The 144,179-nt window shown below is 38.8% G+C and overlaps 1 protein-coding gene across 1 annotated transcript; it reads left to right on the top strand.

Annotated features, from left to right (window-relative positions):
- Nucleotides 1–2,021: 2,021 nt before the first annotated feature.
- Nucleotides 2,022–64,840, top strand: LOC131237100 (cation/H(+) antiporter 15-like). Its single transcript, XM_058234755.1, has 4 exons — nt 2,022–2,314; nt 2,411–3,415; nt 12,986–13,896; nt 64,427–64,840. The coding sequence occupies exons 1-4, from the start codon at nt 2,147–2,149 to the stop codon at nt 64,743–64,745; spliced, it is 2,403 nt and encodes an 800-aa protein (XP_058090738.1). The 5' UTR covers nt 2,022–2,146; the 3' UTR covers nt 64,746–64,840.
- Nucleotides 64,841–144,179: the final 79,339 nt, after the last annotated feature.

Consider the following 144,179-nt stretch of genomic DNA (forward strand, 5'->3'; position numbering starts at 1 on the left):
TAGGCGTTCAATCCCCACTATTTTCTGTGGTGGGGTCCACTTGAGCTTTGGATCTGCCTTATTCTTTGGCTCATGCCCTAAAATGATCTCTCCAAATGGATGGACAGTGTGGATACAACACATACATTATGGTGGGGCCCACAAAACTTGGTGACATCACTACAGTAGTGACTACTCTTGCTGAAGCCGGATTCCCTCTCTCATCGCTGTCGTGAGAGCAAATGGGTTGGTCGCTGAAGTGGCCCATTGTGATGTTTATTTAACACTCATCTAGACCATCAAATGCTCCACCCTATGTTAGATCAGGGGCCCAAATATCAGCTTTATTTGTGATTAAGCATTGTATAGGGCAAAGCTCGCCCTCCAAACTGTTTTCATTAGTGTGGCCAATGGAATCACATTTTAGTGTAGCCTGTCAAAATCAAGAATAATTAATCTCTTTGCACTGAGAAGTGCCGTGGATGAAAAATCCACTCTGAACATTAGATGCCCAATCCTAGTACTGGGACACAGCTAAAACATCAAGCTGCTTGTGATTTAGGTAGGCTATGCCACATAAAGCAATTCGGACAGATACTTCCACAGTTGATTTTTATAAGTCCCATCATGTTGACTATCTCGAATCCACTCTAACCAACCATTAGATGTCACACCAAACTTTAGGCTTGGGGACTAAAACTTAGGCCCACCTGTGATTCAGGTGGGCCATACTGAGGGAAACAGTTTGATGGGCGATCATTGTTCAGTACACTGTTTCCCATCATATGGTTCACCTGAATCAGGAATGAAGGTTATTTTTGGGCCATGTCCTAACATGAGGTGATCATCCCTTTTTATTGTGGAAGGGCTGGGTGCGTTGCATTGGGTAGTGAGAAATGAATGAGAGAGTTAAGTAGCGGCCCCTCCTGCTCTGATACGGTCAAATATTTTCCTTGTCTTTTGTTTCAGTTCTCTCTCTCTCTCTCTCTCTCTCTCTCTCTCTCTTCTATATATATATATATATATATATATATATATATATATATATATATATATATATATATACATCAAAATCTTTTAAAGTGGTATAATAAATTAAAACAGGGAAAAATGAAGAAGATTCAAATCTCAGGTGGACCACACCACAGGAAACAGTGGTGATTGAAGGCCTATCATTAAAAACTCCTTAGGGGCTGTCCATGTATAATTTACCTTATGAACAAGTTGGATGGCAAATAAATATTATTCGTGTGCCCAGGGAATTAAATATTATTTGTGTGCCTAGGGAATTTTTAATGATGGGTGTTCAAATTTCAATCATAGTCTGCCTTGAATTTGGATCTGTTTATTTTTAGGACTCATTTCCTAAAGCGAGCTGGAAAAATGAATGACAGCGTGCTGGAAAAATAGATGACAGCGTGGAAAAGACATACATCACGGTGGGCCCCCAGTCCCGGAACCACTCGAATGCAACCATGCCGCCTATTGTGTGGTGACCCAACACCACATGACTCCCTCGTCTGTTAGGAAATGATAGGATTTGAACGAGACACGTGAGGCTCTGCATCGCCTGTTACAACCAATGTGCAGAGATGGTACGATGATCAAAACCGTTCATATTCTATATTCTATGCAATGCGGGCCACTGGAAGAAAATCACTACATGCGCAGACGTATTTAGAACACTGAAAACAGAAGTTCCAATAACTGCATAAAAATCAAAGTTCATTACCATCATCGAGAACATATACTGTCCCTGCTAGCAGAGAAAACATGAACGGTTCAAATCATCACACCAAATCACCATGTGGCCACCAATGGGGCGAAACATGATGGCATGCAGCGACAGATAGCCTTCCTTTCACAAGAAACGGCCATCCACCAAAAACCACGAAAATGAAGGAGTGAAAAAGAAAGAAACAAAAGGAGAAAAAAAAAAAAAAAATCTGTATCGAAATCCCAATCCAAATTAGGAGAGGGAGATTTTTTTTTATTTTTTTATTTTTAAAAAAAAAGGGCAAGAGGGAGACAGAGGAAGGAAAGATAGGGAAACCACCTTTCTTTCCTCCTCCCTCTACACCTAGAGCAAAGGAGAGGAGGAGCAAAAGTCTCCGGCGTCATCGTCATCGCCGTTGTTTTCATTAACATTGTTGTTGTGGTGGTGGCGATGGCGATGGCGATGGCGGACGACAAGCATGTGTGCATGAAGATGCCGGACATTATGGACGACATTTTGACCGTGTTTTTACAAATACTAATAATCTTGATCGTTTACCGGCTCATATATTCCATAATCAAGCACTTGGGTCAGCCTCGTATCGTCGCCCAATTACTAGTAAGTTTCTTAGCATTCTTGTGACCTGAGTGAAGGATTTTGATTTTTTAATTTTAATTTTAATTTATTTTTTCTATGTGTGTGTGTGGTGGGCAGGCAGGGGTGGTGCTCGGACGAGCAGGATTTTCACGATCCCACGGTTTCAGAGAAATGGTATTCCCGTACGACAAGGGGCCGATGACAGGAAAGGCTTTGACGATCGGACGGGGGTTGTTCATGTTGCTGATCGGCTTGGAGATCGACATTAACTACCTGAAAGGGACCAAATACCGGTCGGGGAGGCTGATTGGCGGTGGATTCTTGTCGTGTTTGTTCCTGGTTCTTATATTCTACAAACATGCAGGGGAGATATTTGATGTCAATGATAAACCAAGATTTGTGATTTTGTTCCTCACTCTCATCTTCTCCAGCTCCGCGTCTCCCATCCTCATACACACGACTACCGAATTGAAGATAGCCACAACGGAGGTGGGACGTATGGCCATTACCTCGTCCTTGATCAACGACACATTGTCATTGGTTATAGCTACCTTCTTTAGCATATTGATGTCCTTATTATATCCTCAAAAATATGACTCACCCTTCGTAGCAAAGCTGATTGGCATTCTGTTATTGGGAGGCGGAACCTATATGATACCGCCACTGACTCGGTGGCTAAACAGGCAGAACAAATCATACAAGGACCTGAGGTACGCTGAGGTGGCCACCATCTTGACCTATACAGGCACGATCTACCTGATGTTGGAAAAGTTATTTCCATTGAGCGGCATGTTAGCTTCCTTTATATTCGGTTTAGTTATGCCGAGGGAAGGGAAGGCAGTGCGTACTATCAGGGCCAAGCTCACCTATCCAGTTAACACCTTTATCATGCCACTCTATTTCGCCAACATGGGGATCGAAGCCGATCTGACGGCCTTAAGCCAACAGACGTGGAAGACGAGCCTCGCCATCTTGTTTATCCCCTTTGGGAAGATTGCCGGCACTCTCGTGGCCGTCTGTTACGACGGGATACGCTTGAATGAGGGATTGCTGCTCAGCCTCTTGTTGATCGTTAAAGGTCATGTTGACTTGGCTCTCATTAAAATTGGATTTAATCAAAAGGTAAACTCTCCTTTCAACGTTCTTCACCATTCATCCGCTGTGATGTTTGTGAGAAATCGACCATTTTCGTCGGTTTTGCACGGATCATGTTAGGGCATGGCGATAGGATTCATCGTCCATCGACAGAATTTTTGGATCAGACTAGTATTTTTATGTTTTCAGTTCATTCAAGTAAGAATGACCAGCTTTACCTCTGCGCGCGGCTCACTTGATTTTTCAATTCACTTCATTTTTTATCCCATGTCCTAACACTATCTGAAAAAAATGAAGGGAGTGATTTAATTTCTCACAAACATCATGTAGGCGCCACTTAGCTTTCCATCGCAAGAGAACGGGGATTGGGTACTATCCTGCTTGTCCCATGGATAGGGGCTACTGAGTGGCCACCTTCATGTATGGTTTCTATCTATACCGTTTATGATGCAATCCTCTCATATCCCACCGTTTATGATGCAATCCTCTCATATCCCACACATGCATGCTCTGCACGTGTGTACAAGAAAAAGATCACCTTTATTTATTTATTTATTTAGCCATTATCACTTTTCATTTTTTTCAAATATCTAAATTAGGAAATTTGCCATTTCTTTCACATCTTTATTTCTAACAAGAATAATTTTAAATATTTTTTTATCTAAGTATCTTCTTTTTTTTAGGCATTTTCTTAATTATAGAATGCTTTCTAGTTAGGTGCTTTCCTATTTCATAGATTTTTAGATTTCATATCTTTTATTACAGGTTGTAAGGTTGATTATAAATAGGACATGTTCTATGGAATAAGACAGGCTGATTAATATTCTCTTTATGAAATTCTCTTATTCTCTATTGAAGGGAGGGAAAAGTGATCTTTAGTTCAAGACTAGAGGACTGTTGAGCTTGCTCACAGTCTTGCATTTGTGATCTCTAGCATTTTGTTAGAGGATTTTTGGGTCTTTTTCTACAATCTCTTTCTTTTCTTATTGATTTATTTGATTTCCCTTTCGGGTTTGCATCAAATTGGTATCTAAACAAGTTCTGTTACTGGGAAAACTAGAACGTAATTTTTTTCCCTATCTCAATCTAACCTTTCATCCTTCCCCTTCATTCATCCATCATCTTTCTCTTTGTTTTCCACTTTTTTTTTTTTTTTTTTTCATCTCAAAATCACCAAACCCTAACTCTACAAAAAAAATAAAAAATAAAAAAAATTCTTCCAACCATACCACATCATAATCCCGTCCCAACATATCAATTCTTCGCCCTTCCTCTCTTTTCTTACAAAAAAAAAAGAAAGGAAAAAAAAAAAAAAAAGAGAAGAAAATTTTACTTCACTTGCTTGCCAAAGCCCATTGTCTTATGTGCCGCACTAGAAGAGGGACGATTTACAATCCTAAGATGGCCACATAACATCAAGAAGAAACTGTCACAACCTTACAACAACTAGTTGATTTGATCACAAAATGGATAGATGACCTAGAGGCCCGTTCCTTAGACATAATAAATGCTTTAAAAGGACATATTATTATTCTTGAAAATGCAGGTAAGGGAATCAATTTAGACTGACAAACATCTATGGATGACCTTGATGGAGAATTGGAGTCCGGAAATGTTGACTCAAGGCATCCTACTTGGAATGGTAATTTCCAAGACAAAGAATATGAGCCTGGCTATGGGGCCCAACAACATCTCTATACACAACCAAGAGCCAGAGGGATGAACAACATCCGACGAGATTATCCAATTTATTTCGAAGGAGGAAGGAATATTCACATTTCGGATCCTGCCAAGCACATCAAGATTGATATTCCATATTGCGATGGTAATTTAAATCCCAAAGTTTTCAATGACTGGCTAAAATCGATGGAGCGATATGTTTGTTGGTACGAAATGGAAGAAGTTATCAAGTTGCGTTTCACTACCTTGAAACTTAAAGGCGCAGCTCAAGACTGGTGGTACGCCATCGAAGATCTACAACGGTGTACGCCATCAAGCTAGAGCGATACCCTCAGGGAACCATTCATAAATTACACGTGTGTAGCACTGGACCATTCAAAATTATAAAATGTAACGGTTTCAATGCTCATGTGATAGATCTTTCATACTCCATGTGAATTAGTTCCCCATTCAATGTAGAGGATCTAGTTGCATTTCAGGGGGCCACTGATGCATCATCCAGCCTTTCGCCTAACCATCTTAATTCTCCAGACTTTTTCCTTGTTCTATGGCCCTTTCCTGACCTATCTTCCCAGCCTTTACCTCCCATACCTATCCTTCCCACATCTAGAGAGGAGTTAAAAGATATTCTGGACTATCAGATAATATCCATGTTGGACAGCAGGTTTCAAAAGTTCTTGGTCAAGTGGAAGTCATGCTCAACTTCAGACAATACGTGGCTCACTGAGGAGGAGCTTCAGAGATTTGATCCTTACATCTCGGAGCGGTTTAGGAGTTTTGTTTCACCAGTGGCGAAACTTTCACAGCCGGGGAGAATTGATGGGGACATCTTACGCATGTGCACGCCCCTTACGCACGTATGCAAGGAGGAGGAGGGCCCCACCACCGATATGGATCGATGACGACGTTTGGGGAAGGCCTCCTAATTAGAGGGCTGCGTTTTGGTTAGTTGGAGGAGACCCGATAGTCATGTGAATCTCACTATGGGTTCTCATGATCGTAGCCCACTATTCTAATTAGTCTATTAGTTTGAGTTTTGCTTATTATTATTATTAGAAATATCATGGACGGTTTAGATTGCTTTAATTAGTTGTTATTTTTTATTATTTCGTCGCCATTTAATAGGTTACGCACATGGCGTGAGTTTTGGGGTATAGGGTTTTATTATAAATAAGCACTCCTTATAGTCTTTTTTCATTCAATGAAGACTAGTAAAATTGCTGCGTTTTTCTGCTCCTCGAAATTTCTGAGTTGTGGAGATTCAATTGGTGCGAAACCCTCCATTCCTCGAAGGGTCAACTACCGTGGTGTGAAGCCACACTTATCTCAATTCGCCCCCACATTCTTCCATCCATATTTCTCCTCCTACAATTATCTACACTTCAAATCTATCCTCTATTGCAGCCATTTTTTTTTTCTCTACAGCAGATTTCCAGAATCTGGCCTTGTAAGAGAGCTGAAACTTTGGCGGAGCACCACGCACAAACTGCGCATCGGACTGACCTAAGATTTTGGGGTTTTGGAGCCCATCCCTGGCCGACCAGGGCTAAGGTGACCTTTTATGAATAGTGGGTCCCACACACGTGCGGTCGGGATCATACGCATGTGCGTCTAGGCCATTGCTACTGTCCACACGTGCAGTACTTCTCTTGTTCGTCTCTCTCCTCTCTTTCACTCCTCTTTCACCCCAAATTCTTAAACCTAATCCTAAATTACTTAAATTCTCAAATTTATGCCATTTCTTCAACCTTAGGGTTCCCCAAATTGAAATTTCTGAATCCCTTGGAGTGGAGGAATTATTTTTATGCATGTGTGGATGAATTTACCTCCTTTGATTCTTGTTTGGTCTAAAATTTTGATTGATCCGGCCCTATTATGTGTACGCCTTAACCTGTATAAGATTCCCCTTGATTTAGTGTTTGAACTTTTGTGTGGGATGTGAAATTTTGTGTAATTGTTTCTGAACTAGTGTGATCTAAAGCCTGAAATCTTGCACATCATACTTGAATTTCATGTCATGCATCAAATTTGGTATCAGAGTTTAGGGTTCTTGTAGGGGAATGTATTGCATATTTAGGGTTTAATTTATTTATATCCATTATACATTAAGTAAAATCATATAGAGTTGTTTAGAGGTCCATAATTTCTGATATAGGCTGCTGAATTTTCTGCTATAAGAAAATCCGCATATCTCTTTGCTGGATTTTTTGTTGACAGATTTTTTGGACAGATAGGTTGCTGAAAATTGAGTAGTATTATGTCATTTTCTCCATATAGAGTCCTATAGGAGCATTTAGTCCTATCTAGGCGCATATAGTCGTAGTAGAAGGTCCTTAGATTGAGTTAATAGTTGTATGCTCACACGTACATGTCGTGGTTTTGGCTTGCACCCTACATTAAACATGGAGAAATTGCAAGAGTTAATGAACAATCTGACCCAGTAGTTTGAGTCTTTGGGTAAGAGCTTGGAACAACGTATGGACCAACGCTTTGAGTAGTTTAATGTGTGCGTTACCCAACTAGAGACCCCCGTGGAGGTAAACCCCACCATTAGGGAAGATGCCCAATCTTAGGCAGGTGGTTAGAAAGTTAGACTAAGAAATGAAAGTGGCTAAGGAATTGGTCATGGGCACACACCCGTGAACCCACCCCGCGAGGGACATCATGGTTAATATGACCCAGATGCTAACTCCTCAAGGGAGTTATAGTAAATGCCCCTACGTTTGATGACCACTTGGACCCTAAAGCCTTTTTAGACTGGCTGGCGGATATGGACCACTATTTTGAGTAATATGACAATTCGGATGCTCGTCGAGTCTGATTCGCCAAGACAAAGCTTGTGGGCCAAACAAAGAGGTTTTGGGATACTGTAGAGCGAAAGAAAGAAAGAGCGAGGGAGCTCCTAATAGTCCATTAGGGAGAAATGAAAGAAACACTTAATGAGAAGTTCCTCCTTTTCTCTTATCGCTTACAGTTGATTGAGGAATGACATCTCTTCAACAAGGTTCCATGAGTATGGCGGAATACATTGATAAGTTTGAAGAGTACTTGACCGGTGTGAAGTTGATGAGGATCCTGTATTCACCCTTACTCGATTTAAAACGAGCCTGTGGACTGACATTAAGAGAGAATTGCTTGCCAAAGACATAAACACTATTGAACAGTTGTATCAACTAGTGTTAGAGGTCGAGTAATACCTCAAAACACCTATGAGAAGGCGGTTTGATTTTCACGATTCTAGTACGAAGGCCAACCCCACTAAGGCTAAGCCTAACATTAGATACCAAGACAAACCTCCCAACAATTTCTAGTCCAGGCCTAAGGATGATAATGGTAAAGAGGTTATCGGGTCTAGCTCGCGTAAGAGCCGTCAAGCATAGGTAATGGGGTGTAGAGGCTTGTATTATGAGATTATCCCTTAGAGGTTTGACAAACATGATAAAGTTGTACGGCTTTTCCCACATCACGTACCAATTGTGGCCAGTAATACTGCTATTTCACAGGAGCTCACGTCTTGTCTCGTCCAAGGTGTCCATTAAGGCCACCTCCATGTAGATCTTGAATAATCTTCACCCTCAGAGAACTTTGGGAGATACATAATTAATTCCCTTTGAAGAGGAAACCGTCCTGTATATGAAGGTCATTAGGATAACCTTCTTGGCATTTCATCGAATAATCTTTTAAATCCCCGTCCTCGGCATATAGCTCATTGAGACAGTCGAAGCCGACTACCTCATTGCTCATTGTAACAGGTAATGATGCACGACGGCTAAGTGCATTGCCCACCTTGTTCTCCTGCCTTGAATTGTGCTTTAGAACGAACGTAAATTCCTGTAAAAATACAACCCATCTAGCATGCACACGATTCACGTTAGTTTGACTATTAATAAACTTTAATGCTTGATAGTCAGTTTATAGAATAAACTCTCTTTGAATCAGATAATATCGCTAATGTTGCAGCACCTGAACAACTGCGTACAATTCAAGCTCATACGTTGATCACTTCTTTAGAGCTTTATTGAGCTTCTTGCTGTAGATGGCTATCGGCCTGCCTTCCTGTGATAATACTCCCCCAATTTTGAGATATGAAGCGTCACACTAAACTTCAAACAACTTGTCGAAATTAGGAAGCACCAAGACCGGTGTTGTGGATAAACGATGCTTGATCTCTTGAAAACTCTTGTCAGCTTCATCAGTCCACTGAAACAGTCCTTTTTTTTATACAATCTGTAATAGGCACGACTATTGTGCTAAGATTTTGCACGAATTGATGATAGAAGGTCGTTAACTCATGAAAACTCCTCACCTCATGAATGTTTGTTGGGATCGTTCATTCCCTAATGATTTGCACCTTTTCATTATCCATACGGATACCCGTGGACGTTACAACAAATCTTAGAAATAATAGGTTGTCCGTTAAAAAGCTACACTTCTTCAAGTTGAAGTACAACATGTTAATTTGTAGGACTTGTAGCACCTGCCTGAGATGTTTCCTGTGCTCCATACCATCCTTGCTATATATCAACATGTCATCAAAATATACTATCACAAATTGGTCAGTGAATGGTTTTAGAACTTGATTCATCAAACGCATAAAAGTACTTGGTGCGTTCGATAGATCGAAGGGCATGACTAGTCACTCATACAACCATTCTCTAATCTTGAATGTCATTTTCTACTCATTACTGGGTCAGATATGAATCTGATGGTATCCGCTCCTTAGGTCTATTTTAGAGAACACTTTGACCCCTTCTAGTATATCGAGCATGTCGTCCAACCACGGTATTGGGAATTGACACTTGATGGCAATTTTATTGATTGCCCTGCTGTTGACACACATGCGCCATCTTTCATTTTTTTGCGTTAATAATTCTGGTACGACACATGGGCTCATGCTCTCTCTCAAGAGACCGTTACAGATTAATTCATCCACTTACCCCAGAAGTATCTCACACTCCTTCGGACTTATTCAATAATGAGAGCGGTTGGACAGGCTAGATTCAGGCACGAGGTTTTTATGATGTTGGATGTCCCTCATAGGGGGCAATCCATCAGGTAAATTTTCATGCCAAACCTCTTTGAATTCGCTTAACAATAGTCTTAAACTTGGAGGAATGTTTGAGGGTTCCGATTCCTCGCCCTTCACCACTACGACGTATAGCTCACCGATTTCCTTAGATTCCTCCATGAAATCTCGAATAGTCATGAGGGAACTTTTCTCCACTTTAGAGGCTTCAGGGTGGTTCTATAGTACCATAAGGGTAGAGATTTTTTATACTATTCTTGACGAATACGTAGACATAGTCTCGTCCTTGATGGGTCGCATCACGGTCCAACTGCCATGGTCGACCGAGTAACATATGGCATGCTTCCATGTTGACCACGTCACAAAGTATTTGATCCTTATAATTTTTGTCAATTGAAAATGGGACAATGCATTGTTTAGTTACCTTGGTCTCGTTTACCTTTTTTATCTAGCCAATTGAGTAAGGGGATGATGTTTTGTCGTTGGTAGCTGCAACTTGTTCACCATCACTTTTGAGATGATGTTCTCGCTACTACCACTGTCTATGATCACATCACAGACCTTTCCGTTGACAGTACACCGCATATGGAATATATTGTGTCATTGTTGATGTAATTCCTTCCGTGGGGTATACAGTAATCGCCTCACAGCTAGAGATTCGCTACGATCCTGGACCGTCAACTCATCGTGATATACTCCTTCCTCAATGACTTGCTCATGTTCATCAAAGCTAGGGTCTTCCTCTGCTACCTTACCTTTAGTGCCCCCTTTGTTTATGGATAAGTGTGCTGCGGGACGTTGAAGACAGGTGTTTGATAAGTGGCCCGGTTGGCCACAGTGATAACAATTGTTTGATCTTGGCTGAATGTAAGGATTTAGAATCCTGCTTGGGCCCGCTGTTGTGGGTGTTACACATTAAGGCCTAGATGAGCTGCTTCCCATATCACGGTTTACGGTCATGGGAGGTTGAGGATGTCCTCCTACTAGTTATTTTTCTCATGCTAGTACTAGATCCTATGTTGGGCCTGTTATGGGGGGTCGAGTTGAAGGATAAGACCGATTTGAGACTCTTGCAAGCTGCGTTTCTGTCCTACCTGCCAACCTAACCACTACATCCACAGTCCTGATTGGGTGCATTTGAACTTGATCCTGAATTATTGATCGTAACTCTCCTATAAATCGTGCTACCTTTTATGACTCAGATTCTGATAGATCGTTTCGTGTTGTCAATCGCTGAAATTCTTCAGTGTAATCTGTGACGATTCGATTTCTTTATTGGTAATTCTGGTATTCTTGGAATAATATCTGCTCGTAATCACTAGGGAGGAATCGTGATTGAAGAAATCGTCTCATCTGTAGCCATGATGAGATAGGCACCTTATTCTAACGGGCATGTGAGAGTTGTAATTGCTCCCACCATGCAGAAGCACCAGATTTTAATTTAAATGCTATCAATTTTACTTTTTTATAATCTAGCACGTCTATGTAATCAAAATATCTCTTTACGTCAGCTAGCCAATCGAGGAAATCTTTTATGCGTAATAAATCATTAAAACTAGGAAGTTCAGCCTTACCTCGATAGTCTCTTTCAGCACGATCTAGATGATCACCTCCATGGATTGGTCGTCGGGCAATGCCTTCATTAAGGTCCTTGTCGCTAGAACTTGAATCATCTGGTGTAGCCGTACAGTTTGCCACTGGTAGTGCTCTACGAAAATCAGGGTTGTACCATACAACAACACGGGTAGTGGAGTAACCATAGGTGGTTGAGCACCGTCTAAGGCTTGGGGCGGAAGTAGTGCATCCACAAGATGGTCGAGGGTTTCCTTCAACCCTTGCATGGTCAACTGACTCTCCCGGTGGAAAGCTTTCATTCTTTCCGTAAGATAACGAATTCTTGGATCACCGTTCACAGGATTTCAACTCATAATTTTGTTGTTTGCTATTGGCCCAAGGGGAATCTTCACTCTGATACCAATTGACGTAGGGATGAACGTGATGAGGTTGATCACCTTCTTCCTCAAGGATAACTACTTCGAATCCATGGAGCTTCTCTGGACTCCTCACAGAGACTTCTCGAATTCACGAGGAAAGAAAGCAAGAAGAATAGAAATAAATTCGTAATTCAATTGATAATTAAAAATAACGAGTTCACAACCGTTTAAATAGGGATACCAGGCAATGAGAGAGAAATCAAAAGCAAACTGTAACTGAAACTCCTATAATTCGCAACTTACTATAAATAGTAAACTTACTATTTATAGACAATTGTGATGTCTACTAGTGTGCAAGGTTTTTCTGCCAAAAATAGTAAGTGTTCTATTTGGCTTCACCACGCAGTTCTCCTAATTATTCTAAGCTCTTACATTAGGCTTCCTATGGTGCAGTTCACCTGAGCCTTGGATCTGCCTAACTTTTGAAATTGCCGACGCGTGGACCACACCACAAAGCGGATTAAGCTGATATTTGTATTTTCCTTGACACACACCCACGCACTGTAGTGGGATTTATGGTATCGAACACGACACCTAGCGTTGAAATTCCTCAGAGTCTACCACTGAGGTAAGGTTCGAACCCATATTTGTGTGACCTAATCAACAGGTTGCATGGGAAATAAGCATTACACTGGACCTAGAAGTTTTTAATGGTGGCGTTCTATCACCACTGTTTTCTTATGGTGTTGTCCACGTTGAGATTTAGATCAGTTTTATTTTTGTCTTCAAACCATAAAATGATCTAGAAAAATAAATGGACAGCGTGGATAAAATACATCTATCATGGCTAAAATACATATATCATGGCGGGGCCACAGAGTACTGTCCGTCATATGCAATCCGCATCCACCTGTTAAAAACAACTACAGCACGCTTATACTAATAGGTCATTTGCAGGCATGGAATCAAAAAGGGTACGCTGCGTTGGTATCAATGGTCGTAATCATCTCCATCGTCGTCTGCCCCTTAGTCACGGCCATAGTAAGAAGCCAAAGAAGATCCCCAACATACAAATACGCCGGCATCGAGTGGCAACAGCCTGATACTGAGCTCCGGGTACTCGCATGCGTCCACAGCCCACCTGAGCTACCAACAATGCTAAACCTCATAGAGGCTTCAAAAGGGACCGACCGATCGCCTCTCATCGCCTTCTTGATGCAACTAATCGAGTTCACCAACACTGTCACCGTCACCACCCAAATGTTCTACCACCAGCAAGAAGATTTCGACGAGTTCCAGTACGGCCGTGAGGATACTATCCATATCAACAATGCCATTGACTGCTTCAATCAAGAATGCGACATCACCATCCATCAGATGTCCGCTGTGTCCGAATTCAAAGACATGCATCAGGATGTTTGCAATGTGGCCCAGGATATCAGGACGGCCGTGATCATAGTCCCATTCCATCGGCGCCAGACCGTCACAGGTGAGATGGACAAAGGGAATGATGGTATCAGATTGACTAATAAGAAGCTACTCCGGCACGCAACATGCACCGTTGGGATCCTCGTCGACCGGGGTCTTGGTGGGAACACACAAATATTAGCCATGAATATGTCGCACCATGTTGCGGTCCTGTTTTTCAGTGGGCCCGACGATCGTGAGGCGTTGGCATTCGGTTGTCGTATGGCCGAGCATCCCAACGTGAGCCTGACCGTTATCAGATTCCAGCCAACCTCGGCCAGGGATTACGAGACTGGGATCGGGATAGAGTCGTCCAAGCAAGATGAGGTCCTCGTTTCCATCTCCAAGCACGAGAGCGAGATGGATACTGATAGAGCCTTCCTCGCGGAAGTCTACGACAGGTATTATATATCTTAGAGATCATGTATGATGATGGGCCATGAAACCTTTGCGGGTTTTGGACGTGGAATGCGCGGTGTAAGGACTCTCTGAGGCCCACCGTGATGTTTGTGTTTTATCCACTCCGTCCATCATTTTAGGGCATGAACCAAAAATTGAAGTGTATACGAAGCTCAAGTGGGCCATAACACAGGAAACAGTGTAGATTATGAACTCGACCGTTGAAACCTTTGTAGGGCCCACATTGATGTTTATTTGTCATCCAACCTGTTAATAAGGTAACACAGACCTGGATGAATGGAAAACACAGTATTAGCTTGATCCAAAACTTCAGCGGCCCCAAGAAGTTTTCAACGATCGGTGTTTAATCCCCACTGTTTCCTGCGATGTGGTCCACTTTGAGTTTCGATATGCCTCAATTTTGAGTTCATGCCCAAAATTGAACTGAAAAAATAGATGGATGGTGCGGATAAAACAAATATATCTAGGTGAGCCCCACAGAGTGTAGTTAGCTGTATTGCATCGGCTCTGCGGGGTGAGGAGCGGCACTTTTTGTTTTTTTTGGCAACGGAACGGATCAGGTATTTCTTGAGGGGCGCGGATTGCGTCCTAGCAGGCCTCTTTGGGGCCCACAGTGATGTAAGTATTTTATCCACACCGTTAATCGTTTTTATATGATAAATTTAAGATATAATATAAAAATTGAGGTAGTTTCATGCTTAGGTGGACCACAAAGTGGGGATTGAACGTCCACCATTAAAAACTTATTGGGAGCTGAAGAAGTGTCAGATGAAATTTGTGTTTTCACTTCATCCAAGCCTGCATGAACTTATTAATAGGTTGGGTGGTAAAAAAGCACCACGGTGGCCCTTAGAAAGGTTTCAACGGTGGGTGTCATTATCACTACAGCTTCCTTTGATGTGGTCCACTGTAACTGTGTCTCTGCTTCATTTTTTGTATAATACCTTAAAATGATTTGAGAAAAGCGTTAAACGGTGTGGATAAAATACTTACATGACGCTGGGCCCACAGAGCCCTGCCCGGACGGATTACTGTCCGGGCGGGGGTAGGACGCAATCCGCGTCCTTTCTTGAGTGACGCGGATTTACTGCGAAAGCCTTTCGCAGGAAGTTCCTGCGCTGGGAACCGAGGTGGGGCCATCGTCATATGTTTTTGAGAAATCTACTCCGTCTCTTTGTTTTCTAAGCTCGTTTTAGGACTTTTGAGTAAGGGTGAGTTGAATCCAAGACTTGAGTGGGCCGCACTAAAAGAAAAGGTGGGTAGGGAAATTCCTACAGTTAAAACCTCCCTGAGTCTCGAATGTTTACATGTCATTCATACCGTTCATAACGTATTCCTACTGGGATGAACTGCTGGGATGAACTGACAACACAAATACTAGACTGATTCAAAACTTCTGTGGCCCCTTCAATTGGGGAAGTTCAATCACGACGTTTTGGGCGCACTTGAGTATTGGATCCTGCTCATTTTTGGTCTGATATCCTAAAATGATCTCAAAAACTATGATGGATGGAGTGGATGTCCGAGGACCCACCTAGGTTCCAGTGCAGTAACTTCCTGCGAAAGGCTTTCACAGTGAATCCGCGTCCGTTTCTTGAGTGCCGAACGTACGTGCTGAAGTTAGAGGGAAATTTTGTGCGGTCGCTTCTCACTCGTCCATTATCATCCGCGATGACACAGCTCACAAAACATACTTAATACATCACATGAAACTCCTCTATGCTCTACTATGATTTATGTGTTAGATTCACACCGTTCATCAAAATTTTCAAATAATTTTTTAAGCATGGGGTTAAAAATGAGGCACATCCAAAGCTCAAGTGTATGGCAAAACTAGTGGGAATTGAATGACTACAGACGAAACCTTTAAGGCCCACGTTGAGGTTTTTTTTTGCCTAATAACCTGTTATATCTGAACGAAGGGAAAACATAAATATCAGCTTAATCAGAACCTCTAAGTGGCCTTAAGAAGCTTTCAATGATGAGCATCTAATTCCCACTGTTTTATGTAGTTTTGTCTACATCATAAACAATCCCATGGAAGCTCCGCATATCAACAATTCAGGTTTTCTTCTCTCCCAGACATGCGCTGCACCACAAAGCAAAGCAACCAAATTTCTTGATGAATGAAATTTATGTGGGCCCCACCATGATGATTTTCTTAGATCCATGCTATATATCTATTTTTTTGTGGATCATTCTAGGTTCTAAGATATGAACTTAAAACAAGGCAGATCCAAAGCTCAAGTGGACCATGCTGCCAGAAACGGTAGGATTTGAATGCCTTCTGCCCAAAACTTCTTAGAGGTAACAGAAGGCTCTGCTCAATCTGATATTTGTGTTTTCTCTTCATTCATGACCGCATGACTTCACGTTAGACGGCAAATAAACTTCATGGTTGAGCTTAGGAAAGTTTCAAGGGTAGTTCATTCAATTTCCACTACTTTATGTGGTAAGGTCGTGCTTAAGCTTTGGATGTGCCTAATTTTTGGTCTCATGCTTTAAAATGAACTGAATTTTTTTTAAAAAAGTCATGAATCTAACATATAAATAATGGTGAGGTTTGAAAAGTTACGCACCTTAAAAGTTGTTTTGTGTTGTACCATAATTATCTGGGAGAGAGACGGTATTGTGTTTTATGAGCTGTTGTCATTGGCAGTAACGTAGATCAATGAGAAACTTTACCATAGAAATTTCCTATGGCCTTCGACACAGATGATCCGTGATCGCTATTTCCCAACAACATGGATCATGCCCATTTCATTTGCATGCATGCATACATTTGTCAAGATTGGACGAGTACGTTACTCCGACCTGACAATCTTAACTCAATAAGTCTTCTTTTATGGTACTTAGTAAACTCGGTTGGGCCACCGTGAATGTATGTGATTTACCGGTGTCATCCCTCTATTTTTCAGCTCATTTTAGGGGTTGAGCCCAAAATTGAAACATATCTAAAGTTAAAGTAGGTCACACCAAAGGAAAAAGTGGGAATAATGAGTTTTCACTTTTGAAACCTTCTTAGGGTTCACGGTGATGTTTATTTGTCATCCAATCTATTCATAAGTCTGTTCATAAGAACACAGAGAAATAGATTAAGGGAAAACACAAATATCAGCTTGATCCAAAACTTCCGTGGCCCCAAGAAATTTTCAACAGCAGACATTTAATTTACACAGTTCCCATGGTGTGATCTACTTAAGATTCAGATATGCTTTATTTTCAAGCTTAACCTCTAAAATTACTTGGTAAAATGAATGGATGGAGTGAATACAATACATAAATCACAGTAGGCCCCACAAAGTTTACTCAGTAAGCTTAGCACATTGAGTTACAGTCCACTACCAATGAAATGGCACCACGCGCCATGTCAGGGTAACCTGATTCCTTTCTTGGGATTTTATAAAAAGTGTAGTAAGCTGTTTACATGGCAACAGGCTTGGAGTTCATTTTCAGTCATGAAAATTTTCAAAAAATAAAATAAAATTTTGCCCCGACACACTACAAGTAAATTTTTGTGACTGAAAATGCATTGCATGGAATTTGTGATAAGCTTAAAAAACAAATTCTACCATAATTGAAAACTAGCATTAGAAAGATAATATTAACTAATCTAATTTTGGTCTGAATTTAGATTAATTTTTTTTTATTATTATTAATTTTTTTGTCCCCACACCCTACAAGTAATTTTTTGTGACTGAAAATGATTGCATGGCATTTATATGATAAGCTTTAAAAAAATCCAACCACAACTGAAAACTGGCACCGGGAAGATAATATTAACTAATCTAATTTTGGTTTGAATTTAGATTAATCATTATTTTATTTTTAACCATTATTTCAGGTCTTTAGGATTCCTTGGCAAGTGTGATCTTAGAGTTATGCTCCAGTCATAGTGAAACCCACTATTTTGATAGTTTGAAGGGTTGCAAATCATTGCTAGCAACACAAAATCATAAAAGAAAAGATCTAAACATAAAACATAAGGGACAAAAAGAAGAAAAAGAAGTGACAAGAGGAACAAAGATTTATATGGTTTGAAAATATGCCTATGTCCATGCGGCATTTACACGGAGTTTTCTTCTTCATTAAAACTAGAGAAAATAAAAATGTAAATTTTTTCTCCCATTGTTCCACCGTATAAGAATTCTCTCACCAAGATATACACTAGATGAATGAATCCTCTCCCTACGTAAGCTCTCTTTTTATAAACTATACACAATAGAGAGAGTATGTGCAAAGCCTAATAAAGGCTTTACATGTACATAATATCTATATGGGTACATATGCATGAAGGAGAGAAGGGAAACATGTTTTTTAATTGGAAATGACATGCGTATCATACACATCTATCACCTCAATATTCTCTTACTTAAAAACTTTCTTTTCAATAGTGAAAAAAATATTCCTAATAACATCTTTGTCCAAATGTCATCAATCACTAGGTAACAACAAGCTTAAGAGAAGTCCTACACCAAAGAAATTTCTCCCTTACAATAAAATACATCAATATATTGGCTATGTTTAATTTGGTGTGAATATTTTTTCAATGAGATTTTTTCATATTTCACACATCATTAATAAAGTAATATTGAACATTAATGTGCTTAGTCTAAATAATAAATACCTGATTCTTAGCCATTTGTAATGCGCTTTAGCTATCATAGTGAATTACCACCACTTTTTACTTAATTTTTAATTCTTCTAATGTCTTCAACTAAATATCTTTCTTGCATGCTTGTGTAGCTGACATGTACTCTGCTTTCATAGTAAATAAGCTCGCCACCAATTGTAATATCGAGATCTAGCTAACTGCATTCTTTGTTAAAGAGAAAACATAACTTATTATAGATATTCTTTTATCATATCTTCTGCATAATCTGCATCCACGAATCAAACTAACTCTAAATTTTGACCACTATAACAAATGGCTGCCTTAGAAGTATCCTTCAAGTAATGAAGGATCTACTTCATAGCAATCTAATTATCTCTACCCGGGTTCATTATGTATTTTTCTAATTACTCTCATTGTTTGTGCAATATCTGGTCTGGTGTATACCATAGAAAATAAAAGGATCTCCATTGCTAATAAATATGATACTTAAGATATATTTGCCTTCTCAAGTTCTATACTAGGACACTAATCTATATGTAGCTTACAACCAACAGAAAATGAAGTACATATTGAAATATAATTTTATATGTTGAAGTGGCATAAACTCTTTTAACATAACCCTTATGAGTTATCCAAACTTTTTTGGTTCCTTATACTAACACCTTGACACCTACTTTAAATCATAAAATGATCTATTCAATCGATAAATAGATTTTTTTTTCCTTCAATAAATGTTTTAGGTTAAGTTATATACATTTTTTTATCAACATTTTCATGCAAAATACAATTTTTACATTTGACTACTCAAGCCCCACATTTTGTGCAAGTGGCCATATTTTTTTTTTTTTTATAATTCTAACACTTCTCTTTCTTTTTCCCTTTTAACTTAGATCTTCTCTGATCTCTCCCATTAGTATCTTTCTCAATAAATCTTTCTCCAACCATCATAACGTTACTAGAAGATTTCTCTTCTTTTTTTTTTTCTTTTTTTTTTGGACACTTCAATAAGTAGCATAGATATGAATGATTACATATTGAGATCTAGATTGTGTTGAGATTTATAATCAAATTATTGCACGAATCTGACATCAAACAAAGTAGAAGTGCAACATTTTCTCTATCGTTAATCTTTGCATTGATTACCGCTAATATGATTATTAAACCCATTTAAGTGTTCTTGTAAAGAAGACCCTTCATCTTCAAGTTATATAAATGCTGCAAGAGAACAATATTATTTGACATTCATTTTCCTTTGTATAGGTTTCATGATTTCTCATACAAACCTTTAACGATGGTTTGGTCAAACATGTTGAACAAAACCATCTAGTGTAAGAAGAAAACCCATCATAGCTAACTGATGTTTCTCCTCAAATACCATATCATTCATCTCTATAAACATCTTTTTTTTTTTCCTTTCATCTCAATTGCACAACTTTCCTTTACCAACACTGAGCTCACCTTCAATTTTCACAATGCGTAATTAGATCTATTGAACTTCGGCACCTTGAATTTGGTAGAACTCAATCCTACCATTTGAAATACAATTGCAACATGAATGCCAATATTGTTCTCATGCTAAAAGGCTTCTCAACCATGGCTTCGATACCAATTGATATGGAAAAACACCTATACATGATCGATGCGAGAAAACCAAAGCCACCAAAGAAAAAGAGTGAATAAAAAAGCTCAAGGGCCAAAGTAGATAAAAAGGAAAAGAGATAAGAGGCACAAAAATTTACATAGTTTGACAATATGTCTACGTCCATTGGGTAGTAACACAAAACTTTCTTCTTCACTAAAAGTAGAGAAAATATAAATATAAGGCATACCCCTCTCCTACTCTTCCACCATAAAAGAATTTTCTTAGCAAGGAATACCTTGAAAGAATGAGTCATCTCTCTACCCATGTTCTCCTTTCATAGATTACTCACCATAGAGAGAGCATATATAAATCCAAATAAAACTAGGCTTCACACATACACAAATGTATACACATAGAGGAGAGATAGGAAAGAAAACATTTGTATCATATGCATCCACCACCTCAATATGAGTCACCACCATTTTAAAAATGGCTCTAACCTAAGGTAGGAGAAGTCTAACTATCATCATTATCATCATTATGTGTTTCAAGTAGAGTAGCATTAAGCAAGGCGTCCATCTCCCTAATCATATCATCATCCCAGTTAGGGGAGTGGGTCAAGCACATCTTTAGGGTATCAAAGTATAGAGTCAAAAGTGACATATCTTCCATTAATGAATCAATCACATTTACTTCAAGGGCATCATCAACGTCCTCGGGTTGTTTGCACATATTGAATATGTTCAGCTCTAATGTCATGCTCCCAAAGGTTAGTTTTATAATTCCATTTTTACAATTAATTATGGCGTTTGATGTGGCTAGGAATGGTCGACTAAGAATGACAGGGATTTGAGTGCTTGTGTCAATAAGGAGCCGTGTCTAACAAAATAAAATATACTGGATAGTAGAATTTATCAACTTGGGCAAGCAAGTCCTCTATTATTCCTTTCAGTATACAAACTAAACGATTAGTAATTTGAAGTGTGGTCTCGGTGGGTTTTAATTCACAAAGGCTGAGTTGTTCCTAAACCGAGTTTGGAATCAGATTTACACTCGCTCCCAAGCTAAGCAGTGGATGCTCAATCCGGTGATTCCCAATCACACAAGAGATGATTGGGTAAATAGGATCTTTATATTTTTGTAGCACATCTTGCTTGATAATGACACTCACTTTTTCTATCAGAAATATCTTCTTTTAAATGTTTTGTCGTCTCTTGGCTATACATAAATCTTTTTGAAACTTAGCACATGACAGGATTTGTTTTTTGGCATCCAATAGAGGAATATTGATTTTCACCTGTTTAAGCACATCCAAAATATCTTGAGTGTTTGACAGAAGTTTAGGTGAAATCAACCTTTGTGAGAATGGAGCAACCGACTTGTACTATTTTTCTATTTCTTTCTCATGTGAAGCATCACTAAGCCCATCTCCTTCTTTAATTTCTCCGAGTTTTTAGGCATCTCAACCTTCGTTGTTATGCTTTTGTCAATTGTTTTACTACTTTTAAGAGTGGTGATAGACTTTATTTGTTCCACATGGTGGTTCGAAGAGCTCTAGTCACTTATCTCACATTGTGGTCTTGGGTTAGGTAAAGGTTGGGCTGGAAAAGTCCCTTTCTCCCTAACTATGTGTGACTCCAATCTTTGAATGGACTTGTTAAGGTCCTGAAATGCTTGCAATGTGTTTTGATTGAATAGCTATTTATTTTGGATGTGTTTTAGAAACGGATCCTCTTGGGCTCTTTTCTGATTTAGCAATATGTTGAAATTTCAAGGAAAAGCCCCTTGAGGATTTCTTTATGTATTAGTCGTTTATCCATTCCTCTAACTGAAGTTTGGATGGTTCCTCCACCGAGGATTATATGTGTTTGAGATGGGGGCATTGAATGTCCTTTAATAATTGTTCACAACATTAGATTTCTCATGTAACAACTCTTGAAATGCATGAATTGTATGACAATTCTATGTCAAGTGTATGTTACTAGCACAGATACCACAAACAATTTCAATGGTCTTGCCGAGTTTGGCTGTTTCTACTTTCTTTAGTTCCATGGCCTCAACTTTTCTTGTGAGATTAGCCACCCTAACATTCACATCATCTTCATCCCTTTAGACATCATCTTCATCCCTTTAGATGTACATTCCTCCCTTTTCTATACACTGAGTTGGCCTGAAATTAGTGGCCTAGAAGAGGTATTCCATGATTGCATGTTTTTAGAAAGTATATCGAAATAAGTCATGCATCATTGAGACCCTTGTTCATGAATTTTCTATTGCACATCATCTCTACAAATTGGCACATGGGCAAAGTCAGTCCATCATAAAAAAAGCTTATTTCTTGCCAAGTTTCATAGCCATGATATGGACATGAATTCAAAAGATCTTTGAATCTTAGAGTATTTGTCTTATGAACCAGGAAAAACTCTTTAAGGAACTCCTGGGTCATCTCAGCCCATGTCCCGATAGATCTTGGCCTTAAGGAGTGTAGCCAAGACTTGGCTTTCTCCTTTAAAGAGAAAGAGAATAACTTTAATCTTAAGGTGTCCTCAGAAATGTTATTAAATTGTAGGGTTGCTACAATCTCATCAAATTCTTTTAGATGTAGATATGGACTCTCAAAATCGAGTCCATAAAAATTCAGAAGTAGTTGGATTACTCCCGGTTTAAAATCCACATTTCCTGCATTGTGTTGGAATACCATGCAGGAAGGTGTACTCACCCTCGCTAGTTGTAAATAGTCACGTAGAGTTTTAGGCGGAGGCACATTATGTACATCATTCTCATCTTATTGCTCTTCAGCAGGATGTTAGGGTTAATTTACAATCCTATTTTCTTCTAACTCGAAGGATCTCAAGGTGTGTCTAATCCGGTGATGGATAGGCAAACCTTCAACTAATCCTCCTTCACTTAAGAAACGTAGGGTGTTGTCATGAACCCACTTGGGCATGAAACACTCTAAGTCCTACGTCTAAACTAAAACCTAGAAAAGAAAAATTACATAAAAATTAAGATCTTTGAAATACTAGAACAGGAAGGTTTGGAAGGATATTACCAGATTGATGCTTCTATGTTAGATTCTACAAAACAGAAAAACAAAGTTAGTTTCTGATAACTTAGAAGAACCTAATTTAGAAACATAGAAAAAGTTAGTCCTAATCCTAACCTAATTCTAATAATAATATATTTCAGAAAAACGCAACCAAAGTCCCCGACAACAGTGATAAAAACTTGTTATGATTGTTCGTGTTGTTTCTGCACTAGATAAGTAGACACGTAGTGTACGTATGACCGAGATTTGAAGAGATTGGTCACCTATTCAATCACTCCCTCAAAGTGTAAATTGGATCAGGCAATATTCAGAGGGTGGGGTTCATCTTCGGATAATGAGTTACTCCTTTGCCTTCCATTCGAAAGGAATTTTTTATACAAACAAAATGAAGTGAGAAAGAAATCATTACAGTCGTCCGTGAAGAACAACTGAAGAATGCCTTTTCAATAGATGAACTAAGTCCAGCGTGCAAGCATAGGCTTGAATTATGGCTAAAATTACTGTCTACTTTGATTACTACTACGGATTACACTAAGGAATGTAAATCAGCAAGCTTGGAAAGTAAAGATTATGCTAAGGAATGTAATTTACTTAACAAGGAAAGTAAATAATTACACTAGGGAATGTAAATTGACATGATAACTTGAAAGATATATTTGGTTTGTTTGGGTTTGTGTGAGTGTCTTTCTTGCTAAATTTCTCTTTTATTTATAGCTTTGATCCAACCATTCTGGTTCCTTCCCATGTTTAGATGGTTGTCATAACTGTTTCCACTACTTGAATTCCTTTACTTCTCCTTTTACCACCTGTCTTGTAACTGTTTTAGCACCATTGCTTTCTGGAGACTTCTTTGCCACCTGTCCCAGTAACTACTCCAGGGTTCCTTGTTGACTTGACCACATTTCTTTTAACTGCCTTAGTGGTACACATCACCACCTGATACATCCTGGCTCCACTAATTGAGAAATCTCCTTCGTACATATCTGCGGATCTCTGAGTGTACCATACACATTTGTACAGATCACACGTAACTCCTTCTAATTGGCTATAACAGGGTATGACAGTAATGGGGATGAACACCGCCCCCCACATCACTCAGGTGATAACTGCCTTCGGCCGACTCCTCGTAACATGTCATCATCGGTCATGTCTAAACGAAGCATCGGAGGAACCCTATTTCAACACATGTCTTCGTATCAATCTTGATAAAACTGTAATGATGGTATACTAAATGCTCACGTCCCTCGGCTGATATAAGTGTCATTTTGAAACTTCTTCTCTCCACGCTCTCATTTTCTTCCTAATCTGGATTTTCTTCCCCAAAAACCTTACTCTCTTTCTCTTATCTCCAATGGATCCCTCTTCCTCATCTGCTCCTTCCTTTGATCAAGTGGACATAACGGCCGTGATGGACATTCTTAGGGATAAATACATTGAGAAAACAATATTCAAATAGCCTGAATCGCCCTTGGGTAATTATCTCAATTTGGGCCTGCATTCTCCACTACAACAGAGGCGAAAGAAGTTCAAGCATTAAATCCATTCTTTCCAATCTACCCTGGAGAAAGCTTATTTATCCAGTTTAGATCCATTCCGGACGTTGCGAACGCCTTGAAGAACCAAGGACATGATCGAAGCCTCTCTAAGATTGGGAATCTTAGTTTGTTTGCATATCATCGTAACACGGGGAGGCTTAGAGAAGATCTGATATCTATGAATGCATCAAGCTCTCTTTCTGAGAGTATCCGGTAGCTCCGCCCCCCTCCTTTCTATGTCGACATTTTGGAGCACATCAACGAACTCCTTCGGCTGTGATCCAATGAGTCCGACCGTAATGAACATCTCGACTGTAACCTAGTTTTTGCCATTGGGTATGGCTGTTTATCTCGGCTCTGTTTCCAAGCGACGTAAGAATTTTCCTACCAAGACCACCAAGGCCTACAACAACTTCATGAAGGCCTACCGCAGGCTCGATGGTCCGGTTGATGAGGATGAGCATATGACATTTCTGCTTCTTTGGATCTACCACCATCTACTGTGTGTGAACGCTTAGCAAGTCACCACAGAATATGTTATTTTGGCCAAGCAACTTTCCTAGGGCTATAAGATTGCTCCGGCACCTTACATGCTCAGCCACTTATCTGGGGAGATCTATGAGATCACCCACAAAAGCCGGTATTCTACAGGAGGACCGTTATGGCTCCTGCAGATGTGGTTTTATGCTTATTTTTGCCCTCCTTTATTCCATCATCCTATGCACGAAGGGAAGACTTATACTTCCTTTGGTGAGCGGATTCTCCATTCCCTCTTGGAGAATCTTTCTTAGGATATCTATTTGATTGCCCTTCTCTTTCTGAACACTACCAAGAAGAATAAGATGTTCATACCCTTCTCCTAAGGAGAAAAGTATGGGCCAAGCTGTCTCACCAGCCAATTCAAGTTAGATGATGATTAGTTGGCCACTCGATCACATCAGGAGTGGGGAAGTTATCTCCTCGACTGCAATCTTCCGTATGGGGGGATAGTCGAGCAAGGTAAGAATGTTAAGGCCAGGGTCGAGCAGTACCACCCTTCATTATTTGCTCAGTAGTTTAGCCTCGTCTAATGCATCCTCTGTCCCCTCACTCATAAGACCTGCAACCAACTGCCCTATGGTTGCCAAGTGCTGACTGATGCGAGCCTTTATTCATCCCTCTATTCTTCATTTCATAAAGAGGTGAACACTCTTGAGCTCCTCAGCAATCCTAACTTACCACAAGCGATGGATAGCTTCCTCGGGTGGTGGGAGTGTCACTACGACGGGTTGCTAGGTGGTAGGGACCCTACCAACTCACCACCCACTTTTCCTCATAATTAGAGGTGAAGGGTAAGAAGAGAGCAATCGCTTTATCGATTGTCACACCTACCAAGAAGATGAGTAAGCTGAAGACCAGATCGGCTGCTTCCTCTCCTCCTTAAGCTCCAATGATTGAGGTGCTACCCCAGCAAGCCAAAAGGTCATAACAGAAGACCTTGATGTTCCTGCACCCGCTCCTCAACCTTTGACAGCTCCAAGGAAGATTTCAAACCTCGGAGCTCCGCCCAATCCACCTCATAAGGCGCCAGTTCTTTCTTTCTAGTGCATTAGTCCTCTTAAACCTTCCTCAACAATAGAGGATCGACTGTTACCAGCATTCGCAGGGCCTCGATGGTCGTTAAGTACTTCTTTGGTCGACGCCATATCTTCATTCGAAATGTACTTCAAAACCAAGTATTGGCCCAGTGTCTCTATTGAGGACTACTCAAAAGAGATTGAGGAGGGCTTAAAATGTCATCAGGAGGCTTATTTTAACAAGTGTTGGAATAAATGGAGGCATGATAGAGAGATATTGAATAATCTCAATCTTCCCTTTGATCAGAGGTATCTCACCCCTTATCGTCCTAATCCACCACCATTCCCCACCTGTACTCAACTGATGGCGATAGTAATGAAAATTTCTCAGGACGTTTGAAATTAGCCCATCATCTACGCCGTTTGATCTAACTTAGGTGGAGATCTCTCACTCGTATATTTATCTGTATTAAATTTCTAACTTTTACATCAATTGACTTTGTTTTTTGCTCCCTTTGTAGTTACTTAAGAGTTGATGACTGTTGACAAACAAATAGTTGTGGCCCAACCATAAAAATAGTAAACATCAGTGGTCGTCGATCCTGTGATCACTGAAATTCTGATCATCGATTCAGAGGCAACGGTCAACGCTGAAGGCCTCCCTACTCACAATCCACTCGAAGTTAGTAACCTTCCTACTGACTCAGAATATATGATTCAGATCCCTTGCAGTTCCTCTATACTAACCGATCAGAGCATGGGCAAGGTGCCTCTCCCTCATCCATCAACCAAAAAGCCCCTACTCCAACTGATGCTTCTTCCTGCAGAGCTTGCTTCCATAACGATTGAGGAGGTCTCTATTTCAGCCAAACCTAAGGTCACAACTACTGAAGTAGTAATGGCCAAAATAGGAATTGAGATAGAAGAGACCACAACAGTCGAGGTTGCAGATATGACCATGGTTGAGGTTGCTGAGACCAATTCTCATCCGCCGTCTGTCCTAAATTTCATATCTACGGATGATGCTCCTGCTTTCACCAGTGAAGCCCTCCATTCCATTGATGATATCATATCTTCATTTGAGAAGGCCTTTTCTAGAGAAGCAACCATGGCTAAGTCTCCATCACCTTCCAGCAACATGTCAGATGTGAAGGTTGAGCTCCATGATCTCCTATAGAAGAGGTTAGCAGGGTCCCTTGATGCTGAGTCGGTCGACAAAATCGACTGATTGGTTGAATCGTACGGTGTCTATTCCTGGTCAGACCCTACTTTGGTCGACAAGGTCGTCAGTCTTCAAGAGCTTCAGGGGCTACTCAAGATATGCTATCACGTCGGCGCCATCGTCTACTAGCTCAAGGCCGAATAAACTTCAAGCGAGTCTGAGATGGCCTCTACACACTCCATCGCCAAGGACCTTGTGGGTGGGAATACTGAGCTGAAGACTTCCCAAGTCGAGCCGGATAACTTGGAAGTTAGGATCATGATTTTGGAGGCGAAGTTGATCGCGCTGAAGCATGAATTTGTGGGGAAGCATGTAGAACAACTTCAGCACAAAATGAGGGTCAATTAATTGGCCATTGCTGTTCACTCCCAAACAACAGTTATCAGTCAACTTTCTCGATCAATGACTAAGAAGGATGCTGCATTACAAGTTGTAAAAGGTCAATTGGGGATGTTCAAAGAATCATTGCAGCATTTTATCTCTTTAGACTTATAGCTTTGTAATCCTTTCTTCTGTTCTTTCATATAAACAGCCGCTGAGCCATTTTCCATCTCATTGCCCTTTTAATTTTATTTTTGTCACCTATGTTGACTATTGACTTGTCCTGAAAATTCAACAAGATGTGGGTTGGTTCCAAACCTTATGCCTCAACCGCTCCATGTCCCTAATTACTCGAAACGTGTGATGATTTTATCACCACGATCTCTCTAGATCATGGGTTCCCGAACTACCAATTTAAACAACATTTGGAACTTGCTCAAAGTCACATCATCTTTTATATTCCCACTCTATATCCATGGCTTCTAGCCCTTCCTTATTATAGGTTTTGAATGTTACTTAAAGGAGATTTTCGAATGGGGTTTAAAAGAATAATCCCATTCTACCTTATTGTTTGATGCCAATGGTTTTGTGATGCATGCTTCATCTACAGTCGAATCAGATATTACACTTGGGAAGCTTGTTCAGATGCTGAAGCGTTTGTATGTCATGAGAGACAGGTTTTATGTACTAACTTTTGATAATCAAAGGAGCTCGAAATACCTTCGACAACAAGCTTTGGCCAAGGAAGAATCTATAGCAATGAGTAGAAAGCATGAACTAGCCTGGTATTGGCGATTGCAGTGTGTTCAAATACATCAATTCAACCAAACAATGTTGAGGATGTTGTAGTCCTACCGATTCGGGCTAATGGAAGAATTGAAGGAGTGAGAATACACCTTCTTCACCAAGGAGACGGGCGACCCAGAAGATCTTGTATTCCTGGATGAACAAATCACTTTGTATCAGGCACGGTCGAAGGCCAGCTTTTGCACCAAGAGAGCAACCGAGGATGTGGTTTCTTTGAGCGCCCTACATGTTGATCAACTGCTCCATCTCCTGCCACTCATCATCAAACAAGGACCAGTTGGGCTTCGGCAAAGGAAAAAAAAAAAAACACAGAAATGCAAGCCCTCCTTGAAGAGTTCGAGGGAATGAAGATCTAGATCACTTGATTGCCTCTAAGCTTTCCATTTAGTTTCTGCTTTGGCACGATGCGATCGATGACCTACATCGCAGTGAATAAATTTTGATGCCAATAAAATTATCTTGTTTGAGGCGTAGGATGTACTTCTTTCTTAGTAATGCAACTCGAGTGTTATATATGATATTTGACAGTATATATGGGCTGGCCATACAATACTTAGTCATTTTTACCTTCCATGCATGTGCTGACTTGGTCATAGTACTGCACCATATTTTTCAAGGGGATCCCATTTATTTCTCCATATTCGCCCATGATCCCAGAAATGAATCGATGCAATAGCCATTGATCTTGGTTACCTAGTCGTCACACTTTATCCAATTTGCATTAATTGCTTAACCTTATACTTATAAAAACATCCCCTTATAACTTAAAACGCATCACAAATAAACATATTACGAACAAGAAACTTTGTCAATGCTATTTCAGACACCATGAATTCTCTTTCCCCTTTCTCTCTGTCCATTAACATCATGGAGGAGATTTTCACCGAGGGGCTCGACTCCTTCTCTCGCTCTTCTTTTATGTAGGATCCCTACCTCTTTCTTAGGGATGTCACTAGACTACCTGAAAATCATAGACCTCTAAGAAAGTTTTGAAGATCATTTAGGAACTTCAACAACTTGGAGAAGACTACTCCAGGCTGACCAGGAGATCGAGTGATGCAACACTTTACTGTCGCATTTATCTCCCTTAGTACTGAGTCTAAAACCCTCTCGGCCCGCCATGAAGTGGCTTGGAGAAACCAACTGTGCTGGATGTACGAACATCACCTTAATAGGGAGATGTTGTGATCGATGAATGCTGTGTTCAACAACTTATCCGTCGACCTCATTGAGGCCCATTAGCTTTACCCAGACTGTGATCAGCCTGAAAATGAAGAGCTAGTTGCATTCATTGAGTCCCAAATAGCTCTCTATTAGGTCAATGTGGAGTCTAGCAAGGCTGAAAGGAGGTCAACTGATTCGGAGTGTGTGGCCCTTGACCGGTGTCTTACATATATCATCCACTCTTCTGAAGAGCTCGCGACCCAGCGAGCCTCATGGAGTGAGAGACGAAGGGTGGTGGTGAAGGCAAAGGCCTCGGTTGCCAAAAGATTCGAAGAGCTCAAATTGGCCCACTTGTAGTCCAACCGTTCGACTAGCTAAATCTTCTCTTTTTAATCTTTTGATTTTTCTTGTAATTAATTGGCCCTTATTCTAGGGCTTTTATTTAAATGAACTACTTATTTCACTAACTTTCCTTGATCTGTCCTTTGACTGCTTCCCACAGTGAAGGGAAGCGAGGTTTTAAGAATTGACCATTTATGGGAACTTTTGTGACCTTCCCATTCATGTCCCTCAAGACATAAGCACCTCCCTTGAGGACCTATTAGATGTTATATGGCCCTTGCCATATGGGCAATCACTTTTTACCGAGGGATCTATCCTTCTGATTAATTGGCAACACCATTTTTCAGACTGTATTGCCTACCCCGAAAGACTTCCTTTTCACCTTTTTGTTATATGTAAGTGCCATGGCCACTTTGTTGGCAACGATTGAATTTAAGGCCCTTAAACGAGCCTTGTTTAGGTCCTCGAGCTTGGCCAATATTGCCTTTGTGAACTCGGGAGGAGTTAACTTGGCCTGATTTGCAATTTGAAGTGATGGTACCATGATTTCGAGGGGCACGATCGTATCATGTCCATAAGTTAATGCGAACAGGATCACCTCAGTACTAGTATGAAGTGATGTTTTGTAGGCCCGTAGAGCCTTAGACAGCTTGGTATACCATTCTTGGGAGTTTTCTCGAATCATTTTCCTCAAAATGTTTGTAATTACCTTGTTACTAATCTGACCTAGCCATTAACCTGCTTGGGCATAATACGGGGTTGAATGTAAAATTTTTATACCATATCTATCAGCCATCGCCCGCACTTCCTTGGTCGAGAAAGCTGCACCTTAGTCCATGGTAATGGACTCTAGTATCCCAAAACCATGGATAATGTTATTTTCAATAAATTTAATAATTTCTCGGTGTCTGATTCCCCTCATGGGCTTTGCTTCTACCCACTTAGTAAAGTAATCGGTCAATATGATGATGAATAAGTCCATATGAGTTGAAGGTGGGTGAATCTGACTGATCAAGTTGATAGCCATCCTCGGAACGACCACAACTTTATTATGAGATGTATTTTGGTTGCAGGCACATGCTAGACGGGTCCATTCCTTTGTCAAGCTTCACAACCATTTGCATACTGGATGCAATTGACCATCATCGTCAACCAAAAATATCAGTAACATCTGAGTGTGAGTTTCATCTTTCTCCCAGCCTGGTGGGGCCCACATATCCCTTTGTGGACCTCTTCCATGGCTAACATGACTTCTTTCTTTGACAGACAGCGTAGTAAGACTCCATCGACCCCTTTTTAATACAGCTCACTGTTGACCATCACATAATTTGCGGCCGATCTTTGTACATTTCTATCAATTCTGGTACATAGACTCTGCAAATAGCCTATGAGAGAAGCCCTCCAATCGTCATCTTCTGCCTTTGCCTGGAAGACTTCCGTCACACACATTCTCTCTCTAAGAAATAGAGGGCAAGGACCTCCTTTGGACAATGATTGTCCACTCGGCCAAAACGTTCAGGGCTACGAGCCCCGTAGCTAACTGTGTCATTTCGTTAGCATCTGCATCATGTTCCCTGGTAACATGCATCAACTCGAACTCTTCGAATAAGTTGAGTAACTGGATTGTTAGGGCATAGTGTGATAGTAAAGATGGACTAGTACAATTAAAGAGTCCCACCATTTAATTTATCACCAATTATGAATCCATTATCACAGTCATAGTCTTTGCGCCTAGTTCCAATAACTATCTTAGGCCGATTATCTTAACTTCATATTCGGCCTAATTATTAGTAAAATTAGACTCTAATTGGAATGCATATTCTTGCTGATTTTCATTTGGAGCAATCAAGATTTCCTTAGCCTTGAATGCGTCATGTGTCCACGATCTATCAGAGATTATCTTTCATCGTGTACACAATATAGGTCCAAGATGCTTGGGGGAATTTATTCCTCAAGATTTCAAGGGTGATCAACTAAAAAGTCTGTTATGGCTTAACCCTTTATTGACTTTTATAGAATATAATGAAGATCAAATTCAGACAAAGCCAACACACATTTACCAATTTGGTCCTTAAAATTGGCCAGTTTAACATATATTTTATGAAATCCGTCACCATTATTACATTAACTCTTTCAGCCAGTAAGTAATGCCTTAACTCAGTAGCCATAAAATACAATGACAAGCATAGTTTTTCCATGACGGAATAATATTTTTCGGCATTGGCCAATGTTCTGCTCAAATAATAGATCGCGTGCTCCTTTCTCATGTTGTCATCATGTGCTAAAAGGGCTCCGATCGACTCTGTTGAAGATACAACATATAACTTGAGTGGTCGATCTTTGATCGGAGGCATCAACACAGGTGGCTTCATTAAATATTCCTTGATTCTGTCGAAAGCCAGATGGTTTCCGCTTCCCAAAAAAATCAGACCCTTGCTTCAATTTCAACAATGGAGAAAAAATGTTAGTCCTCCCTGCACAGTTAGATATAAATCTCCTCAAGAAATTAACTTGGCTCGAGAATCTTTATAGCTTAGATTTGTTTCTCAGAGGTCGAGCATTGATCATAGTTTTAGCCTTATTCTGATCGACTTTGATCCCTCTTTGGTGTATGAGGAATCCTAAGAAATTACCAGTCGAGAACCCAAAAGCACACTTCATGGGGTTCATCTTCAATTTATGTAGCCTCACTCGCTCAAAGGACTTACATAAGTGGGCCATATACTTAATAACACTGGTTGATTTAACTACCACATGGTCCACATAAATTTTCATGAATTAACCGATCATGTCATGGAAAATGGCATTAATTGCTCTTTGGTAGGTAGTGCCTGCATTTTTTAGGCCGAATGGCATCGCTACCCAGTAGTGGGTTTGCAATGGCCATGGACACCTAAATGTTGTCTTCGGCACATCATTAAATGTGATGTAGATTTTATTATACCCTGAGTACCGATCCATGAAGAAGATAATCCCATGTCCAGCAGCTCGATTGATGAGCTGATCGGCCACCAACATAGGGTACTCTTCCTTTGGTGTAGCAGGTTTAAATTTCTAAAGTCAATACATACCCTCAACTTACCATTCTTTTTCATTATCGGAACAATGTTCGAAATTCACTTAGCATATTTAATCGTTCGGATAAAACCGGCCTTCAGGAGTTACTTGATTTCTTCCTTGATCTTGAGGGTGACTTCGGTCGTTATCCGCCTAAGCGACTGTTTATATGACCAATAACCTTCTTTCGATAACCTTCTTTTGTAGGCAATCTATGCTCGACCAAGGATCTATCAAGTCCTGGCATTTCATGACAATCCCATATAAAGCAGTTAACGAACTCAGAGAGTAGCTTCACTAATTACTCCTTCTTAGGAGGCTGTAACAAATTGCTTAAGAACGTTGGTTTTAAATTATGTTATGTTCCCAAATTGATCTCGAACAATGGATCCTGACCTTGAGGTTGATAATTTTTCTTTTCTTTTGAAGCTTCTTCAAATTCAATATCATCTTCCTCGACCAATTCTTCCAACTTAGCTAGATTTACGAAACAGCCTTCATTAACTTCCTCTAGGCTTTCCTCGAGCCTTTTTATTCTGGCTGTTAAGTTGGCCTAGTCCACTTTGTTTCTTGAAATTCTAATAATGGGATTTCTTCGATAGTGCAGTACGAGACCGGCCGATGTAGGACGATATCCTTCGGGTGGGTATCATTAGTTTAGGTGATCTCCGTGATAGCCTACACAATGTTATTTGGATTCTTCTTGACCATAATACCTGTAGGGTGGCCGAACTTATTTCTATGGTGATCTAATAGGTCTGACTTCTTCACCATAGTAATAAGCCTCATTGACATTTGACGTAATAAAGCAGGCTTTATTATTGGCCAAGACTAGCTCAACTTTGTTTTGGTTCCAAAAAATGACAAACTGATGAAGAGAAGATGGGATGCATGCAAAAGAGTGGATCCAATCTCTCCCCAATAACGCATTATAGCTTGACGAGGCGTCCATAACAAAAAAATGGTGACAAGACTATTTTGGTGCCTATAGTCAGATTCACCGGTAGGACACCATGCGTGTTTATGACATGGTCGGAAAAATTGCTAACAGTCACTTCTAATGGAATCGGATCAGTCGTGGTCTTTCCCAACTTAGCCATCATTCTCCATGGCAACAAGCTCATTGTACCCCCATTATCAATTAGGATTCTGGTAACAGGGCATCCGTCCAAATGAGCCGATATATACAATGGCTTGAGGTGATGCGTCATGTTGTGAGTGGGCTTGTCGATAATTACCCTTTCAGAAACACCATCTGTCGTGATGGTAACCGTGTCGTTATGTGGTGCTTTGTCAACCTTAGGTACACTTTCATCACTTTCTTCAAATGGGAAAGAGACGTGCTGTATGATTACTGGATGAGTATATTCTTCTACGTCACTAGCCATCCTATTTCGTTGAGGGGTCTAGCCTGAAAGGTAGCTAACAACGTAAAGACCAAGTTGCAATGAAATCTTACTGGTGGTAGTACCCCGAACACAATTTCATTACATGAACTTTGCCCCCTTAGTGTTTCAGATCACATCCTCTCGATCTGATAAGCATATTCATCAGCCATAAGTTTGGTCGACAGATCGACATGCGAGGAGATTTTTAATGTATCAGCGGTCGATGACTCACCGAGGTAATCTAACAAGTTACCACAACTTTCTTTCTCTTTAAGGTTCACCGATTGATCCGCATCATCAAGGGCCTTTGAACCTTCCATCACTACACTGGGTAACACTACTTTGACCGTGTTCACTATTAATTATTCATTAAGAACATGGACCCTCTAAAAAGGTCGGCTCATCTTTGCTTCTGGTTGAGGAAGTGTTATCTCCTCTTCTGTTCCTCTTCTTGTGACAACTCTCTGTCTCTGTCACCGATGCTTTTGAGTCCTCGTCAGTGCTTTCAGTGTTGCTGGAAACTTTGGATGAGTGACTCGTTTCCACACCCCTTCACATGTACTGGGGGGTCTAACTATCCTTAGCAAAGGTGGACCCCAACGTGAACGGTGACTAGGGGCCAATTGTAGTGGGTGGCGACGGTCGGGGACATTATGACAATGCTTATCTCCCTTCCTGGGAGATCCTCCAACCGGGATGTAATCTCTTGTTCACATCGATCGCAGATTCGAGGACCTTGAGAAGTTCCGTCTTGGTCGAGATCGATCTTTGGTCGCGATTGGTTCCTCATATTAAAGATGATCATATCCATTTCAATGTTAGACGAGAATGGGTCAGTGTTGATCAACATTGCTTCTTCGCCATTTTTCCAGAACTTCAATATCCTATGATTGATGTGGTCCTGAATGACGTTCCTAAACATAATACACTTATTAGTTACGTAGGACCAAGTTCCATGACATTTGTAGCACTTATTCTTTTGTAATTCATCAGCCAAAGGTATCTTATGATTCATAGGAATTTTAATGAATTTTCTATCCAAAAAAATATTAAATATCTTCTTAGTTCAGGTGATATCAAAGGTCTATACCTTCTGAGCCTTTTGCGCGACCGAAGTGGTCGACTCCACTTTAACTAGTGCTGAACATACTAATGGCTTCTTAGCCACTACTTTAGCAATGAAAATCTCATAATTAGGGTTGTTGTAATATGTTCCTAACGATGAGTTCTCTGCCTAGCCCCTTCTTGTAAGAGCTCCTCATAATGAGAGACCTTCTTAGTTAGGTCATATAAATCGACAAACTCTGTTCCTATGAATTTCTTATCGAGTTGCACAAACTTCTTGTAAGAGCTTATATTTCAGTCCATCTTATGCAAGCTGCACAAACTTGGCCTCATTCATAACAACCTTACAGCAGCTCTTCACCCGCTTGAACTGCATAATATAACTCTCGCATGATTCCCCAGGCAACTATCGGAATCATGTGAGATCGGTCATGTTAATCTCTCTATTCCTAGAAAAGAACTGAGTGTGGAATTTCTCTTCCAACTCTTACTAAGTATGTATTGAGTCGGCAATAAGTTTCAGTACCAAGTAAAGGCCGCTGCGGTTAATGAGTGATCAAATAACTATAACTTATAATAATCATTGTTGGCCAACTCACCACACTGCATCATGAAATGGCCAACGTGATCAATGGTCAACAAACTAGGTTCGCCTAAGAACAAGGAGAAATCCAGTTGAAAATTTCTTATCTACCCACTCAGGGGATGGCTTATGATATATAAGGATAGTTTTGGGGCCGAGTACTTGAACAACAACTACTTGGACAATTTGTATTATCTGGTCACGATCCACCCTCTGAGGCTCTAAGGCTGGTTGGTGATCTAGACTAAACTGGTTGAGATTATCTTGGAATCTAAGGCCCTATTATGGATTGAACCCACCTAGCGGTCCATGATTCCTATTTTCAAGTACAAAATTCTTGATCTCTCGCTCAGATCGCCTAAGTTCCACAGGAGGTGGTGCATTCCTTACCTCTAGGGGAGGAAGAGAGGTTGAGTTACATTATAAAGGCGGCATATGTGGTAATGGAGCCGCATTGCCAATCGAACTTACATCAGCCTTATATTGTGTTGCCAGTGGTGTTCGTTCAGTTATCAAAGCCACCAGTCGTTGCATGGCTTTAGTCTGGCTAGCCATGTACCGATTGGTGCTCTCAGTTTGGGCATGGAATTGTTCCACTTGGGCCTTTCTGTATTCTTGCGCCATCTGAATGCTCATCTAAACATCCTAAAGTACAATGGCTACCTCATATGGGAGCACAGTTCGAGACATAGACGACCCCACTAAATCTCTAGTTAAGTTATTATTTAGATTTAACACCTCAGGGGGTGCAAGAACTAGAACATCCTCAGTTGGAGGTGGTGTGGTTGATGTAGAGGGCTCAAACCTAGCAATACGGGCCCTCCTTTTATGCATTATTGGCAATATTAGATTGGTATCTTAGATACAGGGTCCCACCGCATTCCAGGAAATTGTTCGCTATTATTTTTGCACAGGTGCATGGGAGTGCCAGAACTAGAATTGCGGCTCTAATTCGAACCAAGCAACAATGACCCCAAGCACTAAGATAGATAGACACATATTGTATGACCAAGATCTAAAGACATCGGTTGCCTATTCAGCCACTCACTCAAAGTGTAAATTGGATTAGGCGATATTCAAAGGGTGGGGTTCATCCTCCGATGATGGGTTACTCTTTTGCCTTCTGTTTGAAAGGACTTTTCAATATAAACGGAATGAAGTGAGAAAGAAATACTTACAGTCGGCCGTGAAGAACAACTAAAGAATGCCTTTCCAATGGATGAACTGAGTCCAGTGTGCCTGCGTATGCTCGAATTATGGCTAAAATTATTGTCTACTTTGGTTACTGTTACGAATTATACTAAGGAATGTAAATCAGCAAGCTTAGAAAGTAAAGATTACACTAAGGAATGTAATTTACTTAACAAGGAATGTAAATTGATAAGATAACTTGAAAGATAGATTTGGTTTATTTGGGATGGTGTGAGACGTCTTTTCTTATTGAATTTCTCTTTTATTTATAGCTTTGATCTAGTTGTTGTAGAGCCTTCCCACATTTAGATAGTTACCATAATCGCTCTCTACTACTAGAAATCCTTTACTTCTCCTTTTGCCACCTGTCCTGTAACCGTTTTAGTACCACGACCTTTTGGATACTTCATTGCTACCTATCCTAGTAACTGTTTCAACCAGAAACGAAAAGTATTTAATTTAAGGGATTATCTCACTCAAGAATGACAAAAAAGAGAGAATAAAGGGAATAATCATCAAATTTATTCATTCTGAATTCATTGCATCCTTTTGATCCTCTGATTTCGGGATAGAATTTCTAGAAATGCGGAAGTACAAGTATCGAATAAGTTCAAATATGAATTTTGGCATCATTCTGACTCATATCAGTCATGTCTCCAGGGGAGATGGGTTGTGTGGGCTTTTCGTGTACTTCATCCCTCATTAACATGATAAAGGAGTGCCAAGATCCCTTTAAAACATTTGAATTGGCCTGAAGACTAAAAAAATGCAACGTAATGCTGCCTCAAAAGAGTACCTGCGCAACTCCTCCATGAGTTGCTCGGGTTGAGGAGTTGCGCGGGCTCGTACAACTCACAAGAATTAGCACAGCCCGGCCTTTTGCACTCCCTCTCTTTCTCTCCATCTCTAATACCTGTCAAAGGCACTGGTCTTCTTAACATCCGATCCTCTAAATAAGGAGGGTAAGGGGTATTTAAAGGCTTCCATACGTGTGGGCTCTCAAATCTCATGTTGTGGACCCCACTTCGCATCACCTGCTTAACATCTCTTGCGAAGGGTAGAGTAGCCCGGCACAACTATGGTGAGTTGTGCGGACCCGTGCAACTCAGATCCCGCGCAACTCATCTCTTGCTCCTTTTTTAAATGTTCTTCTTTTCTTCTTTCCTTTTCCAATCAAGTTTTATGCTCCAACAGATGCCCCCTTGATCCGAAATTTGACTTCTTATCAAGTCAACTTGAAGGATCAAAATCATCTATCATTGAATCGAGTTGCGCGAACCCTCGCAACTCCCTTTCTGTGGTCTCATATGACCCTGGCCAAGTCCTGAAGTGTCTATAAATACCGAACCTTTATTCATTTCTTCACTTCAAAAATTTTCCTCCTACATGAATTCCATTTCCATGCAAGTCACCCGCACAACTCACCTGCACTTAGTACCAAAAATTCCTGTTCCGAAACTCTGCTAAATTCTCTTTTGCCCTTCAAATTTTAAGAGACAGTACTCCTGTAATATCAGAAAGACAAGAGATAGAAAGACATCGTTGTTCTCCTCAAAAGGACAAACATATCATCATTAAAGATTCATCCTCTTTATAATAGAAAATAGCAAATGTTCTAATCAAACTTGACATTATTATATTTGAACATGAAATATAATTACTTGCCTTTCTTGCATTTATCTCTAATAGTGCATTTCTATATGAGACGTATGAACATACGCATCTTTAGAATTATATATTGATTCAAGATTCATAATATTTCTAAGCTTGAGCAATTTTCATAAGCATATTTGATAGATACATGCTAATCAAAGTAATAATCTATTTATAATTGTTAGCATAACATCGCCTATGTGGCATTTTTGAATGGGCGGAACTAAGTTTCGGTTCCAATTAGTTGCACACACAGTTTAAGCTCGTAAGTAGTTGGAGCAATATAGTTTAGACTCATAAGTAGTTGGAGTTGGTCTTACATGAATGGCTACTATAACTCTTTAGAGTTCACGGGGCTTATCGTGGTCGGGAGTTCATAAACCCCGATCCATCAGAGGGGCCCAGTGAAGCTACCAGGGTAGTGAACTCGATAGGATTTACGCATAGGGTTGGCCACAGTAACTCTCTAGAGTTCGGGGGGCGCACAAGGTTACCATCGGTACCAAATCCAAGGCCATCAGTCCATCAATGAGGGGTCATCTTGCTTCAGAGACCTGTCCTCACGCATTACTATTGAATTCAAACTAGGGATCTAGGGAGTCATCTTGCTTCAGAGACTTACTTTTCCTTCGTCTACAAAGTCAGACCCATTCACGAGGGACCGCTCTCTGGCCGCCCATGTGACGCTGCTTGAAGCTGTACAGATGGCATGGATTACTACAGCATGGGTGCGCATAATGCTCTTTCCAAGCTTTTTAAGGCCACGGGCTTCTCACTACTACCCGTATAGTTTTGCCATATCGCCATCGCCAATAATGATAAGCCTTATGCTCATTCGGCTTCATAGTGACATCTTTCTCGCTATCATGCTTAATAGGTCGCCAGTAATGATAAGCTCATTCTGCCACCTGTAAATGATGAATTGGCCTTGCTGGAATAATAAATCAAAATTAATATACCACACTTGCTGATGATATGAAACAAAATTTTATAGTTAAAGTGGTATATCAGCTTGGCGGTGTTATTGATTTCGATAAATTTAAATGGCCTTGTGCTTAACAAGATAATGATAATAATGACAACTTTAGTGATTTGGTGACAGTCATTACAGCATTGGCGATTTGCATTCACCGATTTGCATTTGACAATAATCATTGGCGATTTGCATTTGGCAATATGGTGATAATCATTGGTGCTTTTGCATTTAACGATATGGTGATAATCATTGGTGCTTTTGTGTTTACTCACTTGAATTTGATATGCTTTAAAGGCTTGCGTTTCATTAGTATTCAGAGAGAAATACAATGTCAGAAAGAAATATAGATTTCTGCCTTTGTATGCTTTTGTCTGCCCCCTTTTAATTGAAAAGAATTATGTTGTAAATCTTGTGAATCAAAACTACGTATACATTCAGGGATGATATATTTTTATGAAACGAGCATTGACTGGTATACTTATGCCTCGTCCATCTTGATATATCACCTGATAGGCCCCATTGGAGTATACTTCTGATATTATTTGTGGGCCATCCCATTTAGGGCCAAACTTGCCCCGTCTTATAAGTGACCACTATCGGCCTTTTTAGCATCAATACCATATTGCCTCTTTTGAAGGAGCGATGCTTGACCTTTCTGTCAAAAGTAGTAGGGATTCTTGCTTGATATAATTGTAATCGCTACTGGGCTACTAATCACTTTTCGTCCAGCAAATCCAATTCTACCAACCTGATCTTGGCATTTTCATCATTAGTAATCGATTGATGTACTGCTATTCTGAGTGATGTAACTTGTGTTTCAATGGGGATAACAGCTTCAACCCCATAAATCAAAGAATATGGCATTGATTTCGTAGCAGTACGATGAGTAGTTCGATAGGCCCATAGGGCTTCATGCAACTTCTCATCCTAGTCGCATTTATTTCCTACGACTGTTTTCTTCAATATCTTCAAAATCATCTTATTGAATGCTTCAGCCTACCCATTAGCCGGTGGATAGTAGGGCGTGGAGAATGAATGCCGGATATTGAACTTTTGGCATGATTTCTCCATTCCTCTATTCTTAAATAGAGCCCCATTATCAGTGATAATCTTCTTCGGAATACCATGTTGTATATTATTGCATGCCGTATGAAACTCACAACATCTTTTTCTTTGACATTTCTTAGTGCGATAGCTTCGGTCCACTTTGAGAAATAATCTGTGGCTGCCAAAATGTATTGTTTTCCTCTAGATGACGATGGATTTATAGGACCAATGACATCAAGCCCTAAAGCTATGAAGGGCTAAGAAGCCACTGACTGATGTAAATCTTTAGGAGGTACTTGTATGACGTCGCTGTGTATTTGACATTCGTGACATCGCCGTGCATAATCAATCGTGTCTTTAAACATTGTAGGCCAGTAATACCCCATTCGATGTACTCGATGGAACAAATTTCTACCAGCCTAATGGACTCCGCACTCCCTTGAATGAGCTTCTTGCAATATCTGATTTTCTTCTTTTGTATCCAAGCATCTCAACAATACCTCGTTATAGGATTTTTTATAAAGCTCTTCATTAAACATAAAAAATTTCTTTGCCCTTTGTTTTATTTGCAACCTTTGCGCTGGATCTTCTGGTAAAATATCATATTTGAGATAATCCACAAAAGGCTAATGCCAATCATCAATTAAAATCTCCAAACATGATATGGGAAATGCTTCAGAGATTTTGACATCTTCAGCAGGTGGCAAAAACCTTCTTTCTACGATTGTTATTTGAAGAGGACTTTGGTTAAGACAAGCTAAAGCTGCAGCCAAGCTAGCTAAGGCATCTACCCTTGCATTTTCTGATCGCGGTATATGCATGATTTCAACATCCTGAAATTGCTCCAACAACTGTTACGCTTGACGATAATACAAGAGTAGCTCTTGCTTCCCTATTTCGAATTCTATTGTAAGTTAGTTTATCACTAGCTTAGAATTGCCAAAAATTTGTAACACTTCATCTCTTGGGCTATTTCCATCCATATAATGAGATCTTAGTATTCGACTTCATTATTAGTGCATGCTGCACCTAACTTAAAGGAATATGGCAACAAGTCTCCTTGCAGTTTGATAAATATCACCCCAGCACTTGTTCTTAAGGTCTTAAAAGCGCCGTCAAAGTACATTCACCACATACCAGGCAATTCTGTCATCATTACTTGCTTGTCCAGAAAGTCATCACTGGTCGTTTTATTATTTTGTATAGGGTAGGCTGCCAAGAAATTCGCCATTGCTTGTCCCTTTACTACTTTCACCGATTCATAAGTGATCATGTATTCTGACAATAAAAGCATCCATATAACCAGTCTCCCTGATAGCATTGGCCTTGTTAACAAGAACTTCAGGGATCCACTCGCAAGATCAAGATTATGTCATGAGAGAGATAGTAATGCCTTAATTTCTATACTGTGAAGATCAGAGCTAAGCACACTTTCTCAGATGGGTAAATAGTTACATTCAACACCTATCAGAGTTCTACTCAGATAATACAATGCAATCTCTTTCCCTTGCTCATTCATTTACATTAACAAGGCTTTTAATGAATTTTCTGCTACAGAAATATAAAGAATGAGGGGTTAACCTTTCACAAGCACTGCTAATACTGGGGGTTGTTTCAGCAATTCTTTGATTGAATCAAATGCATTTTGACACGATTGGTCCCATACAAATTCCACCCCTTTCTTCATTAGATGGGAAAATGGCTGACATCTTCCTACAAGATTAGATATAAAGCGACGAATATATGCCAACTTTCCCTGCAAACTCTTCAACTCTTTTAATGTTCTTGGAGGCGGCATTTCTTAAATAGCTCTAATCTTTCCTAGGTCGACTTCAATTCCCCTGTGCCTGACAATAAAACCAAGGAACTTTCCCAACAAAATACTGAACATGTATTTAGACGAATTCATTCTCAGTTGCTTCTTTCTGAGCCGATGAAATACTGAAACCAGATTTTTGCAATGTTCCTCATGGTCATTTGACCTAACCACTAAATCATCTACGTAACATTCGACATGCCTATGCATTATGTCTTGGAATATATTCTGCATTGCTCTCTAATATGTCGCGCTAGCATTCTTGAGACCAAACGGCATGACCTTGTAATAATAAATTCCCAGCGACATTCTGAATGTCGTGGCTTCCTCATCTTCTGGGGCCATTCTTATTTAGTTATACCCAGCATAACCATCCATAAAGGACATAACGACGTACTTAGTCATACTGTCAATTAACAGCTCAGTAATTGGTAGTAGGAAATCATCCTTCGGACATGCTTCATTCAAGTCCCTAAAGTCAACACATACTCTAATTTATCTGCTTTTCTTTTTTACTGGGACAATGTTTGATATCCATTTAGGATACTTAACTTCTCTGATAAATCCAACTTTAATTAACTTATTCACTTTTTCTTCAATCAAGGGAATCGGATCTGGGTAGAATCATCTCTGTGCTTGTTTAATCAGTCTCTTGTCTCTACAAATATTCAATCGATGCATTGTTACTGTTGGTTCCAAGCTTGGCATTTCTGCGTATGTCCAAGTAAACACATCCTTGTTTTCTTTCAACAATTTGATATACCAGTTAGCTTCTTCTTCAGGGAGACTGATGCTTATAAATGTATTCCGAGGTTCTTCTTCTGTCCCTAAGTTTATTTCTTGCAAGTTGTCGATCGTTGGTTACCCCCCATCTTCTATTTACTTCCGAGTCACCTCAGGATGCTTGATCATTTCAGTTTCCACCCTGTCTACTGATTCTATAGTAATCATATTTACCAAAGATTCTCCTCATCATTTTTCTTCATTGATTCCGATCGGGGTTAAGATACCTTTTCCATTGTTCAATTCAGTCGGCTCTTCGCAATCGAAGCCCATGTTCTTCATTATCTTTTTACTAGCAGAGTTATATCTTTCCAGTTCTTCACATGTCAATTTTGTGAGGTTCATTTTTTTATCTATCCTTTCTTCTATCTCTACCTTTGAGACTGCATAAAATTCAATAGGCTCCAGGTTTTTCAAACTAGCTTCAACTTAGAACCTCTTAGGCATAACTGCAAATAGTATCTTCCTTTCTGCATGTGGTAATGGCATCGTGTAATTTGACTATATAATTTCTAATTGCTTAGGAGATAATAATGGCAGCAGAGGTTGCCTCGGTCATCTCAGATGTCTTGGCACGAAATAAAACTTCTGCTTCACATTCTCTTTCTCAAATAACTCTATTTTGGCAACTCCGTTTTGCACTGTGCTCGTTTCGCCTCTTGCCGTTTTATTCTCATTGCTTTCCTTTCTACTTCCTGCAGCGAATTCATCATAATAGCCGGCATTGACGAACTACTTCCGTATATGGCTTTGTGTCTGCCATCACCTTATATTGAATCCCATCATTACAATACTTGAAGCATTGATGGAGGGTCGATGGTATAATTTCATACTGATGCATCTAGGGTCTTCCCAAGAGGAGATTATACGTTGTTACTGTGTTGATAACGTAACAAACAACATCTGTCGTTAGCTCCTCTATCTCCAATGTTAATGTGATTTTGCTGAGTGCTCGTTGTCCATCTTGATTAAACCCTTGTATCATCATCCTACTAGGGCACAAATGAGAACAGTGATATCCTAATTTGTTTAGCATCATTAATGGTAGCAAATTCACTGTGGACCCATTATCCAACATTATTCATTTTATCTGCTTACCATCGACATGGCTCACAACCATCAGCAGTTTGTTATATTCTTTGCCATAAATTAGATCATCATCAGAGAAGGAAATGGCTGGCATGCAATTATTTCACTCTTCATGCTCCATCTCTGTGAGCAATGCTTTTCTGACATCATTATTGGATAGAGCTTGAATTAGGCTGTATTAAGAATCTTCCGACAGTCGCAATGCACTCAGTCGAGTAGGTATGCCTTTCAGATGACTCATCACATCATACATCACATTCCCAACCTTATTCTTTCCCTTTTCTCTACTATTGTCATGGCGTTCTTCAAATGTTTCTCTTCTTGTTACCTTGGTGTTTTGTTTATGATGATTTTTTATCCTTTTGCCCGAGCGTAACATGACTACTGCAGCTTTGCCCATTCGCCTCAGCGAATGACCGTCATCCATTTCTCCTACCCTTTTATTCTTTTACTAGTGGTTTCTTGCAGGATCTATACACTCGTCGTTAATTTATTGCTCTTGCATCTGTCAGCAATCATCAATAAAACTTAATTAGTTTTTATTCGTAAATGTATTCTATCCCGAAGATGGAATGAAGGATGTTCCTGCTGAGAGTCACCATTTTGGTGCCCTATAGGACGCCAAACTATGATGAAATTCTCTAAGTCATTCTTAAGTCGATATTCAGCAAGATAAGTTTTCCCAGCAAAGTTGCCATTTTGTTTCAACCAGAAACGAAAAGTATTTAATTTGGGAGATTATCTCACTCAATAATGACAAAAAGAGAGAGCAAAGAAAATAATAATCAAATTTATTTATTCTAAATTCATTACATCCTTTTGATCATCTGATTTCGGGATAGAATTTCTAGAAATGCGGAAGTACAAGTATCGAATAAGTTCAAATATGAATTTCGGCAGCATTCTAGCTCATATCAGTCATATCTCCAGGGGAGATGAGTTGTGCGGGCCTTGCGTGCACTTCGTCCCTCATTAACATGATAAAGGAGTGTCAAAATCCCTTTAAAAGACTTGAATCAGCTTAAAGAGTAAAAAAATGCAATGTAATGTTGCCTTAAAAGACTACTTACGCAACTCCTCCATGACTTGCGCAGGCCCGCGCAACTCACAAGGAGTGGCACGACCCGACCTTCTACACTCCCTCTCCTTCTCTCCATCTCCAATACCTATCAGAGGCATTGGTCTTCCAAACATTCGATCCTCCAAATGAGGGTGGTAGGGAGTATTTATATGCTTTCGCATGTGTGGGCCCTTGAATCTTGTGTTGTGGACCCCACTTCGCATCACCTGCTCAACATCTCTTGCGATGGGTAGTGTGGACTAGCACAATTATGGCGAGTTGCACGGACCCGCGCAACTCATCTCCTGCTCCTTTTTTAAATGTTCTTCTTTTCTTCTTTCCTTTTCCAATCAAAATTTATACTACAATAATAAGTGCTCCATGCTTTCTTGCTAATTCAACAACATTTCAATCGGCCGCCTTAGTGGTACATGGCACCACCTAATACATCCTGGCTCCACTTATTGAGAAATATCTTCCGTACATATCCACAGATCTCTAAGTGCACCATGCGCATCCGTACAGTTCACACGTAATTCCCTCTAATTGGTCATAACAGGGTATCACAATAATGGGGAGACCAATGACAACCCCAAGTGCAAGGCTACGACGTAGTAATAACTCGGTGAGATTGAGGTCATACTCACATGAACTTGCTATTGTGCAATTTCTGGAATACGTTAGAATTAAAATTAGAATCTAAATTAACTCTAAAATCTGGTTTAAAGAGTAATTATGAAAGAAACTATTAAAGATAAAATACTAGAGTGCCAAGGATCCACTTATAGCTTCCTTATTGCTACTTTTCTTGATTCAATTAGATCAAACAACTGGAATCAAATTTCTATCCTCTCTAACTGGATAATGGAGTAGTTAAATCATCATTTATGTACTTCAAAACATATTTGAACTTCATTAAATTGGTCCCTCATAAAGCATCAACGTATTGATCATAAAGAATTTAAAGCATCTATCAGGCCTGAAGTCAATGATAAATCAATGAATTTTCAGACCAAACGATTGAAAAACATGTAAAAGAATATCAATAGTCTTCTTAAGCATCAAACTACCTAGAGTAGACAATGGATCAAAGGAAACTGAAAATACTTCTTCATTCAAATAAAAAATTAATGAATTGTTTAACGTAAAAACCAAATAACTTGAATTAAAGTAAAATAAATATTAAGAAGAACTCCAAGCTTCACCTCTTAGCTTTAACTAAGAGATTAGCCGACCATAGACATGATTGAACTAAAACTCAAACATAAAAACATAAAAACTAACTAGAACCAAAGGATTGGAGAAGGACTCCACAGAGGCTTCACAACTCATCGCTTTACACCTACTACCCTAATTTGTATTTAGAAGATCCTAAAACATTCCTTTAAATAGAAAAAATTCATACCAACCTTGTAACTGACTTCAATTTCCATAATTTTATTCTACTTCAGTTGTAGTCGAATTTCATCTGAAATATATATGAAGTATCTGTCTCCCTTAGGTCGCACGCAACCTTTCTTAGGTGGGACCAAACTTAGCTTTAGTCGAACCGAAGTGTTGAGCCAAATTAATTCTGAAAATCACAATTTCTTACTAGATTATTTTATGCACTTTCGGTCGGACCGAACCGACCTTATGTGGGATCGAACAGTCTATTATTTCTATTATTAGACTTATGATTTTGTAATTCTTTTCTCTCTCCTTTGTAGCTGGTTTTCTTGTATCTTTAGCATATAAATTCTTCATTAAACACCTCCAAATCTCTAAATCTCCACTTGGTCATTCTTTGAGCATAAATCTTCTCTTTAATAGTTCTTTTCTCCTTAACTCTCCAAATCATATCTCATATTAAAACATACGTAATTGGATCAATTAAGCGCATCTATGCTTACAAAACCAATGCATAATAAGGGAGAAATATACAATATTTCACACTCGACATCCATAAATATCTCTTTATTAGATTTGAAATAAGGAGCTTTGTGAGCTTTAACATTTCCTTGATTTAAAAATAAGTGTTAGAAAGGATTTTACTTGTATTAAAAGAAGTACACAATAAAATTATGAAGATGGAGAACTATAAGTCCATTTCAACCCTATCAGAAGTAAATGGAAAGTTGAAAATTTACATGTGAGAAGAATTAAAGGATGTATGCCTATACTAGCAGCTCATACAGAGCTTGATTTATTGCCTTATAAGTTAGAGAATAAGTTTTACAGGTCAAGAAGGTCATTGTACCTCCTGAAACAATAAACTAGGTAGTGAGTCATCGGTTTACTAAAAGTGAATATGATCATTATGTCTACTTCAAGGCACTGGGTGATGGAGAATTAACTATAGTAGTATTATATGTTGATGACATGCTTATCACCATCCATAGTATGTTTAAGATCAAAATATTGAAGAGTAATTATCAGGGACATTTGAAATGAAAGATTTGGAGGCTACAAAAAGGATTCTCGGCATTGATATATACAAAGATAGGGAGAGGAGAAAGTTACAGTTATCTTAGGCAGAATACCTTGAAAAGATATAGATAAAGTTTGGGATGGATAAGGTTGAACTAGTTAGTACGCCCCAACTGGTCACTTTCAGCTTTCTTTATAGCAATGACCCATTATAGATGAAGAAAAGTAGTTTATGTCTCGTGTGCCCTATTTGAGAATGGTTAGAAGTTTGATGTATATCATGGTCTCTATGAGATTGAATATTTCACATGTAGTCAGTGCTGTGAACAAATACATGTAAAACTCCAGTAAGCAACATTGTAAGGTAATGCAATGGTTACTTCATTATCTATGAGGTACAATGGACAACTTCTTAACATTCAAAAAATCAAAGGAGTAATTTGTATGCTATGTTGATTCCTATTATGCAAGGAACATGGACAATAAAAGGTCGACTTTTATTTAATCGTTTGTACTAGCAAGTAGAGCTATTAGTTGGATGACGAAGCTTCAGTCTACGGTTGCTCTTTCCACAACTAAAGCTGAATATAAGACAGACATGGAGGCTTTAAAGGAAGGTGTTTAGCTGCGTGGAATGATGAATGAGTTGGAGCTTCAACAGGAGGCCGAGCCGATTAATTGTGACAGTAAAAGCGTGATAAACTTGGCAAAGAATTCAATTTATAATTCTAGAACTAAATATATTAATGTTTATAATCATTTTACCCTACAATTGCTTGAGGAAGGCGGTGTTACTCTTAAAAAGACCACATGATCGTGAATCCAACAAATATTCTTGTGAAGGTGGTTCTTATAGAGAAGTTTAGATTCTGTTCAACATCTTTGGGCTTTACTTTAAAGTGATGAAGATGGAGTGTGCATGAAAAGTGACGACGATGATGAAGTTATGATGGAGGTGATTAGAGATGGAGCTTTGAGTTATGGTTCATGATGATTGAAGCCGTGGTGAAAATTCTTATCTTATCTATTCAATTTGTACATATAACATGTGAAATTGTAGGGTGAGATACCACGACTATACATGCAAAAGCTTGGAGAAGCTAAGGAATAATTGGCTATGTCTTAAAGGGGAGGGGGTAATTAGGACCAGATAAAATTTTTACCTTTTAACAAACAATTGCTTATTTAAACTAATATGTCAATTTAAACTAAATAAGGTAATTAACTCTAAGGCTACCAAGCCAATAAAATGTCCAACACATAGACTATAATAGATATGCCAATCAAGCAACTAGTTTATAAATGGTAGTGTACATATGTGTGGGATGTACTTATCAAATTCTAACATTCATAAAATCATGCATACATATAATTCACTAATCATTCACATAAGTATAATTAGAAAAGTACTCAAATGATAATCCTAAACAAAAGCATGTATAGTGGTTAGGTTTTTCTACTCCAATCCCAGTAGACACACTCTCCCTAAGCATATCAGATTTCATTTTCAGAGGTTTTAAATGTTAAAAATTTGATATGCTACACAAGAACCTTTATAGCTCATTGTAGTTAGGTTCATCTCTAACCTTTATAGCCCTACACAAGACCGCGATCCTACACAAGAACACAGGGTACACTCATGCTGGAGGCTTCCATAAGATACTTTAGTTGATTTTCTATTAGCTAACCAATAACCTCGATCCTAGTCTAAGGACATATGTTTACTCCCGTCGAAGGCTCCCATGGAGACTAACACGTATACACCCGTGTCTGGTGAATTCGACCCTACACAAGAGCTTAGGTACTTACAAGAACGTATTAATTTTGGATCATAAACTCTTACCTTGAATCCTATACAATAAGAGAGAGTATGAACTCATACATGATACTTACTTGTCGAATTGAGCCCCGTTGATATGTCGTTCTTGAGTCGCTTCTTGAAAGCTCTCTTATACTTGAATCCACTCTTCAAATGCTCTCACGATTATTGATGCCAATGCTTCAGATCTAAGATCAAACACCTTGTATGCGATGCTCCATTTAGGTATCTAAGGTGATGAGAGGTTTAGTGAATCTCCTGCAACTCATGAGAAGGTTGTAATTCCCAAGGAATTCACCTAGATGGGTGTTCTGGAGGATTTAGATAAGAATTTTACTTTAGGTTCAAGTCTAATCTCTAGAACAAGTTGGAGATCAAGTTCATATTTTTTTAATGAGGTTGGAATCCTCTTTTAAGTGATTATTCATAAGGATTTAGATAAGGATTTTACTTTAGGTTTAAGTCTGATCTCTAGAACAAGTTGGAGATTAAGTTCATATTTTTTAATGAGGTTGGAATCCTCTTTTAAGTGATGAATCATAAGGAATATGACTTAGATCTCATGAATTTTGAGGATAGGGATGTCGGACATGAGTGGAGAATCTTCTAAGCTTCTATTGCACCAAAAACCATCGAAATGCCCAAATACCGAATATCTTATATATAGCAATCAAGTTTCAATGGTAAAAAAATGGACATAAATTAGCCGGTTCGATCGATTGATCTGATTCTTCGATCGATTGAACTCCCCTTTGATTGATTGGGTAATGCATCGATCGATCGCTATGACTCCAGCATTTTATGAATTTATTATTAGATGATTTGGGGCTCATTCGATCAATTGACTGAAATAATTTTCAAACATAAACTTGGTGGATAATTATGTCTTTAGTTGATCGATCGAGCTAGTCCATTGATCGATATCAGAGGTTCGATCAACAACTCTAAAAAGTATGCTATTTTGGGCAGTTTGGTTTACAACAACTTTACCCCTCTTTTAGCCTTATCATGTTTCAATTAGGCCTTAAGGCTTAGGATGACCAAACAATGTTTACTTATAAAGGTTAGGATCATTTAAAGGCTAAGGGTTGTTTCAAGTCAAGGTTAGGGTCACAAAGGCACCTCATATACCTATTCTTTGTTCCTTGATGCTCCATATCCTCTTATATCTCTAGTCTTCAGCTTCCAAGGGCTTAAACAACTACATGACATACGAACTCATGTGATTGATAAACAAGATGCACAAATCAATGCACTAATAACAGGGGTCTCAAGCAATCGACTAGGCTGTTTAATTAATCGAGTGAGCCTCAGATTTTATAAAATGGTCTCTGGACAGTTTCAGACAGTCTCAATTGATCAATCAACAGAATTTGGAAAATACTTTAAACTCTTTGGTCACTTTTGAGCATGTTCGATCACTCGAACATGTGGGGCTCAATCGATCGAGGATTGCCCAATTGATGTTCATCGATCGATGCTTAGATTGATGTCTTGCGAAGTTTTGCGTAATTGTGCGAGTACTTTCCCATTTTGGTTATTTACTATAAATATGGGTGTAATACGGGATTGTGGTAACAAGGGGAGAGCTTAAACATTTCTAAAGGGGTTTTGAAGGAAGGCTGTGGTTTTCTAAAGGGTTTCGCATCTATAAGTAGATTTATCTCTTGTAATATCATTTCATAGTGAATTTTACTATCACTTTGTGCCATGTTTTTTTCTCATGAGGGTTTTCCATGTAAAATTTGTGAGTTCTTATGCATGTTTTGTTGTGTTTATCCTTCACTTGTTTGATTCGAATTCGGGGTTTGCTTCTGCAATCCCCCAACAGAGTTCATCTCCCTGTTATCATATTTCTTGTTTGTATTGCGTGTGAGAGTGTCAAAGGCCTATTTGCATACAATATAGTGGTTTCAGACCTAAAGATTCATAAGTGTCGAATAAAATGTTATTGTTTCAAGTTCCTCGGCTCATAAAAAACAACTACGAGAATTGGTGTATCCAAATGAAGGTGTTTCTTAGCTCTCAAGAGGTATGGGAGATTGTTGAAAAAGGGAACGCTGAGCTACAAGTGAAGCCGCGTTGCCCTAAAATCAAAAGATCTCTAAGATGTAGAAAAGAGAGAACGAAGGCACTCTTCCTCATCTATTAAGGAATGGATGAGGCTACTTTTGAGAAGATGGCATGCACTATAACCTTAAAGTATAAAGTATCTTACAAAACTCATATAAAAGAATTGACAAAGTAAAGAGGGTACATCTCCAAACTCTTAGAGGTGAGTTTGAAGCTTTACGTATGAAAGTGTTAGAATCAGTTTCGGATTATTTTTCAATAGTGTTAGCTATTGTGAGTCAATTATGAAAAAACAGTGAAACCTTAAATAAAATTCCAATAGAAAATTCTGATAGTGGAGACAATCTTATAGTCTTTAGATCCAAAGTTTAACTATGTTGTTGTAGCCATTAAATAATTAAAAGATTTAAATTCCATGATTGTTGATAAACTCAATGAGTCTTTACAAGCTCATGAAGAAAGAATTAACAAGAAGAAGCAAAGTCATTGGAGAAAGTACTCCAAACAAAGCTTACGTTAAAAGATTTTCTAGAAGATTACAACAATAAAGGAGGTAAAGGATGAGGTCGTGGCCAAGGAAGAGAAAGAGGAGGAGGAGGACACATCTGCCACTCTGAAGAAAGAAGTTAAAATTCTCATCTTGCAAGAGGACTTATAAGAGAATTTCTCAAGGCTGAGGTTTGAAAGATCTCAAGACAAATCTCAAGTTCAATGTTTTGGTTATAAAAAATAGTCATTATGCTTGAGAATGTAGAAGTCAAACTAACTATGTTGAAGAGAAAGGTAATTATGTTGAAAGAAATGAAAATAAAGAGCCAACTGTATTGTTAGCATATAAAGGTGATGAAAGTAGAGAGCAAAACATGTAGTATCTTGATTCTAGGGTAAACAACAAAATGTGTGAGAGGAGGATGTTCATCAAGTAAAATAAATTGATAAGAGGTCACGTCACATTTGGAGACTCGTATAAAAGTTTTCCAAAAGTATAGGCAAAATCCTTATTCGTTTGAGAAATGGAAATAATCAATTCATCTCTAATATTTATTATGTGCCATATATGAAAAATGATATATTGAACTAAAGACAACTTTAGAGAAAGATTGATATTTATATGATGATGGCCAAAGAAGTAATTTGTTTGCTATTATGGTGATGTAAAAATGGTTGTTCTTATTGAATATCCAAAGTGCTCTTGTAAGATGCTTATATGCTTATTTGAAAGATCTATCAAGGCTTTAACACTTAAGATTTGGGCATCTTAATTTTGGAAGACTAAAGCTATCTAGAAAAAGTTGGTGAAGAGACTATCTTTAGTTGATTATCCAAATAAACTTTGTGAAAGTTATCTTCTTTACAAACATTTTAGAAGAAGCTTTTCAAAAAAGGCATTAAGAAGAGTCATGAAGCTACTTTAACTCATTCATTTGGATGTGTGTGGGCTAATCAATCCTTGCTCACTTAGTAAAAAGAGCTATTTTCTCATTTTGTTGATAATTTTAGTCAAAAAAACATGGGTTTACTTTCTAAAAGAAAAGTTTGAGGTGTTTAGAGCTTTCAAGAAATTTAAGGTGTTTGTTTAGAAGGAAAGTGAATTACATATCAAGGCCATGATATCGGATAGAGGAGGTGAATTCATGTTAGCATGGGATTCGTCATCCTTTAATGGTTTCACACATGCCTTAACGGAATGTGGTGGCCGAAAAAAAGAATAAGACCATTCTTAACATTGCCCAAAGCATGTAGAAGAGTAAAAAAATACTTAAAATTTTTTGAGTGGGAGTGATAGATTATGTAGTTTATTTGATAAAGCGTTCCCTCACAAGGATGTGTGGAACAAAACACCAAAAGAAGAATGGAGTGGAAGAAAGACAAGCATTTCACATTTGCAGTTTTTGGAAGCATCACTTATGCACATGTGCTTAGACTAAAAGAGGTCCAAGCTAGATGATAAGAGTGTAAAGTACATCTTTCATAACCATGATGCTCGCTTTAAAGGTTGCAAATTATATAACCAAGTAATGAAAAAATGATTACAAGTAGAGATGTTGAGTTTGATGAAGAAGGCATGTGGAATTGGACTACAAAGGAAGAATACTATAATATCTTTTATTTAGATGAAGAAGATGATCAAGTGACATGCATGCTCACTACATCTCCATCTCCAATTCATCTGCTCATTGTGAATCATCATCATTAGAAGAAAGCTCAAGTGAAAAGCCAAGATGTATGAGGAGCATATAGGAGATTTATGAGGTAACTAAAAATATGTATTGTAAGAGACGCTAGCCGCACGTACCTAGAACATGGTTTAATAGATGGTGCCATCGACAATCGCGGGGACACCCTCGATTCACTCACACGTCGATGAGCTCGATTGGGGGCACACTGTGCATTAAGAGACATTACTATCTCAACCAAAGAGGGTGGGATCTGATGGCTCTAACCCCACATAAACGCACTTGGACACTTAGGAAGAAATCTACTAGACCATTGTTAGCTAAGTTCACTAGGAATGAGAAAGAGAAGTTAAAGGGAGATTTGTATATAAGCCTCCTTGCCCTCGCAAGATTGAGGACGTTTGGTTCTTGTCAAATTTTAAAAGGCTGGAATTCCATAAATTTGATGGGACTAGGTCAACTAAAGAATATTTGGTTCACTTCATTATGATGATGGGAAATTTCTTGTTAGTCCCTTAGTATCATCTATGAATGTTCAATGCATCACTTAAAAAGCTTTCCAGTAGTATGCAACCCTTGCACTTGACTTCATTCATTTATGGGAGCAGATGCAGGATGTGTTCCTTATTAACTTCTTCTTCAAAGAAAAGGACATGAGTTTGGCAGATTTAGCTGCAATTAAGTAGAAATGTGATGAGTTAACACAATAATACATATCAAAATGAAGGCCTATGGGACTGGCATGCAAACAATATTTATAGGAGGGAGAATAGGTTTAACTATGCCTCACGATGATGAACTACGAGATGGTCGTCGGTTTGGAAGGCACCAATATGGAAACTTTTCATGAGCTAGCTATAAAGGCTCACGCCATTGAGCAAGTAGTTTTCAGAGGAAAACACTCGTGTGCAGACCAATTCTAGCATGAGCAACTCAAGCCACACTTCCAAAAAGAGACATGAGTTTAACAAATTTAATCACAATTAAGCAGAAATGTGATGAATTAGTATGAACAATACATATCGTGATGAAATTCTGTGGGAGTGGCATGCATTAAATATTTATAAGAGGGAGAAGAGGTTTAACTATGCTTCAGTAGTATGAATTGCAAGATAGTCATTGGTTTGGCAGGCATCGATATCATAATTTTTTTACAAAATGGCCATGAAGGCTCTTGCCATTAAGTATTGTTAAGAGGCACACCACCATGTGTGGAGTTCGTCTAACGTAAGCAACCCAGGCCACTAATAACCAATGTAATCAACAAGGGAAAAAGGCACACAAGCATAAGGATAGGCAACAAAGGTGGCATAAGTTGACCACAAGATGGGCAAACAACACTAATAGGTCCAAAGGACAAAAGATTGAGACTAGAAAGGATGAGGCAAGAGTATACCTTCCTGATTTAAGTCTCGATGCCCGTGATGGAGTAGCTAGTGGCAAAAGGATCTATAGTATTGTCAAAACCTTGTTGTTTAAGCGAGGTCGATAAGGTAGGAGACCTGAAGAATTGCCACTACCATAGGATGATAGGACGCAATATAGAGAATTGGTTTACCCTTAAAGACCTCATTTGCAAAATGGTGGATGAGGGTTACGTTGTCTTCAATAAAGGAATGGACTAAGGAAAGAAGATCATTGTAAACCCAATATTGTCCCAAGTATCCAGTTACTCTGTAATCTTGCCATTCAAATTAGTTATGGCCGAACTACCACTCAAATCCCTTTTAGAGTCTCTTGAATTAGGACATACGAAGGAGGCGATAAGAAACTGAGATCTTGGTAGATAGCGTTCAACAAGAAGAGCATCGAAAATTGATTGGGCTTGAGCAATCCAGAGAGAAGTGAACAATCCCAAAAGTACTAGCAAGCCCAATAAATCAAACAGATCAAACAGGCTTCCATACCAACCACCCAATGTTGGCAATATAAAATTAATACAGAAAACCACAACAAATGAAAGGGGTTTCATTAATATTGACCGCCTAATGGAACAAAAGTCATTACAACCAATAACTTTACAAGAATAGTTCTTAAAGACATGATCAGACCACACGATGAAGAGCCACTTGAAATTGTGTGGAATATCTACCATGACACATGCGAAAGGTTGGTAGAGCTTAGAGTTACGACTAAGTCCTGGGGGGGAGGGGGGCATGATTAGAACCATTTTAAAATTCTTTGCTTAATTAAAACAATTTACCAATTAAACTTAAGAAGAAAAATTAACACTAAGGCTTTTAAGCCAACATGAGTCCAATCACATAGACTACAAAAGATATGTCAATTAAGAAACTAGTCTATAAGAGATAGTGAGCTTATGTGTGCTTACAAGTTAAGTGTCTAACATACAATATGATTCAAGCATTCATATAATTTAACTAATTCAATACATCAGCATGAATTAAATTGTTCTTAAATGACAATCACAAACACAAGCATGTATAGTGGTTCGGTTTCCCTACTTCACTCCTGCTGGACGCACTCTCCTCAAGTGTACCTGTATTCACTACTTTTGGAGTTTTTAAAAAGTTCACCCCTAACCTTTACAACCTTATATAAGGACTTAAATACATGTACACTCCCATGTTGGAGGAACACATTTCCTCAGGTGTTGGTGGCTCCCATAAGAGACTTTGCTTAATTTTTTATCGACTAACCAAAAATCACTAGCGATCTTAATCCAAGGCCCTATGTTTTGATCTTGTCAAAAGTTCCCATGATGACTAATATATATGCATTCATGTCTAATGATTGCAGTCCTAATCAAAGGCCTTACATATACTCCTGCCGAAGGCTTCCCATGAAGACTAACATGTACACACCTATGTCCGGTGAATTCAACCATACACAAGAGCCCAAGTCCTATACAAGAACCTATTCGAGTTTGGGTCACAAACTTTATACTTAACCTAACACAAGGACTATGGATGGACTCTACAATTGCTACTTACTTATCGGATTAAGTCCCTTTGTAGTGCCTTTCTTGAAATGCTTGATTGATGCAATCCCATGCTTCAATTAGTTTCTCATTGTGCTCCCCTGATCATTGATGTCAATCCTTCGACTCCTACGATCGATCACCTTGCATGTGATGTGCCAATGAGGTGACCAAGCTAATGAAGGAGGTGAAATCCCATTCAACTAATTGCTACTTGATTTCCTAGGGGATTCACTTAGATAGGTGTTTTAGAAGATTTAGAGGATTTGACTATATATTTAATGACTAATCTCTATCACATGAAGGATATCAAGTTCATCTTCAAAGGGAGCTTGAAATACTCATTCAAGTGATTAATCACAAGGAATATGACTTATATCCCTTTGGTTTATAGGCTTAAGATGAGAGATATGAGTGTAAAATTACCTAAGCTTCTATTGTACCAAAAACCCATCCAAATGTCCAAATGGGGAATGCCCTATATAAAGGAATTAAATTTCATGATCAAAACCTTTATGATAATAAGGAAGCTATTCACATTACATCTAATCATGTATTTCATAAAAGAACAAAGCACATTGAGATAGTGTAACATCTCAAATTTTCGTGGCCCGAGTACATACTCGTGCTCGAGAATTTCAGGTGTTAATAATGTAAAATTTGGATGCTTCAAAATCGCACCGTGTTTTTTTAAAGATAAATCACATCCAGTTACATTCACGAAGGTAACCATTCACGAGAATAAAATTATCTGTATATATTATTCCATTAGAGTAAAAAGCGTATAAATAATTCTTTAATGCCCTCTCAATGGGATCTTATTACATTACAAAGTTTGCAACGAAAAATAAATAAAACAATTCGTAGTGTTATCCTTCTTCTTTTATTTTCGAATGAATTTTTCATAGAATGGTTATCGACCATATCATCAACCTGTAATTCACTTGCAATATTTGTATGGTTAGAGTGATGGTTATCCTCTAAGATTAACAATAATTTAAGATATTTATAAGAATAATGTGAGGGTTCTAATATGTCTCGTACTCCACCACTATGAGTGGTATCAGTATGCGCAACCAATCTATATGAATACATGCCTAGCATAGTGTGTGCGGTCCATCATACGTAGTGGTCATCATAATGTGGAATATAATTCATAAAAAACTTAGCTCGCCTTGCATCCCATACTACGGAGATTCGTCGGCGTGTTCAACGTTAACGTGGATTTATGCGAACATCTCAAGGCGACGCAACAACGTGATTGGAAGATTTACATGACACGATTTGTTCATGGAGCGACTATTTGCGATATCCAATCTCGAGAAGTGATGCAACATACATGATGGTTTACTTACATCGATTGTGCACCACTACCCAACTTACGGAATTATGTGCTGACCAAGAGGGAAACGCATTACGTCCATGATAATATATATGAACCACCATGTATGAAGCCTATAACACATCACTTGCATCAATAGAGAAACAAGTCAAACCATGATGGTTTTGGAATTCCAAGATACATGCCTAAGCCATAAAGGGAGGTAGCATAAGGCTAACCTAATAAAGGATAAAAGTAGCATTAAATTATCTCAATAAAAGAGAAGAGTAGCAAATAAGCTAACTCAACAAGAATAAGTGGAGATGAGTAAATGACCAACTTAATATAGAGTTGAAGCACGCGTCGCTCTCAAAATTGGCAAAGGGCAATGCTTGTATCCATCATCCTACATAAATTCATAAAAATCACGTATAATTAAAATCATGCCTTAACCATAATTTTCAAAAGGATAAATAATTGATAATGGTCCATCAATCAATTGCATGGAAAATCACAGAAATATAAAAGTATGTAAAAATAAGATAAATCATATTAACTCAAATTAGTGTAAGCTTAAAGAAATCCCTCACCTTAACCTTAGATCTAAACCCTAGGTAGATCTCGAAGTAGGAAAGCTTATACATGAATCGCGACATCGCTTGAGCAAGAGGGAGACACCACACATGTTGAGAAGGAAGAGGATGATGAGAGTTCAAGCTTCTCTCTCTCTCTCTCTATCTCTCTCTCCTCCTTGGACATTGGGAGGTGTTGTGTGAGTGTATAAGGGATGCACACCCCCTTTTATAAAGGAATGGGCGTGTAAGACGAGGTGTGTTTCACATCCCACTTGGATTAGGTTTCTCTAATTTTACCTTTTTTGGTGATCTTTCTTTAAATCTAATTTGTTCAGTTTGTCAAGGTCGTCGAATAGAGCTGAGGTGTGATTTTCTTGGTGATCCAAAATTTAGATTGGTCGATCTTAAAAATTCTCCTAACGGGTGTCAAAATGAACTTGATCTCAATTAACGGTCCACACTTAATGATCAGGTCCCAATTTTAGGATAAATGTGTGTTCAGGGTAGGCAAACAGTTGGACAAAAGTTAGTGGTTGATCAATGGTAGAAAAGGCTAAAATCTAAAATTTTACCTTTTACACTAAAAGGAAGGAATTAGAGTCAAGATGGTCATTATTTAACAGTGTAGGATCATAGATCAAGGTTTAAATTTTGTATGATATTATAATCATATGAAGTTAAAGTGTGGTCGAAATTTAAGTTGCGATTGACAGCGTAATGTAGGTCAATCGGAAGCTATAGATTTAAGAAGAGTTGGTAAGCCTAAAGCGGCTTACTTCACACTAAGGAAAAGCCTACAAAGGTGAGGCCTTATATTTTACACTGGGTCCATATAATGGACAATAAAGGTCATTCATATGGAGGGAAATATCCTACTCTAACTATTCACGAGCTTTCCTCACTCGATGGACACCAAAATCAATGACTAAGGGGTTGATTTGTTAATTGGGCCACTTTTACAATGATCTAAGGGCTGAAATTCAACGTGTATGGTTAATTTATGATAAATAGATATGGTATAAAATTTCACCTGAAACGGATTATAAGAACTATATGATTTAGAATTCAAGGGTATAGGTTAATGGTATTAAGTATTTACAATTTTGCCATTTTTTATTTCTCCAACTTCCACCATCCATAACGTCGGACTATACCATCCAAATACATTGAAATTTGGCAGAAATTCTTTATTTTTCATTCTCTTTTCATCGCTCCATTTTGAGCCTTGATCACTTACAGATGACCAAAATGCCTTTTTAATGGGCTATATCACTTGAGATCTAAACCAACGCTTTCATATATTTAATAAAGTAGTCAGCCGATAGTTTTGGCATATACCTTATGATCTTTAAACTGAACAGTTCATTCTAATATATAAGCAGCCCATTTGGTGGATCCAAATATGATGAATGGTCAAATGATATGTTAAAAATATGAAAACCTGATAGTTAGTACTCTGATCATGTATGTAGGTAGTTGTATGGTCGGTTTTGTAAACAGATGAACACAAGTAGGTTTTTGGAGTGATTAAGAGGTAGAGCATGTATACTGTTAGATTCAAGTGACTTGTTCACATGCGTAAGTTTCTTAAATTGTAGTCCTGATGATAGTGAGTTATGCATATTCATAGGTGGTGAACAAGATAAACAGATCAGTATCTCGATTCTATACGTGTACGAGTGGATGTAGAGATCTAGTAGTTAGTTTACCATGATCGTGTAGTTCAAACTCAAAGTGAATGGTCAAATATCTTTACCTAACGGTGAATAGTTGATTGAACAGTTAGTTATGATGAACAAGTGAGAATACTTGGATATATGATGATCTTATCCTAAAAATCAATAGTCAGATGACTTGATCTATGGATGAAGATCATTCCCAACGGTCAAATTTACGTTAGATAATAGATGTAAGATGAGGATAGGCTAAATTATTGACGTACATATATATGTACTAAATTAAATTTCATGGTAACACTCGAGAACTTTCAATACTCAGGTATTGACAAGTTCGGGGTGTTACAGATAGATTGTCACTTTATTAGAGATAAGATTTAAGCTAATAAGATTTGTACTCAATTTGTTTGAACTGAAGATCAACTAGTCGATTGTCTCACAAAAATTATTGAAAAATTAAAGTTTTAAAATTCATTACATAAGTTGTACATCGTTAATATCTTAGCCTCAACTCAAGAGGGAGTAAGTTTATTATAAACTTATGGTAATTGTGTTTGTTTACAACCCCAAGTGTAGGGCCATGATATAGTAATAACTCGGTGAGACCGAGGTTGAATCCTCAGGGAATGGGGAACACGGTTTAGAACCAATCTAAATCTAACTTGGTTGTCTGGGTTTTTAATCTAGCGAGATAAAAAGAGTTTTGAATAATAAAGATAAAAGACTAAGGATCCAGGAATCCACCTATAACAATCTTAATGTTAATTTACTTGATTCAATGATAACTCAATTGGAATCAAAGTCCTATCCTATCCAATCAAATGATGAAGCGATTAAAATATAATCTGAACTTTCATTGGATTAATTCCCAAATATCCATCTAATTGCAATGACGGCAATGAATTTAATCATCCACCATGCCCAAGAGACGATGGTGAATAATGACTTATACACATTACATAATTTAAAATAAGTAAGAAGATATTCAAAGTTCTCACAACATCTACTATAATTTAAGCCACAATTAACCATAGAAAATTGAAAATATTCCTTAAATCAAACTAAAAATCAATGAAATTCAACATAAACTTGAATTAAAGTAAGATAAATATCAAAATAAACTATAGGCTTCATCCCTTAGCCTTATTTAAGAGATTAGCCTAACAAGATTAACATCCTAGAAGAAAAATAAAAAGATCAACTACAACCCGTAAAGAAATTGAAGTAGAAGAACATTATCGGCGCTCCACCTATGCCTTCTTTCCCTTTCCAAACACTAGAAGATTATTTGGAATAGCCTAGGGACTCATTTAAATAGTTTTGCAACTTAAACTTTCGCATCGCCTTAGAAAAGTTCGCAAACCGCCTTAAATTTATACACTTTGTGCATCTTCGATGGAAAACTTCAATGTCATCGAACGGTCTTTAATTGCACCTGCAATGCTATCGAAACTTGTCTAGAACTGTCCAGTAAGTTTGGCTTGAAAAATTCTGAAATTCTCGATTGTATCAATAATTTATTTCGATGCCATCAAAGTGTCTTCAATGGAATCGAAGTCTATTTTTGTAATTTTTTAGAATATGTTTTTCTGGCCCCAGAATTTGAGAATATCTTTTTTTAGGTCAATTTTTAGGATTCATTTTCTTTACTTCAAACCTTCAATTCTCTTCATTCCTCATTTGGTTTCTTTAGATCTTTAGCATGTGAATTCTTCATTATCTTCTTTTGAGCTCTAAATCCATCAATTTAAGCGCATATTAATCAAAAGCTTCTGAATCACCTTGCATGACAAAAACGTATATAATTAAATCAAATTATCAATTTAATGACAGGAAAACTAATGCAATCGAAGGGTTAAATATGCAATATTTAAGTTTCAACAGTGTTCAATAAGAAATTTCCTCTCCCCTGTATAGATGAGTTATACAAAACTTTCTCTTGTATAAGGAGTTGTGTTATAATACAACTCCTCCCTTCTCTCATTATTTATAAATTTCTTTTCATGTAAATTATAAGAAAAAATACCAAATTTTGATTTATTTCTTCATCTATTTTCTTCGTAGGCCACCATGATGTGTTTACGACGTCCACTTACCCTCATGCACGTGTGACCTCTCAACTGTTCCTACCTTTGTGGGTGTCTCCCGATTGTTCCTATTCGCATGGCTCATTTGAGTCATGGATTCACCTAATTTTTTGGCCATGTTCAAAGGAAGAAAGGCAACATGATGATCTAAGTGGATGTCATTAACACATCACTGTAGGGCCCACGATAAGCATTTACACAACATTCAATTGTTCCTATTCGCATGGCTTATTTGAGTCATGGATTCACCTAATTTTTTGGCCATGTTCAAAGGAAGAAAGGCAACATGAGGATCTAAGTGGATGTCATTAACACATCACTTTAGGGCCCACGATAAGCATTTACACAACATTGTGGTGAAAACGTTTAAAGTATATAGTTTTTCATGCACACATATACGGGTTCTGCTAATGTTCCATGGGAAAAATATAAAATCAGGCCTAACCACCTCTTAATTCAGAGGGTGTGGTCCTAATTTTTGGAATTATCCGATTTTATTATGTCCCTTCGTACAGTTGTCTGATAAATGAATCGGAGGCCATATACACAACAATGTCAGCTCCACAAACATCTGGTTAGGTTTTATTCGTTGGGTGTCCCCTCCTAACAGTCAGCTATATATGGTGTGGCCCATATGAGTTTCTGTTCATGCTGATTTTTTTTGGCTTCACTGCATAACATTAAAGCGAGACCTTAGTGGACTGGACCTGATATCCACTTAATGTGGGCCCGTAATAGCCTAGCACCAGCACTAATAGTGGTGGTACCGGTGCTGTATTGGTTTTTCTTTTTTTTTTTTCTATTAAATGTTTACCATTGCTTCTTTTTTTTTCTTTTTTTAAAAATCTTAATCGTCTTACCAGATCAGAGTTTTAGGATCTTCCCAATTTCTATTCTCAATGAGTCGCTTGCTAAAATAGTCTGGATCAATTACTATGGACAGAACTATAGTTGTTGGATCTCGGGTCATGTTTCAATGATCCAAACTCTTTATATATGTGCCTTACTGTGGATGAGGGATATACAATACAAGCTCTAAGCTTAATTATAACTCTTCAACCGTTTGACCATTTGGCTATATTTCTTTTACTATGGCCAGTATCCCTAGCCACTGTTTTGGGGCCATTGGTTGAAAGCATAGGATCTTTTAATCTTGAAGACTTTTGAATTGGTCACCTTCAATTGTGTGCCTCTTCAGATCAATAGGGTGGATTGCCCTTAATGAGATTCACAAGGCATTTCTCTCTCTGTTTTTTTCTTTAACACACACCCACCCCACATGGGCACTCGAACCCGGACTTGTGTTGAAATGCAAAGCGTCTACCATTGAGCTATGCATCGAGACCTGATTCGCTAGGCATCCTTCATTCAAGGTTGGAGCCATAAAAAAATTAGTTTGGATCAAAAAAAAAAAAAAAAAAGGGCTTCACATGCATGCATGTTGGAAAATTATACATTTGCTTATGAGTAGGATCTAAAAATTACACATTTTTTTACTGCTTATCAATTGTATTATGTTGTCATGGGATCAGGTATGTGATGACCGGAATAATCTCATACGTCGAGAAGTTTGTAGAGAATGGAGCTGAAACAGTTTCGGGGTTGAGTGCTATGGAAGGCATGTTCTCATTATTTATAGTGGGGAAGGGTGGCCGAGGACTCTCTCCATTGACAATGGGAATAAGCGAATGGGAGGAGTACCCTGAGCTCGGTGTAATTGGTGATCTATTAGCTTCTTCCGACTTTACAGTAACTGGGTCGGTTTTGGTGATCCAACAATATGGACACTCAAAGAAAAATCGAAACAAGGACGAATTCAAGGAAGATTCTGACGACGAATTTGCAGTGTAGTGGCAGTTTGGAAGTGCCCAAATGAGGTTATTGGCTGGACTTTTCCCTACTTTACCTCAGCCTCTCTCTCTCTCTCTCTCTCTCTCTCTCTCTCTCTCTCTCTCTCTCTCCCGCCACCTCTTTTCAAAAGGCCGTTCCCTACTCCCTCTCAACCTTTCTCCTTTTCCCTCCTTTTTTTCACAAAGAAAGAATGGAAAATATGGATCTTTCTCTAAAAATTTAGCCATAATTGCATAATTTGTGTCCTTCCTTATAGGAAGTCGCATCGCTGTGGTGGAAAACCGTGGCTTGATAAAAGCATTTGGGAAACATCCTTGCAGTTACCCTTTCTTTTACTCTTTTGAAATGTGTTTGGATACACAATTGAATCAAATTGCAATATTTAAGCTCAATAAAGAGGAAATGACATGATTATGGTCACCTTACTATTCATATATCTGGCAATGGAGCTTCATATTGAAATTATGTTGGAATTAAAAAGAATTTGATTGCAATTTTAGGTTTCCTTCCTCTTTATAATTGCAAGAAAATGTCACAAGGATTTGGTCATTTTCCTCTTTATTGCACTGAAGTTTTGCTATTTACTTAAACTGTGGATCCAAACACATTTCCATGTAACAAACATTTCCTATTGGAGCCATGTCTTTACATTTGCAAAGGGCCAGGTCTAGGCCTAACTTTTGAAGACCTCAGGAATGGTACTAAATTTCACCAACAGAGTATAAATGGCTCTAGCTTGATCTTACCTCTTCCACATTTATTCAAACCTTGGTCTAACAACTACAGTATAAGTTGTATTAGTTCTTGTAACCCTTTTTTTTTTTTAAATTTCAGGCCTGAAATTTATATACAGATAAGGATTAGCTCCTTGTGTACATCTTTTAATATAGCTAATATAAATGTGTATTATCTTTCTAAATCGGTAGAGATTTAGGTAGTGGGACTTGAAGATTTTGATATATCTTCATGTAGTTGCTTCCATACAAGATTTGTGATATCAATAATATCTTCTTCTCTATGCCTTATTTTCACATGATGATTTTCACTCTCCGTGACTCGGATCAACTTGTTCATCTCAAGTTGAGTCGCTACTTGCTTGAGTTAAGCAGTGTATTAGATTGACTTGCCGAGAGTCACTGCTCTGAGTCGGGGGTGATTTGTGGCATCTACCCAAATTGGGTAACATCAACTTCGAGTTGACTCGTTCTAATGACACCCGACTCGGATGAGTCTTAAAACCATGATTTACGTGGTATTAGAGTGATCGATCTTAGGGGTTGTTTAAATGCTTTTAAATGGTTTAAGTTGTAAATGATTTACAACTTGTCTTTTTTGCCTATTGTTGTGCAAGATGCCTTGGATTCTACCAATTTGTTGTACAGAGAAGTCCTGTCTTGGTTTCGTCGAGGTTATTTTTTGCTCGATTGAAAATTGGTGGATTCTCTAATTGCACGCTTTGATGATTTGCACCTTTTCAGTTTGACTAAAAAGTATGGTCGTGTTGGTTTAGTTTGATCAAAGGTTACATTCGATTCGAACGAATATCTTATGTGCATTAGTGAAAATCGGGGTATTTAAGTCCGATCATGATTAGAGCTTGAAAATAGGAGTGTTTTCTCTTTAAGGGCAAGGGTTTGCAAGGTGAGATAGTTTTTAAACACTCGTAAGGGCTTAGGAATGGATTTTCTCAAGGGGATAGGGTTTCCTAGGTGTGCATCACAAGTAGAGATCCGACTTTTATCTGTAATAGAAAGTGAGTGGTGTAATATCTAAGGTTTTGATTATAGTGGATTTCTGTCATTTCGTGCCATAACTTTTCCCCACAAGGGTTTTCACGTTAAATGTCGTGTATTTTAAGGTTGCTTGCTTTATTGTTTGGTTATTCTACTTTATTCGATTGTTCTATCTTCATTAATGTGCTTCTGTAAAGTGCATAGATTGACAGTGGTATTAGATCTGAATTCTTAATACTTATGATTGATTTAGGTTTGTTGAGGGGTCTAAATCTTAATAAATTGTGATTTTAAGAACTAATTCAGTGCAACTGAAGTAACATTCGATGCCACTGAATGAGAGTTTGGTGTGACCTAAGGGAGACAGAGACTTCTAAAGAATTTTGAGAAAATTCAGCTGTAATCGATAAACTAATTTGGTGCGACTGAAGGTGACTATTGGTGCAACCAAAGCATAACAAAAGTATGAAAATTAAAGTCAGTTCTGAGTTGGTGAACTTTTCCTATTTAAAGGGGTGTTCTAAGCTATTTTGAGAAAGAATTAAGGCTTAGAAGAGAGACCTAAGAGTTATGGAGCTTCTTCGGAATCATCATTCCTTCTCAATCCTCCGATTCTAGTTTTTCTTTATATTTTATTTAAGATGTTGGTCGTGCTTAGCTAATATCTTAAATAAGGCTAAGGGATGAACATTTTAATGGATATTTGATATTTAATTCATTTCTTCAATGAAAGTTAATATTTTAATTTTGAATTATGATTGGATGTGATTGAATTCGTAGACTGGGGAAGGAACTGTAAAGTTGTTTGATCTATTGTCGCCTCCAGTACATTAGAATTTTTTTTTTTTTTTTGTGAGTCATGCTTGGCTAATCTCTTAACTAGAATTGTACATTAGATGCTTTTAATTCATTAAAATGTGATTTCCTAGATCTTCATAAGAGATCAATGAAGATCCAATGTTGGATGTTTTTTTTATGGATATTATTACGTTATCTTCCGATTAGAACAGATTGGAATCCAGTGCTTAGTTGAGTAATCAACTCGAGAAGACAAATTGAATTCAAAGTCTATTGATTGGGGATTCCTAGATCCTTAGTCCTTTTTTAATAATTGTTTTCACAACTCTTCTATTCTGCTGAATTAAAAACCCAGACCAAGTAGTGCCCCGACATCATATAGCCAATTATACATCATAAGGAATATAGTGAAAACTTAAACATAATGAATTCATATACATGGCAAAAGTAATTAAATTTTGAGGATGAAATTTTTTTTAAGGAGTGTAGATTGTAACACCCCTAAACTTTTCAATACTCTAGTATTGAAAGTTTTTAATGTTACCATGAAATTTAATTTAATGTAATAATCCGAATTAATTCTGACCATCTAATTTTAACCATTGATTGACGTACCCAATTAGTCCAATATGACCATTGATCTACAAGATCAACTAGTCCAATGTTAACCATTGATTTGAATATATCCAAATCAAACCATCCATTAATTAATAAAATCAACTATGCATATGACCATCCATCCAAAGAAACATACATATAACCGTTGAGAAGCTAAAAATCATCAACACCCTTGTCATCCATCTAAACTAGCCGTCCATTTTTTTGGTCATGTGGCCACCTACAATTCTTGTTTTTTATCTAACCATATACCCAATGTGGGTCCATACCAAATGTGTGCGTATCACCTCTTTTTGAAGCCATCGTTAATCTCTTTTTCATTTAACCTGTAACGTCATGAATTTTCACTATCTTGGATTGCTAGAAACCCTTGAAAATTTTCATTATAATTAACTTCTGTTGTCACTTATTAACCATTAATACTCAACATTAGCCTATACACAAGTGGTACCAATAAAGAACCGCACAAATTCGATTAATCAACCGTAAGAAGTCAATGAATCCGATTGATCACTTAATGATTTTTTCACATAGGGCCCAATTTTAACCGACATATTACTGATTAATAAAGACAACCGTAACTAAATAAAGATCTACCTAAAGCCGAGACAACTAGGGGTCAGATCTTAATTAACAAACTAAATTAACCCAATATCATTTTAACCTAAGAACCAACGGTTTAGGGTAATTATGTTCGAATCATTATTTTTTCTAGTTGCGAATAGGCCATAATATGAACTTAGCTAATCCAAACCCTAATCATTGTGCACAAGAAACCTCCATATTAAATTTATTATGAAAATACCATGATTATCCAAACAAGCTCTTGACCGCTCCTTAGTGGGTCATTAAACTCGAGGCTATAGAAATATGTTCGTCTTAGTGAGCTTGACGTCCCTCGTGGGACATCGAGCCGAGATCGTGTCTCGAATCGTTTAACTTGGACTCGTAAGGCGAGTGCTTAGGTTGTGCGAATACCTTATAGGAAAAATCTAGAACTTAAGTAAAACTAGTCCCTTTGTTCTTTCACAAAGTTGTAACTTTTTGTAACACTCCGAATTTTCGTTATTTTGAATTATCAAAAAATTCTTAAATTTTTCTTTTTTTATAACTAGCCACATCATCACTTACTAACCCTTGACACTCGAGATGAGCTTATACGTGGCTGGTACTAATAAAGAGCCGTACTAATAGGATTGATCCACCGTATAAAACCAATGAATCCAACCGATCACTTAAACATCAAGTTTAGCCCCATGATTTGTTCACATAGGGTCCAAATTTAGCCGACTTGCCATTGACTAATTAAGACAATCGTAACTAAATTAAAGATCTACCCGAAGCCGAGTCAGCTATGGCCCGGACCTTATTTAATAAATCAAATCAACCCGATTACTCTTTTAGCCTAAAACCGATAGTTTAGAGTGATTATGACCGAATCACCATTTTCGCTAATTTCGAATAGTCATACTGTGAACTTAGTTAATCCATACCTCAACAACTGTGCCCAAGAAATCTCCCAACCCAATTTACTCTAGAAATGCCACAATTACCCGAACAAGCTCTAAACTGCTCGTTAGTGGGCTGCTAGTTCCGAAATTATAGACACTACGCCAAAACTGTGAAAAAAGGACGGTCCAAAATCGTCTCAAATGACAAAAAAGGATGGTCATGGACCGTCGCAAGGGCCGTCAAATTTTGACGTGTCGTATTACTTAAAGGACGGTCGAAAACCATCATCCTTATTGACGAAAAAAGGACGGTCATGGACCGTCCTTAAAAAGGATGGTCATAAATCGTCTTTTATGAGCTTCTAAAGGACAGCCATCGACAGTCCTTTTTAAGGACAGTCATGGACCGTCCTTAAAAAGGACTGTTATAGACCGTCTCTTATGAGCCTTCAAAGGACGGCTATGGATTGTCCTTTAAAAGGACTGTCATGGACCATCCTTATAAAGGACTGTCATGGACTGTCTCTTATCGCCATTCAAAGGATGGCTATGGACTGTCCTTTAAAAGGACGGCCATGGACCATCCTTAAAAAGGACTATCATGGACTCTCTTATGAGCCTTCAAAGGACGGCCACAAACTGTCCTTAAAAAAGACTGTCATGGACCGTCCCTTATCAGCCTTCAAAGCACATTTTCAAATTTGAGAGGATCAATATACACCTGTTACAATATATTTCATCGTATTCTTCTTGATATACACCTGTTATATAATATATTTCATCATATTCACATTCATATCCATCTAAACCTAAACTACGTAAATCCAACATAAACTACATTCATCCAAACATAAACCACATCCATCCAAACACAAACAATCTTATCCACATTACATTCATCCACGCATAAATACATATAAGTTTAATATCATAAATAAAAAAAGGAAAAAAATCAGCAACAATTTTCTTTTCGTGTCTTTCATCTGAAAAAAATATTAAACCAACAAAACATTATAATTCAGAATCATGAAGAATTGCATAAACTTCTTCTAAAAAAGTGGGCACTTTTTTAAAATAAAACTGATCATTAAAATAAAACTAATACAAGCAAATAATGCAAAAAAGTGTTTCAATTCAAGTTAATAGAAACAACAACAAAAATTAAAGCTTTGTAAAAAGGGGCATGTGTTAAAAGGGATACATTCTTGTTTTTTGCCATGTGATTGGGCTACATTATTACAGCAATTGGGTTTGGGTTCGGGATCGGGTTTAGGTTTGGGCTTTCAAGTTTAAGTTTAGGTTTAGATTAGGGAGTTGATATTAGGATTAGGTGTAGGTCTAGGTTTAAGGATTTGATAATACATTTAGGTTATAGGTTTAGGTTTAGGTTTTAGGTTTTAGGTTAAGGTTTAGGTTTAGGATTAGGTTTTAGGTTATAGGTTATAAGTTCAGGTTATAGGTTATAGGTTATAGGTTAAGGTTTAGGTTATAGGTTTTGGTTTAGGTTAAGGTTATAGGTTTAGGTTAAGGTTTAGGTTTTAGTTATAGGTTATAGTATATAGGTTATAGCTTCAGGGAATTGAGAATAGGTTAAGGTTAAGGTTTAGGTTTAGGAAATCGGGATCAGGTTTAGGTTTGGGTTTTCAAGTTTAGGTTAGGGAGTTGAGATTAGGATTAGGTGTAGGTTTAGGTTTAAGGATTTGAGAATACATTTCGATTTTAGGTTTAGGTTTAAGTTTTAGGCTTAGGTTTAGGTTATAGGTTTAGGTTATAAGTGCAGGTAATAGGTTTAGGTTTAGGTTAGGTTATAGGTTAAGGTTTAGGGAATTGAGAATAGGTTAAGGTTTGGGTTTAGGAAATCGGGTTCGGGTTCGGCATCGGGTTTAGGTTTGGGTTTTCAAGTTTAGGTTTAGGTTTAGGTTAGGGAGTTGAGATTAGGATTAGGTGTAGGTTTAGGTTTAGGGATTTGAGAATAAATTTAGGTTATAGGTTTAGGTTTAGGTTAAGGTTAAGGTTTAGGTTTAGGTTTAGCTTATAAGCTATAGGTTTAGGGAATTGAGAATAGGTTAATGTTTAGGTTAAGGAAATCGGGTTCGAGTTCGGGATCGGGTTTAGGTTTGGGTTTTCAAGTTTAGGTTTAGGTGTAGGTTAGGGAGTTGAGATTAGGATTAGGTGTAGGTTTAGGTTAAGGGATTCGAGAATACATTTAGGTTTTAGGTTTTAGGTTTATGTTATAGGTATTGGTTTAGGTTAAGGTTTAGGTTTAGGTTATAAGCTATAGGTTTAGAGAATTGAGAATAGGTTAAGGTTTAGGTTTAGGAAATCGGGTTTGGGTTCGAGATTGGGTTTAGGTTTGGGTTTTCAAGTTTAGGTTTAGGTTTAGGTTAGGGAGTTGAGATTAGGATTAGGTGTAGGTTTAGGTTTAGGGATTTGAGAATACATTAGGTTTTAGGTTTAGGTTTAGGTTTAGGTTATATGTTATATAGGTTTAGGTTTAGGTTTAGGTTTAGTTATAAGCTATAGGTTTAGGGAATTGAGAATAGGTTAAGGTTTAGGTTTAGAAAATCGGGTTCAGGTTCGAGATCAGGTTTAGGTTTAGGTTTTCAAGTTTAGGTTTAGGTTTAGGTTAGGGAGTTGAGATTAGGATTAGGTGTAGGTTTAGGTTTAGGAATTTGAGAATACATTTAGGTTTTAGGTTTAGGTTTAGGTTATAGGTTTAGGTTTAGGTTTAGGCTTAGGTTTAAGTTATAAGATATAGGTTTACGGAATTGAGAATAGGTTAAGGTTTAGGTTTAGGAAATCGGGTTCAGGTTTGAGATTGGGTTTAGGTTTGGATTTTCAAGTTTAGGTTTAGGTTTAGGTTAGGGAGTTGAGATTAGAATTAGGTGTAGGTTTAGGTTTAGGGATTTGAGAATACATTAAGGTTTAGGTTTAGGAAATCTGGTTCAGGTTCGGGATCGGGTTTAGGTTTGAGTTTTCAAGTTTAGGTTTAGGTTTAGGTTAGGGAGTTGAGAAGTAGGATTAGGTGTAGGTTTAGATTTAGCGATTGGTGAATACATTTAGGTTTTAGGTTTATGTTTAGGTTATAGGTTATAGGTTTAGGTTAAGGTAAAGGTTTAGGTTTCGGTTTAGCTTATAAGCAATAGGTTTAGGGAATTGAGAATAGGTTAAGGCGTAGGTTTAGGAAATCGGGTTCGGGTTTGGGATCGGGTTTAGGTTTTGGTTTTCAAGTTTAGGTTTAGGTTTAGGTTAGGGAGTTGAGATTAGGATTAGGTGTAGGTTTAGGTTTAAGGATTTGAGAATACATTTAGGTTTTAGGTTTAGGTTCATGTTACAGGGTACAAGTTTAGGTTTAGGTTAAGGTTTAGGTTTAGGCTTAGGTTTAGGTTATAAGCTATAGGTTTAGGGAATTGAGAATAGGTTAAGGTTTAGGTTTAGGAAATCTAGTTTGAGTTCGGGATCGGGTTTAGGTTTTGGTTTTCAAGTTTAGGTTTAGGTTTAGGTTAGGGAGTTGAGATTAGGATTAGGTGTAGGTTTAGGTTTAGGGATTTGAGAATACATTTAGGTTATAGGTTTAGGTTTAGGTTTAGGTTTAGGTTTAACTTATAAGCTATAGGTTTAGGGAATTGAGAATAGGTTAATGTTTAGGTTAAGGAAATCGGGTTCGGGTTCGGGATCGAGTTTAGGTTTGGGTTTTCAAGTTTAGGTTTAGGTTTAGGTTAGGGAGTTGAGATTAGGATTAGGTTTAGGTATAGGTTTAGGGATTCGAGAATACATTTAGGTTTTAGGTTTAGGTTTAGGTTATAGGCTATTGGTTTAGGTTAAGGTTTAGGTTTAGGTTATAAGCTATAGGTTTAGGGAATTGAGAATAAGTTAAGGTTTAGGTTTAGGAAATCGGGTTCGGGTTCGGGATCGGGTTTAGGTTTGGGTTTTCAAGTTTAGGTTTAGGTTTAGGTTAGGGAGTTGAGATTAGGATTAGGTGTAGGTTTAGGTTTAAGGATTTGAGAATACATTAGGTTTTAGGTTTAAGTTTAGGTTATATGTTATAGGTTTAGGTTATAAGCTATAAGTTTAGGGAATTGAGAATAGGTTAAGGTTTAGGTTTAGGAAATCGGGTTCGGGTTCAGGATCGGTTTTAGGTTTTGGTTTTCAAGTTTAGGTTTAGGTTTAGGTTAGGGAGTTGAGATTAGGATTAGGTTTAGGTTTAGGTTTAGGGATTTGAGAATACATTTAGGTTTTATGTTTATGTTTAAGTTATAGGTTATAGGTTTAGGTTTAGGTTTAGGCTTAGGTTTAGGGTATAAGATATAGATTTAAGGAATTGAGAATAGGTTAAGGTTTAGGTTTATGAAATCGGGTTTGGTTTCGGGATCGGGTTTAGGTTTGGGTTTTCAAGTTTAAGTTTAGTAGTAGGTTAGGGAGTTGAGATTAGGATTAGGTGTAGGTTTACGTTTAAGGATTTGAGAATACATTTAGGTTTTACGTTTAGGTTTATGTTTTAGGTTACAAGTTTAGGTTTTGGTTTAAGGATTTGAGAATACATTTAGGTTTTAGGTTTAGGTTTAGGTTATAGGTTACAAGTTTAGGTTTAGGTTTAGGTTAAGGTTATAGGTTATAGGTTTAGGTTAAGGTTTAGGTTTAGGTTATAAGCTATAGGTTTAGGGAATTGAGAATAGGTTAAGGTTTAGGTTTAGGAAATCGGGTTCGGGCTCGGGATCAGGTTTAGGTTTGAATTTTCAAGTTTAGGTTTAGGTTTAGGTTAGGGAGTTGAGATTAGGATTAGGTGTAGGTTTAGGTTTAGGAATTTGAGAATACATTTAGGTTTTAGGTTTAGGTTTAGGTTATAGGTTACAGGTTTAGGTTTAGGTTTAGGCTTAGGTTTAGGTTATAAGATAAAGGTTTAGGGAATTGAGAATAGGTTAAGGTTTAGGTTTAGAAAATCGGGTTCGGGTTCAGGATCAGGTTTAGGTTTGGGTTTTTAAGTTTAAGTTTAGGTTTAGGTTAGGGAGTTGAGATTATGATTAAGTGTAGGTTTAGGTTTAAGGATTTGAGGATACATTTAGGTTTTAGGTTTATGTTTAGGTTATAGGTTACAGGTTTAGGTTTAGGCTTAGGTTTAGGTTAAGGTTATAGGTTATAGGTTTAGTTTAAGGTTTAGGTTTAGGTTATAAGCTATAGGTTTAGTGAATTGAGAATAGGTTAAGGTTTAGGTTTAGGAAATCGGTTTCGGGTTCAGGATCGGGTTTAGGTTTGAGTTTTCAAGTTTAGGTTTAGGTTTAGGTTAGGGAGTTGAGATTAGGATTAGGTGTAGGTTTAGGTTTAGGGATTTGAGAATACATTTAGGTTTTAGGTTTAGGTTTAGGTTATAGGTTACAGGTTTAGGTTTAGGTTTAGGCTTAGGTTTAGGTTATAAGATATAGGTTTAGGGAATTGAGAATAGGTTAAGGTTTAGGTTTAGGAAATCGGGTTCAGGTTCGGAATCGGGTTTAGGTTTGGGTTTTCAAGTTTAAGTTTAGGTTTAGGTTAGTGAGTTGAGATTAGGATTAGGTGTAGGTTTAGGTTTAAGGATTTGAGAATACATTTAGGTTTTAGGTTTAGGTTTAGGTTATAGGTTACAGGTTTAGGTTTAGGTTTAGGTTAAGGCTATAGGTTATAGGTTTAGGTTAAGGTTTAGGTTTAGGTTTATGTTTAGGTTATAAGCTATAGGTTTAGGGAATTGAGAATAGGTTAAGTTTTAGATTTAGGAAATCGGGTTCGGGTTCGGGATCAGGTTTAGGTTTTGGTTTTCAAGTTTAGGTTTAGGTTTAGGTTAGGGAGTTGAGATTAGGATTAGGTGTAGGTTTAAGTTTAGGGATTTGAGAATACATTTAGGTTTTAGGTTTAGGTTTAGGTTTAGGTTTAGCTTATAAGCTATAGGTTTAGGGAATTGAGAATAGGTTAATGTTTAGGTTAAGGAAATCGGGTTCGGGTTCGGGATTGGGTTTAGGTTTGGGTTTTCAAGTTTAGGTTTAGGTTTAGGTTACGGAGTTGAGATTTGGATTAGGTGTAGGTTTAGGTTTAGGGATTCGAGAATACATTTAGGTTTTAGGTATAGGTTTTGGTTATAGGCTATTGGTTTAGGTTAAGGTTTAGGTTTAGGTTTAGGTTTAGGTTATAAGATATAGGTTTAGGGAATTGAGAATAGGTTAAGGTTTAGGTTTAGGAAATCAGGTTCGGGTTCGGGATTGGGTTTAAGTTTGGGTTTTCAAGTTTAAGTTTATGTTTAGGTTAGGGAGATGAGATTAGGATTAGGTGTAGGTTTAGGTTTAAGGATTTGAGAATACATTTAGGTTTTAGGTTTAGGTTTAGGTTATAGGTTACAGGTTTAGGTTTAGGTTTAGGTTAAGGCTATAGGTTATAGGTTTAGGTTAAGGTTTAGGTTAAGGTTCAGGTTTAGGTTTAGGTTTAGGTTTAGGTTTTAAGCTATAGGTTTAGGGAATTGAGAATAGGTTAAGGTTTATGTTTAGGAAATCGGGTTCGGGTTTAGGTTTTGGTTTTCAAGTTTAGGTTTAGGTTTAGGTTTAGGTTAGGGAGTTGAGATTAGGATTTGTTGTAGGTTTAGGTTTAGGGATTTGAGAATACATTAGGTTTTAGGTTTAGGTTTAGGTTATATGTTATAGGTTTAGGTTTAGGTTTAGGTTTAGGTTAGAAGCTATAGGTTTAGGGAATTGAGAATAGGTTAAGGTTTAGGTTTAGGAAATCGGGTTCGGGTTCGAGATCGGGTTTAGGTTTTTGTTTTCAAGTTTAGGTTTAGGTTTAGGTTAGGGAGTTGAGATTAGGATTCGGTATAGGTTTAGGTTTAGGGATTTGAGAATACGTTTAGGTTTTAGGTTTAGGTTTAGGTTATAGGTTACAGGTTTAGGTTTAGGTTTAGGCTTTGGTTTAGGTTATAAGATATAGGTTTAGGGAATTGAGAATAGGTTAAGGTTTAGGTTTAGGAAATCGGGTTCGGGTTCAGGATCGGGTTTAGGTTTGTGTTTTCAAGTTTAAGTTTAGGTTTAGGTTAGGTAGTTGAGATTAGGATTAGGTGTCGGTTTAGGTTTAAGGATTTGAGAATACATTTAGGTTTTAGGTTTAGGTTTAGGTTATAGGTTACAGGTTTAGGTTTTGGTTTAGGTTAAGTTTATAGGTTATACGTTTAGGTTAAGGTTTAGGTTTAGGTTTACGTTTAGGTTATAAGCTATAGGTTTAAGGAATTGAGGGTTTAGGTTTAGGAAATCAGGTTTGGGTTCAGGATCGGGATTAGGTTTGAGTTTTCAAGTTTAGGTTTAGGTTTAGGTTAGGGAGTTGAGATTAGGATTAGGTGTAGGTTTAGGTTTAGGGATTTGAGAATACATTTAGGTTTTAGGTTTATGTTTAGGTTATAGGTTATAGGTTTAGGTTTAGGTTTAGGTTAAGGTATAGGTTTAGGTTTCGGTTTAGGTTATAAGCAATAGGTTTAGGGAATTGAGAATAGGTTAATGTTTAGGTTAAGGAAATCGGGTTCGTGTTCGGGATCGGGTTTAGGTTTGAGTTTTCAAATTTAGGTTTAGGTTTAGGTTAGGGAGTTGAGATTAGGATTAGGTGTTGGTTTAGGTTTAGAGATTTGAGAATACATTAGGTTTTAGGTTTAGGTTAAGGTTTAGGTTATAAGCTATAGGTTTAGGGAATTGAGAATAGGTTAATGTTTAGGTTTAGGAAATCGGGTTTTGGTTCAGGATCGGGTTTAGGTTTGGGTTTTCAAGTTTAGTTTTAGGTTTAGGTTAGGGAGTTGAGATTAGGATTTGGTGTAGGTTTAGGTTTAGGGATTTGAGAATACATTAGGTTTTAGGTTTATGTTTAGGTTATAGGTTATAGGTTAGGTTAAGGTATATGTTTAGGTTATAAGATATAGGTTCAGGGAATTGAGAATAGGTTAATGTTTAGGTTTAGGAAATCGGGTTTGGGTTCGGGATCGGGTTTAGGTTTGGGTTTTCAAGTTTAGGTTTAGGTTTACGTTAGGGAGTTGAGATTAGGATTAGGTGTAGGTTTAGGTTTAGGGATTTGAGAATTCATTTAGGTTTTAAGTTTAGGTTTAGGTTATAGGTTATAGGTTTAGGTTTAGGTTTAGGTTTAGGTTTAGGAAATCGGGTTTGGGTTCGGGATCGGGTTTAGGTTTAGGTTTTCAAGTTTAGGTTTAGATTTAGGTTAGGCAGTTTAGATTAGGATTAGGTGTAGGTTTAGGTTTAGGGATTTGAGAATACATTAAGGTTTAGGTTTAGATTTAGGGATTTTAGAATAGGTTTAGGTTATAGGTTTAGGTTTAGGTTTACATTTAGGTTAAGGTTATATGTTAAGGTTAAGGTTATAGGTATATGTTATAGGTTTAGGTTTAGGTTAGGTTATAGGTTTTTGGTTAAGGTTTAGGTTATAGTTATAGGTTTTGGGATTTGAGAATAGGTTTAGGTTAGGTTATAGGTTTAGGTTTAGGGAATTGAGTTTAGGTTATAGGTTCAGATTATAGGTTATAGGTTATAGGTTTAGGTTATAGGTTTTGGGATTTAAGAATAGGTTTAGGTTATAAGTATAAGTTTAGGTTAAGTTATAGGTTAAGGTTTAGGGAATTGAGTTTAGGTTATAGGTTCAGGTTATAGGTTATAGGTTTAGGGTATGGTTTAGGTTATAGGTTTTGGGATTTGAGAATAGGTTTAGGGAATAAGTATAGGTTTAGGTTAGGTTGTAGGTTAAAGTTTAGGTAATTGAGTTTAGGTTATAGGTTTAGGTTATAGTTTATAGGTTTAGGTTATAAGTTTAGGTTGTAGTTATAGGTTTTGGGGATTTGAGAAAAGGTTTAGGTTATAGGTTAAGGGTGTGGTCCCTGCAAATACAGATATAAACACGGCCTGCTCCAATTAGCTAGGCCCTTCCAATGTTGTCCATAGGAAATGGATAGCTTTATCATAGTCATAACAGCAGTTCTCATCTTTCAGGGACCCCGCACAACATCCGGATAGCTCCGACGCACATCCAGGTTGCTCCATCAATTTTGAATAAATACATAAACATGGCCTGTCCAAATAGCCAGGTCCTTCCAATGCTGTCCATAGGAAATGGACAGCTTCATCATGGTCATAATAGCGGTTCCCACCTTCTAGGGACCCCCGCTCAACATCCGGATAGCTCCGACACACATTCGGGTCTGCTCCATAAATTTCGAGTAAATACATAAACATAGCTTGTCCAAATGGTCAGGCCACTCCAATGCTGTCTATAGGAAATGGACAGCTTCATCATGGTCATAACAGCAGTTCCCACCTTCCAAGGACCCCCACTCAACATCCGGATAGCTCTGACGCACATCCGGGTCTGCTCCATCAATTTCGATCTAATACATTTAAAAATAATATAATTATATCTAAAAGCATTTGGATACCTGGGGAAGGCCTCCCATATTCGTATTGTTAGTTACTCATCCTTTTGTCTATAAGCCACAATCGACCAACACTTTCTATTGCTACCTATACTCTGAAACCAACACAAATATAACTGGAAAACAATATAAGGAATAAAAAAAATGAATTTACCCGTACACATCATTAAATGTTTCCCTATAAGGAGGTGATATTATATCTTTGATAGCCACAACCTATATGACAGAGAAAAATGCAACCGATACAGTCTGTTACAATTCAAAGGAGAAAAAAGATTTGTAGCTACACCGATATTCTAGTACATTACGAACGGCTGCCTACGTAACCAAAAAGTCAGATTGGGATCAAGCCACGACGTAGTTCTTTTTAATTAACCAAGTAACTAAAGGTCATAAATTTCAAATTTAACAAAGTATCATTGAACGTCGTCTCAAATCGTTTCTGGTTGGTGCATTTAAAAAAATTCAAATACACAATCAATGTATATTCTTGTTACATCTCGTACTGTAACAAGAGACAACGTTCTGTCAATACTTTAGTTACATTTGAAATTGAAATCCTTTAGTGAATTGGTTAATAAAAAATAAATTACAACAAGCCATAATTAATAAAAAGGATACTAAAGATTAAATAAATAAAAAAGGCAACTTGATCAAAAAAGGATTTCAGTGAATAATCAAGTTTTTGTCATACAATATGTCCTAGAGTTCAAAAAGTTAAACAAAACTACTGAATATTCAAATTCTCATCAGGAATTTGGGCCAGACAACAATTTCACCCAATTGAATATCTTCAAATGTCTTGTCATCATTAAACAACTCTGCTGTGCGAATATTGATATCATCTATTACAACTCTGATGCATTTTGGAGGGATGCCTGTAGTATCTGACACCATCCGCCCACTAGCAACAGTCCGACAACGGATATCTCTCAATTAGCAAATTTGTTCCATCGATGGAGTTGTTGCAGAGTCTTCTCGAATACTTGAGGGCTCACCAGATCGACGGTGGGCCTATAAATAAAATGGAAAAAAAGGTTTAATTTAGCTTTAGGTTAGGGAGTTGAGATTAGGATTAGGTGTAGGTATAGGTTTAGGGATTTGAGAATACATTTAGGTTTTAGGTTTAGGTTTAGGTTTAGGTTATAGGTTACAGGTTTAGGTTTAGGTTAGGTTAAGGTTATAGGTTATAGGTTTAGGTTTAGGTTTAGGTTTAGGTTAAGGTTTAGGTTTACGTTTAGGTTTAGGTTATAAGATATAGGTTTAGGGAATTGAGAATATGTTAATGTTTAGGTTTAGGAAATCGGGTTCGGGTTCGAGATCGGGTTTAGGTTTGGATTTTCAAGTTTAAGTTTAGGTTTAGGTTAGGGAGTTGAGATTAGGATTAGGTGTAGGTTTGGGTCTAAGGATTTGAGAATACATTAAGTTTTAGGTTTAGGTTTAGGTTATATGTTATAGGTTTAGGTTTAGGTTTAGGTTATAAGCTATAGGTTTAGAGAATTGAGAATAGGTTAAGGTTTAGGTTTAGGAAATCGGGTTCGGGTTCGGGATTGGGTTTAGGTTTTGGTTTTCAAGTTTAGGTTTAGGTTTAGGTTTAGGTTAGGGAGTTGAGATTAGGATTAGGTGTAGGTTTAGGTTTAGGGATTTGAGAATACATTTAAGTTTTAGGTTTAGGTTTAGGTTATAGGTTACAGGTTTAGGTTTAGGTTAGGTTAAGGTTATAGGTTATAGGTTTAGGTTTAGGTTATAAGATATAGGTTTAGGGAATTGAGAATAGGTTAATGTTTAGGTTTAGGAAATCGGGTTCAAATATGTCAGGTTCACTTTCACTTCAATAATGTAACTTGCCTTGAATTTATAAAGCGAAAGTATGAGTATGTATTTGGTCAACATTCAGTTCACTTTGGTCATTTCGTAGTAGCCAGAAATTAGGGAACCGAGTTTTACAAGATCTTGTCTATAATAAAGTCAAAAACAGGAAATTGCAGGTAAGGGTAACATACCAACAAATGATTGGGACTGTACAATCACTGTAATTTTGTTCTATGACCCATTCATAATTGTCCCAGATTGAAAGAATGGTTCAAATCATCGTATAAATTTAATCATCCCACATTGACTAGATCTCCTCAATCTACATTATCAACTTTAGTTCACCACTTTCACTAAAACTGAACAATCTCGAGCAGAATTTCGAAGGAACAGATTAGGAGGGAAGAAAGACCAAATCACCCGATATGTCTTAGAAAAGTTGTTATCGTATGGAAATCCAAATCCTGTAACTAGATGCAATGAAAAAAAGAACTGTTATTGTGACTGTGCATGTATTGGATGTTGCAGGAAATTTGTTCAGGAATTCGAATCTTGCCTGAGTCAAAAAGCCGATGATAAAGACAGAATCCAACAGTGGTGGCTGATGATGACTTACTAATGAAAGTTGAAATCATGAAGGCAAAACCAATCTGCAAATGACTCTCAGGTTAAAGCAATAGGAAATTCCAAAGGGGCATGTTAAAGTTTTGCAGCATGTTCTAAAACTTCTGTCCTCAACAGCATTGCATGAGCTGAAGGGCATCCATTGATTAAGAACAGTAGAAGGCATACAAGAAAAGAGGTTCAGTGAAACAATGAGAACTTCACAGAAGAGCTTACCATATTGAATTGAAAAAGGAAGAACACAAGGAACAGAATCACAAAACTTTTGTGAAGGAAGAAGTCAAACTGAAACATCATTCCGAAGAGTATTGAGAAAAGTGATGATAGAAGTGTCGAAAAAGTCTCCCATGTAAGCCATGACAACCAATAGGCAGATTCATAAAGACCCATAATAGAAAATAATACTAAAAAGAAATACCTGGCAAAGTTTAAGTTCTTTCTCAGTGATCAAAGAACCAACTTGAAACACAAAACCAAACATGGCAATTGCAAGGAAAAATGTTGGTCCTATTGTTCCAACAACAGAGAAAGTTTGAGTAGCTGGGTGTGCGAATTCCTTAAGCCCGAGAATCCAATTAAAATTTGGATCAGTACATCAAAATCCAAGTTAGTAGAATTCCACAAAGGAAAAGACAGCTCTATGTTTACTAATGACAAAGTATTATTAGCATTACTGATCTTCTAGTTCTATCACCCTAATGTGGTGAACAAGATACATCAATGCACATGCTTACCCATAGATGGGATGTCTCTTGGATTGGCTATTGCCCAAAAATCTTGCCAGGTGGATGATCCCCATAAGAGAATCAGTTGCCTACTCTTTTATTGATATTAACAGCCTATAAACATTTCAACTGATTGGCAATCAGAACCATCGTATTGATGCCATTTCTAGAATGTGGTCCATACAAGAGGCAGACATCAGTTGAATGGTCCAGATCTGTGAGAACATGCACGGATTACAGTGCATAGAGGAGACATACCATACACCTAAAATATGGATTTGGAGATTATAGTGATAAGTGGGGTCATAGATCATACAGGGCCATAAATCATGGTGCTACTGCAGAGGAAATCAGATTGCATACTGAGTTACTCAGTACGCTTTTATTGTACCGAGTAAACTCAGTAGGGCCCACCTTAATCCCTAAATCCCTAAATCCCCAAATCCCCAAATCATTTCAATCGGTATTGAGATTGAGAGAGATTGAGAGAGAGAGAGAGAGATACCTCATGTGGATGCACGAGAGAGAGAGAGCACCGAGAGAGACAGAGAAACAGAGAGAGAGGGCGCGGTGGAGAGAGAATCGAGAGAGAGAGAGAGAGAGAGAGAGAGAGAGAGAGAGAGAGAGGATGCGCGAGAGTGAAAGAGGGCAGCGAGGGAGGGCGATGAGGGAGGGTAGGGGTGAGAGAGCGAGAGCAAGAAAGAGAGAGGGAAGAGGGAGGGTGCCGAGTGAGGGATTGGGCACGTGCGGCTCTGTTTTGAGCGTGCGCCCAATTTTGGGCTGGCTGGTGGTCGGTGCTCTGTGGGCCCTACCATGATGTATGTGTTTCATCCATTCCATTCATCCATTTTTAAAGATCATTTTAGAGCCTTATGCCAAAAATTAGAGGAATATAAATCTCAAGTGGTCCACACCACATGAGAACAATAGTGATTGGATATCCACCATTAAAATCCTCCTAAGGCCCACTGTACTCTTTATTTGACATCCAATCTGTTGATTTGGTCATAAAGGCCCAGATGAAGGTAAAAAACAAATAGCAGCTTGATCCAATACTTTTATGGCTCCCAAAAAGTTTTTAGTGGTCGACATTCATTCAACACTTTTTCCGGTAATGTGGTTCACTCGAGATTGGGATATAACTCATTTTTTTTGTAATATCATAAAATGATCTATAAAAATAGATGGACGGCATGGATGAAACACATACATCATGGTGGGGCCCACAGACCACCGAACATATAAGTTGAGAGGGGTTACCCTCCATTAAAACATTCATAATTATTTTTTGGGCCCACGGAGATGTGGTTCACAAATCTAGCCCATCCATTATGTGTGTGCCACTTGGATGAGGGGTCATACCAAATTTCAGACGCATCCAAATTTCAGGTGGGGCCCCACCAAGTGCATGTTTTAGGCATGTCTTCACATGATTTTAGATGGTATGGCCCACCAGAGTTCTGTATACGGCTGATTTTTGGGATATCCCATAATTTAAAGGGGACCCATCAAATGCACGGTGTTGATTTACAACACACATCATGGTGGGGCCCACACAGCTCGACCTCATGGGGAGTTCCCATGAGCTCGACGTATAGAACCTTTTCCACACATATATATATATATATATATATAAATATAATATTTTAAAAATATAAAAACTTATGATGTATTTGTTATATTCACGTCGTCCATCCATTTTGAGATATCATTTTAAGTCACGAGCCAAAGAATGAGACAAATAAAAATTTGTAGTGGACCCCACCATAGAAAACAACAGGAGGGTGATTCCCAATGTTGAAACTATCCTAAGGCCCATCGTAATGTTTATTTGAAATCCAACTGGTTCAAAAGTTTTTAAAAAATGGTCGTGGGGCCATAAATCATGGTGGGGCCCACACAGCACCAACCACCAGCCATTGGATGGTGTAGGGGGAGTAGCCAATCTGTTCCCCTTACTTGTGGTGTGGTCCATTTAATCTTTAAATATGATTCATTTTTTAGATAATTATATAAAATGATCTCGAAAAATGGATGAATGGTGTGTGTTGATCCCAAATTTTTGGTAAATCCAAAACTCAAGTGGACCATGCCACACAAAACTGTGTGGAATAATGATTTCCACCATTGATACCTTCCTTGGGCCCATAGTAATGTTTGTCATCCAACATGTTCATAATATAAAAAAGATATGAATGAAGGGAAAACACAAACATCAACTTGATCCAAAACTTCTATCAAATGCACAGTGTTGATGTTCGACACACATCATGATGAGCCCTACAAAACTTACTAACATTAATTCTTAGAGTCTCAGGGTGTCAATAAGTTGGGTCACAGTTTTGACTAGAATATTTGACCCATTTTACATGTTTGGTCCATTCACTCTATTTTACTGATCATTATAGTTACTCGCCCCGATCATGCTACATATGAGAAAGATATTGGGCAAACAAGATTGATCAACAATTTGAGTGAATTTTGATTTAAACATCTGAAGTTCTTTACTCTTCAATCTGGACTGATCAGATTGTCCAAAAACGGTTAAAGGTTGTTCATAATATCAAAAATATATGAATGAATAGAAAACACAAACATCAGCTTGATCCAAAACTTCTATGGTCTCCAAGAAATTTTAAACGATAGAGGTTCAATCACACTATTTCCTGTGGTGTGGTCCACCTGAGCTTTGGATATGCTTCCTTTTTGTTCTTTAGACGTCAAATTATCTGTTAACATGGATGAATGGAGTGGATAAAATAAATAAATAACAGTGGACCCCACAGAGTTTAATTACTCTAGTAAGGGTAACGAGTAACTCACCTAAATGTAGTAGAGAAGGGTTTCCTTAAAACATTCATAATCATATATTGGGCCTGCCTAAATGTGATTCACATATCCTGTGTCTCACTTGGATGAGGGGTCAGACCAAGTTTCAACCGCATCCATGTCTGTATTAACTTATAAACATGTTGGATCTCAAATAAACATCGCGGTGGGCCCTAAGAAGGTTTCAATAGTGGGTGTCACTATCCCACTCTTTTCTATGGTGTGGGTCCACTTGAACTTTGGATCTGCCCCGTCAGTCAGATGCACCATTCCATGGTAGGCCACGAGCTTAAAAATAAAGTCAATCCATGACTTGGGTGGGCCACACCACATACTATAGTTGAGAGGGTTACCCTCCCATTAAAACATTCATAATCATTTATTGGGCCCACCTAGATGTGGTTCATAGATCCAGCCCATTCATTATATACGTGTCCCACTTGGATGAGGAGTCAGCCCAAGTTTCACACACATCCAAAACTCATGTGGGCCCCACCAATTAAATGCTTTTATATATGTTAGGGATGTCTTCACATAGTTTTAGATGCTATGGCTCACCTGAGTTTTGTATACGACTAATTTTTGGACTTAAATGGGACACATCAAATGCATGGTGTTGATGTTCTACATACATCATGGTGGGGCACCCACAGATTTACCTCATGGGAAGTTCCCATGAGGTGACCTTATAGTACCATTTCACTATCTAGGTAACTCCTTCATGGGTGTTACTTTAACCTTGTATGACCCACCTTGATATATTTTATGTATATCGACACCGTCCATATATTTTTCCATCATTTAGGATGTGATTTCGAATCATAAGAACTCAATAATCTCAGGTGGGTCATGAAATCGCTCTTACGATGATTTTTTCACCTTTGGATTTTGCTGTTTTAATGAGCCTGTATGTTGAATTCTAGGGGTTGTAGGGTTTAATTTTGTTTTCTTGTTAAAGATTGTTCGATTCTACTAGTGGTATTTGGAAACTAACCTCTGATATTAATTTGATTCCATTTGGGAAAAATTTTGTCTGTGTCAATGTCTTGTGTTTCTGTAAGTTTTAGGGTTTCTAGTGAGACTTATGTGTTGTGTTTTACTGTTTTGGAGTCCTTGGAGCTAATATGTGGGGGCCGATTGTGGATGGGTGGAGAGCTGGGAATGTCTTTCATGGAACAATCTCTGTCGCCTGATTGGTGGACTTGGTACAATTGGATGGATGTCGGTCGTCTTTTTTTTTTTTTTTTGAGATTCCATTTGGCTTAAACTATATTCCAATTCCTTTTTAATTAACAAGCAACCTAAACTATATCTAAGCTGTGCAAGTTTACATCTCATTGCTTTGGAGACGAGTTAATAGCCGAAAAATGATAACATGAGAATGGCCTATACTAATGTATGCATTTGGTACCAATTCTTAATGTTGGCAACTCACCCACCCTGCACCTGGCATATCTGTACCTCTCCAAAGGTCACACTGATTGGATGATCTTAACTGTCTGAAATTGCAGTTGGATTAATTTGGACCATTTTCTTTTTGACTATCCTGAAGAACATTGACTTGTACTATTCTTTTTAAAGATCTATATGCTTCAATCTCCTTTGGTCTGCACTCCTATTGTATTGAATGGCACATCTATTCTGCTGGGTAGAACACTTATTTTAATATCACAATGATTGGATAATCTCAACCATCTGATATTACCGTTGAATTTAGACCATTTTCTTTTTTACCAAGGTATTGAGGAACTTTGATTTGCACTCCTCTTTCTTAAACGTGTATATTTTTTCTTAACCTCGAGTTAACACTCTTCTTCTTCTTCTTTTTCTTTTTCTTTTAACGTTTACATGTTTTTAATCCCACCTTGTGTATTGTAGGCCACATCCATTCAATTTGGTATAGATCCTTTTTTTTTTCAATTTTTCTTGTCAAAATACAAAATCTAGTTTTCTTTTTTAAAAAATATATTTTTTTACATTTTTTCAATTTTTTCACAATTTTGTTTAATTTCTTATTTTTTTTTCAAAATATCATTTTTTAATCTCACTTTTGTTATATAACTTTTTAATTTTTGTTGTCAAAATACAAAATCTAGTTTTCTTTTTTAAAAAATATATATATTTTTTTACAATTTGTCAATTCTTTTCACAATTTTGTTTAATTTTTAAAATTTTCTTTTTCAAAATATCATTTTTTTTATCGAAATCTTGTTATATAACTTTTTAATTTTTCTTTTCAAAATACAAAATCTACTTTTCTTTTTTAAAATATATATATTATTTATAAAATATATATTTTTTTACAATTTGTCAATTTTTTCACAATTTTGTTTAATTTTTAAAATTTTCTTTTTCAAAATATCATTTTTTAAATATCACTTTTGTTATATAAATTTTTAATTTTTCTTGTCAAAATACAAAATCTAGTTTTCTTTTTCAAAATATATATTTTTTTTACAATTTGTCAATTTTTTCACAATTTTGTTTAATTTTTTAAATTTTCTTTTTCAAAATATCATTTTTTAAAAATATCAATTTTGTTATATAACTTTTTAATTTTTCTTTTCAAAATACAAAATCTAGTTTTCTTTTTTAAAATATATATTTTTTTACAATTTGTCAATTTTTTCACAATTTTGTTTAATTTTTTAAATTTTCTTTTTCAAAATATCATTTTTTAAATATCACTTTTGTTATACAACTTTTTAATTTTTCTTTTCAAAATACAAAATCTAGTTTTCTTTTTTAAAATATATATATTTTTTTACAATTTGTCAATTTTTTTACAATTTTGTTTAATTTTTAAAATTTTTTGTTTCAAAATATTATTTTCTTATCGATTTTTTTTTTCAAAATTATCAACATTATTAAAAGTTCTTCATTTTTATTTCAAAATCTAGATTTTTATAAAATTACATTTTTTTTTCAAAATCTAAATTTTTTTCTTAAACATTGTTAGTTATTTTTCTAAGCTTTTTAACTTTTTTTTTTTTCGAAATTCATAATTTTTTTTGTTCTTAATTTTTGACTTGAGCATTAGGACCGTCTCTAATGCAGACAGTCTTTGACAGTCTCAAATAACCACAATAAGATGGCTAAGGACTGTCTCTAATAGAGACGGTCTTTGACAGTCTCAAATAGAGACTGCTGAGGACCGTCCCTAATACAGGCTTTTTTTGACTGCCTTAGAAAACCAGTAAAAGACGGTCGATGACCGTCTATAATTGAGACAGCCCATGACAGTCTCAGATTACTAATACAAGACGGCCAATGACCGTCTCTAATACGGACGGTCTTTGACTGTCTCAAATGACTGCATATGAGACGGTCAAGGACCGTCACTAATAGAGATGGTCCTTGATAGTCTCAAATGGAGACAGCTAAGAACCGTCCCTAATACAGACTATTTTTGACAGTCCCAAATTACAGGAAAAGACGGCCAACGACCGTCTCTAATTGAGACGGTCCTTGACAGTCTCAAATTACCAGTAAGAGACGGCCAATGACCGTCTCTAATACGGACGGTCTTTGACCGTCTCAAATTTCGGCATATAAAGCGATCAGAGACCGTCTCTTATTCCAGACGGTCAATGGCCGTCTTTTATCTGCAATTAACGACGGTTTTTGACCGTCTTAAATGATTTGTGGACGTTTAAATTTTTAAGACAATAATAAGGACGGTTAAGGATCGTCTAAAAGTTTAGAGACGGTTTACGGCCGTCTCTAAAGCATCTTTAAACCAAGCAATTTTAGAGACGGTTTAGAACCGTCTCTAAATTCGTCATTTTTTCCCATTTTTCACGTAGTGAGAGTAATGTCCATCTCACTGGGCTTGTGGTCCATCGCGAGAAATGGACTCAAACAACGCCTGAAAACAGATAATTTGCATCGTCCAATCGGCACTTGTAAAATGCAACCCTCCCAAGTATTGGCCAAAATTTTAAATTTTAAAACAAATGGCCCTACCACTTAGGATAATAAATTAGGACATTTCAGCCGTCAGATTCCACCCAAATTTGCACTATATGTTGAAGATATTTTCCTACACTCGTCCGTCAAATTTGACCCCCGATTCGAGAAACAGTGACCGTTGATCGCAAATCAAACCATTACGACAAAATCTCGCATCCGTTTGCTATCAAACTTTACCCAACCCTTCATTAGGCCATGAGGCACCTGTTCCATGAATTAGATGGGCCAGGGGGCCATCAGGGGAGCCCCAACAACTAGCTATGGCCCCATAAGGCCGTTTGAAGCAATTAATGGAACCCGGGGTCAAATGATTTAATTCCAGGGTATATAACCCATTTTAGCCCTCTCTCTCTCATTTCTACAACCATTTCCAGTAGCTGAGAGAGGGAGAGGCAGCCCCAACAGCTAGATATGGCCCCACAAGGTTGTTTGAAGCAATTAATGGAACCCAGAGTTAAATGATTTAATTCCAGGGTATATAACCCACTTCAGCCTTCTCTCCCTCATTTCTACAACCACTTCCAGTAGCTGAGAGGGGGAGAGAGAGAGAGAGAGAGAGAGAGAGAGAGAGAGAGAGAGTAGTGTGTGGGTGCATGTTTGGGGACCGGAATTCCCCACACAATCATCTCCACATTGTTGGGAACTTTGACTTGATCGCTGTAGGAACGAGCTACGTTCAGTCCAAGGTAAAAATCTGAGCCCCCATCCATCTCTCCCTAGCTATAAAGTACATGCATGCACCTTATGGTGGAATTCGTATGACCCAGGGTTCTGACATGTCAAGTTTAAGGACCTGTCGACGCTAGAGCGACTCTAAGGACCCCTAATCGACTATAGGTGCTACAACCCCCTGAAAATCAAGGGTCGAGCAGAAGCTCGGCTCCCGGGTTCCAACACATCACTTATGCAACATAGATAATGATGATTAAATGTTATCCGTATCAGTGCATTAAACATGAATGAGATTATACTAAATCAGTATATCATACACTAGAGACAATTACATTATGTAAGCGGAAGACTGTGATAGATATATAAAGCATATAAGTAGTTGTAAGGCCCCAGAGTATGAACATGTCACCAGGTTAAATAATTACATGTATAGTTCCAAAAATTCATAAAATGATATAATGTAACGTTCAATTAATTTGTATCTCTGTAATCTCATCGAGCAACTCCAAGTCTACATAGACCCGCCAGAGAGTTGTATGTAGGAAAACTCCTCCTTGTCATCATATAAGTCAGGATCCGCCTCATAAGCATCACCATCATCTACAGCTAAAACAGAGTCTAGCTGGTGTTTTAAAACACCATCCCAGAGTAGGAGTGAGTGATCAACTCAGTGGAGCTATAAGGCAAAGGTTAACATATTATCAATTCAGTCAAGCAGTAATGATAAAGTAGTACAACAATCATGTCCTAAGTACTCTTGTTAATGCAGGAATGATATGTTGTAATGATGTATGCCCTCGCTTACACTCCCTCAGCGACATCTCCCTAAATGTGCTCTTTAATGCCAAAGGCACATGCAATGTGGTGCATGGTCATGTTAGCCGATATTTAATTAGGCTCATTCATACAGCAGATTCGGGAAGCTAAGATACATCCCTTTATATCATTTACCCAAACGATGATCCATATAGGGTCATCAATCCTAGTTAATCACATACGATAGGCAAGTTATAGGACAACGTCACCCTTGAGTTAAAATCAGTGGACAGGAAAGTTCAGGTCGCTACGGGAGGCTCGTCACCTCGGTATAGGCCTAGTTTATACTCGAAGTCACTAAGGGAAAGGCTCGTCACCTTAGCATAGGCCGACAAATTGAATACAGTGTCCCATACTACCGTATTCGGCTCACGAGTTTGGGTTGCTCACTGGACACTACGGGGAGGCTCGTCACCCCAGCGTAAGCCAATAGCTCTACCACGGTGTCCCATACCACCATGCCCAGCTCATGAGTCTTAGTGGATCATGGTACCAAGGTTAAATGGGCTTTTCAATAGTAAGTGGTACCTTAGATTCAAGAAGTAGTGTCCATACATGGTGAACATACATGAGGCTAATCGGGTTACTTGACAAGCTTAGCTGGTACGAGCACATATTGAATTAATCGACATGGAGCACATACGCACTCCTCATGGCCTAACTACTGTTGATAATCACCATACAACTCGAATTCATTAAACGTATCCGTTGTGGCGAAACTAGTTCGGCCACTTATCATAAACCATTACCGATTGCCTGGACTACGTATCGGTCCCAATCATACTCAAACACAATAGGCATTCATATATAATAGCCAAAAATAGCATGTGACAACCAATCTAAATATAAATGTCATTTGAGCATTTTAACAAACACATAGTGCACATGTTATCATACATAGGCATTTCACCCATAAATCACGTAGTAGTAAGATAGGTTACATGAAGGAAATTGTAACTATAGATAAGGTAATTGAAAATCCTATCTCAACACCTTCATTAAATACATTTTAACAAGCATTTTCTCATTCAGGCATTTTATCAAATACTTAGACTACACATCAATATACATGGAATAATTTGTTATAACATATATTATATTAAATCCTTTCACAAAAGAGTTGTCACACATACAATAATCATGTATTCTTAATTCATAACTATAGCAAGCACAAATCACAATTCCGTATTCATTCAAACATTTCAACAAACACATGAAATGCATTATATTCAACATAGTTCATATATATGTGTAATACTCAGAAAACAAAGCATTTAAGTACATGTGACAGCAATCAAGTCAGTCATAAATCATTAACTGACATTGAAAGCCTTGAACACCATAACTTAAATGTTTATAGTCCGCACATTTCATCGGTATGCCAATTATGAACTTGGTTCGTATACTACGCCTTTATTTATGGCACAACGGCTACCTATAACATGAAATAGGTTAGCTATTTCACCGATCTACCTATTTGGATACCTAAAACAGATTAGGGTTAGGACTCCTTACCCAAAAATGGAGTCGAAATCACCGGCATAGCGACATGAAAGAGGGGATTCAACACATGGAGTGGCGGGAATGAATCCCAGCAACAAATCACAACTCTCTCTCACTTCTCCTCACCTTCTCCTTCTCTTTTCTCTCTTCTCTCTCCTAGGGTTTAAGAAATTCGTATGGAATGAGAGAGGGGTGGGTTAAGGCCCTTTTATAGGCCCAAAACTAATGTCAATGGCCCCAGGGCCATGGTATGCTTAGGTTATAGCCAAAAGTCATCTGTTTCGGGCCAATGAAGCTCATCTAGAGGTCCATTGCTCGCCTACGGTCTGAAGAAAGTTCCCTGGGAAATTTCCTTGATCCAAGGGTGCAGTTGGGTCAAAATCTGATGATCTAAAATATTAAATTTGGCATGCAAGCGAATAGCCCAAATTACTTAAGTTTGATTTCATTCTTTAAAGATATTCGTGTTTCTCACACACTTCGCTCCGAGTTCAAGTTGTATATTTCTGGATACTATTTGGACTTGATTCCTGAGATGGTTGTCAAGCTCATAAGGCAGTCATAACCATATAGTTTCACGTTAATTGGACTTTCGATGCGCAGTCCAGTTTCGATATGGAGTTTCTAGATGCTCCCAAGAGCAACTAGGTTTTGAGATTGATCCTACGTTTTTAGGTAATGTAGAGCTAGCGATTCTACTGGTTTTGGGTCTTGCAGTTCGTATAGAAAGTGATTTGATCTAACTCGCCGATTAATTTAGTTTAGTACTTAATTAATTATCATCTAATTTCTTAAGGATTTAGTCCTTAGCAATTTTTGCTTGAGGTGGTACTCAAGTCACTGTACGAATTTTTTCAAGATGTTACAATCTACCCCCCTTAAAGAAAAATTTCATCCTCGAAATTAGTACCTTTTGTACTCCTCGAGAATTTGAGGGTAGTTCTTGCGGACCTTGGCTTCTGTTTCCCAAGTAGCCTCTTCCTCAGTGTAATGTGTCCATATTACTTTCACAAGCGGGATAGCTTTACTGCGCAATACCTGCTCCTTCCTGTCTAGAATACGCGTCGGTCACAGTACATAAGTAGCATCTTCACTCAACTGTACTTGCTCCCATTTGATAATATGGGAAGGATTAGGAACATATTTCTTTAGAATTGATACGTGAAATACGTTGTGTACGCCTACGAGTGGTGTGGGCAAAGCAAGACGGTACGCTACCACACCCACTCGGTTAGTATTTGGAATGGGCCAATAAATCTTGATGTGAGTTTCCCTTTCTTTCCAAAGCGGAGGACTCCCTTCATTGGTGAAACCTTCAAGAATACATGGTCCCCAACCTCAACCTCGTATCGGCGTAACTCTTCTGTCTGCTTTGTGTTGCCAGGAATCGACGCCTAATAATGTCAATCTTCTTTGAGGTTGCCTGTACTAACTCTGGGCCAATCAAACTCGTTTCGCTAACCTTTGCCCAACAATGAGGTGCTCTACACGGACGCCCATACAGTGCTTCGTAGGGAGCCATCCCAATACTTGCTTAAAAACTATTGTTATAGGTGAACTCAGCATAGCGAAGACAGTCATCCTAACTGTCTTTAAAATCAAGCACATAAGCTCGCAGCATATCTTCTAATACTTGATTCACCAGTTATGTCTGCCCATCCATCTGTGGGTGAGACACGGTACTGAACTTCAGTTTCGTACCCATTGCTTCCTGGATACGAGTCTAGAAGATAGATGTGAATCGCGTGTCTCAGTCTGACACGATCTCCATAGGAACTCCATGTAGACATACTATTTCCTTAATGTACAGCCTGGCCAAATCGTCTGCTGAGTTTGAGACCCTAATCGGGAGAAAATGAGTTGATTTCGTCAACTGGTCCACAATCACCCATGGAGTCATGTCCCTTCCTCATCTTTGGTAACCCTGAGATGAAATCCATAGAGGTAAAATCTCATTTTCATTCAGCTATGGGCATACGCTGAAGTAAACCAGGAGGTCAGTGATGTTCGGCCTTGACTTGCTGGTACGTGAGCTAACGGGATACATAGTCCACTATGTGGGCCTTCATATTGTCCCACCAGTACGAGCGCTTCATATCTCGATACATCTTCGTACTACCAGGATGCATCGCCATCTTCAAATTGTGAGCAGATTCGAAAACTTCCCTTCTAAATTCATGAAGATTTGAAACGTATAGGCGGACGATAACGTAAACCTCCATCCGTACTAAATCTCCATTCAGAGTCTGCATCGTCCCTAGCTTGCTTCCTCAACTCTACTAACCATTCATCTTCCCCCTAAGCCACTATGATTTGGTCATCGATAAGTGGCTGCACACGAATATGTGCGACGCTCTCAAATGGCTCCTTTACCGTAAGTTTTTGCTCAAAGTCTTACACAAACTCTACCATGCTCCATTCATCAATCATCAGCGGAGCTGCAAATGCTTGCGGCTCAACGCGTTTGCCACAAGATTGGCCTTGCTGGGACGGTAGGAAACCTCAAACTTGAAGTCCTTCAAGGTTTCTATCCATCGTCGCTGCCTCATATTCAAGTCTCTCTGTGTGAATATGTATCTAAGGCTCTTGTGGTCGCAAAAGAGCTCGAACTCCTCTCCGTAGAGGTAATGTGTCCTGAGCTTTAATGCAAAGTGCGTAAGGTAGTTCTCCTCGTGTTTCCTCAACTGTCGCGATGCATAGGCAATCACTCTGTTCTTCTGCATCAAAACACAACCCAACCTAACACGAGAGGCATCGGTGTATATCATGTATTTGACCCCCTGCTCTGGCAATACTAATACGGGTGCGGACGTCAACTTATCCTTTAATACCTGAAAGGCTGCTTCTGCCTTTTCATTCCAAGCAAACTTAAGATCCTTCCGAGTGAGCTGAGACAATAGTCTAGCTATCTTGGAAAAGTCTCTAATGAATCGACGATAGTAACCTGCCAGGCCGAGGAAACTCCTCACTTCAGTAACCGAATCGGGTTGCTCTCAGTCCTAAACTGCGGTCACCTTAGCAAGGTCCACAGCTATTCCTTCCTTAGACACCACATGTCTCAAGAACTTGACCTCTTATTTCCAGAAGTCACACTTCTTGTACTAGGCAAACAACTGGTTCTTCCTGAGAGTATCAAAGACTGTCCGCAGGTGCTCCTCGTGATCTGCCCGACTCTTGGAGTATATCAGGATGTTATCTATAAATACGATGATGAATCGTATAGATACGGCCGAAACACCCAGTTCATTAGATCCATAAACACGGCTGGTGTGTTTGTGAGTCTAAACGACATCACAAGGAACTCGTAGTGCCCAAAGCTAGTTCTGAACGCTGTCTTCTACACATCTTCATACCTGACGCGCAACTGGTGATACCTTGACTGCAAGTCAATTTTTTTGAAAATACTGTGCCCCTTTCAACTGATTGAATAAGTTATCTATCCTCGACAAAGGATACTTGTTCTTCATAGTGACTTGGTTCAGCCTGTGATAATCAATACACAATCGCAGTGATCCATCTTTCTTCTTCACGAACAACATAGGTGCTCCCCAAGGAGACACGCTAGGCCGTATGAAACCTAAATCCAACAAATTATTGATCTGTCTCCTCAATTCCTCCATCTCACACGGAGGCATGTGATACGTCGGTAGAGATATAGGTGTCGCACCTGGCGCTAGGTCGATGGTAAAATCAATCTCAGGTCGAGGAGGTAGTTCAGGTATCGTCCTGAACACATCCATGAAATCTCAGACTACAGGTGTGCTCCCAAGTGTCGGACCTTCAACATGCTCTAGCAAGGTAGCATAACAACTAACACGGTAGTACCAACTGACCTGAACTGGGAAAGTAATGGTCGTGCCCTCAGGTTCATGGGCTGTCGCTACTCTAGTATCGCAATCGATCTCTGCCTTCATCTCAGTGAGCCAATCTATACCGAGAATGACATCATAGTGACATAATGAGGCGACCATCAGGTCAACAAGCACTGTTCTGCTCCCTAGGTCTATCGAGCAACCCTTACACATCTTGGTAGAGTCTGAGAAAGTCTCTGTGGTGGTAAGGAGTCTCAACCCAACCACAAGACTAGTTTCCAACCCCAGTCGCTTGACTGCTGCGCATGATATGATCGAAATAGTGGACCCGGTGTCCACCAATAAGAAGACTGGTGTACCTTAAATATGTGTCATGACTTCGAAAGCTAGTGGTGCTGCAGTTACTACCTCAGATGCCTCAGCTGCAAGTGAGTGCACCCAAGCCTGTTGAGGATGATTCGGTTGCAGTGTCATAGGCCGTTGAGGCGGCTTACTATGACGTACATTTGGCCTATAGAAAGGCTATGCTGGTGGTACTGAACATAGAGGTGGAATCGAGATAGCTTAAGGAAGCTGGCGATTGATCTTTTGAGGTGGCGAGAAGTTATTATACCTCATTTTGGTGAAACAGTAAGTATCTGTATGGCCCGACCTCTTCCAGTAGGTGCACCACAGGTCTGTTCACCTCAATTGGGTCTGTATGGCCCGACCTCTTCCAGTGTGTAGTGTGAACTATCTGTAATAGTACATATGTAGGCAGGCACAGCTTGTCTCCTTGCCCAACTCTGTATAGGAAGTCTACCATCAAACACATGCATTCGCTACCATTGCTCCACCTAGGATACACATTGTATGTAAAGATGTGGTGGAACAGGCGGAAGTCAGGAGTCATCTCGGACGCCAGGAGGTAATTGCCTTGATTCCAGTGGACCAGTCGGCCACAAAGAAATTGCGTGCGGCGATCTCTTTCACGCACGCTCCTGAGATTTCTCTCGCTAGCATGTACCTCTCCACACGGCATCCCATGATTTAGGCTATCAAGTCCACATTGACAATGGCTTCCCGCCTTCTCACGGGGATAGAGAACTATAGAGGCTCCAGCAGTGGCTCTCGTATATGGGCGTAGAAAGCTCGGACAGTGCTCTCATTCGCACAAGACTTGCTCTCAAATATGGGACCCCAACTGGCGTCCAACAGGAGATCCATCACCGAATAAAGCCCAAATAGTTTCTTGTCCACATGTGCTTCAAGGAGAACCCTACGGCCTTGAAACCTTCCATGTGTCATATCTGCCAGTAGAGTTCTTTTGAGAGGAATTTGGGGATCGAGATGCCGCTTCATCCTTAGCTCCCAATCGACGCTTGTGCTAGCCTTGACACCTTTTTACCTGCTTGAACGGGTAGGGCGGCTAGGCCCAGCTTCATCCATGGAAGCCCTCTTCTTTCCCATAAGAGAAAGAAGTGTGAAAAGCCAAAAAACGGCCGCCACTAGCTCAAAAAGAGTCATGAGAGTAAAATAAAATGAAGGGATAGGATGGGTTGTTGGACCTTGAGATTTTTGAGACATCAAGGAGGGTTTGTGTGCCCAAATGGGAGGAAAATAAGGGAGATAGGAGATGGGTTTGAAAGGAATGGTGGGAGGTGTGTATGTAGTGATGAAGAAGAAGATGATATGAGAATGGAGGGGAGGTTTGAGAGAGAAAAATAGGATTTTAGGAGATTTGGAAAGCTTGGAGGGGTGAAAATGAAAGAAATGAAGTAAATGGGGAGGTATAGGGGGCCCCCACATGATTTTGTGGCCCCACACGTGCGTACAATGGCCGACCTGCCCAGCCCGCAGCGGCTCTGCTGGCCCGCTGTCCATGGACCGCAAGGCCTTGCCCTAGGTGTGATGCCATCGCGGTCCGTGGACCTAGGGCGATGGCATCCCCCCCCCCCCCCCGGGGGGTGCCGTAAATGTGCGGGGCCCACCTCGGGTCCCATTGTTTTATGCGGTTTAGGCCCCCGAGCCCGTTTGGTGCGGTTTCGGGTTCCATCTCGTGTATATTCATACTTTTTGAGTTATTGAGTGTGGACTACACCGATTCATCACCTAAACCCGTCGATGGATGGTCTGAAAAAGAATTGGGATCATCTTGCATGATCACAGATGCCTACGAGTCTGATTTCAACGGTCAGTTTCGCCCGTCAGTGAAACTTGGAATCCTATAACTATTTCTACGTTTCATCACCCCTTCCTAAATTAAAGTACATCAGTGTGCATCATGTTACCATAACCTAAGTCTAGTTTAATCCAAATCATGCTCTGATACCAACTTGTAATGCCCTGAAAATCGGGGGTCGAGCAAAAGCTCGGCTCCCAGGTTCCAACGCATCGCTTATGCAACATAGATAATGATGATTAAATGTTGTGTATATTAGTGCATTAAACACGAATGGGATTACACTAAATCAGCATATCATACTCTAGAGATAATTAGATTACGCAAGTCGATGACAGTGATAGATATATAAAGCATATAAGTAGTTATAAGTCTCCAGAGTATGAATATATTGCTAGGTTAAATAATTACATGTATAGTTTCAAAAATTCACAAAATGATATAATGTAATGTTCAACTAGTTTGTATCCTTATAATCCCGTCGACGCAACTCCAGGTCTACATAGACCCGCTAGAGAGTTGCATGTAGGAGAACTCCTCATCGTCATAAAACTTAGGCTCCGCCTCGTAAGCATCGCCATCATCTATAGCTAAAATAGAGTCCGGTTGGTGTTTTAAAACATATCCCAAAGTGGGAGTAAGTGATCAACTCAATGGAGCTATAAGGCAGAGGTTAACATGTTATCAATTCAATTAAGCAGTAATGATAAAGCAGTACAACAATCATGTCCTAAGTACTCTTGTTAATGCAAGAATGATATGTTGTAATGATGCATGCCCTCGCCTGCACTCCCTCAAGGACATCATCTCACAATCACGCATGACAAACTCCCTAAACGTGCTCTTCAACACCAAAGGCACATGCAATGTTGTGCATGGTCATGTTAGCCGATATTTAATTAGGCTCATTCATACAGCAGATTCAGAAAGCTAAGATACCTCCCTTTATATCATTTACCCAAACGATAATCCATATAGGGTCATCAATCCTAGTTAATCACATACGATAGGCAAGTTATAGGGTAACATCACCCTTGATTTAAAAATAGTGGACAGGCAAGTTCAGGTCGCTACGGGAGGCTTATCACCTCGGCGTAGGCCTAGTTTATACTCGAGGTCACTACGGGAAAGGCTTGTCACCTTAGCGTAAGCTGACAGCTCGAATACAGTATCCTATACCACTGTATTCGGCTCACGAGTTTGGGCTGCTCACTGGACACTACGGGGAGGCTCGTCACCGAGCGTAGGCCGACAGCTTGACCACGGTGTCCTATACCACCATGCCCAGCTCATGAGTCTTAGCGGATCATGGAACCTTGGTACCAAGGTTAAACGTGCATTTCAATGGTAAGTGGTACCTTAGATTCAAGCAGTAGCGTTCATATATGGTGAACATACATGAGGCTAATCGGGTTACTTGACAAGCTCAATTGGTACGAGCACACGTTGAATTAATTGACATAGAGCGCATACACACTCCTCATGGCCTAACCACTATCGATAATCATCGTACAACTCGGATTCATCGAACATATCCGTTGTGGCGAAACTAGTTCGGCCACTTATCGTAAACTGTTACTGATTGCTTGGACTACTTATCAGTCCCAATCATACTCAAACACAATAGGCATTCATATATAATACCCCAAAACAATATGTGACAACCAATCCAAATATAAATCTCATTTGAACATTTTAACAAACACATAGTGCACATGTTATCATACATAGGCATTTCACCCATAAATCACGTAGTAGTAAGATAGATTACATGAAGGAAACTGTGACTATAAATAAGGTAATTGAAAATTCTATCTCAACACCTTCATTAAATACATTTTAACAAGCATTTTCTCATTTAGGCATTTTATCAAACACTTAGACTACACATATTAACATACATGAAATAATTTGTTATAACATATATTATAGCAAATCCTTTCACAAAGGAGTTGTCACATATACAAAAATCATGTATTCTCAATCTATAACCATAGCGAGCACAAATTATAATTCCATATGCATTCAAACATTTCAACAAACACATGGAATGCATTATATTCAACATAGTTTATATATATGTGTAATGCTCGAAAAACAAAGCATCTAAGTACATGTGACAGCAATCAAGTCAATCATAAATCATTAACTGACATTGAAAGCCTTGAAAACCATAACCTAAATGTTTATAATCCGCACCTTTCATCGGTATGCCGATTACGAACTCGGTTCGTACACTACGCCTTTGTTTACGGCACAACGGCTACCTATAGCATGAAATAGATTAGCTATTTTATTAATCTACCTATTTAGATACCTAAAACAAATTAAGGTTAGGACTCCTTACATAAAAATGAAGTTGAAATCACTGGTATAGCGACACGGAAGAGGGGATTCAGCACGTGGAGTGGTGGGAATGAATCCCAGCAACAAATCACAACTCTCTCTCACTTCTCTTTTCTCTCTTCTCTCTCCTAGGGTTTAGAAAATTCGTATGGAATGAGAGAGGGGTGGGTTAAGGCCCTTATATAGGCCCATAATTGATGTCAATGGCCTCAGGGCCATGGTATACTTAGGTTATAGCCAAAAGTCATCTGTTTCGGGCCAACGGAGATCATCTGGAGGTCCATTGCTCGCTTACAGTCTGAAAAAAGTTCCCTGGCAATGGATCTATGCCAGGTTAAAGTTTCGGTTTGATCGGATTTGTAGATCAACTGCGGAGGACCAGTTTCAGTTCAACGGCCATCGTCACTTGCTCAGGGCCACAAGTGCACTGACATGTGTAGGAAAATTTCTCTAATCCAAGGGTGTAGTTAGGTCAAAATCTGACAGTCTGAAACCTTAAATTTAGCTTGCAAGCGAACGGCCAAAATTACTTAAGTTTGAGTTTATTCTCTAAAGATATTCGCGTTTCTCACACACTTCGCTCAGGGTTCAAGTTGTACGTTTCTGGATACTATTTGGACTTGATTCCCGAGATAGTTGTCAAGCCTAGTAAGGCAATCATAACCGTATAGTTTCACGTTAATCAAACTTTAAACGCGCGGTCTAGGTCCAATATGGAGTTTCAAAATGCTCCCTAGAGCAACTGGGTTTTGAGATTGATCCTAGGTTTTTAGGTAATGTAGAGCTAGCAATTCTACTAGTTTTGGGTCTTGCGGTTCATATAAAAAGTGATTCGAACTAACTCACCGATTAATTCAGTTTACTACTTAATTAATTATCGTCTACTTTCTAAAGGATTCGGTCCTTAGCGATTTCTGCCTGAGGTGGTACTCGGGTCACTGTACGTATTTTTTCAATATGTTATAGGTGCGGACTATCACCTTTAGGCAGCCAATTATCATGCCTAGTGTAGAATTTAGTGAATGTGTGTGGTGTTTTGCTCGTGCATGTTGCAGAATTTTCAGATTTTATGTTTGGGACCATAGACTTAAGTGGTGAACAAGATGAACGAATCAAAATCTCAATTTGATATGTGTACGAGTGGATGCAGAGCTCAATAGCTAGTTTACTATAGTCAGGTGGTCCAAACTAAGAGTGGATGGTTAGATATCTTTACCTAGCAGTGAATAGTTGACTAAACGGTCAGTTATTATAGACAAGTGAGAATACTTGGGTATATAATGATCCTATCTCAAAATTAACGGTCTGATGGCTTGGTTTATGAATGAAGATTATTCCCAACGGTCAGATTCATGTTGGAGAATAAATGTAAGGATAGGATAATTAGATTAGTATCGTATATATATACATAATAAGTTAAATTTCATGGTAACACTCGAGTACTTTCAATACTAAGGTATTAAAAAGTTTGGGGTGTTACATGACGAGCCTCTCTGTAGTGACTAGTGAACACCAATAAAGGTGAAAGATTGTTGTTTGAATGGCCCTCGTCAAATTACCAGTCAAGCAATGGTTCTGTGCCAGGGTACTATTCAGACAACCCGAGCGTGAATAGAATTGGGTGACAAGCCCTTTTTCTTGTGGTGATTTGGTTTTATGTGACAAGCCCGCACCTCAGATCTGAGTGATCATACTCGGTTTGAATGACAACCCATACCGGGTTAATCCTCATACATTTAGGTATCATGTCATACCTACAGAATCGTTGATTTGTAAGATAAATGGGTGACACCTAAATTTAGATCAAGGGACACTGGTGAGGAGCCGCTACATGACGTAATGAGTCATGCGAACCGGATAAGGACTAGTAATATGATGTCGGTATCCTAGATTTGTCAATATGCTAGATGAATGGAAATTAATAATTACTCGACTAATATACGCATCAATCGCATTGCATTGGATAGGATGTGGTGATTTGGCGTTGGAGTCGCATGATAAGGCAGTATTGGCATTTGCGAAATAGGCATTAAAGTCTCTTGTAAGGGACTGTTGGATTTTGAGGTGCATGCATCATTTCATAATCTCCCTCATGCATTTATTAAGAGTATTTAGAAAGTTCTTGATTTCTTATTTTATCATTAACTGCGCTGATTGAGTCGATAACATGTGGATGGTTAGATATCTTTACCTAGCAGTGAATAGTTGACTAAACGGTCAGTTATTATAGACAAGTGAGAATACTTGGGTATATAATGATCCTATCTCAAAATTAACGGTCTGATGGCTTGGTTTATGAATGAAGATTATTCCCAACGGTCAGATTCATGTTGGAGAATAAATGTAAGGATAGGATAATTAGATTAGTATCGTATATATATACATAATAAGTTAAATTTCATGGTAACAGTCGAGTACTTTCAATACTAGGGTATTAAAAAGTTTGGGGTGTTACATGACGAGCCTCTCTGTAGTGACTAGTGAACACCAATAAAGGTGAAAGATTGTTGTTTGAATGGCCCTCGTCAAATTACCGGTCGAGCAATGGTTCTGTGCCAGGGTATTATTCAGACGACCCGAGCGTGAATAGAATTGGGTGACAAGCCCTTTTCTCGTGGTGATTTGGTTTCATGTGATAAGCCCACACCTCAGATCTGAGTGATCATACTCGGTTTGAGTGACAACCCATACCGGGTTAATCCTCATACATTTAGGTATCATGTCATACCTACAGAATCGTTGATTTGTAAGATAAATGGGTGACACCTAAATTTAGATCAAGGGACACTGGTGAGGAGCCGCTACGTGACGTAATGAGTCATGTGAACCGGATAAGGACTAGTAATATGATGTCGGTATCCTAGATTTGTCAATATGCTAGATGAATGGAAATTAATAATTACTCGACTAATATACGCATCAATCGCATTGCATTGGATAGGATGTGGTGATTTGGCGTTGGAGTCGCATGATAAGGCAGTATTGGCATTTGCGAAATAGGCATTAAAGTCTCTTGTAAGGGACTGTTGGATTTTGAGGTGCATGCATCATTTCATAATCTCCCTCATGCATTTATTAAGAGTATTTAGAAAGTTCTTGATTTCTTATTTTATCATTAACTGCGCTGATTGAGTCGATAACATGTGTGACTTGTAACTAATGGAACCACTAAATTAGCTTATCACTCCCACTTGGGATGGTGTTTTAAAACACCAACCAGGCATTGTTGTTTATGTAGGTTCTACCGAGGCCTCTAGCGGGTAGACTTTGGTTGGCTTGCACTTTCGCTGTGATACCTTGGGAGCGTTAGGCGAAGCTGGAAGACCTGGTGTTACAAAACCTATCCTCACATCCTATCCATCCATATCACCTTCAATCCATACGTACATTTGGTGGTCCAACCACCGGTCACACAATAGCCCATCTTACCATATGTTTATCCGTCCATCCATCTACACCATCTGTCCATGCCTGCATCACAAATTTCACACTATGTACAACAATCACATGCACGCACACCTCTTGCACATGCTGCATGCACGCACACACCTATCACAGGTGTAGCATGCACATACATGTACTGGCACATGCATGCGGCACACATGAGATGCATGGTGCATGTGCGCACTAGACCAGCCCATGTTGAAAAAAAAAACAAAACAAAAAAAAAAAATATGATGAAAAGAAATGAAAACGGAAGAAAGAAACATTACTTCTCACACGTGTGTATAATAACACCATAAATAGCCAGATTTGTGAGAAGTGTGGGACATGAAGTGAAGAAAGTGAGTGAGAGAGAGAGAGAGAGAGAGAGAGAGAGAAATCCCTTGTTGTTGACGTGAGGGATATTAAGGTAAGGAAGTGAGGAAAGAGAGAGAAAAGAGAGAGAGTGAGAGAAATGAAAATAATAAGAAAAGTGCCTTTGTGGTTTTTCACGTGAGAAAGAGAGGGAGGGAGAGAGAGAGAGAAAGAAAGAAAGAAAGAAAAGGAGGAGAGAGAAAAAGGAAGAGACAGAAGGAAAAAGAAAAAAGAGGAAAGAGAAAAAGTAAGAGAGATTTTTTTAAAAATGAGTTTTCTTTTATAAAGTGAGTTTTCTCTCTCTTGAATTTTTTTATTATTTGTTTATTATTAATTTCTTAGAATTAAATTCATTTGATTACCTTTAAAATTCCTTTTATTTTATATGAATGATTCATCTTAGTTATTATTTATCTGTTTCATTTTTGTATTTGTGGTTATTTACCAAATTTTTAATTATGTCATTTAGATTTTTATTATTTATTTAGTTGTCATTATTTTAAGTAGCATACTCTAATTCAACATTAAATTTAGATTATTGTAAACCATACATTGATAATTCTTTTATTTTTCTTATAAGATAAAAATAGAGTATTTAGATTTTTTTTTATTGCAAAAGTTTTGAATTCATATAGAATTTTTTTTCACTCTTCAATCTGATGGATTATGTTGCATTTTTTTTCTAAATGGGATTTTGATGATGTACGAACAGTTTACAATGATTGAGATTTTTAAAAATTATGTACACCACGTATCATAGATTCGAGGAATAACAATCTTGAAAGATTAATTAATTATTTTTTATTTGGTCCATGAAATTATTAAAAAATTTATGCACCATCAAAATAGTTTTTGAAACACCAGAAAATAGGTGGGGCAATTAAGTCCTTTATGTTGAAAATCCCTAAAGCGTAAATAAGTAGGGCAGTCAAGACCCTTGGATTAAAAGTCCCAAAAGCCCAACCGGTACCTCTTGAAACCTCTACCGTGCCCTTTAGGTAGGTAAGGATGTCGGGATTGTAAAAGATTCCTAATGTCAGGTTCGGTAGGGTAGTAGTTTGACTATCTAACGTACAAATGGGTCCCTCACCGAGTGCCCTTTGGATGAGTGAGAATATCAGACAAAAGGTACCCATTGCCAGGCTAGGTGTTGTCTTGGCGCGGGTATTAGCCGACTGGTGTAAACTGGCCCTGATGTTAAAAAGAATAAACCACACTTGTTATTATGGATTATAGCATATGTTGATTTCATTCATTCATTTTTTGGAATCTACATTGAAAAATCTTGTTTATTAATATCTACATCTGTTTGCTTTACCCAAATAAGTAGTGTATCTTTTAATACATTTTATTCAAATTATATGAGGTTATTTTTTAAACCTGTATTGAGATTTCTCACTAGGCTTCATAGCTTACCTTGTTGGGATTTTAAATTTTCAGTATCAAGATCTCGTGAAGGCGCTTAAAGAGATTTGCTTTTATTTATTTTTGTTTCTTTAACATTTTATTAATATGTTGTAATAAAAATTCGGTATAATGGTATAGTGATAACATGTGTTGAGTCATGAGTTTAGTGATAATCTTTAATAGTCAAGACATGGATATTTTATTTTTTGTTTATTCATTAAATTTTTTATGGTTATATTATATGAATGAGAATCATTTTGTCAATATATTTGTGACTTATGAAATGTAAAACATACAAAATATAAATCATGCCATTCAATATGGAACTGGGGTCGGACAAACACAGGTGCTGGATTTTAGGGCATGATATATTGGTATCAGAACTTAGGTTTAGAATCATTGAGGACTTAGGGTTTTGCTTGAAAACATAAACACTTTGAAAATTAGGATGTATCCCCTACGAGTGTAGTTGTTTTTTACTGATATTTCTTTATGTGTTCCACCCTTATTTGACAAATGAAGTCTATCGTTTGATTTAGAATATGTCTGGGCACGTGTGTGGAAATAAAGGTAGAAGTAAAGCTAGTCCCGTGGTGGCCACACCGAGGTCTGCCGAAAGTAGCCAGTCACTTGATGGGGTCTTCCGTGCTTTAGGCGACATGACGACCATTCTTAGACAACACATTCAACGCGATAATGGAGGAGTCGCACCAGTTGTGCAGGATGGCATTGGGAGCTTAGTAGAGAAATTTAAGAGATTGAAGCTGCCTGCATTCAAGGGTTTGTCAGACCTTATGGATGTAGAAAAGTGAAAAAAAAAGTAAATAGAGAAGATATTCGTTGTTTTAGGATGTGATAAGGAGAAGAAAGTCACACTCATGGTTTTCATGTTACAGGAGAGGCCGACCATTGGTGGGAGATAATTGCTTGAACAATTGAAGAAGAGACCAAATGGACGTGGGATATGTTTTGTGAGAAGTTCAGCGAGAAATACTTTCTTGAGTCTGTACGGGAGTAGAAAGAAGAGGAATTCATATGCTTAGAGGAGGGGGATATGGTCATAGGCCAATATGAGTCCAAATTTGTTGAATTATCCCATTTTACCCCATATATGATTCAGGATGAAGGTTATAAAGCTAAGAAGTTTGAGCGGGGTCTAAGAAGATTAATTCGTAACAAGCTTACTCCACTTAAGCTTAGATTGTATGTCGATGTGGTAGAGCGGGCTCTAATGATAGAGCAAGACAACGAAGAATTCTGAAAAAGTCATAGCTAGAAGAGAGAAGCGAAGAGAAATGTTAGGGCTACACCAAATACATCTCAAGCACAGGATGATGCTTCTAAGAACCAGAAGATGATGGTAACAAACACCTTAGCTCCAGCTTAGCCAATGAACTGATTTACAGGTAAATGTTGTAATTATGGAATGGTGGGTCACTCTGCTCGTTTTTGTAGATGACCGCTTCAGCAGCCACATTATCAAGCGCCCGAGCAGATGCACTCGAGACCTCAGCCACAATATCAAGCACCTCGACCACGGTACCAAAGACCTCCATATCATCAAGCATATAACAGTATCAGAGACCTCAACAGCAACAGTGCCCACAGTAACAATAACACCAGCTGAGGCAAGAAAGTCAGGCTCCTCGATGGCCGACCCAAGGTCGTGTGTTCGTCATAGCACCCCCAAAAGTAAACGCTAATGGAGCATTGGTGGAAGGTATCGTAATTATCTATTCCTCGCCCGCTCAAGTTTTATTTGATTCAGGAGCTACGTATTCTTTTATTACAACTCCTTTTGTGCATACATTGGATATATCTCCTGAACTCCTATATAAGAATTTAGTAATTACTACACCAATAGGAAGCTCCATAGTGCTAAATCAAATATGTAGATCTTACCCTATCATGGTTGGAGATTCCATATTATTAGCTGACCTTATCTTGTTGGAGATGTAAGAGTTCGATGTTATTCTAGGAATGGCAAGGCAAACACACATGCCTACATAAGGCAACTCATAATGCCTACACAAGGCAAACACACATGCCTACACAAGGCAATGTATCCTACACAGGGGCACAATACGTATTCTCCCGTCGGACGCCTACGAAAGGTCTTAGCGAGTTTGTCAACTCAAACTCTGAATCCCAATCCTACATAAGGAAAGGGCTTCAGACTCAATGGACTCTAGATACTTACTTGTAAGTAAGTGAGCCCCTTTTTAGCATATGCTAATGAGGACCTTCCTTGTGATGAAAAATCTTCAGCTCCCTTGATCCGCAATAGCAATAGATGCTCTAATGGAAGTTATCAGGTGTTGGGTCAAGGTATTTAGGTGAATCTTATCTATTAAATGTGGGTCTTTAAGTCTAGATGAGATTCTCCAAGGTTAGGCATTCAAAATATTTCGGCTCAATGATTTACCAATAAATGAGATGTTGGAAGATCCTTAACTGCTGGAGTTCATTTTTCAATCCAATCTATTGATTTTCCAATGATCACATTTAGATTCGATGTCATCGAATCTCCTTCGATGTTATTAAATCCCTACACTAAGATTTTTGTATAAGTGCAGTATAGTTTCGGTCGATATCATCGAGTGCCATTTGATGCCATCAAATGTGCCCTTCGATATCATCAAATGCTAGCTCGATGTCATTGGAATTTTCTTTGAAAATGCTTGGAGCTTGCTGGACCATTTGGTTCACTTTTTTCGATGTTATTGAACGTTCTTTAATGTCATCAAAATTTGAAATTTGATGTCAAAGAACGTCATCGAAATTTGAAATTCGATGTCATCAAAGGCAGTTTGATATCATTGACGATCTTAGGATTTTCTTTTAAAAAACTCTCTGGACAAAAATGGTCCATTTTTTATGTCATCGAACATAGTTCGGTTCATCGAGATTTTTACTAATTTTCCTTTTAAGCTTGCTGGAATATTGAGTGCTCATTTTTTGATGTTATCGAGATAGGTTCGATGTCATCGAGAATTTCTCCAGTAATACAGGTTTGGTTGCTGGACAAATTGGGGCACTTTTTTGATGTCATCAAACCTTAAGATTTGATATCATCAAGTAGCATTTGATGTCATCAATTGTTGTAGAAAATACATGTGCCTGTTCAGATTTGCTTGTAACTTAAATTTTCTTTTTCTAACCTTACCAAGGTATTTTCCTAGTTGGTTTTAGGTAAGATTGGACCACTTTTAAATGGATTATTACCTAGGGTGTTTTGGTCATGGGATGTGAGGGTTAATTTAACTTTAGAATACCTTGAACATCCTTCAATTTGTTGAGTCTTAAATCTTATAGTCTTCCATGTGGGGCTCACTTGACTCTTTGACTCAACCGTCACATTAATTGACAAACAAGGGCAATTTCAATAAGTAGTATGAATATATATTACTATCTTAAGACTTTTACTCTCTTAGAAATAGTTTTTTACAATCTAATTTACAAAGTCTAACCTACTTAAACTGTTTTTCTCAGCTAACTATGGGCTGCCTATGGAGTGGACCTGAACAGAAAGAACCAGGCTCTAAAGAAGTTAGCTTTGGGGATTCTTGGATTCAGGTGTTTTGCTAGCGGTTGCTAGCGCAACTGGAGAACATTCAAGGCGACTGTTTGCACCAATTTTGCCTATATGTCGTGACCAATTAGAGCAATTTACATGTGATTTGTACAAGCACGCATGGTGCACTCAAAGATCTTCTTGCAGATATGTATGGAGGTATCTCGGGAAGCAGAGCCACGATGTATCAGTCGGTGTTGTGTAGCGCTAGAGCGATCAAAAGCAGAGCAGTCGAGTTCGAACGATCGGGTGAATGGATAGTGTAGAAAAAAGGCGATTGAGCTCGAGTAGTCATGTGACAGATGACACTAGGAGAAGTGAAGGAAGCATAACATAGGAAGCATCCAGAAGCTAAGTAATGGAGAGAGCTTACGACAACTATCAGAATGTGGGAAGGATCCAAAATAGTTGGATCAGAGCTATAAATAGAAGAGGATTATAGCAAGAAAAATCGTCTCATACCAACCCAAACAAACCAAATATATCTTTCAATTTCCTTTCAAATTATCAGTCAAGTTACATTCCATAGTGTAATCTTTTACCATTCATGTCAAATAAATTATATTTCTTAGTGTAACCCTTTACTTTCTAGGTTGTTGTTTAGATTCTGTAGTGTAATCCATAGCTAATAATTTTTAGATATACTTAGAGTTCACGTTAGATTCAGTTCATTTATCGGAAAGGAGTACTTCAGCTGCTCTTCGCAACCGACTGTAAGGATTTCTTTCTCATTTAATTTCATATGTATTGAAAAGTCCTTTCGTACGAAAGGCAAAGGAGTAACCCATCATCAGAGGATGAACCTTACCCTCTGAAAATCACCTGATCCAATTTACACATCGAGTAAGTGGTTGAATAGGCAACCAATCTCTTCAGATCTCGGTTACACACTATGTGTTTGCATACCTCGGCACTTGGGGTCATTGTTGTTCGGTTCGAATTAGAGCTATAGATCCAATTCTAGCATGCCCGCATACTCAGTGTGAGAAAAACAACGTCGAACAATTTTTTGGCACGCCTGGTGGGACCCTTTTTATTAACTACTAGCCTGATTTTTACCAAAAATGTAGAGGAGAAGCTCCCGTATTGTCGGGGTCTAACCATCAACACCGACCACACCACCTTTAGGTGAGGATGTGCCGATTCATGCACACCTTGAGATGTCAAATTTAAATACTAACCTGGCTGGAGAACAGGTTGGGTTGTCCACATCTCGAGCCATACTCCCAAACAAAGTATCCGTTGTACTTCGGGATGTTCAGATAAGCATTTAGATGGTGCAGGAATATGGAAGAGCTCAAGCTGAACAATTTTACATCTAGGCTGAGAGCACCAATCACTACATGGCTAGACAGATTAATGTCATGCAATGATTGTTGGCTGTAATAACAGAACAAACACTGTTGGCACCACAACATAATATTAATGGAAGCTTAGTCGGCAATGCAGTTTCATTTGCCCCCAATGCCTCCTTTACAATGTAACTCACCCCCGATTCCTCTTCCAGACGTAATGGGGCACAAAAATCAGCAAGAAGGAAGTAATGAAAGCATAAGAATCAAAATAAGGAAGGAGGTCTTCATCTGCACAGTGCGAATCCATTGCGCAGTGCAATGGATGTGTTGCATGGCGCACAATGAACATCATGCGTGCTCGCACAAAGGGGTATGGTTGTGTAGAAATAAGGTTCACATGTGTGGTTGCCTATAAATACCCCCCTTCCCTCCATTTGCATTCATTCACAAGTGCAGAGCTCCAGAGGATTCTAACGGAATTTGAGATTCCTCCAATGAACTCTAGGTATTCCGTGGAAGAAGAAGACGAAGAAGAAGGAGGAGAAAGAAATAGGAGAAAGCACCTATTGCGCAGGCACCTGCCATAGTAACCCATTGTGCGGCATGCAACACGTCTGTTGCATGCACAATGGATTACTCATATACATACATACATACATACATACATACATATATATATATATATATTGTTGGTTCTTTGTAAAGCGAGTTATCTTTAATGGAATTTGATTATCTCCTTCAAGCTTATCATCCCAGGTAAACCAAAAGAGGGAAGATTTTGAAGGATTCTCAAATCCACATGATTCCTCTTTTATAAAGACAAATACACCGCAAGCCCGAATACTACTGAAATCATTATTCAAACTATTTCTATTAATATTGTTGTTATATGCATTAGGCATACTTTATATTAGAATCAAGGGAAATAATGTAAATGAACTTTAGAATTAATAAAATATCTTATGATGATTGTTCTTTCATTTTTATTTGTTAAAATTGAATATAAATATCCCAATCGCAATACATTTATTTCTGTTCAAAATAAAATGGTAACTCTGCTAGGGATTTTATCTATATTCAATGCTAACTTCGGAATTATCAAAAGAACTTTTACCATTAAATGGCATCGCAATGGCGCCAAAATGTTGACTCTTAACGGGGAACATCCTCCCCTTCATCTCGAATATAAATTATGTCTCGTCTAGTCTACAACTAATATATTGTTATCTTCTCCTGGAACTTCAATCCCTTTCAGCTACAATGGCTTCTTTTCTGAACAACATAGTTTTTTACTTTACGCCCACTGGATTTATTAATGATTATATTCATAACATGCAAATATCATCAAACTTTTTAGATAAGAAGATCCAATCAACTCCGATCAAGGGCGACAAGCCACGGGCAACGACTAGGGTGATTCCCACATAGCCAATATCACAAAATAATGAAGAAGGATGGACAGTTGTATCATCTAGGAGAGCAAGAGCCCAACCATCTTTGAACAAAAGCTCAATTCCATTACAGATAGTCAAAGGAACTACTACTTGTAATGTAGCAAGATGAAATCCTACATTAGCTCCGCCTCCATCATATCTAGGACAAGCCGAAGCTGCTTCCCTTACTCCACATGATTTTCCAGTTCTTCCAACCGCAACTTCCCGATGGACTCCAAAAGAGAGAAGAAAATCTCCCTTCATGAATGAACTATCCTCTCTAGGATTTACTACAGCTACACCATCGCAGACATCGTCACCGCGTATTTCTATTCCGAAGTCATTAAAGATGCACGGAAGTATTAACAAATCCAATTTAGGTTCCCTTTCCCCAAACTATCCCGCGATGACATATTCTCTTTCTCCTTTGATAGTAAGACAGTTTGAGAGTAGAAGAACAGCCATCTATATGGCAGAGACGAGTCAAAACCAACCACCGTCTATAGATGAATGCCTAGCCAAAATGGGCCACGCATAAATTGTCCTTGGGGAAGAATGTAGACGCCTAAGAGAAGCGTTGTCTATGCTTACCTATAATGTAGCCCAAGTCATCGCCCCTCCTGTAATGACCATAGTCAATGGCCACGAACAGTAACCAGAAGGCTCACAATCACTAAAAACATAATTGCACGGGTCGACTCCTACAGTGCAAATGATAACACAAGATGAAATACGACAAGTTATGATAGAGACTGTGAGAATAGAAAAATTCATTAATTTTAATTAATGGAAGACTATGGGGGTATCCCTTATATGTGCGTAAGTGAACATGATTAGTACTGTTTTAATAACTAATCAAGAAACAAACTTTAAAATAGTTGAAGGAAGTAGCGAAGAAATCAAGCACCTTGAAATAGCGCCCAAGCAAATAGAAGAAAGGGGCAACCAATTGTCGATGTGCTACGAGAAATAAATTTGGGTATGGATGAAGAACCTCAAAACACGTATATTAATGCTAAGTTCTCAGAACAAGAAGTCGATCAGTATCTTGAGCTGTTGAAAAAGAACAAAGATGTATTCGCTCGGACATATGCAAAAATGCCTAGTTTGGAACCAGTTCTGGCAATGCATTGACTGAATATCTCTAAAGATAAGAAGTCTGTTAAACAAGAACAAAGGCGATTCCATCCTGATTTAATACCTCTAATAGAGGAAGTGGTGAATAAGTTAATTAAAGTCAACTTTATAAGAGAAGTCAAATATCCCAAATGGATCTCTAATATTGTTCCCGTGAAAAAGAAGAGTGGACAAATCAGAGTATGTGTGGACTTCATAGACCTGAACGAAGCATATCCAAAAGTTGATTTCCCATTGCCCATAACAAAGTTGCTAATTACAACACGATAAAGTATGTGGTCATGTCTTTCATGGATGGATACGCTAGATATAATCAGATACGTATGACACCTGAAGACGAAGAGGCTACAGCATTCAGGACATCTCTGGAAATCTATTATTATAGGGTCATGCAATTTGGACTCAAGAATGCTAGAGTTACATATCATAGAGTAATGCAGAATATTTTTCAGGACATGATGCACAAACACATGGAATGCTATGTTGATGATTTGGTGGTCTGGTCTAGTGATCACAAGGAACATCGTGAACACCTATCGTCGGTCTTTCATTGACTCAGAAAGAAGTAATTGAAAATGAACCCAACAAAATGTGCCTTTGGTATGTCATCAGAAAAATTCCTTGGGTTCGTCATTAGACATTGCGGAATCAAAATTGATATGGGAAAGATCTGCACTATTCAAGAAATGCTACCCTCAAAGACATTAAAAGAATAAAAAAGTTTGCAATGAACATTAGCTTATATTCGATGCTTTATCTCGAACTTGGCTAGAAGATGCTAACCATTTTCTCATCTAATGAAAAAGGGAGCAGAATTTTTATGGCATCAAGCATATCAAAATGCATTTGATTCCATCAAAGAGCTATTGAAATAGCCCCCAGTGCTGACAACACCCGTAAAGGGTAAACCTTTGATTTTATATATCGCCACATGTGAGAATTCTTTAGGAGCTCTATTGGCGCAATGCAATGAATAGGGAAAAGAAAATGCTCTTTATTACCTAAGTAGGACTCTGATAAGAGCATAATGTAATTACTCGCCTATCGAGAAAATATGTTTGGCCTTGGTATTTGCTGTAAAAAGCTATGACATTACTGTCTCTCCCATGACATAACTTTGATCTCATGAGCATATCCAATAAAATACTTGATGATAGGACCAATGCTATTTGGAAGATTAGGTAAGTGGATGCTACTTCTCTCTGAATATACAATCAATTACAAACCATCAAAAGTAGTAAAGGGACAAGCGGTCGCAATTTTCTAGCGGCTCATCTGATTCCAGATAACGAAGAAATTTCTGATGAATTACCAAACAAGTAGGTGTTGCTAGTTGAATCGCTTGGTTCTTAGCAGATGTATTTTGATGGCACCACCTAAACATTAGGAGCAGGCAATGGGATAATATTTATCAATCTTCAAGGCAATTTGTTACCATATTCCTTTATGTTGGGTCTAACATGTACTAATAATGAAGCTGAGTACAACGTCCTCATCGTAGGATTGGAAATGGCTCAAGAGATGAAAATACAAGCCCTGCAAATCTATGGGGATTCTAAGCTAGTAATAAATTAATTGATGACATAATTTGAAATAAGAAAGTCAGAATTAGTACCCTATTGCCAATGAGAACAACAATTACTAGAGGGTTTTCATGATGTCAAAATCAACCATATGCCATGATATGAAAATGCAAGAGCATATGCATTGGCTAGTTTAGCTGCGGCTCTTTATTGTCACGATAGGAGTCCTCTCCAGATAACAATTAAGGAATGGGGATTTTTGCCATTGGCAGAGCTCTTAAGCAAAGCCATTGAAACGCTGCTAGTATCTTGTTTAGAAATTACCATTGAAGATTGGCATCAGCCTTTCATCGATTATCTTAAATATGGGATTCTACCAGAAGATCAAGTTATGAAGTCACAAATTAAATAGAGATAAGAAAAAAGATTCATTATGCATAATGAGGTACTGTATAGGAAATCTTATAATGAAATGTTGCGACATTGTTTGGATACAGAAGAAGCCAATTATGTATTACGAGAAGCACACTCTGGGGAATGTGGATTTCATCAAGTAGGTTAAAATTTATCCCATTGTGTGGATCGCATGGGATATTATTGGCCTACCATGTTCAAAGATATAATAGTTTGTGTGAAACGATGCCATGAGTGCCAAGTACACGACGATATTATACATGAACCAACTAAAGATCTGCATCAAACAGTAGCTTTGTGGCCCTTTGTAGCCTGGGGACTAGATATTATTGGTCCTATTAACCTGCCATCTTCTAAGGGGCGTCAATATATCTTAACAACGACACATTATTTTTCCAAATGGACGGAGGCGATCACCTTGTGTAGCTTCAAAGAAAAAGACATTACCGATTTTATTCGTCATGCAATCATATATCGCCATGGGATTTCAAAGAAAATCTTCATTGATAATGACACTCCTTTCAAGAACAGAAACATGGAAAAATATGCCAAAAGCTTGGCATTAAGCATTCATTCTTGACACCTTATTATCCGTCGGCCAATGGATTGACAAAGCATTCAATAAGACAATAGTCAAAATCCTAAAGAAAATTGTTACAGAAAATAAACATGATTAGGATAAGAGACTGCAAGAGGCCTTATGAGCCTATCGAACAAGTCATCAAATAACAACAAAAGCCACACCGTATTCGCTAGTTTACAAGGTCAAAAATGTCATTTCAATCGAAATGCATGTCGCATCACTCAAAGTGGGGGTACATGAATCAATAATAGATGATGAGAATGAAAAGATAAGGCTTTTGGATGCCCTATATGAAAAGTGATTAGCGGCACAACAGTGAATAGAGTTATATCAAGCATGAATATCTGTTGCTTTCAATAAGAAAGTCAAACACCATTCCTTCAAGAAAGGCGGTACAGTGTTAATGTTAAAAAGACCCATCGTGGTCACTCATAGGACGGGAGGAAAATTCGATCCCAAATGGGACGGGCTGTATATCATAACAGAAGTTTATTCTAATGGAACCTATCATATTATAAACCAGAATGGGCAAGGCATCGGCATACCTGTCAATGCTCAATTTATTTTTTTAAAAGAAATATCATCCTTGAAAGGCAAATAATTTTGATTGTGAAAAAAAGGGGCAAGATAAGCATAGTCCCATGATTGTAAGAAGCTCATTGTAAACGACATGTATTCTCCATATATTGCTCCAAATAAAGAACAGACTCACGAACATGATTATTACTCCTAAAGCTTCATAAGGACCTTCTAAGTCGACAATTGATGATAAAACAATGATCGAAGAATCTACGATAATAATGGCGACATGAATATTAATAGTTAGCAGGTGACTTACAAACTACCAAAGAATTATCGCCTCATTTGCATTATAAAGCATTTCCGATTATTGAGACATCATTGGTCATCATCATTATCACTAATTTTAAAATTATCACTAATCATGGAATATCATTACAAAGAATCACAGATCACTGAGACATCGTTGATTATGGAATATTATTACAGATCATCACTGATATTACCACCAAGTTGATATCATCACCAAGCTGATATTATTGTCAAGTCAATATTATCATTAAACTAATATTATCTTCATATTATCTCCAAAATGATATTATCGCCAGTCACCATCAAAATAATCATACCAAGTCTAAGCCCTATGTTATCAGCAATAGTGATTTATCATTTACGGCAACGGTGAGAGCTAGTGGCTAAAAGCCTAAGTGGTCAAAAGCCTACAAAGGCCAACCATGCATAAGACCAACTATGTCACCGATTCGCCAAATATCATGTGAGTAGCAGTGAAAAGCTAGTGGCCCTAACAAGCCCGCGAAGGCAATCACATGCTTAAACCCATGCGGGCAATGGAGAGAGCCAGTGGCTAAAAGCCCAAGTGACCAAAAGCCCAAGTGACCAAAAGCCCACAAAGGGCAATCATGCATGAGACTTGTGCTACCTGTATCGCTCTTTGATAGCGTCATGGGGATGGGTCAAAGAAAATGCTCATTCATGAATGGATCTAGGTTATAAAGGCCAAGAAAAAGCGGGCCATAGTGTGAGCTCTTTGGTTAATCCATGGATAGGCCAACCATTCATAAGACCCCTAGGTTCCTGGCTTGATTTCAATAGAAACTCATGGGGAAGGGTTGACCTTTAAATAAGTTCTCCCCTCATTGATAAACTGGCGGCCTTGGATCTGGTACCTAAACAGATAGCCTTGTGAGCCCTTCGAAATCTAGAGAGCTACTGAGGCCAACCCTGCGCGTAAATCCTACAGAGTTCACCGCCCTAGTAGCTTTACTGGGCCCCTCTAATGGACTGTGGTTTGTGGACTCCCCAGGCTGCAATGGTTCAACAAACTCGTAAGAGTTACAGAGGCCATTTGCATAAGTCCTACTTGCTCTAACTACTCAAAAGCCTAAAAAACTATGTTTACTCCAACTACTTAAGAGCTTAAACTATGTGTGGCACCTTATGAATACTAACTAGACATCAAGATAGTTCCGCCCATTAAAAGAACACTACATAATGCATGCTAATGAATGCAGAATTATGCTATTACCATGTTATGCTGCTAAATTATGGAATTGGAATATTCAATTAAAGTATGAAACGATGCACAAAAAGCTCATCATCCATAAATATGTACACATTATACCACATCTCTTAGTTATAAAAAGCATGCTATAGAAATACAAAAATTTGTGACTACATTGTAGAATTTATAAACAATTCATGTCATTCATATCTAGGAACTACTCTAGGAAAGATAAATCTGAAATTTTACATATAAATATATATGTATAAATAATTTTTTGATACAGGACAATTCTCAAGCTATCATATTCATCCAGAAACACCCAAAGCAAGCATAAACCTTTGTAAGACTTGTTTAAATTAAATTTTGGTAACAACAGCATTAAGTTCAGCATCAATAATGAGCTTGGCTTGGTTAGGAGAGTCTGCCAATTCTCATTCCAATGAAACACAGATGCTCTATTATGGAAGAGTTCTGACTTTTTAAGATCAATTATATTAGTGTTCTCCATGATGTTATCCTTGATCTTGTTTGTTTTCAGATATTCTTCCCGTCTCTAAGCTTTAAGAATAACAATTTGCTTGTCAAGGGTCGTTATATTTTTCTTAGAAATCCTTAGTAGTTCTCGAAGGGAATCATTCTCCCTATCACAACCAGAAATGATGGCTCAAATTTTAGATATCTTACCTCTAAGGAGCAACAGCTCTTTTTGACGATTTAGGATGTCTAAAGCAATGACCGTACTACGAGTTGATTCAAGCTATCACAAAGAAGCACAGAAATGAATCAGAGAGTCATGTAGTGGCATAATGTTGATCCCAACCAGCTTCGCGGAATTATCTAAAACTATCAGAGCATCATTAAGGAGAGGCCACTGCCCTTGGTCTTGAAATATACGAGCCACAGCCAACAGGGCATCCTTGACTATTATCAATTTGTACGGAGGAACTTCTTCCAATAAAAACGTATTTGATACCAAGGCCATCATACTAGAGCTTGCTAGGCCACTTAAAGATGAGCCGACTGTGAGAAAGTAAAAGAAAAAAAATAAGAACAAAGAATAGACAATATTATTTAGAAAAAAATACTATATGAATATAAATACATGTTACAGGAGTGGAAGATATAGCAACTAATATAGACGGGTCCCTTGTATAAGAAGGAATAGATGAAGGAACAGGGCCACTACGACCGGATAATTCTTCATTATTATCTTCTTCAGAAAATTCATCTTCAATGGGCCCTTCAATTATTACTTGCTTACATTTTTGAAGAGTATGGTTATCTCTTTCTGATACCCCTAATATTGTCACCATAGTAGGGATGTCTTGAAGAACCTACAACGGCGAAGGAGATCGAAATTGCGCTTGTGAATGAATTGTCGGCAATGGGAAACGTCATTATGTTGATCACATCGTAGAAGATGTATCTGTATCTTCCCTCAATTTATGCAATTCATCCAAGAAAGTGCCGAATGTGATCCACCCCTCAAGGGTGTCAGTAGTCTTTATCTCGCAAGCGGACTCCTCTAAGGAAATCTTTAGGCAAACTTGACAAGGACTAGGGGTATGATCCCCCGCTTTGATATAGCCTATTTCCAGGTATGGCCTGTAATTCTTCACCTATGGTGGGAGAATTCATATGGGCAGTCCATTAGATGACAATCATGCACCAAAAAGTATTCATAGGCCCACCAGCGCATCTAGTAATATGAAGCACGAACTGGACGATTATAGCCTGGAATCATGAAACACGATCCCGTGCGTATGGTCAATAATTGTCACCATATTAATGCCTAGTTGTATGGTCTAATGACCTAGCTCCTCATCATCCTTGTAACAACACCACAAGTTTATGGCACCGTTTAGTCAAAACCAAATTGATGAGCAAATTTGTTTCGGCAATACCGTTCGTGCCAGAATTCGCTACCTTCTTTGAGTGGAAGAGTATCGGGTCTGATACATATGAGGAATGTACATTCATTAGAAGAGATAGAATCATCATTAACAATCTATGTGTCTTCAAGGACATTGGTAAGAGCGAACTGAAAGAAATTGATAGAATTAGTGTTTTCTATCTTATCTACAACCCAAGTATATGGCCTTTTTATCATCTCTAGTCTCTAGTAATATTGGAGAGAAAGTCAATATGGGTTCACATACACTTTCTCTAGTTCATTAAATATCCATGGAAAATAAACTCATAACCATCCTACAAAATAGTGCCAAGGGAAATATGCTGAGGAAGCTCCAACAGTCGGATTCTTACGATGAGTGGCAACATCTCTAAAGGCATGATACAACGAGAAAAGAACTGGAGGTGCTAATGAATATTTTTGACCTTCCGCCATTGCATCCATGACCATGAAGAATGTTGGTCTGACAATTTCCACCCATTCGAGGTTGGAAGCACTATCAAGGTCAACCAATAAGTCAGGAAGGTGGTTAATTCGCAAGAGGCACTGTACTCGATAGGACCTTTAATCTTTCGACGAAGAATCTCAAGTTCTTGAGAGTTATGGCCCATAAGGCTATAAAGATAGTGAAAGTGGGAATACAGTTATTAAACAAGTAATAAGAGTATGTGGAAGATAAAAGATTCAGTAAAGGGAAAAGAAGAAGGAAATGTACTGTAAGTCATGAGAGAAATGGGCTAGCCGGTCAAGGGAAGAGATCTTATGGATTTTTTGAAATTTAGCCATCTCTTTGAAGAGTTCGATGGTAGTCTCTAAAATCTCAGGTCGATGGTTTTCTGGGGAGAAATGAGCGAACTCCTCATTTGTAGGCACGTTTTCATCGAAGAAGTTGCCTATAATAGGAAGGCATGTTATCCGATATAGATCCCATAGAGTAATGTTAATTTCACCTAAAGGAAGATGGAATGAATAGTGGTCGGACACCAATATTTAAGAAAAATTTGAAGATAGTTGTATCCCTACAGAAATACTCTGACGTGGCTTTGATCGCATTCAAGAGATTGACCTATTTTAAGACATTAGAATGCCTTTTGATGATAGCCCGGGCCCATGATCTTTAATAATTGCACGAAGATAAAAAGCCTATAGTTCTGAATTCTCATGTGCCCCACAGTGATTCTCTGGCACGGAAGCTTTGTTGAATGGTTTCAAAGTAATGAGTCGGGTAGAGGTGATGTGGGTTGTAACATGGCCGCATGAATCACGTCGAACAAATTCTACTAGTTTTTTTATGAGACCCTTTCTCTATGAGATTTCCTTCTAAGATCTGAGATTCTGTCACAGTCCAACGATCTGTGAAGAAAGTCTGTTCCGAGTCATTTGGCCATTTGGCTCGTTATGAATAATTAACCAATGATGGCATAAATTCATAGGAATGAAGACCATTTCATTTCTAAACGGGTTACATAATTCAAATATTTCTTAGTGAATTTCTATACAAGCCCAAGTATTTTGGAACTTCTTCTTGATCTCCTCTTGGAGTTGTCGATTCTTACTCCTTGAAGGCGCGGGATTCTTGGTTTTAGTCCTTGATCATTTCATGAGCCTATCTTCAAACTACACAGATTAGGAGGATTCATAAGTAGATTGTCGAGTATTACTAAATGTACTCTTGCCTTTTTTTTTCCTAGCCATTTGATTACATAAACAAAATACAAAGAGGAAACTTGGACAACATTCCAATACTTAGAGTATTTTCTATCAAAATAGAGGTATTGCGTGAGAGCCTTGTTGCGCGGGGAGATTAGTTGCACGGAGGACCTATAGCGTGCAAGAGTTTCACCCAGAATATTCAAAGTAAAATGAAAAGAGGGGGTGTTGGCTTATATAGCTAGTAAGGACCCGATTTTCATTGTGCGGACCCGATAGCGCAATGCTTTATGTGTGATCGCGCAACAAGTTGAGAAAAGAAATTTTTGTGTATAAGGAGGTTGATGATCTATTTATTTTGAAGAAAATTTAACAGAGGATCAAGGGGGCATCTGTTGGGGCACAAATTTATTTTTTTTTAAAAAGGAAGTAATGAATGCATAGGAATCAAAATAAGAAGGAAGGAGGTCTTTATCTACGCAATGTAGATCCATTGCATGGTGTACAATGGATGTGTTGCACGGGCCAGATGGTGGTCCGTTGTGCGGCGCCCAATGAACATTTTGTGTGCCAGCGCAAAGGGGTATGGTTGTGCGAAAACAGGGTTCACATGTGTGGTTGCATATAAATACCCCCTCCCCCTTCATTTGCATTCATTCACAAGTGCAGAGCTCCAGAGGATTCTAACGGAATTCAGGATTCCTCCAAAGAACTTTAGGTATTCCACGAAAGAAGGGGAAGAAGGAAACAGGAGAAAGCACCTATTGCGTAGGCACACACAACAGGAACCCATTGCGCGGCGCGCAACACATCTCTTACGTGTGCAATGGATTACCCACATATATATATTGTTGGTTCTTTGTAAAGGAAAATTATCTTCAATGGAATTTAATTATCTACTTCAAGATTATTATCCCAGGAGAACCAAAAGATGGAGGATCCTGAAGGATTCTCAAATTTGCGCAATTCCTCTTTCATAAAGAAAAATACACCGCAAGCCGAAATATTGCCGAAATCATTATTCAAACTATTTTTATGAATATTGTTGTTATGTGCATTAAACATACTTTGTATTGGAATCAAGGGAAATACATGGATGTAAATGACGTATAAAATTAATAAAATATCTTTTGATGATTGTTCTTTCATTTTTCTTTGTTAAAATTGAATATAAATATCCTAATCACAATACATTCGTTTCTTGTCAAATTAGGAGGTCAAGAATGTGCTACCTCCTATGGAGATCAGACAACTGAGAAAGAGGTTAGGAATTTTATACTTGAAAATAGGAATCATAGACCACTAGCTAGATTTAATCTGCAGCAAGGCCTTAGATTTCCTGATAATCTTAACTGATTTTGTCTGAATCACCCACCAGTCTTGGAGCCTCAGTGGGTTGACCGCGATCAGATAGTAAAATTTGTTCAAGAGGTTGTCGGCTAAGTGTTTGGCCGCAACACCATCCCTGTATATCATAAATCATATCTCGAATAGGTAGATCGGCAACATCCATTGCCAAGAAATTATCTACTAGATTTTGCTTTTTTCTTAGGCAAGCCTGGTCAGTGGACTATTGAGCATGTCGGCCGATTCATAATACAGTGTGGTGAACTCAATAATAATGATTATCACAAGTTACAGTTATTCGATCACTCGTTGACCACTGCGACCTTCACTTTACACTCAAATCCACTGCCAGACTCAGTGCATATTTGGCAAGAGTCGGAGGAGAAATTCCAAGCTCAATTCTTCTCCAAAAACAAGGACATTGTCATGGTTGATCTCACAGGATTCCGATAGTTTCCTGGCGAATCATGCGAAAGTTATATTCTGTGATTCAAGTAAGTGAAGAGTCATTGTCAAGTATTCATGACCGAAGCCAAATTTGTACAGCTTGCATAAGATGTACAGCTTCATAAAAAATTCATAAGTACAGAGTTTGTTGATCTATATGACCTAATTAAAAAGGTTTCTCGTTAAGAGCAACTCCTACAAGAAGGGGCTAGGTGAACGAATTCATCATTGGGGATGTATTATAATGATCCTAATTATGAAATTATGATTGCTAAGGTAGTGGCTAAGAAGTCATTGGTATGTTCAGCATTGGTCAAAGCAGAGTTAACCGCCCCGACCCACAAAAGGCTCAGAAGGTGTACACTTTTGATATCACCCGAGCCAAAGAAATATTTGATATCTTATTGGTCAAAATTTTTCTTAAAGTTCCTAGCAATCATAAGCTACCTCCGGCCGATGAATTACAGAGGATAGAGTACTACAAATGGCATAGAACTCGATCCCACTCAACTAACAAGTGTGTTGTTTTCAAGAACGTCAATCAAGACCACATCAACCGAGGGCTACTGAAGTTCCTAGAAAATGGTGAAGAGGCAATGTTGATCAACATTGATCCATTCTTAGCCAATATTGAGGTGAACATGGTCATTGCCAATCTGAGGGACCACCCATGACCAAAGATCAATATGGGCTCAAATGATCTGCGAAGAATGTTCCACTGACCCGCGCGAGAGTACCACTGGATTCCTCACCCTTAATATAATCAGTCAATTGCCATTAGAAGAAGGCACCAAGGTCCTCGAATCTGCAACTGGTGTGCTCGGGAAATGGCATCCTAGTTGGGGAACTCTCCCAAGAGGGGAAGTGGGGATCAAAATAACGGTCTCGACCGTTATCAGCCGATACAGTCAACCTCCAATTGCCATTTACGATGGGTACCACCCTTGCCAAGGATGGTCAAACCCCCTACCACACAAGAAGGGATATGGAAATGAGTCACTCATCCAAGGTTTCCTGTGATACCGAAAGCTTTGATAAAGACCCAGAAGCACCGATGATAAAGATAGAGGGCTACTGAAAGAAGGGAAATATAAAGGGAAGGGACACTCCTTAAGTCAAAAGCTAAAATGCCCTACCCTTTTTGAAAGGTTCATATTCTGGATGAGAAGTTAGCAGTCAACATAGTCAAAGCAGTGCTACCAGTCACGATACAAAAAGACCCAGATGCCTTCAATAGCACGACTCGGTCGGGGCACTTCAAAGAGGAAGACAGTTGCGGTAACTTGTCAGATTATCTCAGCGAAGATTGCTTTCCAACAAAGGAGTGGTTAGCCAATGAATTCTTGTTGACTACCGACACTCTAAAGATTTCCTTGCCCATCGACCCCTCAGTCGAACTCGTGGCTGATGAGTACCCTGGTCAGATTAAGGATACCGAATCTAAAACACTAGGGGGCAAAGTTTAAGTGGTAAAATTGTGTTTGGTTCTTTGTTGCTAGTAATGTTTCATTGTAATATGGTTTTCATATTGTCATCTAGCTTTCAAGCAAGGTCCACTCAACCAAATAGTATGGCCAATGAAGAAGAACATGAAAGTTCCCTGGTTTGTCAATTAGCATGAGTGTTGAGTCGGCTAGACAGAGAAGCTCCATAGGAAGATCAATCAACTGTCTGCCTCAACTGGATGTGGGCCCGAACTCACCACAGGTAAATCTAAGCCTCACATCCCATGTCCCAAAACACCAGGTAATTAAAACCCTTAAAATTCTTTAGAATATCATAGGGTTTCTGAGTTAGAAAACTTTTTCAAAGTTGCGAAAAAATCTCTAAGTTTCCTTCCTCTATTGATTTATCGAGAGACTGTTCGATATAATCGAATAGTGCTGTCAATGTCCTCGATGACCAATCAATACCATCAAAATGAGGACAAAAGATGTCCAGCAACCACATATATTTCTGGATGGATTTATCGATGTATCGATATACATATCGACACCATCGATCTTTGAATCTCGAGTCTATCGAAGTTGACTCGATAAAATCGAAAGCAGAGATTTGTGTCCCTGTTTTTCTATAGAAATTATAAAGACCTTCGATATATCGAAGTACCCCTCGATATCCTTAGAATTCAAACTTCGATGATATCGGAAGGCCTTCGATGATATCAATCTTGAACACAGTTAACCAGTAATATTTTCAAGTGGTTTTTATCTTGGATCGAGGGGCACTCGATAGAACCGATATTCAAATATCGATGATATCAAGGCCAAGTCGATGGCATCGAGAATGGACATAAACTGTCCAGCAAGCTTAACTGAAAAATCCTTCAGATTTATTGATACATCGACACGACTATCGATATCATCGACATTTAAATTCTGATGATATCGAGTGTGCCTTGATCATTCTTTTAATCTGAAATATTTAAATGGCAAGTCTCTCTCACTTTTCAAAGTGTCGAGGAATTGAACCTCGTGTCGATGAAATCAGAGTTCGAAATCCGATGACATCGACACATGTTTGATTTCCTCGACCAGCTGGCAAAAGGTTTTAAAAGCGTATGACATTTGAGTTTGTGTCATCGAGCTGGTAGTCGATTCAATCGAGAGTATACGCTCGATGATATCAACCCTGCTCGATGATATCGAACTCTGTCATAAATATGACCGTTTTATATCTGTTGGAACCTTTTGCCTATATATAGGGATCTTGTCTTCAGTTGCTAGTAGAGAGAAAATAGAGAGTGCTTTAGTGTGTTTAACCCTAGATCATATACCCTAAGCCTTCTCTCTCATGAAAGTTCATCCTCCAATCCACCCTCATCATTAACATTCAATAGAGTGGATTAGGGAATGAACTTTCACATTCACGGATCATCCAGCAACTACCCTAATGGCAAATATTTAGCTGGGATGCCTTGAATGCATAGATGATTGGAATCGCTCTATCTTCCTTATAGGAAAACATTTAGGAGAGTAGGATTCCATCATAGCCTTGATCCAACCTGTCACCATGTATTGGTACATCTTCTGAGTTGTGATTCAAGGAAGCAGAAGATTCTTCGTCAACAAAGGAGGAAGATCTTCAACAATGCTTTAAATAGGGCTCATCTACTTATCTATAAGTCAATTGAGTCCAGAGGACCCTTGTGATCATTCCTTTGTAGGATTGGATTTAAGGTGTTTCTCACCCCTTGCAAGTCCTCTAGGAGGCCTCGGCGAGAGTGTATGCAGTGGGTGCTTTGTGTTGACCCTTGCCTGTGGAGAGCATAAACATTTAAGGCCTTAAAGGACGTCCTTGGCCAGTGTGCATAAAAGTGGGTGCCTTGTGTTAACCCTTGCTCGTGAGAGCATTAACGTGGGAGGCTCCTTGTGTGGATCCTTACCCAGTGTACTTAAAATCGGGTGCTATGTGTTGACCCTTGCTCGTGGGAGCATAAACTGTCAACCTAAGTGTAGGTTGTACTGGTTAAAGGTGAACCAGATTTAAAACCTTAGGTTTGAGGTGAACTGTGTGAAACCTCCTTAGTAAAATCTGGTACACTCAAGGGTTGAGTGTGTTACCAGGAGTGGAGTAGACAAGTAGTCGAACCACTATAAAAATGACTATGTTTGAGATTGCTATTGTCTTACATTTGCCTATGTGATTTCCTTAAATACTTTTATATTTGACTATTTGAGATCACACCTTACACACACACAGTCATATCTATCATAAACTAATTTGCATATTGTTCATCTCTCAAATAGTTTGTGATTGGATACTCTACCGGGCTTGGAAGCCAGTAGAGTTACTCTTGAGTAATCCTAATGTATGCTTGCTATTAGGGTTAGAGTGATAGGATTTTAAATTGTTATAAAATTTTATAAAAGTCCTATTCACCCCCTCTAGGACATATTGGCATATTCTTACTTCAACTAAAGCGGTTATTACCGCAATTTCAGAACATGCTCCTCCAATGATAATACAACATGCTTCTTTCCCATTCGAAGAGAGCAATGGAAATGAGTGTAAAGTCGACAAAGCACCACACATCAACATAGTGACTATTGAGGCTAGAGGTGTATCCGAAAGGGTAATCATTGACAAGCCTACTTGTGACATGATAGAGCATCTAAAGCCATTATATATATCGACTCACCTTGACAAATGCCCCGTTACCAGAATCTTGGTTGATAATAGGGCTGTAGTGAATTTGTTACCATGGAGAATGATAGCCAAGCTAGGAAAAACTACTAGGAAAAACTATGGCTGATCTAATCCCATCAAAGTGATCATTAGCAATTTTGTCGACCACATCACAAACACACATGGTGTCTTACCGATCCCATCTTCTCTTCACCAATTTATGTTATTCTAAAATCAAAACAAGGTTGAGATAGTCTTGGCCGACAATAAACTATTTTTGGCCATGATGAATGCTAATGAGGCTTATTACTATGAGGAAGAGGTAGTACCTATTAGATTCACCGGGAGGAATAAGTTTGGTCGCCCTACTGGGATCACAGTATGGAAGAACCTAAATAGCGTCATGCAGGCTATTCTAGAAATCACCTAGGCTAATGATAACCAGTCGAAGGACATTTTTTTATATCAATCAGTCTCCCATTGTACCATCGAAGAGATCCCATGATTAGGATGCCAGGGAATGAAGCAAATTGGGCCAACTTCACATCCAGAACAAAAAGGCTCGAAGCGAGCCTGGAAGAAGCTGATGAAGGTTGTTTTATAAATTTGGCTAAGTTGGAAGAATTAGCTAACGAAGATAGTATTGAATTTAAAGAGCCTCCAAAAGAGAAAGAAGATTCTTGACCTCAAGTCCAGGATCCATTGGTTGAGATCAATCTAGGTACGGAATAAGATCCAAAGCCAACATTCATAAGCAACTTGTTGCAACCTCCTGAGAAGGAGTTAATAAAGCTGCTTTTAGAGTTTATTGACTACTTTGCGTGGGATTACCATGAAATGCCAGGGCTTGATTAATCCCTGGTTGAGCATATATTACCCACAAAAGAAGGCTATCAGCCATACAAGCAGTCACCTAAACGAATGACAGCCGAGGTTACCTTCAAATCAAAGAGAAGATCGAGCAACTCCTGAAGGCCCATTTGATCCGACCGATCAAATATGAGAATGGATGTCCAACGTGGTCCCGGTGATGAAAAAGAATGGTAAGTTAAGGGTGTGCATAGACTTTAGAAATCTAAACCTAGCCACACCAAAGGATGAATATCCCATGATGATGGCTGATCAATTCATCAATCGGGATACTGGACATGAGATTGTGTCTTTTATGGATGGGCATTCTGGATATAATCAAATCTATATAGCATTAGATGATGTGCCAAAGATGGCATTTAGATGTCCAGGACCATTGGGAACTTATTCCTGGGTAGTGATGCCCTTAAGACTAAAGAATGCAAGAGCCACATACCAAAGAGCAATGAACATAATATTCCATGATATGATTAGCCACTTCATGGAAGTTTATGTGGATGATGTAGTGGTCAAATCAACAGAAGCGACTAAGCATCTATCCCACTTGCACAAGTCCCTTTGAGTGGATGAGGCTCCATAAGTTGAAGCTAAACCCCTTAAGATATGCCTTTGGGGTCTCGGCTAGTAACTTCTTAGGTTTTCTCATGCACCAAAGAGGAATCGAAGTTGATCAGAACAAGGCTCAAGCCGTGATTATTGCTCAGTCATCGAGAAACAAGACTAAGTTATAGAGATTCTTGGGTCACGTTAACTTCTTGCGAAGATTCATTTCTAACTGTGCAAGCAAAACTAATATTTTATTCTCCACTAATAAAATTAAAGTGGGGTCCGAATTTTTTTGAGAAGTGGAACACCAACCGGCTTTTAACAAGAGTAAAAATATCTAATGAAGCTACTCATGTTGATGCCGCCAATCAAAGATAGACCCCTCGAACTATATGTTACTGCTTCAGTAGAGTCGATTAGAGCCCTTTTAGTGTAGGATTATAACATGCGAAAGGAGTGGGCGATTTACTATCTGAATAGGACACTGCTCAATGTCGAAAGACAGTATTCTACTATGTAGAAGTTGTGCTTATCTTTATATTTTATGGCTACTAAGTTAAGGCATTACTTATTGGCCGAGAGAGTGAATGTAATAGCAATTACCAACTTGATAAAATATATGTTGAATCGGTCAATTTTAAATGGCCGAATTGGTAAATGGGTGTTGGCTTTATCTGAGTTTGATCTCCATTATGTACCACAAAAAGCGGCGAAAGGCTGAGCCATAGCTGACTTCTTGGTCGATCACCCTTCAGAACTTAAGGAACAAGTTCCCCCAAGTTTCCTTGATCTGTATTGTGTACAACTCACACTATGGAAGTTAATCTTCAATTGATCAAGGACACATGATATGTATGGGGCTAGGGTTATCCTGATTACTCTTAATGGGAATTGATAGGAATATGCCTTCTGTTCACAACCCCAAGTGTAGGGTCACGATATAGTAATAATATCTGTGAGACCGAGGTCGAATCCACAGGGACTGAACTTGTGTGTCTTCTAAATTTAACTAGAACTAGAACTAGATATAGAACTAAAGCAGAAATCTGAATTTAAAGGAGTAATTGTGAATAATGAGTAAAGTATCAATTAAAAGTGGAAACTAGGGTGCCAAGGATCCACTTGTAGCTTCTCAAGATGCTACTATGCTTGATTCAAGGACACAACTGGAATCAGAGTCCTATCTTAACCAGTTGAAAGAAGAGATGGTCACATCTTTGAACTTCTCATGAATATAGTCTTAACATATGAGAGTTGTGAGGATTGGAAGTGATTCCATCACCCAACTATGCCCAGGAGACAATGGCAAACAACAAGATATACCAATCCCACAACCCATCATAGGAGAATTATGAAGATTAGAAGGATTCCATCATCCTACCATGCCCAAGGGACGAGGGTGAACAACGGGACTTACTAATTTCACAATCTCAAATTAGGAAAAGAAAATATTCAAAGCAATTGCAGATCTATCGTAATTTGTCACAACAAACCATCAAAAACTAAAAATATTCATTAATAAAGACCTAGAATCCATAAGGTTCAATAAAAACATGAATCAAAGCAAAGAAAATATCTCAATCACGTTACAAGCTTCACCTCTTAGCCCTATCTAAGAGGTTTATCCAACCATAGACATGATTGAACTAAAGTCTCTCAAACAAAGCATAAAAACCAAGGAAGAAGAAGAAAGTTCTTAGACGGGAGCTCCACCCTTTGCTCCACTCCTTGAACCCTAGAAGATGCCTAGGAACATCCTAAGGACTCCTATTTATATTTGTGAATCCCCCTTTTACTTATCGACTTGGAATTTTCACAAACCACCTCAAATTACACAATCCGTGTCGGCCCTACGTTACACTCTGCATGATTTCGATAGCACCAAAGTTGGCTTCGGTGGCGCCGAGATCTTATTCGAAATTTTATCGCATTTAAAATTGTATGTGTAGAGTACTTAGGTGGCACCGAAATTGGCTTAGGTGGCACTGAAGCTGTCTTCGGTGGCACCGAATTAAGTCGTTATCTGACTGGACTATTTTGTGTACTTTCAGTGGCACCAAAGTTGGCATAGGTGGCACCGAACTATCCTATTTTTCTATTGTCTAACTTATGCTTTTACCAATCTTTTCTCCATCCTTTGTACTTAGTTTATGAGAATTCTCCATTCTTAGTCTCCTAAGATTTATCATTTACCTCGATAATTCTTGAGTATTAAATCCATGCTTTTAGCATTCTTTTCAATCCAAGCTTTTAGATTCACTTTGCAACACAAACATGCATAAAATATACCATTAAGTAGTATCATGTTCATAAAACTAAGATATAAATGAGAAAAAATATGCAATATTTGAGTCTCAACACCTTTCAATTAGAGTTTGATTGCACTAATAATCAGGCTAAATACGAAACCATGATAATCGGCCTGGAGCTGTTATTTGAATTGCACGTAAAAATAGTGACTATTATAGGAGATTCATAATTGATGATAAATCAATTGGCTGGACTGTTTAAATGCACTAGCCCATCTTTATTGCCATACTATGCCCTAGCGGTTTAGTTACTTGGCTTATTTAAAGAGGTTAAGTTAGTGCATGTTATTAAGGAGCATAATACGGATGCCAACGAAATAGCACAATTAGCTGCAAGACTCGATGCCCTGAGAGGATCGGTTAGGCGATCGATCATAATCTAAAGGAGATCCATGCCCTCTATTTTTCAGAGAGAAAGTCAACGGCAATATGCCAATTAGAGGTAAAGGATGATGATCGGAGAATCCTCTTTTGGACTATTTGCAAAGTCCTTGCACTAGGACTAGCAAAAATCAGCCATAAATTACAAAATGGTTGACAAAGAGTTATATTGGAAAGGGACCGGTGGAGTTTTCCTTTGGTGCTTATTAAAGAAAGAAGTTATGCTAGCCATGGAAAAGGTCCACAAAGGGATTTGTGGGGCTCACCAAGCTGGTAGAAAGATGAAACTTACACTCAGGTATTATAGATATTTTTGGCCTAAGATGATGTCCGATTGCATTCAATATGCAAAGGGTTGTGAAGCTTTTCAGAAGAATGGACCAGTCCAACATGTGCCAGCGACCGAGATACATTCCATAATAAAGTCATGGCCGTTTCGAGGATGGGTGATTGATTTGATCATACAGATTCACCCACCTTCAAACCCAGATGAACTCATTCATCATCATAGCAACCAACTACTTCACCAAGTTGGTTGAGGCAAAGACCATGAGGGGAATCGGCCACCAAAGTCATTGGATTCATTGAAACTAATATTATCCACTGTTTTGGATACCAGAGTCTATTAGCATGGACCGAGGTGTGACTTTCTCAGTTAAGGAAGTACGGGTGATGGCTGAAAGATACAACGTAAAAATTATGCATTCACCTTTGTACTATGCCTAGGCTAATGGCCAGGCCAAGGCTAGCAATAAGGTAATCAACAACATCCTGAGGAAAATTATCTAAGAAAACTCCTGAGAATGGCATACCAAATTGTCCGAGGGTCTCTGAGCCTATAGAACGTCTCCTTGACCCAATACTAGGGTGAGCCCATTTGCATTAACTTATGAACATGATGTAGTTGTGCCCCTAGATATCATGATACCGTCATTACGAACCACATATCAGGCCAAGTTAACACCTCCGGAGTTCACAAAGGCAATGTTGGCCGAACTCAAGGGACTAGATGAGCTCCATATAAGGGCTTTAGATTTGATTATGTCCAAGAAAGCGACCATGGCGCTCGCGTATAACAAAAAGGTGAAAGGAAAGTCTTTCGTGGTAGGCAATATAGCTTAGAAAATGGTACTGCCAATCAGTCAGAAGGACCAATCTGTAGGCAAGAAGTGATGGCCCACATGGGAATGACCATATGTCATTGAGCAAGTCCTCAAGGGAGGAGCCTATGTCCCTATGGATATGGATGGGAAGGTTGCAAGGGCTCCTATAAATGGTTGATTCTTAAAAACCCGATTCCCTTCACTATGGAAAGTCATTAAAAATCTAATCAAGGAGAGTTAGGAAAATAAATAGTTCATTCGAATAAAAGCCTTGTACTAAAGGCCAATTGATTACAAGATTTTAAAAGAGAGAGAGAGAGAGAATGGTAAGAGAAAAGATTTGGTAGATTGGACGGTCAAGCTACAAGTGGGCTGACTTGAGCTTTTCAAACCTGATGGTGGCTGATGCTTTCTCCTCCATCGTCATCTTTATCCTCTCGGTCCACGAGGCATGCTGGCTTACTAGCTTTGTAGAGGAACGGTCCATGAGACACCAGTCGAGGGCCGCATACTCCAAATCAGCCGACTTTTTTTCAGCTTCACTAGATTCCGCACGGTTCCGATAGATTGTTATATAGGACTCAATGAATGTGGCCAACTCCTTATTTTCAGGTCAATCACGAGCAAGGTAAAGCTGATGGGTCTCAACCAAGTCGACGAACAAATTGTTACATACGATCTTCATCGACCGCAACATCTCCTCATTAAAGTGATGTTCGCGGGTCTAGTGTGCTCGATTCTTCCAAGCTGCTTCATGATGGGATGGCAAAGATCTGGATTCAGTGCTAAGGGTTAACAGATGTGATAGGGAAGTAGTGCAGTGTTCAAACTCTCGGTCAGCCCTGGAGTATTCTTCTCCAAGTTGTCGGAGTTTCGAAAAAATGTTCAAAACCTCCTATGGTGGTCTGTGATCTTTAGGAAGTTCAACAACATCCTTGAGAAAGGGATAAGGGTCACGCAAAAAGGAAGAGCTTGAGGAGTTGATCCCTTCTGTGAAGATTTCCTCCATAAATTTGATCGATAAAGATGAGAAATCCATGAGGGCTAAAGTAGTGGTGGAAGAATTCCTAGTTTGAGTTTGTTCATGATGCATTTTGAATCCTAAGGAGTGCTTTTATAAATTGGAAATTTAATAATTAATGTGCATTGGATAGGGTGTGATGGTTGGGAGCCCAAAACCAATGGCCGCCACATCGATTCGTTTCCGAGACCATGAGGAATGTAGCGAAATAAGTGAGATCCCCTCAGAAAATATGGCACCATTATCGGGACTGAGCCAAAGCATGCATGAAATAGAAAAAATGGTTAAGTAATGTGTGGCCAAATAGTAGCACAGAAGTACGGCTGATGGCTAAGTTACTGTCAAGCATCCTTTGACTAATTGTTTAAATTGCATCACTAAAGAGAGAAGTGTGTCCTATGCCCTAAGCAAAACAATAAAATTTTATTACCATAAGAATTTATTCACAAGCTCTGGAAGTCATCGACCACATCACAACAAAAAGGGAACAAAAACATAAAGCCTAAAAGCTATCAACTAGTTTAGATCTTTATCTTCTCAAACTCTTTGAGGAGAGCCTACATCTCCGCTTCACTCTTCTCCTTGGATAAAGGACAGGCTGCTCCTTCTTCGATGACAAGTGGCAAGAGATGGAGCAACTGATTGACACGAAGTGCACTTAAAGAAATTGCCACTTCGACCATTTTCTTAGTGCTGGAGCTCGCTTTCGACCACGCCTAATATATGGCAATCTGTTCATTCAAGAACGCTAGGTCTTTTGGGATGCCCATTTCCTTGGCAAAGTAGGTGCATTCTCGTTCTTCCAACTCCTCTATTAGTCCATCTCAGTAGGATTGTTGTAAGGCCCATATCTTAGTCTGTACCATTCCGTCGACTCTCGCGATCCTCTCCGTCGAATTTTGGTAACCCACAACCTGTAAACAACATTTGCACGTGACCCTGAGTCACATCCGGAAGATCTGAGTTGACTCGACTCAAAACTTGTACCTTAGCGACCACGCGTCACCGTGGTTCCTATGCCGTGTCTTGCAAACCATGCAATACCCAGGCTAGGAGTTGTGAGCCCACATATATTTTGAGGAAATGTCGCACATTGCAGATCCTGAGAGAATATATACTCAAACATCACATAAATCAATCAAGTACAAGTCAAGTACAACCCAAACTTAGCCATCCCTCTCTTACCAACAAGGCATGGCACCCATTCCTCTCTCACCCAAAACTCAACCAAGCTATAACACCCCGTACTTTTCAGTACTTGAGTGTTACAGTTTAGCCTAACTTGGTTTAAATACAAACCTAGCTAAGTAGACATTCACATGCATCCAAGGTTAAAGCTGATTGTTGAAAGAAATCCCCACTTGTAGGATAAGCGATCCATTTATTAGTACTCGAGATGGACCATCACGTCATTAGAGAAACCTATTTTAGGACACCAATCACTTGATCATGATGATCAGACCACTTGATCATTAAACTTTCCAATGATTTTTCACTTAAACTAGGCTGTGAACCCTAAAGATCATCACTAATCATATTTTGTAATGAGCTGACCATCAGATCTTCATAAATCATGAAATAACCTACATATGGCTCACTTACAAATTTAAAAATGATCTAATCTTTCTTATCAAACCCTACAGTAAATAAAAGGCGTTGGTCAAGATGCAAACCACGATAAACAACTTAGAAAAATAATGAAGATAATAATAATAATGATAATTAAATATTTAATAACATAGAATCATGAGACAGATAGTCCTAATAACCTACAAAGCGGGACCCACAGCATGATAAAAGAAAATATGCATGTGTGGAGTAAAAAAAATAATAATAATAATACTAGTAATAATGATAATACTAATAATAATAATAATAAAGGGTAGCAATAGTTATAAAATTAACATGAACATTAGTATATGGTTAGTATTATGTTATATGGGTCTTACAAATGAACCACTAGGACTTTTGACCGTTGATGCTCAGACTGAAGTTGATCCGACCATTGAATCAACGTAATTGACACTAAATGAATGTAGATCAAGTGATATGGCCCACCCTGGCCTTGGTCCTGCCCCATCTTTGGTCAAAGACATTTTGTGGGCCCTCCAAAGTAAATGGATAGAGTGGATTTCTCATAAACATAATGGTGGGCCCCACCTTGCAGCGCGTGTGCACAACCGGGACATGCACCCGCTGTGCATTGGTCGACCCAGCACAGTTAAAGCGGGCTGACCTGCAATCTCTCCAAAAAAAGGGAGATTTCTCCCTCTCGCCTGTTGTTGACAGCAAAATGGACTATTTCCATTTGCTTCAATCATGGCCCACCTCCACTACCCAGCTTAAGGATCCAAACTGTCTATCGTGTGCACGACTAAAGGCTGACCAAAACCTTGGCCATTTCACATGGAGATGTACATGTGTGTGGCCATAAATCCAGTCTCAAATGGACTGTAGAAAACCAAGTTTCTGAAAATGGAAACTATGTTTCGTGCAACAGCCTGGCGATCCGCGTGAGGTGCGTTTGGCGTGATCTGGATCATCCAAACAAACGATTTCTCCGCCGTCCAGTTGCTTAGGGCTCTCCAAACAAAACCATATCCATTTTTGGTTCCCTCCCATAGTTTTGAGAAAACCGAACAGCAATATTCGATCCAGACCCTTTAATCCGCATCCGACGGCTCTAGGGAGAGCTGGAGTTTGTTTTAAGGGTGAGAGAATTGAGAAAGAGAGGCTTCTCGTCTGTTCTTGCGGCTGCAACAAAAAAAAAACCCGACTACCACCTTCCTTCTTAAAACCCACCGACCCATCCTCCTTGAAGCTTCAATGAAGCTTGTCTACAAGCTTTCTAAGACCTACAGGAATCATCTGAAAGAAGCAGATTGGGGGAAGAAGCTGCCAGTTACAAAACTCCATTGATGGTTGTCGTCTTCCCCAATGGTCTTCTTCATTCAACAGTGTTACTGAGTCTTCCTTGACTCAGTTTGACTGTAGTCGAGGCAACATCTGGTCAGGTCCATTCCATTGTTGGACGTCCCTAGAGGAGAAAAGGGAAGAAAGAAAGAAATAGAGAGAAAGGAAATGGAAGAAGGAAGGAAGGAGGAGATTGTAGGGGCCGTTCATGCCGAGCACGGGTCGTGGTTGGGTTGAGTCCAGATTTACTGGACATATTTGACAGAAAGAAAGAAGATGAGGAGGGGAAGAATGAGAAGGCAGGGAGTGGATTCAAGTTGGGAACCTGAATCGTGGCCCGAGTCAGCAGTCCGTGACTCACTGGTGCGATTGCCTGACTCACTGGTTCAGGTTGTACAGGTCAGACCGGGCCTGGTTTAGTCCAGCAAACTTGCTAGTGTGTAGGCCCGAGTGAAGTAGAAAAAGAAAGAAGAGAGAAACAAAAGAGAGAGAGAGAGAGAGAGGTTAAGACAGGGTTGACGCCGAGTCAACTCGGCTGCAACCGAGTTTGACTTGGTCAAGTTGGGTTTGGGCCGGGTCCATACATTGCTGGATTTCCAACATGTAGAAAAAAAATAGAAGGAGAAGAAAAGAGAGGGAAAAAGAAGAAGAAGAGAAAGAAGGCAAGCAATGGTGAGTCGAGTTGACTCAACCGAGTCAGCTAAGGTGAGCCCACGTCTCTCCTCCATATTGAAATTCTTTCGATTGCGATCTTCATTTTTGCCATTCTATCATTATTAGGATGATGAATATTAGGAATGAATAACAGTTAGTAAATTATCTATATCGATATTAAAGTTTCATATAAAATAAAATTTTCATTGTTAACTATTAGTATTTTGTCATCATTAATGGTAGGTTTTAGTATTTATTTATTATCATTAGTATTACTATGATATTTGTAATCATATAACATGATTAAGTATTAGAAGATTATTCATGCTTATATTAGTTATTATAAATAAATAAGAAATTTTTTGGTTATTAAATATTAGCATTTTATTTATCATGCTTGAATATTATCATCGATGGTGGATTATACAATTTAACTATCATCAGGATGATTACTAACTAGTATTAACTACAACACTAACATTAATAAATATTATTAAATTAATGTTAAAATCAATTGCACACTAACTAGGGTTTAAATCCCAAGACCTAAGCCTAGACCTAGACTCTAGGATAAAACCCTAGACCTAAGCAACCTAAACTATAGGACAATAACCTAAACCTAGATAGTGTGTGTAATATGGATCTAGAATGGTATTTGATCCATCGTACAATAATAATAATGATGGTAATAATAAAAATAAAAATAATTCAGGATTCAAATCCTAAAATCTAAGTTTAAGACTAAATTCCATGATGAAACCTTAATTATACATCAAATCATAAGAACAATCAATTCAAACCTTAGGCCATGAGTGTATGGAACTCGAATCTAATTGTACAATTTCATAACTCATGGTAGGGTTGACCCTAAGGGCACATGCACTTCTTAGTGATGACGTTGACAGTTCAGAACATCAGGTGATGATTCTTCCCCTTGAGCTTTCTATTTTCTCATTAGCTTAAGCGATAATTTTCATTTTAATTTCGATTGATAATTGATATCTTCATGTTATAGTCACATGCATTAATTGTTGAAATTGAATTGCTATATTACATGCTTATTATTAATCATGTATATTTATTTCATGTTCGTGGATTAATTGTGGATTGCTTATGGAACTTAAACTGGTACATCAGTGGGAAACCCCCACTTATAAATGTACACCCATACTTGGGATGTAACTCGACTGGTTGTGATCAAAATGGACCTTCGGCTTAATGGTTATGGAGTGGTGGTTTAAATTGATCAATGATGTGGGCCTACCATCCAGGGTTGCTGTGTCCAATGGTTTTCAAAGATGGTCTTTCGTCGCATGGTTTTGATACTCGCCCTATGTGACTTATTTTGATACTCACCCTATGTGGTTTAGCTTTACTAATCACCCTATGTGGCTTTATTTTGGTATTTTCCCTATATGGGTTCGATGTTTTATACTGTGCAACCAAGCGATGGTAAGCCCCATATACTTAATATGATTGGCCACTAGTCGACGGGTTTCCATTAAACATCCTGAGATGGTAGTCTCATGAGCCAGGGATGGTGGTATGGGACCTATGCCTGAGCTGTCGGCCTACGCCGGTGACAAGCCCCCGTAGTGACCTTTGAGCTTATTTAAAATGGTTGGTTATAATTAGACTAATAACGGGTTAGCTAATCATGCATACATGACACAAACCAGCATCTATTGCTATCGTACGTGATGTACGTATTTGTTTGACTGGATGCTTTTCCCAAATCGATGATTGCATGAGTGACGAGCCCACTATCTGCACAGATGAGCATCCCTGGGGCGATGATTGCATTCACGCATCCATGCACATAATAAGACCTACATCATGTATTATTTTGTATGCTTTGTTTTATAACTATGCTTACCTAATGAGGAGGTGTGTAATCTTGAGGTGAATTTACACTGAGTTGACCACTCATTCATCAAAAAAATATAACCGTATAGGTAGCATAGGTAGCTTAAGTGATTTTCAGGTTCAGGCTAATGAGGAGTCAGGTTCAAGTGCCAGGGTTGCATGACTGTATCTACCTTGAGAAGCTGAGGGGTCTTGTCACGCCCCGAACTCGAAAACCGGGCTCACAAAATTTCTGATCGCCGAATCCGGCGTCGACAACCTCTGTAGAACCCCATTCTCGGCTCCCGGCACCCATTTACCAGGTTCCGATCTTGGGATACTACAAGGAGGATTTATAATCATCAGTCTGATTCATAATGAGCATAACCCACAAATAATAACTACAAGAACACCATCACAAAATCCACTATAATCAAAAACTTTTAAGTACAATGCATCTGAAGGGAATACAAGATAATACAAAAGATAAAAACTCCATAGCTCATCTGCACGCTCCTGCTGCTACTATGCTACGGCTGCGTCCTAGCATCACCTGCACGCATCACTCATACATAAGCTTATAGAAAGCTTAGAGGGTGGTGTAAGTGTGTGCACAATATAAGCGTGCTCAGAATGCAAGGTCAGAGTAATGCGGAATCACGGTGATGAATACATGAATGCAATCAGCCGTACCAAGGCTATACGGTGTAAGATATGAATGTTATCGGCCATAACACGGCCATGCGATGCGAGATGCAACTCAAGCATGCCAATCCTCATCATATATTAGTACAGTTCTCATTCTAGAAAATCACCGGGGTTTAGTACACTCCAAGAGGCACTGCCGCTCTCCAAGCTGCACAGTCCAAGTTAACGTAAGAAACCTCACTATCCGCCTGGCCAATAGTCTGCCAATACCTATCCGGCACATCGATAGCGGACCCATTCGTGAGCTGGTCAAACTCAGCCTAGTATTGTCCCCTACCCTCGGGCAAGTAAGGCCACACCCCTTTCTAACCGACCACAACACAGTGGGAGACGCGGCCTCCTAGTATTCGGCCCTCGTGCGCTCATATATCCACTCAGTCTCGATGTTGGAGTCATCCTCTGGTACCATCGGGTTTAGAGATTTTCACCCAGGGACATCTATGGTGCCCCGATGCTTAGTAATAATATTTTCGATATCCAATCCAGCCACCCACGATGTGTCTGTGGAGGCTATGGCCCTGATGTCACTAGGGCATAGAATAATAACAATCACACAAATACAAGTGCATGAGTCATACTATCAAACATGCAATAATCCTGCGCATACCGAGCGCTCATGTGGGGTGACTCCGCCTATCAGGAAGCCCATAAACGATCTGCCCGAAGGCATATGCTATGATCAGTCACTTCTCATATCAGGCATACATATGATGCGTATGATCATGAATCATGGATCTATGCTATACATGTTATGTGGTGATGAGCTCTGATTAAAACGAAGATGGTCCTAGACGGAATATATGCTACAGGTATGGGCCTATTAATGGGCCCTAGGGAGAGAGTGACAATGTGGACATTTAACCAACATCATCCTTACAATGTGGACATCAAACCATCATTGCTCCCAAGGTGTAGCCCGCTATAAAATCAACACATATACCGTGGTGGAATCATATTACAATGGGCCTTATGTACATCCTATAGGGCCTTGACCCATGGGCCTTCAGTACATCAAATGGGCCTCATACATGGGTCTCGTATATATATATATATATCAAGGTGGGCCTCAACGACGGGCCACAAATGCATCAAGATGGGCCCAGTCACATGGCATTAAAATATTTTCCAAAATGATTGGACGGTTTGGATGAAACACATGCATCATGGTGGAGCCCACACTAATGGAGGGTGTGGATTACAATACATACTTAAGTGGGTCCCAAGTGGGCCTACCATAATGTTTATTTTCCATCCATCCCATTAACAAGGTCACTCAGACCTGGGGCCCACAGTAATGTTTATTTTCCACCCAACCTGGGCCCATTGTAATGTTTATTTTCCTCCCAACTTGGGTCCACTATGATGTTTATTTTCCACTCAACTTGGGCCCACTGTAATGTTTATTTTCCATACAACCTGTTGATAGGGTCGCGTGGACCAGGGGGGCCCACCATACTATTTATTTTCCATCCAACCTGTTGATAAGGTCACGTGGACCAGGGTAGGGCCCACTGGACCGGGGCCCACTGAAATGTTCATTTGCCACCCAACTGTTTATAAGGTCACACGGTCAGGGGGGCCCACGGTGATGTTTATTTGTATTCAACCTGTTGATAGAGTCATGGAGACCTGGGGCCCACCGATTGTTTTATTTGACGTCCAACCTATTAAAAGGTCACTGGACCTGGGAAAAATGGGGCCCACCGAATGTAGTTCCTAAATCCAGCCCACCATTATGTGTGTCCCACTTGGCTGAGGGTTCAGACCAAGTTTCATCGGCATCCAAATTTTAGGTAGGCCCCACCAAGTATTTTTATATGTTTAGGCATGTCTTCACATGATTTTAGATGGTGTGGCCCACCTGAGTTCCGTATAAGGCTGATTTTTGGGGTGGACACCTGGTCTGTGGGGACCCATCAAATTCATGGTGTTGATGGTCAAAACGCATCAAGGTGGGGCCCACAACTGAGGGCCGTGAGGCCTGCCTTGTCCGTCCGTGCGTCAGGCGCAGGTGCTACCTGCAGACATCCTGCAGCAGCGTCAGCACTGCTGCTTCTTTTTTTTGTTAAATCTGTTTTTCTACAGATTTTCATAGGTGGGGCCCGCATTGGGCAGATCCACTCCAGCCATTGGATTCCACGGTCCAAGACCGACCAGATGAGTCTAATATACGGCCTGTTTTTGGCGAATAGAAGGATCTAGGTGGGTTTCAAGGGTGATACCGCTATTTCCTATGGTATGGCCCACCCGAGAGTCGGTCTGGTCCCAAAATGATCTGAGGAGAAGAATGGACGGCTTGGATTGTATACATACATAAAGGTGGGGCCTACATGAGTGCCCAAAAAAAGTATATTATTTTATTATTATTTTTTTAAAAGCTGGCTTGTGCATCAGCGCCAGTTCACACTTCTCTGTTTACCACACCACGTCCAGCGTCCAGAGGCTGGACGGTCTACATGTGGCACAAGCACTTTGGTGGGTCCCACTTGGACGTGGCCCACTTATATGTATACATATTTATACATATATATATATATATATATATTAATATAATATGACATATACCCTTAGTCCAGTGTGGGGATCTCCATATTCCCAGATAATGGATGGTGTGGACTACCACCTATAACAGGATGGGCCACACCGTTTGATGGACTTCTATAACACACATTTATGGGGCCCACTCGCATCATAATAGCTAGAGAGAGAGAGAGACATGAAGGGGAAGGGACCCTGCCACTAATGGGCCTTCCCTTGTATAATGCATACATCATGTGGGTCCCACAATAAGTGGCCCTTTAAAATTGAAAACAACGGTAGATCACCCACCTTTAGGCCTCCTCCTTGCTCCCTTAGCCTTTTATGCTCCTTGCCTTGCCTTAGACAGTGGATGATGGGGTTTGGATGGTTAAGATGGAAGATGAGAAGGTGGACCACACTTGGGAGGGAGAGGGAAGCTTGGATGTATGGAGTGTCTTAGGTTGTTTGGGAGAGAGCTTAAGAAAATGGAATAAAGGAATAAAATAAGAAAAAGAATGGATGGTATGGGGTGGTTTGAAAAATGGGTAAAAGAGGGATGGTTTAGTTTGAAATTTTTTAAAGAAGGAATGGTGAGGGAGAGAGAGGTTTAACTTGTGGGAAAAGGAGGAGTGGAGTGGTTGTACTTGGATAAGGGATGCATTTATGGTTGATTGATGAGACTTGTTGTAGAGATTCCCTCGAGATTCGCAACGCGCGGCGTTTCTTCTGAATAAATGCAGACCGACATCTTCTAGCCTGGGTATCGGTTCGGTGCGCAAGTCACAGCGTTAGAACCGCGGCGACGGCACGATCGCTATGATACAAGTTTCGGATCTAACCGACGTCGACGTGCGGGACCTGATTTAGGATCGTGCGTAAACGTCGAATACGGTGCGAAGGTTGCCGGAATTCGACTAGAAGGACCGCGGAAGCTAACGAAACGGTACGGACTAAGACACGGGTCTTACAGGTCTTACGGCTCAAATTTACTTGCATTCTACTATTTCTCATGTATTTGATCATGCAATTCTTGTATTTACTAATTCTTGAGACATTGGTTTATATAAGTCATTATGGGCAACCTCTTGTATATTCTAAATGAAATTTCAAAATTTTCCTTTATACTTACTTGTCCATTCTACGCTCATCTGCTTACTCTGATAGTTAGATATATATATATATATACTCAAATTTGACCATCCTTTAAGGTTAACACTCGGGTTTTTGGGAAACGAGTCATATACTCGGGTCCTGAAAAGTCAAGGTGTTACACAAGCTCATACCCTCCACATCATTTCTTCTTACAATACCCATTCCTCTCTCCCATCTCTCACCCATTTCATCTTATCTCCCTCCATTTCCCAAGCAACCATGAGAGAAAAATCCTAAGGAGAGAAAAGAAGCTAAGTGTTAGGCCCACTTTCCTACTCCCAAATCTCACCACCAACCTTCAATCTTCATCATCCTCCATCAAAGAGAGAGCTTAGGAGCCAAGAATTTCAAGGAGCTAAAGAACAATACAATCAATGGGTGTTTTGTAGGATTACATTGTGTTTTTTATGATGGGCCAAGTGGGGCTTACCGATTGATGGTATGGATCTCACTTTGGACCCTAAGTGTGGCCGATTGCCCACCATGATTCATATGTTCATCCCATGATGGGGCCATTCTCCATGGACCCCATCATGATGTTTATTTTTTCCATTGAGAAAAGGTCATCTAGACCTTGCATTTTTGGTGGAAAAAGGGATCTCCACCGTTGATTTTGATTAGTGGGCCCATAAGTATTAGGACCCACTTGATGTATGTTTTGTAATGTATGGAAGGGAGGGCTCATAGTTACGGAGCCCTCTCTCTCTCTCTCTCTCTCTCTCTCTCTCTCTCTCTCTCTTCCTTGTTTGCAGCCCACCATAATGCAAGTATTTTATTCACACCATACAATTAGTGGGCCACACCGCTGTCCAAGCGGGGCCCACCTCGCTGCCATGTCTGAGGCCCACCATTGTTGTCCGTTTTGGACTAGCCCAGACCATAGTGATAACACAAATATCAGTTTAATCCAAATAGGTGGGCCATGCTGACATGGACCCCACCTTGATGCATGATCCATCACACGTCATCCATCTGTGGGGACCACCGTGATATATGTATTTTATCCCACCGTCCATCTAGACGGTGGGGACCTCCAGGTGCATAGTTGATGTATTGACGTCAGCAAAGCTATGTGGGTCTGATCATGAGGTGCGTGTTATATCTAAACCGTCCATCTGCTTTGCTGGACGCTGGGCCAGCAGTCCAGCTATATAGCTACTGTATTGATGTCAGCAAGCTATGTGGGTCTGATCATGAGGTATGTGTTATATCCAAACCGTCCATCTGCGTGGGACCCACGTGATGCAAGTGTTTAACCCACACATGTGGGTCCCACCTTGATGTGTTGTATATCCACACTGTCCATGTGTATGGGACGATGGGCCTTGATGTACGTGGTTCCACCTGATGCATCTGTTTATTCCATCATCCAGTCCCTAGACGGTGGAACTTACCATGTTGTGTGTGCCTTATCTACACTG

The sequence above is a fragment of the Magnolia sinica genome, chromosome 2, assembly GCF_029962835.1.
Source record: "Magnolia sinica isolate HGM2019 chromosome 2, MsV1, whole genome shotgun sequence".
NCBI lineage: Eukaryota > Viridiplantae > Streptophyta > Magnoliopsida > Magnoliales > Magnoliaceae > Magnolia > Magnolia sinica.

Coding starts and splice junctions, on each gene's coding strand:
- LOC131237100 (XM_058234755.1), top strand. CDS start 2,147: ATGGCGATGGCGATGGCGGACGACAAGCATGTGTGCATGAAGATGCCG. Junction 3,416..12,985: donor AAATTGGATTTAATCAAAAG/GTAAACTCTCCT, acceptor GGTCATTTGCAG/GCATGGAATCAAAAAGGGTA. Junction 13,897..64,426: donor CTCGCGGAAGTCTACGACAG/GTATTATATATC, acceptor TCATGGGATCAG/GTATGTGATGACCGGAATAA.